This window comes from Polypterus senegalus, chromosome 2, assembly GCF_016835505.1.
Source record: "Polypterus senegalus isolate Bchr_013 chromosome 2, ASM1683550v1, whole genome shotgun sequence".
NCBI classification, from domain to species: domain Eukaryota; kingdom Metazoa; phylum Chordata; class Cladistia; order Polypteriformes; family Polypteridae; genus Polypterus; species Polypterus senegalus.
The window spans coordinates 277,238,837-277,383,015 of NC_053155.1; the positions used below are offsets into that span (position 1 = coordinate 277,238,837).

At 38.1% G+C, this 144,179-nt stretch overlaps 1 protein-coding gene across 1 annotated transcript; it reads left to right on the plus strand.

The window, feature by feature from the left end:
- The first annotated feature begins 6,907 nt into the window (after window positions 1–6,907).
- On the plus strand, window positions 6,908–79,161 carry chrdl2 (chordin-like 2). Its single transcript, XM_039745633.1, has 11 exons — window positions 6,908–7,380; window positions 16,422–16,534; window positions 17,486–17,579; window positions 22,844–22,986; window positions 30,390–30,483; window positions 36,580–36,653; window positions 38,752–38,920; window positions 40,195–40,389; window positions 41,817–41,978; window positions 67,139–67,231; window positions 78,294–79,161. Exons 1-11 carry the CDS (start codon window positions 7,311–7,313, stop codon window positions 78,422–78,424), a joined length of 1,338 nt encoding a protein of 445 aa, XP_039601567.1. The 5' UTR covers window positions 6,908–7,310; the 3' UTR covers window positions 78,425–79,161.
- Window positions 79,162–144,179: the final 65,018 nt, after the last annotated feature.

Below are 144,179 nucleotides of genomic sequence, written 5' to 3' on the forward strand. Positions count from 1 at the left end.
GCTTGTCGTTTACACACCTTTGTGCTTTGGTTGAAAGCTCCATCCAACTCTTGAATATTGCTGAGTTACTTCAGAGTGGCAAAATGTGTAGAAATATTCATGAATTTTGTAGCATAATGTTATTTTATCCGCTAGAAGCAGAATACTATCCTAAGAGATATGGGCTAAACAATGTAAATGCAGACAATTTTCATCACCCCAAGTCTGACACACATTTAACCTTCATTACATATAATTCCAAGCCATGTTACGCTCGGTATTAATGCTAAGGAGGTTAACAACAACAACATTTATTTATATAGCACATTTTCATACAAAAAGTAGCTCAAAGTGCTTTATATAATGAAGAATAGAAAAAAAAAGACACAGTAAGAAAATAAAATAAGTCAACATTAATTAACATAGAATAAGAGTAAGGTCCAATGGCCTGGGTGGACAGAAAAAACAAAAAATCTGTAGGGATTCCAGACCATGAGACCGCCCAGTCCCCTCTGGGCATAAGAGAACTAAAACTAAAACTAGCTAAAAGAGATCAATTAGAAGTAAAATGAGTCACTAATTATAACTGTTTTTTAACAGCTTTGGGAGTACCCAGGGCTGAGTTTTATAACCACTCTTGTAAGCCAGTGTATATTAAAAAATAAATGTCCCAGCACTAATAGGTAAAGTTAATTTGACTGTGTCTAACTTACAGGTTACAGAACTGAGTTTCACTGCAGCTGCCTCCTTTATTTGTCGGAATCTGTCCAGTCGGTTTTGTAGTTAAGTGGGTTTGACCATGCTTTGTCGCATTGCCATTTTTAGGAAATTTGCTTTTTTATTTTGGAAATTGTCTGATTGCACTGTTTTATTATTTATTCAAATTTGTTTTTTTCCATCATCCTGTATTAAAAAACTATACATTTTATCAACTTTATTTAAGTTCAGATTAGTCAATTGTCATATACTTTAAGTGATTAAATGGCTCTCCGTATTATGGTCAGGAGTGCCCCGTCTGCTTTACTTCTCCTTGAGATCAATCTAGAACATGACTGGAGTCCTCCTGTGGCAAACTGAATTGCTTGGACATCGAGGAGAATGGCAGACTAATATATGTTTATTTATATAAGTACAATTCACAGTGCATGTTAGGACAAAACCCAAGCAATGAAATTTATGGAAGTCTCTGTTGACCTCCACAATCACATTGTGAAATAGGAGTGACAATTCACCTTTCAGCACAACAATTACCCGAAGCAACCAACTAAGACAACACTGGATTGGCTTCAGAGCAAGTCTCAGACTGTCCTTGAGTGGCCCAGCAAATGTCTTGACACCTGTGGGGAGACCTGAAAATAGTAGTTTACAGATGCTTCCCACCAAATCTAATGAAGTTTAAGAGGAAGAATGGGATTTTTAATAAATTGGCAAACCTTTCTGAAAATGTTTCCACTTTTTCATTATAGGCTATTGATTGTAATTTGATGGGGAAAAATGGCAAATTTACCCACTTAAAATTAAATCTATAACACAATGAATTGTGCAGAAAGTGAAGGGGTCTGAATACTTTCTGAATCCTTTGTAAGTTGGGAAGCACTCGTGTGAACAATGCTCATCCATTCCTTGAGTCTGTCAAGTTCTTTCAGTTTACTTCTTGATTTTTCTGTTGCTACTACATCAAATTATTAACTCTTTAGTCTTCATACCTTTGTCATAATCTTCTTGTAGCTTTTTGATGACAACCTTGCTTGCTGCTTTTAACTTATGATTTTATTGTTGCAATTCTTGGCCACCAAGAACTCAGTGAGCAGTACTCTGACAAATCACTGCTGATTTTATTATTTATGCAATAGTAATAAGGTGAGTCTGTCACATTCATTTGCAGATCTGTGTGCTCAATACAGTGCTAATCTCTTCTAATCAGAAAATTAATACAAGTTATTTTACAACTCAGAGCTACATTTTCTTTGAAGAAATACACCCTTAGTTACTGATTACACCTGAGGGCAAATTCTGAAAATTTCTGAGTGACCTTGAATGTTTGGGGAAACAACATAAAACTGCAGGCACCTGCTCCAAAACACCCCATTAATGTGTTTCCCTTGTTTAATTATATTAGATTATCCTTATTGTGCCCTGCTAAGTTAACCCAGAAGGTTTCAGGCCTTGCCCTTGGGTATTCTGTGCTGCTCCTAGTTTTCTTGTGAAATAATATATTAATGAAATTTAGATTTATTTTAAATTGTACTTTAAAAAACATTGTTTACACTTTTTAAGCTTTCAGTGGAGAAAATGTTATTCATCTTCAGGTAGTACAAAAATTACATTTTTTCTAGTGCACAAAATACATTATCTGCAAATTTAGCAATATAACATTCAAACCATACAACACAGCATGAATTAGGAAAATGATGAAGGTAGCTAAAATATTGTGTCTCTTGCTTTCTTTTATTTTTAGCATGGGAACATCCTTTACTTTTATCCTTGCAAAATGTGTGGTGATACAGCTCTTCACTACTGCACGGATGTATGAATTAAGCATTGACTTATAATGCAAATAAAAATATCAAACAAACAAGTTTCTGGTTAAAGATCATCTATGTTGCCATGTGATGCATAACACAGTGACATATTGGTGGGTATCTACCATGCACTTAAAGTAACATCCAGAGATGAAGGCATCCCCTATAGGGTTATCAGTAAACATTAAACACAGTATCACAAAGCAATGAAAATAAACACTTGTTCTGAAAAAAAACATTCTTCTCTCCCATCAAAAATGTATTGCTTTGAGGGAGATGAATCCAAATCTGGTAACAGAATTGCTCTATCACACACAATTTTTAAGAGATGAAGGTTTCAAATGAAAAAAAAAAAACACTACAGAAAAAATCATAACTCAAAATTCTTTGAGTTCGAGACTGTTGCTTCACCACCCGACCACAAGGTTTACTGACATACTGTCTCAACGGGTTTTCCATTTCATTCTTTCTCATTGAAGTAAATAAAAAAATATTGAGGGTGCTGTATGTGTTTGAAAATCCTTTGAAAGCACTTAAAATTAGTAATACTACAAACTGTTTCATGACCTTTTTAGAATTCAATGTTTGATTCAGGTTACTTTTTCTCATTCACAAATTTTCTTAGGTGTCTCCTGAAGGTTTGACTTAGCTTGGAATAGTCTGTGTGTTTTGGGCAGAATGATTAAAGTTAAATCCAATACCTCTAAACCAGAGTTTTTATGGTTGCATGTTGCGGTCGGTGGATTGTGAGGCACTGTTGAATTTAATGTAAATGAGTCATGTATGGTTTGTGATGTGGGTCAAGGTGGGTGGCTGTAAGTTGATTTAAGCAACTGACATTCCTCTGATGTTCTTCCTTGATCCACACACCCCATTCTCTGATTGTCAGAGTTTCTCCAAAGGGGATTTGGACGATCATGGTACTTGAACATTCTGACAATCATTAAGACACCAAGAAGGGCAAAATTAGGCCGTGATCAAAAAAAGAAACACTGCTCTAAAAGTTGTTATTCACTCTACCTCATTTATGATTTTAATCACTCACACCTTAACCCTTGAACTGGATCAGTTTATTCTGAGAATGTATGCATGTTTGTTTGTTGTAAGTCTGTAATGTGTGCCGCCCATCTCCAGGGACAAGGAGTACACTTGTATTGCTGGTGTTTATATATAAACGTCTACACATGGAAGTATGTGTCTCTGTCCGGCCTGGACATGACAAGTGGAGTCAGGGTAAGGGCTCCACCTCCAAGGAAACAGAAGACTCGCTTAGCTGCTAATAACACATCGAGGCGAGCATGTCGGCAAAACGAAACCTCAGAAGAAAGACAAAGTCGCTTTGCCGCTAACAGCGGCAAAACAATATCCCTTTTACTTTTCCTCCCACCGCTAATGCACAAGCAATGTGAGTACTTTGACAAAACGAATCCTTCTAGGAGAGAGATTCCGAGAGTAGTTCCTTTCAATTACCTGATATCTCTACATTTCAATTTTTTTCTAATGATTTCAATAGTTTCTAGGACCCCGGGCTTACACAGCTAGTATAATATACTGTAATCATGATATGGCATGTTCAAAAAGCTGTCTTAGCTGTGTGTTGTAAGCCAGCTACAAATGCCTCTGGATGTTTCTAGTGAATATTGAATTGTTTGTAGAAGTATTCCCTTGAAACGAGTTAATACCTCTAAAAATACAGGGCCAAAATATATACGGTCACTTCTAGTTACAAATTCTAGTCTGGGAGATCACTGAAAAGTGAGAATTGTGTCTTTTAAATGGCCCTGGTGTTGAATATAGCAAAAAGGGACATAACAAAAGCAATTCCAGCACATGACTGACTGTGTGCTTATGTCTGTGTGTTTCACCACACTAAAATGGACTGGCATGCCATTTGGGTTTTAATTGTCCTTTGAGTCTGTTGTTGCTACTAGTAAATGGGCCACAGACAGAACAATCAGAGTTTAACATGCTAAGAAAAAATGTTTTATTATTACAATTATATTATTATTACTAGGCTGACCCGCTTTTTAAGGCGAGCGACTTTTAAGTTGACCACTTCCTAAGGCAATTCAATATGTAGATCAATTTCATATTTTATACAAACTCATTAATTTGGTTATATTGCTGTTTCTGTTATTTTTGTGATGAAATGTAAAACTTTTTTTCTATATTAAGGTCGCCGTTTTGAACCCCCCCTGATATTTACTACGTGGTGAGGCATTTGTACTCCATCAACATTAATTATTTCCAGAGACCTAATTTTGTCTATTTTTCCAGCGCATTGTGCACAAAAGCAAGGGAACGATGGGAGCACCAGAACTCTGCTCACATCATGTCGCTTTGTACCGCAAGCTGCAAGTAGTAAGTCTGTGATAAGCGGAATACCGCTACGCTTTCCACTCACGGGACAGAAGGACAATCCCGACCACTTTTATATAGTAAGAAAGAAGAAGAAGGTATCGCACAATCTGGAGTACAAAATCATCTGTTACCTGGAAAAACGAAACTACAAATCCCATCGTGCATTGCAAAATGGACAGGGCGTGTGTGAAACTCCGTGCCTACGTAGCACTCACGGGACGGAAGGACAATCCTGACTGCTTTTATATAGAAGGATTATTATTAAGAGCTTATAGCCTGTCATATGGTGAGTGGAGATTGTGGTGGCAAGTATATTTTTCCCAGCAGATCTAAACAACAGTCCTTGCAATACTGATCCATGGAGAAGGCGTATACCTCATCAACACAGTTTAAAGGAATGGGATTGATTTGTAATACAATTAAGTAGCTTTTACTTATTCTGCTCTTGGCATTGAATTTTATAGGGAGTGAATGTGGTGCTCTGTGGCTGAGCCTGTCACAGTCTGAAATTCATAAAATTGTGTTATACACCGCATTGTGCTGTTCGTACATCAGCATTTAAGAACTTAAGAAGTTGAACAAATGTACAAAGCAGTCCATCAAGTTTATTTGGTTAGCTGATAGCTAACTTTCCCCAATATCTCATGCACATAATTTTTAAAAATTGTAAAAAGTTTTCTACTTCAGCTACAAAACTTGGGGGTTTGTTCAAGACTGGCAGCACTCTTTGTTTGAAGAGATGCCTTAACTTCAGTCTTTCATATGCATTCCCTTAATTTCTATTAGTACCCTTGACTGCGTAATTCACCAATTGATTGAAACAATTCTACTGGATCAACTTTACCTGTGCTTCTGACGGTTGCTGAAGGTCTGGGTGAGACCCCCATATGGACTCTGCTATAGGCTGAAAAGGTTTAATTCCCCTAGTCTGTATGCGATGGTCTTTAATCCCAGGACCCATCTCTGCACAGCTTCTGGATCTGCTATATTGTTTCTGTAGCCTCACTAACACTAGTTATATAGTCTGAGGATAGCTTCCTTTTTAGTTATATTCATCTGGTTTTACAATATAACTAATTTTATTTGCCTTTTTAGTATCTTATGCAAAAATAACACTTTAAATCCTTTTCAGAGCAAGGACATGCAGACACATCTGTCATTTTATTTGCTTATCATTTTGTTATTAGTAGTATGGATGCGTAGTGGTGCAGTGCACTTCATTCTTGCAGCCTCCATCTGTGGTGAGTTACATTGGCACCGTTGGCCCAACATCCAGGCTTGCCTTCTGTCTTGCATCTAATGTTTTTGGGACAGGTTTTAGCCTCTAAAGATGGATAAAGCAAGCTCAGGAAGTGCAAGAACTGTCAGCATTAATAATTTGAGTCCAGATTGTTGTGCTGTCTTCAGTGATTTCCTACAAACACCATAAGACACGCTGTAAGACCAAATGGAGACTTCAAACTGTGCTGGCGTACAGTAAAGGTTTTGTGCATTGTGATAAATTAGCAATCATTTCTGATTCTGATTCCAATCCTTTTGATGTTTGTTCAGGTATACTTTGCATCCCAGCAAAGCAAAACTGCATATGTGAAACATAAAATCTGACAACTGACTAGAATTTTGATAATTGTTTATAGTACAGGAGATTTACTAAAAATTAAACAGCACCATCATCATCAATATTTTTTGATCAAAACAAAGTACAGATCTGTTAGACTTCTCGAAAAAGAACATACCATTAATTCTCAAAATGTATTAATTGCTATCGAGAAAGGAAGCCAACAGGTGCCTTACATTAAATTCTTTTTACTTCTGATTACAATTCGTTCTCCCTCACAAGCAAACAACGATATCTCCAGCATTCTTTCCAGAATTTCTGCAGTATATTTATAATCGGACAGACATTTCCAGGGATTTAATAAAATAGAAAATAACAGAGAGAGAGAGAGAGAGAGAGTTGGGGGCGTGTTGCACGGCAGCTTACTTGGACGCGAGCCTTGAACTCACAGTCGTCGTTCGCAGACGCGAGCGATATCAACGCCCAGTCATGTCAGGCTTTTGTCTAGCAGACACTTACACTTTGATGAATCGAGCCCATTGTTATTCTGGGAGGCAGACGGCAGTGTCGAGTCGGTAGCATGCAGCACACCTCGCTGTGGACTGGATTCTGCCAGAAAGGAGCTGGGATGGCACCGCTCGAGATGAATCATTCTCACTCGTGCCAAAAGCGCGGCCAGGGGGCCGGTTCTCCTGTAGGAGGCGCGCCTTCCATAACATTGCATTGCATTTACGATTTAGCCTTGAGGATCGCAAGGATTATGCCCGTATTCTTTTTAAATCCAGTTGCCGCTCAGTTGTGGAGTATTTATTATTATTATTATCATCATCATTAACCTTATTATTAGTGCTGCTAAGTTTGCTTGTCGCTTTTTATCCCACGACAACGGTATGAAGTCATTTTTTATTTCTCTGTGGCTTTCCTGGTGGTTCACTTTAGAAGCAGCTAGACTCAGAAAAAGTAAGTCTTTGGATTATATTAAAAATAAATTTATAAAAAACGGTTATTTGTTGTTTGCTTCAAGTATATGTAGTAGTTGTGTTGTGCATCGGAATGCCGAGGTGTTGCGTATTTGTTATTAGTGCAATACAAGGACTGTATGGTTTTACTATACTTACTTTACAACGTTTCTAAATTAATTACATCACAATGTACAGTTTGCCTGTCCCACATAGGTCAGTCAGTGCAGGAAATCGAAATTACGAATGATCGGTATAATTTGGTGTGCTTGTCCGCGTTCAGTGCTATTTTCTTTTCAACTTTGAAAACTTTCAAACTTCGAAATTTGCTGTTTCTAATATAAGAATATAGGCTAGACCAAGAAACTGTATAAATGGTGAAATATTTGGAACTTCGTGGACTTTCTATATTATTTGACCTGAAATAATACGATTAAGCAGTTCATTATTATGATGATGATTATTATAACGATGATGATGATTAATTATTATTATTATTCCTACAATGTATTAAACATTTTAAAAATATCGTTTTGTTTTTCTTGTTAAATATTTCCAAAATATAGTTTTATTTTTCTTGTGCCTGACCACTTTAATAACAACAATAATAATAATAATAATTCCAAAAGAACTGCTGCACTTATCTAATGGAATAAATTAAAAATCATCTTTCTCTCAAGACTGACAATACTCGATCTGCGTTTATGGTGTCATGGAGTGTCATGGGTTAAAATCCCAGCTCCAGCCTGTTTTTTCAATCGGACACATCGGTTTTACTCCGATCGGTTTTTACATTCCAAAGCTGGCAATGTATATGAACTCCAAATTATCCCAGTGTTGAACTGCTCCTGACAGTGTTTCAATAACTTTTAAAAGTGTTTCCTTACCACTGCTGATTTTGCCGTGTGCACTGGTAAGCCCTTTGAGGGGCTGGCGTCCCGACCAGAGATGGCTGCCGGTCTTGATGAACATGTTCAGAAAATGAATGTGGTTTTTAGGTATCACCATGCTGGTGATATGGTTCTGTGTGTACTTTACTGTTGTGTTTGAAATCAAAGCACTTTGCTTTTATGCAAATATATGCAAAACATCAATGGTCCAAAGTCTCAGTCACACACAGTATACTGAACTTTTTTTCTCAAACCACACAATTAAGTTGCCAATGACATTTGCTTAGTAACTAAGGTGCAGAAAATTGGATGATTCAATGGTTAATTCTGGTGATCAATGGCTCTGGAGACCTGAGTGCAAATCCTCCAAAAGTCAACTAGGAGTTCTGAATTGCTTATGGGGAAAAAAGAAAAGGTTATTCCTGCAATGATAAAAAGAAAAATCTACCCAGCTGAAACATTGTGTGTCATAACCAATGTGGTATTCATATCCAGCATGGGAACAGCCTTTACTTTTTTCCTTTTGCAGATACAAGCTGACACAGCCCTTTGCTAACCAAGTTCCTTATTTTGTATTTGTGGCCTGAGATTGAGTGAGATTGAGTACACCTTAACTGCATGAATGAATGAAGCTGACCATTATATCCAGCACAGAGTCAGTCTGATGCGTTATATACCCTGTTCTTTCAGACTCAGTTCAGTCTGTGTGATTTTCATTGTGTTAACACAAATCCAGTGAAATATAAAATTACCAATAGTTGGAAAAAGCAGACATATTGTAAAGCAGGACATTTCAGGTTGTAAACCATCATGTTTAGGGCTAATGAAAGCTGTTTAGTTCTTCTTCTTCTTTCAGCTGCTCCCAGACATATTTACCTGTTCTTGTTACAGACTGCCGTTGCATGATCAGCGCTACTTCTACACGAGTTATTTTAAAGAAATGTGTTCCCAGTCACATAGTGATCAACTACTAATCAGAATCAATACAATTTTGGTTATCTTCTCCTAAAGACATAAGGTGTAACTTAGCAGTGCAGTACCACATTCTGTGGACACTCAGTGTTTGCCAGTGTCTATCCATTAAGTTCTTATTGTTTCTGACACTGATATTCAGGCTGGCAATTCTCCATGGTATTCAAATAGTGACTTGCTATCTGCTGTCTTTGTTACTCTTTTCCTTTTTAGTGCACTGTCTCCTTGATAGATTTTATGTTTTTCTGTATCTACTAAAATGTGTTTAATGTCGGTTTTGTAAATTGGTATGTTATAGAGCTTGCTATGAAAGGTGCTATATTAAAAAAAGTTATTGATTGTTACTATCGTGAACTAAACTCAAACCTCTAGTACATAAGAAACCAGCTTTAAAAAGATGCTGAATTATTCCATAAACAGTGGTGTATGCTTTTTTTTCAGTCTGGTTTTCCTACAAAATATTTTTTTCTTTAACTGTCACATTAAATGTCTTTACTGTGTAATTTCCAGGATATCTATACTAGAATAAACTGGCAGCATTCTAAAATGATGATTGAACATATACTGTATATAAACTGCTCAAAAAAATTAAAGGAACACTTTGAAATCACATCAGATCTCAATGGGAAAAAGAAATCCTCCTGGATATCTATACTGATATAGACTGGGTAATGTGTTAGGAACGAAAGGATGCCACATCGTTTGATGGAAATGAAAATGATCAACCTACAGAGCCCTGAATTCAAAGATGCCCCAAAAATCAGAGTGAAAAAATTATGTGGCAGGCTAGTCCATTTTGCCAAAATTTAATTGCAGCAACTCAAAATTGTACGCAGCACTTTGTATGGCCCCTGTGTTCTTGTATACATGCCTGACAACATCGGTGCATGCTTCTAATGAGATGACAGATGGTGTTGTGGGGGATCTCCTCCCAGATCTGGACCAGGGCATCACTGAGCTCCTGGACAGTCTGAGGTGCAACCTGGTGGCATTGGATGGACCAAAACATAATGTCCCAGAGGTGTTCTATTGGATTTAGGTCAGGAAAGTGTGGTGGCCAGTCAATGGTATCAATTCCTTCATCCTCCAGGAACTGCCTGCATACTCTCACCACATGAGGCCAGGAATTGTCGTGCACCAGGAGCCACTGTACCAGCATAGGGTCTGACAATGGGTCCAAGGATTTCATCCTGATACCTAATGGCAGCCAAGGTGCCTTTGTCAAGCCTCTAGCGGTCTGTGTGACCCTCCATGGATATGCCTCCCCAGACAATCATTAACCCACCACCAAACTGCTCATGCTGAATGATGTTACAGGCAGCATAATGTTCTCCATGGCTTCTCCAGACCCTTTCACTTCTGTCACGTGCTCAGGGTGAACCTGCTCTCATCTGTAAAAAGCACAGGGCACCAGTGGTGCATCTGCCAATTCTAGTATTCTATGGTGAATGCCAATCGAGCTGCATGCTGCTGGGCAGTGAGCTCAGGGCCCATTAGAGGACATGGGGCCCTTGGGTCACCCTCATGAAGTCTTTCTGGTTGTTTGGTCAGAGACATTCACACAAGTGGCCTGCTGGAGGTCATTTTGTAGGGCTCTGGCAGTGCTCATCCTGTTCCTCCTTGCCCAAAGGAGCAGATACCTGTCCTGCTGATGGGTTATGGACCTTCTATGACCCTCTCCAGCTCTCCTAGAGTAACTGATTGTCTCCTAGAATCTCCTCCATGCCCTTGAGACTGTGCAGGGAGACACAGCAAACCTTCTGGCAATGACACGTAATGATGTGCCATCCTGGAAAAGTTGGACTACCTGTGCAACCTCTGTAGGGTCCAGGTATCGCCTCATGCTACCAGTAGTGACACTGACTGTAGCCAAATGCAAAACTAGTGAAGAAACAGTCAGAAAAGATGAGGAGGGAAAAATGTCAGTGGCCTCCACCTGTTAAACCATTCCTGTTTTGGGGGTCATCTCATTGTTGCCCCTCTAGTGCATCTGTTGTTAATTTCATTAACACCACAGCAGCTGAAACTGATTAACAACCCCCTCTGCTACTTAACTGACCAGATTAATATCCCATAAGTTTCATTGACTTTATGCTATACTCTGATTAAAAAGTGTTCCTTTAATTCTTTTGAGCAGTATATATATACATTTAGAATATTTGTTATGAAAAGATTACTGAAGTTATGAATACAATTTACTGTGCATTTATATTTTCTATTGCTGTTTATTCAGAATGTTTTATGCATCTATATATCTATTTTCTGATCCTGCTTTCTTTCATACAAGATCATATGGCTTATTTCAGTAGTTTCCGGTGAGATGAGGAATTTGTCCATCATAGGGCACATTCAAACATATAGTACACCAACATTTAAAAAAAAATTAAGGTACAGTAACCAATGAACCTGAAGGATGTGTCAGGAGGCTGGAAAATAGATAGATAGATAGATAGATAGATACTTTATTAATCCCACTGGGAAATTCACATAATCCAGCAGCAGTATACTGATACAAAAAACAATATTAAATTAAAGAGTAATAAAAATGTATGTAAAAACAGACAATAACTTTGAATAATGTTAGCGTTGACCCCCTTGGGTGGAACTGAAGAGTTGCATACTGTGGGGGAGAAACGATCTCCTCAGTCTGTCTGTGGAGCAGGACAATGATAATAAAAAATGTACAAGCTGATTTTATTTAAGGCAATCAGCTTAATTTTATTTGTAATCAGGTGAAGACAAATTGCCTGATCTGGCATGTGATTTGTTAAAACAGTTACAAACCCCATTATAAAGAAGGTGCTTACTTCTGTAGTCAAGGCATTGAATGTTTCTTACCTTTCTTTAGATTTAGTGACAAAATGATATTAAAGAGAAACAAGTTTCACATGATTTCAACCATTTCCTCAACATAAAGTGAAATTTCTATAAAGGTGTGTAAACCTTTTCAGTATGGTGTATAGTTTGTGTGTAGTATCAAAGTAAAGAAAGAGAGGTTTAGAGCATATGCTGTTTTTTTACAGTGGCTGGAGTGCCAATCCTGCCACCTACCTCCAAGTTTTCCCTGCCAGTTGGAGAACCTGCTTGCAGAGCTGGATGCCGATTAACATTATACCCAGGACAGAGCAATTGCAGGTTAAGGGCTTTGCTCAAGGGCCCAACAAAGTAGAGTCACTCCTGGCGTTTATAGGATTCAAACCAGCAACGTTCCAGTTGCTGGAGCAGATCCCTAGCCTCTGAGCCACCACTCTGCCCGAGTATCAAAGTAAAGTGCCCTCTTAGTGTCCCTCCATAGCCAGAATAATGCCAAGGTTTTAGCTGTGACATGTGTATTTGTTCCTGTCCATACACACACTTGCCATCCTACTTTTTATGCCAATGAACTCTCTCTTATTTCCCCCATCACTCTGTTCCTCTCATTGATGCTGGTTTTTCTTCAACCCAAGCACTGAATTCAATACCAGCGTTAGAGGCAGGAATGCAGGCAAACCAGGTGAGAATCTCAGCTTCTCTGCACCTTCAGTAGCTGTTTTTGAAGATGTTACGATCTCCCAAGCTGCCTGCACTATTTCCCTTCAGCCAAACCAATCTGCTCCTTCCTATGAAGAACAATCCAATACTGTCACCTGCAGGCCGTGTGTCAAATCTAGAGGTCTACTTTCCGGGTAATGGTTCAGGGACCTTAGCATAAGAAGGGTTACCATTTATCTACAAATCCCTGTAAGAATTTTTAGCTTTCTCCAAGAGTGCTACGATACCTTTTCAGCTGGAACACCTAAAAATTTCACTTCACCTTATAGGACAGGAGCTTCCAACCGATAGTAACTGCAATATTGCCACAACGGCAGACAATGAGGTGCTCTGTTGCTTGTGTTAAGGTCTTATTTGTGACTAACGATTGTCCCTTGCTATCTTGGCATGGCTCTTGCCATACCCCATTATTAAAAAGACATTTAAACATGGATCATACCAAAAGTAATGAGCTCATTGAAATTAGTAATAACAAGCAGTGTCATCTGTTGTCTCAGAAAAATATACAAGAAAAGTGACGCCATCTGACTCAGTTATGTGCTCATAGTTTATTCTAAGAAAACAGCTGAATTTGAACTTGTCTTTTCAAGTAGGTGTGATGTCTGCATTGTTTGAGAAAGATAAAATCTCATGGGCAGGTATCAATGCATGACTTCAATGTGGATATGGAAATTCATGCACAAGTACAAGCAGTGTCAAACGATGAGTAGAGCACTTTAAAGAGAGGAGTGTTGATCAGACATTGCTGATCAGCCCCATAGTAGTTCTTTGATAACTGTATGTACTGATTGCAGCAAAGAGGAGAAAGAGACATAAATTTTGTGGGCTCTCAGAGAGCATTGAGGTGTGGTAATCAAAGAAATCAGTCTGTTCAGTTTGAATTGTTTATGGGTCCCTGGAATAAAGTTCTCCAAAAAGGTACTTTCAAACACGTTGAATTGTCAGCCAAAATGAGACTGAATTAAGATTATTTAACATGGAGCGATTTGATATATATACTATATATATTGTAGGAAGATAAGATAAAGATAAGATAAAGGGTTGGGGACCTTCGAGTTAATCATGTTAAATGCTAAAACAAATTATAAGTAAAAAAAAACAGAAGTTTTCAAAACCGTCTTGTCACCGACTTTAGTTCTGTTAAAGAGACTGAAAGTGTTAGCATTGCCTTCTTCAGTTGTAGGTTCAAGAATGAACACCAACATCCTATCTTTTTTCTTCTTATGTATTGATCGAAATATAAGAAGTGGAAGTTTGTCTTCCATTCTACGGACAAAATGGGAGAAGAAGTCAACAACTATGGCACCCAACTCTGTGACCCAGCTGTTCTTGCCTAAGTAGAACCCTGAAGATGCTCCATAGGTGCATATATATGTATAGTGGAAAGAAAATTAGGATAACATAAAGTGTTGGGGTCTTCCTGAGAACCTCAGTTAATAACAACAATACTAACAAATGTAATGCAAACAAAAGTGGAATTTCAAATAGACAGTTCCAAATGGTGGCTACTGTGGGCTAAAGTGGCTCTGGCAGTTGCTGGTGTGAAAATGAATCCCGACTTCCGGGCAGTTCTGTTCTTTTATGTGATTGGGGATCAGCAATGGCAGGACTTTTGGACAAGCTGGATGTGTGGTTGGTAGTCTTCTGTGGGCTTCTCCTGTGCTTTGGGATAGGACAAGGAAAAAAAGTTGGAGAATGTGTCACATCCAAACCCATCCCAATTTTTACCTCTTCTACAGAACCTCTAACACACTCCCATAAGATATGTATGTACTAATACTATGATGATAATACAGTAATAATTATTATTATTATTTACACAGGGCATCACAGTGGCGCAGTGGGTAGCACTGCTGCCTTGCAGTTAGGAGACCCGGGTTCGCTTCCTGGGTCCTCCCTGCGTGGAGTTTGCATGTTCTCCCTGTTTCTGCGTGGGTTTCCTCCGAGTACTCTGGTTTCCCCCATCAGTCCAAAGACATGCAGGTTAGGTGGATTGGCGATTCTAAATTGTGCTTGGTGTGTGGGTGTGTGTGTCCTGCGGTGGGTTGGCGCCCTGCCTGGGATTGGTTCCTGCCTTGCGCCCTGTGTTGGCTGGGATTGGCTCCAGCAGACCCCCGTAACCCTGTGTTTGGATTCAACGGGTTGTAAAATGGATGGATGGATTATTTACACTTATATACTGCTTTTCTCACTACTCAAAGCACTTTTCATAGTGAGAGGAGAGCCATTTCAGCCACCGCCAATGTGTAGCACTCACCGCAAATTAGCTATTAGGTGGTGAAGTGGTGAGAGAGAGATGGGAGATGACTAGGGGGGCCGAATGACTAGACCAAGGAGGGCAATTTAGCCTAGACATTGGGATACACCCTACTCTTTCCAAAGGATGCCCAGGGATCTTTTGTGACCACAGAGAGTCAGAATGTCAGATTTTACGTCTCATCCAAAGGACAACGCCATTTTTACAGCACAGTGTCCCCATCACTGGGGCATTGGACTCCACAATCAGACCACAGGGTAAACGCCCCCTGCTGGTCTCACCAGCATCTCTTTCAGCAGCAACCCAAGCTTTTTCCTAGATGGTCTTCTATCCAAGTACTGGCCGGGCCCAAACATGCTTACTTTCAGGTGTATAACCTGTTCTGAAGTGAAAGTGGTATGGCTACTGTAGTATATAATAAAACACTAAGGTCTGTGTGTGCCCAGTTCCTCAAACCAATCTGATTGGTCAGTTTGTCTTTAGTGTGAATGGTGAGTTTGGCTTTGGTGGCATGATGATCTAAAGTGATGCGAGCATGAGAAACACGAGGAGGAGAAAAGACATAGAAGACACACTGAAAATCACCTTCAAAGACAAGGTGTAAAACTGGACAGAAGGAGAGAAAGACACCTTGAAAATAATGACAGATGCTTTACGGCAAAACGCTGAGAGTGGAAGCGCCGATCAAGAGCGGTTCAGACACACACAGCAATGGAGGGAATGCACTGAAGCCACATGTAGGGCAAGAGACAGAAAATATTTCAAAATTATTCTATTAATTCTACTAACTGTCTTAGAAAGGTACCATGGCTAGTATACAGTATATAGGTGTACAGTATATTATATACTAGCTGTGCTACCTGTCTGAAGTGGGTTGAAATGTAAATGTAACCCGGCTTGTGTTGGGTGTTTGGGGAGCTGGACTGCCCCCATGTATCATATATATATATATATATATATATATATATATATATATATATATATATATATATATATATATATATATATATATATATATATATATATATATATATGTATGTATATATAAATACTGTATGTTTTTAAGACAGTATGCAAAATACTAATTCTTTAATTTATTTTACAGTCGAATTGCATTGCATGTAAGCTAAGTAGATGGTGGTAGAGACAGAACTGGCAAAATTGTGGCTTACAGTCCATGGTCTTAACTACCAGCCTACACTACCTGTCTCATTTAAACTTATTCAAGTTTTGTGGGATGTTTGACAGCCATACATTGAATTCTTGTTATAGTTTTAAAAGGTTTATATACCTAATAATTGTCACGTGTTTGTATACAGTAATACTATAAAACTGGATATGATTGTAATTTAATTAGATAATAATTTCTTAAAATATATTATATTTGCAAAGCTTCAGAGACATTCTGTACTTTCCAAGAAAAGAAATACCACCCAGGTGACAGCTGGCATCCCTACTTGGAACCCCATGGCCTCATGTTCTGCATACGCTGCACATGCTCTCAGGTATGTTATAATCGTGGTGTGAGCCATAGCTTGTGAAAGGTATACTGAAACTATAGATGTGAAAGCATTGGAATAAATGCAGTAAACCTATTTTAATGGAATATAACTCATTTTAATAGGACTCACACAATAATACAGGCTAACTCCATGTTTTCTTAATCTGTGTCCTGATAGGTAGCCTACCATATATTAATGATTTCTGTTATATTTCTACATATTAGAAAGTTTTTCAAAGCACAATGAACTAATTTCATATTCATAGAACCATTGCCAGAATAAAATGATGCTTTGTCAAGCTGCGGTTCTATGAGGAACCAAACAACCTGGTAAAAAACCATAAAAGTGCCATTAAAGAACCATCATTTTAAGAGTGTTCAACGTCACAGATATTACCTCAGACACTCATATCTGGTGTATATTTTAGAACTATTGTTCATGATTTTTCTGTTTCACTAGTCTTCCTGCCTCTAGTGAAAATTATGTATAAAATTTTACAATGTTTAGGATAAACTTATGCCTTTCAACACTTCTTGAGATTTGTCATAGTTGCCAAACACATAAAAGTTTCATCTAACAAAACAGAGGAATGGGCTAGTGTCACACTGCTCTTCTGAGCCTGTAATATGGCATGTGGTTTTACATTAGCCCTTCAAACTGTATATTTACTGTGCAAATATATTTTATGCTTCATCAATCACAAAGATTGATTCTTGCAGGTTCTGTAAAATTGGTATACTAGTGGACTGTGTTTTTCATCTTCAGGTAGACCTGCAGGTTTTCTCCTGTCTTGTCTTTTGTCTGAGCACAGACCTTAATGGCTGATTTTAAGTATGCCATGCCTTGATTTTGAACTTATGAATGCGCCATTCCAAATACTTGAGATTCAATAACTGTGTTTAATGCCACTGCATTGTTTAAAGGCCTTAACAATGTTTTGCTTTGAACTTTTAGACTGGCAGCATAAACTGTGTCAACATTAAATGTTCAACTCCTCCATGTGAGAATCCTGTTACAGAAACTCAACAGTGTTGCCCAAAATGTGTAGGTAAGAAAACCACTTTACTACTTCAGATAATACTTTAAAATTTACAAAGAACAGAAATGTAGGCTTTATACACCATCAGATTCCAGATTTATGACAAACAGTAATGTTTGTTTTGCTTATCTAACAAGAATAATTTTATTGAGGGGAAATATTACACAGTTAAAGTGTTTTTTTTTTTTTTGCTTAACAATGCTTTCTTAGCTACTTGTTTTCAAAGTATAATTTTTTTTGTCAACACAGGGGCCACGAGTGTACATTTCAGCATTTCCCAGTTACGGTCCTGGTGACCCACTATTTATTCATATATATATCTTCTCATATAATACGCTACCGTGGCTGTCCGTTTGTCTGTCCAGGATTTTAAATCGTTTGACCTATTGACCTGAAATTTGGTACACATATTCTACGTGACGTCTACTATCCGCTTTTGGGGTGATGATTGACCTCCAAGGTTATTCCTCTTTTTATTTTATTGTAGAATCAACTCTCAGCCGTGCGGCACATGCGTACGGGTGCCGTTCTCATCCCTACCAGTGCTACCACCTTTACCATCACTTCCCCTACCTCTTCATATCTTAAATCATTCTTGAGGCAGATTGAAGACTTAAGTGCCAGCTTAAGTGAGAAATTAAGGATAATGTACTAAGTAATTGCAAAACAAACGGAATAAGATGCAGACGAAAGAAGAGAAGAAGCGGGCCACTAGGGTGGAGAAAAAAAGAGCTGTTCAGGAAGCAGCAAGTGCATCAACCTTTGAGCAAATGAATGCTAAACATACAGAGAAAGAGTATGAAAACTAGGAATGGTCAAGTTAAGCGTATTCACCGCATGTTATTGTGCAGTGCATCGTTACTGGTATATATATATATATATATATATATATATATATATATATATATATATATATATATATATATATATATATATATATATATATATAGTGGACTATGGCCAGTCATTCATCCCGGCCAATACCCCCAGGCCACCAGAGGGAGCCCTCCCTGCAATATGGAGATGCCCTGCTGGATAACATCGGGCCGCCAGGGGATGCTGCAGGGAGGCACAATGATGTTTACTTTCCACATAGTCCGGAAGTACTTCCATGTCACGAGGAAGGAACAAATAAAGTGCTTCCGGGCTGACGAAGAAAAGGAGTTTTCACCTGACCTGGAAGTGCTGGGTAATCACATGACCTGAGGGATCAGAAGCACCGGGTCATGGACTATAAAGACAGTGGGAGATCCCAGACGAGCGAGCTGAGTTGGGAGGAAGGGAACAACGCACCTGGGAGTTGGAGGATTGATTATTGTTATTGATATAGTTTATAAGTATTGTGGAGTGGAGGGTGCTTTGTGCACATTATTGTCCGAATAAAAATAATTATTGGATTTTTATCTGGTGTCTGGCGTCTGGTCTGGGAGTTCAAAGGGACGACAGTGCCCCCTATCTGTCACAATATATATACATATATATATAGTGATAAAGGCGCTATATAGGCACAAAATCAATCACACTGAGGCACGTGTAAAAAGACACAAAGACTTTATTTTCTCTTCACCTGTGGGGCACGTCTTCACCATGAGCCCCACAGGCATAACACAGTCCCAAAAGCACTCACAGTAACACAAAACACTTCCTTCAAAGCTCCACTCCTTGAGTAGGCCAAAAAGTGCCAGCTGCTCCTGTTGCAGCATCCCCTGGTGTTGCCTGCGGAACCCCACAGAGCTGCACAGAACTCCAACCCCCATGAAGCCCTGGGGGAGTCGGGGCACCTCTTCAACCCAGAGAGGCTGCCATCTAGTATCCAGGGTGAGATACTGGGCTTCGCACCCTTGTCTCCCTGGCAGATGTGCAGAAGGGTGTCCCGGCTAGGCACGGGACCCGACCGCCCACCACTATATATATATATTGTCAGAGGTGACTGGGGTGGCCGGGACACCCAGGAAGACCAGAAGAGGGCTTGCATCCTCCCTGGACCACGTTTGGGCGACCACCCTGGTTCCTTTGGGGGCCACGGGTACAGAACTTTGAAGCTCTACCCTGTAGGGGCCCGTGATTACCGCCAGGGGGCGCCCCTGTGCCTAAAGAGCCCTGGACCTCAGCACTTCCGCCACACCCGGAAGTACTGGGGGGAAGAGGATCTGGGACACCCAGAGTGCTTCCGGGTACACAGCCGGTGCTTCCGCCACACAGGGGCGTGTCGGCAGAAGGTCACTGGAGGACACCTGGAACACATCCGGGTGTGTATATAAAGGGGCCGCCTTTCTTCATATGATGGCTAGATTTGGGAGAGTAGAGAAGACAAGGTCTTAGGAGGAGGCCTGAAGAAGGAGAGAAGGCACTGTGTAGTTTTGTGTAGACTTTGGGGACTTTGTGCACCTTGTACATAATATATATATATATATATATATATATATATATATATATATATATATATATATATATATATATATATATATATATATTTGCAGCTGGAGATCCACAAAGGGAAAAGACGAATCACGTATCATAAAGATTCGTCTTCTCTCTTTGTGGATCTCGAGCTGCAAATATGCAAACTGTATCACAGACCTTCACTCTCATATATAGAGGCAGAGAGAGAGAGAAAGAGGTTTCATTGCTCGTACATTATTAAAACAATTAAGAAGATATTCTGGTATGTCTCAGACTGTTAAGTAGCTAAGAGCATAAAGGCAGCACAGGGAGTTACAAAACATGTTTCGAAGGGGGTAAAATGTTCAATGAATCTGAAAAGAACTGTAAGAAAAAAAACAATCTAGTATATTATTTAGTTCCACCTTTACTCAATCTACATTTTCATTTAGTCTGCATGGCTCAGATTCACAGGTGTATCTCTTTACTGTTTCATTGTAGGTTGAATCACTTTAACATCACTTTCTGTTCCACTTATAAGCTGGTTAGATCACAAGTGGCAATAGTTGTAACACAGAAGGATAATGAAAGATAATTAGAGTTTGCATTCCAAACCTGTTCCACATTCTGTGTTATACCCCCGGAATTACAGGCAACACCAACTGACCACACCAGCACCCCTGATCAAAGGAGTGCATTACAAATTCTTCAGATGTTTCTCTTGGCTTTGGTGTGGCACTTTTGTTGCTTTCTTCATTATAGACAGAGTAGGGTCTTGGTTGCTTTGGAGATAAGAGGTCATATCCTTTTATAGTCAGGTATAATTGCTTACCTATAAAGAAAATAAAGAAAGGTTTAATAATGAGAATTATTTTGGAAATATACACTAGACTGATAAATGTTACTACTTTATCAGACTTAAGATAAACATTTATTAAAGCCAGCCACAATTTAAACAAAACTAACCTTAACAGTCAGGCTTTCAACTTTTATCTGTGGCAAGAAAAAAAATTGCCTCTTCAACTTTATTTGCACCATATTTCAAATTAGCAGATCCTGGAATCCTTTCATAGAAAGAATGTGCTGTCTTTGTATTAAATGTGACCTGTCTCCCTTAAGGTGTTCTTTTTTCCTTTGTAACTTTTAAATTTTTTAAATTTTAACTTTTAAAGTTAAATTTGAATCGTAGCCCTGGCACACTCTGCACCTTGTGCTCTAATATTCCAGTCATATTTGAATGATGTGTGTTTGAAGTTAATTGAAAGATATAAACTTTCCCATTGTAGTTCTGTGTGCACTGTACTGGACTAGCTACCCATCTTTGTTTGATTCCCACCTTCTGTCCAGTACTGAAGGGGTAGGCACAGGCTTCCAATAGCCCTGAACAGGATACGCGGCTTAGAAAATACTGTAAATGGACTGCTTATAAAGAGGGTGTCAAGGACTAATGAGAGAATGAACACCAAAGATTTTATTGAGGAATGAAAAATACCAGGAGATGAAGGCACAAAAGGGACAATATAAGGCCTAATCAAAAAATCACAGGTCAAAAACAGAAAAAAAAACAGAAGTTTCTAATTCACATTATGCTTTTTGGAGTAAAAACCAACTTTGGAATGACAAATGAAAGAAAAAGTAAAAATTGAGTGAACCTAGAAGTGAATTTCAGAGAGTCTTCAATCCATGTGGAATGTTCAATTGTTTATGGTGGAAGCCCTGATGACTTAAGACATTATACCACATCCGGTCACATGATGACAATTCAACCCAAAAATAAAATAAAATGGTGACTTCTGTAACAGCCAACATAGTTGACAAAATGTCCAACCCGCTATATCCTAACGTAGGGGTACGGGGGTCTGCTGGAGCCAATCCCAGCCAACACAGGGCAAAATGCAGGGACAAATTCCAGGCAGGGCACCAGCCCACTGCAGGGCACACACATACCCGTGCACCAAGCACACACTAGGGAAAATTTAGGATCGCGAATGCACCTAACCTGCATGTCTTTGGACTGTGGGAGGAAACCGGAGCACCCAGAGGAAACCCACGCAGACACGGTGAGAACATGCAAACTCCACGCTGGGAGAACCCAGGAAGCGAACCCGGGTCTCCTAACTGCGAGGCAGCAGCGCTACCACTGCCGCTCTTGTCCAAAATGTCCAATAGCAAAATAAAATACATTAAAAATTGTTCATAATTACACCAAAAATTATTAAAATGCAGAATTATAACTGTGGATGTCCAGGGTGCTGCCTAACTGCTCCCAGCTAGATTTAATTTCCTTGCCCCATCCCAGTTTTTTTCCAGGATTTCCGATGATTTCCAGTAGTGGACATGGACAAGTGTCATATTTAGATTTAGTGACAATACTGCAAAGATAGATCATGGTGTCAATTTAAAAAGACTTCTGCTTGGCAAGTTAGATTTGAGATCCACTTCCCTCCATTATTTAGAGTGGATTGACATAATTTCTGCTGTGTTTGTCAAGGTTTTTCTCCAGGCATTGCAGTGTGTCATGTACATGCCCTTCATTTGTCTTATATCCCATCAAGGACTGATTTCTGCTTGATCCGCAGATTCCGAGACATTGATTCGCGCTAATCTGAGACAGAGGCTGCGGGCCGAGGGGAGGAGGAAACATCATGTCAGGAGTAGGGAGCTGGGCGGGGCCCTCCTCACTGTCCTGTTTCATTACCACGTGGGTGGAGCCGTGGGAGATGGCTAGTAATATAATAAAAGAAACCTTTTCAGCGCAAGTAAAAAATATTTCATTAATGAAAACAATTTATCTAGGGTTTTAGTGAGCCTTTCTGTACTTGATTATCTTTAATGATTGTATTTTATATTATTTAAATGATTGTTGTGTATTTTTTTACTATGAAAAACAGAACCAAAAACTCCTGCAGGACTCAGAGCAAAGCAAAAGTCCTGCCATCACAATGGGGTCATCTATCAGGCAGGTGAAATGTTCACGTCCAATGATCTATTCCCTTTGAGGAGGCCTAATCAATGTGTTCTATGCAGCTGCTCGGTAAGTAATTTACAAAAAATCTTGTCAGAAATGTTTTTTTTTTTGTTTGTTTGTAGAGATACAGCGCTATACATATTATTAGGTATGCAGTATACTGTATAGTAGATGGTTAAAACAGCATCTGCCCCCACCCCCACACCTCTTTATATTTAGTCTGTTAGAAATTCTGTTTACATATTTTATAAAGTGAGTAGTTTTTGTACACAATAATAACACACCCTTATTCATGGGAGAAGCGACCCACATGTGACTTTTGATGGACTGGTTCCTGTCTTCTGCCCTTTGTTGCCTGAATAGGCTCCACCAGTTCAATGCCACTCTTTGGTGGTTCAAAAAAGGAATGAATGGATAGATTTTAACCAAGTCGATATTTGGGGGAAAAGTTGTTTTTTTTTTTGCAAATTTGCTGTACCTTTGTCTGATTAGGGTTCATTAATGGACAAAAATAAAATCATTCAACAGGTTTCAGCTGGATAAAGGTGAGGAACATGTAGGACGTTTATTCCAATAAGCATTGGCACTGGCTTTTAATCATCCTGCTGAAATCTTAATGGTCAGGTTTTGAGATTTGTGGTAGAGAGACGCAATTTTCCTTTCCTATATACTTTCATGCAACTACTTCTTATAAATCCAGAAAAATGTTGTCTCTCTACAAACAAGAATGTGTCCCATAAAATCATTTTGCCTGCACTATGCTTGTTAAGTGGGAGATGAATTGTGCTGGATGTATGTCACTTCCTTTTGACTCACAAGAAGGCATTCTTTGTCAACATGCTTACCAATCACTTAAATATTCATTCAAAGGTATTCTCTTTAGTAAATGATTTAACACTGCCACTATACTGTACAGGACATGTATTCCCATTGCAAAAAAAACACAGAGAAATTAATTTGAGTTGAGGCATCTTAAAAGTATACCTGCTATAACGGCTGACAAAAAAAGGCATAAAATGAGAAACAACAAGCAATGTCTTTTCAAGATTGAGTCGCAAAGCAGACTGACCCAAGATGGTGGTGGAACCCTTTAAGAGGAGGCCATAGTGGAAGGGGTGGGGTCAAAAGACAATGACATGGAAGTGGTATGACTGGTGCTGCCAGTCGTCAGAACTGTTGTGGAGTGAGGAGGAGGAAGCATTAGGCACCAGCGCCAACCCTCTACTTGGGGTGGAATAACTACTTGACAAGCTGACTCAAAAATCACATTTGTGACACTATCTATATATAAATGTCTTAGTTTTTGTTTTTCTTTTTAATTAATAATTATTTCCAAAGTGCCATCCCATACCAAGCTGAAATTTTGGCGGAATGGTACATCTAGGCTAGTATGTATCTGCTAGGAAAGGACATTTTGATATATCGGTTTTAGGGGTAAACCCCCTCCTACAACAAAGAAATGAGATTCCCCAAAATCTAAAAAATGATTTGATGAATTTGGTTAAAATTTGGTGGCACTGTAGAAATAAGAAAAATTACCCAACATATGTTTTTTTATTTGTCAATAATTTGTTGATATTAATATTATGCTAACTTGCATGCTCTGCACTGCACTTGAAGTGTGCTTCAGGCAAATGAAGGACATTGTAAAAGTGACTGATAGGTCACACGTATAGCACCTGTAACCAATAAGGAGGAAAGATGACTAAAGACAGGGTGGTGTCCTGGATGGGAAAAAAGAGACATGATCACATTCTACAATGAAAAGAGAAAGCCCAGCATTCCTAGATTAATATTTTCTCTCATGCTGGTTAACCATCAACCTCCTGGACTGAAGTATCAAGCTGTATGAAACACTCTTACATGAATGATGAGTGAGGAGGGCGAGGGATGTGGAACCCTGTGAAGTGCAAACAACAAGCTAGAGAAGGGTATCCCCTGTCCCATAAAGTATCGAGCACTATGAAGCACTAACACATAAATGATGATCAGGAGCATTAACCCATTGAGTTTTGGGAGCTGTGGGTGGATTAAAGTTACAATAACAGCTGCATGGCTGTGTGCCCCCCAGAAATAAGGTGAGCAGCCACATGGCTACACACGCACACAGTTTAGAAGAAACATAGCAGGTTACTCATTTCAAAAGAATACACTTTTATGTAAAATTGTGTTTTGCAATGGCCATAAACAAAAGCCATGCCAGTAGGAAAAGCAGGAATGTTTTACTCATGGACAACTGTGTATAAAATGTTCAAGAGTAAGCAGCTCCAGTTACCTTTTACTTATTATTACTTATTATATGACTGATGCCTTTATCCAAGGTGACTTACAAAATTTTAGATACCATTGGTTAAATTTGTTTTGTTTTTTCATTTGGATCACGGGCAGATGAAGTGACTTACTCATGATCATATCATGACAGTAACAGAATTTTAACAAACAACATCAAGGTTTGAAGTTCTAGCCCTTAACAATTACACCACACTGCCTGCCAATAATATTAACCCTTGTTAACAAAAAGAAAAAATACACATATTGTGTACAGAAAGGATTTAGTTAGTTACCTAGTACTTCTGATACACCCGATTAACTGATGCCACTATAACACAGGCCTATTGTCTTACAGAGTCTCCCTGTTAACACAGATAGTGTTTTCTATATCTTAGTCTCCTCACGCAAGTAATTTATATTATAATAAAACTAAAAGTTTTTACGGCTCATGATAAACTAAAATTACACAGTAAAGTTTTAGTTATATTTGTACACATGCAGTGAATGGTTTTATTTTAACTCCACAATAACGTACAATGAGCATTGCTTAGCATCTTTAAAACACATTTTTCCATTTGTAGTCAGTAAGCCCAAAGAGATGGCAAGTGGCTGTATGACAAATTAAGGCATTATGTTTACATATCATCTCAAGTTATACTCACATCCACCCTCCTTTCTTTCAAAAACAATTCTGAGAAAGTTTTTCGATCCAGGGTGTATTTCACAGATATTAATTCCCTTCTGTACAAACTGCATAATTACTCTTCAGGATTATTGACATTTTATGAGAGTTGCTAAGTTGTAAATTATTTATTAAGAAAATTACTCAGAAATAAAACTTTAATAAATTGTTTTTATAATACTGGATTACTACTATAATTATTTTAAATTATTTTATATATTAATTAGAACCCATTTAGATTTATTAAAACTGATACTGATTTGTTTGTTTTTCATACTATCCGCCAATATAATTAATTTCACTTTAAAAAGAAATTTGATAGCACGCAAATATTTTTTAAGCAAAATATTTCTGAATTAATGAAACACAAAATCAAAGCGCAATAGTGACAATGCAGATTATACCGTATTTACCCCATTAATAAGTAGTCATAATATAAAAATTGCCCTATTTTAAGGAACAACAAGGTTTCAAGACAGATAATGAACCAAACTATTGATTTAAATTGTATAAAAGCAGACTGTAATAAAAGTATGTACTTTGTTGGGAGTAAACTACGCACTAAAGCCAATCACGTAGTTTGTATGTGTATATAACTAAGTGCTCAGTCAAGTTCCACAATATAAGCAGATGGCTCTTTTTAATAAACATCAGCATTTATTGCCAGTAAGTCTGCTGCTCCTCTTTTCCATAACATCAAGGGCTGCACTAAATTAATTTTTGCTGCTCCTGTAAGGTGTAGAGAGCTATGCCAGCGAATTGCAGACAAATGCCAAGAAAAGTTTTTCTAACTTAGCAAAATGGATAAGAAGATGCTTCAGTTTGGATGGAGCCACTATGGCTGCTTTGTGGATGACAGAAACACATCAATTCCAATTAACCAGCAGAATTTAGAGGGACAGGAAATGCTCTCACATCACTATCAAAGTGACTATTGCAGTAGCATGAAAGTGCAAACATACAGTATTTGTTACATAAAGCAATAGTTTGGTAGGAATATGTTTCTGTTGTGCCATTTCTATGTACGGAACTACAAGGCCTGAAACCTTCAGTGCCATTTGCAGGATTGTTTTGGGGGAGGCTTTCCTGAATGCATTACCTTTGGTTTGGACAAAGATTCACAAAAATGCAAGTAGAAGCATTTGTTCTATTATAAAATTGAACACACCTTCCAACCTTTGAATTTGCTCAGTGGAGTTTTCTTACGCATGTTCAAAGTGAACGTCTACAAACCATGAACTTTTTGCATGCTTGGTGTTTAGTTTTATCCAGGTTTAGACACCCCTTAAAATGTGCTCACATTTTCTTATTAAAGCATAGGAACATTTTACTGCTCAAAGGTTGATCTTTGATAGTGCATAAGACTTAAAAGAGATTCTCATTTATGTTTCATTTAAGAATCAGCTTTGTCACAGATGTTTCTCCTAAATTTCTTGGAAGAAACAGATTTAAACATAAAGGAGACATGAGATACAACTGAGGTAAAGGAGTCAAACTTGAGATTTTGTTTTAAAAAGCTTGGTTTATTTTGTACAATCTCTTTCTAGTGTTGTTTTAATCTCTTTCAAGACTTCACATTTTAAATGTATTATTGGATTGATGCCTTTCTCCAAGGTGGCTTCCAACGTTTGAGATACGATTTGTTAAGTTTCTTTTGTTTTTCCAATTGAATCACAGGCAGATGAAGTGATTAGCACATGACTGTAAAGTGTCAGTAGTGGGATTACAGAATGAGTATGATCTAATTGGAGAACAGCAATATAAATTAGGGCAACTAGCAGTATTATTCAGAAGCAATGACAATAGTTTTGTAATCATACTAAAGTGTTTTATTACCACAAATAACTGTCCATACATTTCAACATACAATACTTAGCACAAGATGTAAATATTTTCAACTTACAAAAAAAAAATGTTAAAACACCACTTGGAGAATCTGAGCCCATTGTGTGACTTTTTTGAGACCTCGGCTGAAACATAAGAGGAGACACATATGAGAATACCAGGGTATTTTGTCTCAGGAGGAAAACCTGAGAAGCATGAGACAAAAGCATTTTATTTCTTTCTGATCTCATTGCTGTCTAGGAGAAACCAAAAGATATTAAGGAGATCTCTTTTTTGATTTTTCATTCCTATGGGAAAACATCATGGCTGCACTTCATTCAAATAATGATCAGGTATACCATAATTTGCTAAGGTTCAATGTTTCTTTTTAAAAACCTTAAGACTTGACACTCTTGATAAGGTTGATTTATCATGTACACCAAATGTTAACTGTTTTTATGTACAAATATACGAATACAGCACAATGTAATAAACTGTAATGCTTGCTGTTATTAATGAAAGTACTGTAATAAGCGGAGACCAGAGACGTGGAAAGGTTTGGGGCAGCCACCCGTTTAATTCGGTTTCCCGGCTGCAAAAGTCTTTGAGGCATTGTAATAGTAAGTACATCAACAGAGTCCAAAACAGAACTACCTGCCTAAGCAAAGGCAGTGAGCTTTATAGCACAGAGGACGGAAATGATGTCGTCCTCTGGGCCGGAACTGGAAGTGACATCATCCTTGGGGCCGGAACCGGAAGTGACCTCATCCTTGGGGCCGGAACTGGAAGTGACATCATCCTTGGGCCCGGAAACCGGAAGTGACCTCATCCTTGGGGCCGGAACCGGAAGTGATGTGTCCTTCCTGGCGGCTCCTGGTGGGATTTCCCGGGTAAGACCTGCAGAGAACTCAGAAAGAGCGTCAGCGTACCCCGCCCCCCCCGGGCAGATGTATAAACAGTATTGTCTAAGCCCTTCAGCTGCTTCCCATGCACACGTGTGTGACAGTACATAAGCTCAAGATTGGGAGGAGGGGTTTGTTTGATTAATAGCCAAGATATATTGCATGATTTATTAATCATTTGTTGAAGCCAGAAAGAACATTGCAACTATTTTGACAAGAACAGGCCTATCGGCCCAATGTAGATCATCAATCCTATCCATGTTATTTCACCAACATTACATCTAGTCAAGCTTTGAAGGTTCCTCAAGTCCTACTGTCTACCATACCGCTGTGTTTATAATTCTCTGTGTGAAGAAAAACTTTTGAATGTTTCAGTGAAATTTACCCTAAATCAATTATACATGTTTGTCCCTGTGAAGAGCTCATCTCAGATCCACAGAATGAATTCCCTTCTTAGCTTTGTACACTTTAATCATATGAACACTTACTCTTTGTTTTCTTAAACTAAGAAGGTTCAGCTCCTTCAATCTCTCCTCATTGCTCATGTATTGCAGTCTAGTTGCTCTTGTCTGGACCTTTCCTAGAGCTGCTATGTCTTTTTTGTATTATGGAGACCAAAACTGCACTCAGTATGTCAGATTAGGCCCCACCTGTAAACTGTATATAGCTAAAGCATAACCGCTATTGAGTTGTACTCCACATATCACGTTATTTGACCTAATATCCAATTAGCCTTCCTAGTTGCTTCTGTACACTGTCTATAACACTTGAACATTAGAGACAAGAACAGGCTATTTATCCAAACAAGTTTGTCCACCCTGTTTCTTCTAAATTGTCCAGCATAACATCACATTGAGATTTAGTTACCACTTGGTAATTAATTTCATGTGTCTGTGGTTCTCTGCATGAAGAAAAAATTTCTAACATTTCTGGGGAATCTGCCCTTTCCAAGTTTCAATGCCCTTGTTTTTGTTGTCCAGTTTTATTTTAAAAAGTAATATATGTTATTTTTAAAGTATCTTTCTGCATCCACACCACTAATTCTTTTCATAATTTTAAAAACTCGAATCATGTCACTTTTTCAATTCTGTTTGTTTACACTGAAGAGGTTCGGCTTCTTCAATCTTCCCTCATAGCTCATACCACTCAGTTCTGTAATCAGCCTATTAACTGTTCTCTGGACTTTCTCTAGTGCCGCTATGTATTTTGAAGAGCAACTAGGCTGAAGAGTTACTACACAGTACGTGTCCTTGGTTTTTCTCATAAGCTGTACTTTTATGGTTCAAACCACCCATTGTATATTCAAATCTATAATTTTTATTTAATATGTGTAATAGTTTATATTCACTTAAATGTCACGTGCTTCAAATTTGCCTTTCCTACTATAAAAATGCAGCAATCCTAAATGATATGCCATTCCAGCTAGTTTAGTAGCTTGTTATTTAAATATGTTCTTATCAGATTGAATGGAAGATTTCAGAATTTTTATACTTTTCTTGTGTGGGTGTTGCTTTCGTATAAAAATACCAGTTTTATTCCACTGACTTACAACAGATCAATCAAGTTAGACTTTCTACAGTTCTATAATGTTAAAATGTGGGCAGTTTTGTTTTTGTGCATTTTGCAATAAGCTGTTCTCCTGACTTTGGCATTTCCCTGCTTTATCTACACCAGTTCCCAGTGACTCTTAATTTAAAAACTGAGTAAGGAAAAGGATGGATAGATATGTTAAACTTTAATCTTGATCTTGAGCTGCAAAATGATTTTACATTTTATGTAATTATTTTCAGAATGGAAATATTTTCTGTGGTCTGAAGACTTGCTTGACGCTGACTTGTGCCACACCAGTTTCTGTACCAGATACTTGCTGCCAAGTTTGTAAAGGTTTTTATCCATTTAAATAACTTAGCTATTTTAAAAAATGCATTCCTTGGTTCAACTTTATCTCTTTCATAATTATCATTTTATATTTAGTATCTTCAGAATGTATTTGCCTCCTTGTTGAATCCAAGACATTAGTCCCCTTGACAACTTAAAGATTGTAGATCACCAATGATCCTTCCCCATTGCATTAAATATTAAGCAAATGAATGAACAGACATCCCTAAATCCATACAGGTAAAGGGGAATGGAGAAGACTCAAAAGGATTCATTCTTGACATAGGCAATTCCACAGGGTATACATTCTGCTATTGAAAAAAGTCAAAGGACTAGGTAGAAAAAGATGTAGTTCTCACTTGTTGGAAGCATTACTTTTAGTAAATTAATCTGTTTTACATTTTTTAAACATTATTTAGTAAGATGGGAGCAGTAAAACATATTTACAATTTTTTAAGAAGTCACCCAATATATGAGTATATACTGTATGTATATATGTAATATATATACATATAGTAGTGTTAGTGAAGCCTTTACAGTTAATATTAATGTTTCATTTTTTTCATTGAACACATCCATTAATCTTTTACTGTGTTTACAGAGAAAATCATGTGAACAAATTTTCTAATAACAGCAGCTATTGTTTTCTTTTATTTCTGCTGATTACTTTGTACACAGGCTTTGAGGTGTCCCTCCATTTTCTGGTTCTGTTTCAACTCAAACATATGTTTATTGCTGTTGTGCATGATATACTTGCTTTAGGTCACATCACAACATTCAAACAGGGCAGAGTTTAGGACTTTGACTCATTCATTCCAAAATCATAATACACTGATGAGGCAAAATATTATGACCATTCACATGTGAAGTGAATGACGTTGATTATCCTACAACAATGGCATATGAGAAGTTTAGGGATAAAAGATGGTAAGCTGACATTAGCTACTTGTGGTCAGCTTGGTAAATACAACAGATATCTGCAAGTGTAAAGACCTGAATTACTTTGATAAGTGCCTAATCATTATGGCCAAGCGTGTCAAAGTATTTCTAAAATGGTAAGGCTTATAGGGTTCTCACAGTCAATCGTGGTGAGTATCTACCCATAGTGATCTGAGGTGGGAAAAATGGAGGGTGTTTGGCTGGCTAAGACACATCATTATGAGAGCTCAATGAAGGCCACCCCATCAAGTATGATCCAACAGAAGGTCTACTGTTGTACAAATCGCAGCTACTTTTAATGATAGTTATGGAACTAATGTGTCATGACATAAGGAACAACATAAGAACATAATAAATTTGACAAATTAGAGGAGACCGTTGAGTCCATTTGTCGCTTATTTATTTAGCTAGTAGATATGTTGTCCCAATATCTCATCCAGATATCTCTTAAAGGTTGTTAAGGTTTCTCCTTTAACACTAGAATTACCAGAGCCTACGAAAAAACTTAAATAAGGGCCCACCTTAAATCCCTTTGCACCTCTCCGTCAGCCTCTTTTGTCTTCTACATGTGTCGATAAGCCCAAGCAGCTTTACAACAGTCTACAACAATCTGTGTACACACATTGTTAAAAATGAAATGTTTTTCATGTTTTAGTAATAAATAACAAAATGTAGACATGAACTGTATAATGTGTGAAGGCTGATGGCCAAATATCAAATAAACACTTTCATAAAAGCTGCAAATACAATATGACAGCTTCCGTGGTGTAGCGGTAAGATCCGCTAACTTATAATCCGGAGGTTGTGAGTTCAAAACCGGCTCCACAGCAAATTTACCGTTTAGAGTAGTGAGCTGCTCTTATTGTTAATATTATACAATAAAAACATACATTTGATTTGTGTCCGTAACAGCCGGTATAAATTTATAGTACTTGTAAAAGTTAGTGTTTTTTTTTCACTTTTATTCTCTCAGTCACGATGATGATTCTTAAAAGAAAAGGATTCTTAAAAGATAAAGCAAAAGAGGATGCAACATCAACAAGCTTCTGTTCCAAGACCGCCGATTCCCCAGCTCCTTCAGTGTAATAGTAGCCACAGCGCAGAGAGAAGTGTGTACATTGCAACAGGTACACATGTTGTAAATGTAGAAAGGACGGCCCTTGGGTGTGAGGGAACTGTTAACATTTGAATCTGATTTTTGCTTATAGCGCAGAACTGACCTCTCTGTACTATTCTTTCCTCTGCATGTCCTGGAGTACAAAAGAAACACCCCAATGCACCCAAAAGTGGACACTGTCAAGATCGAAAAAAAAAAAAAGTGCAAGAAGGCATGTGAATGAATATGAATAATGTTACATCTGTGTCACAATGTTTTCCAAAATGTACTATACATGTCATAAAATGAGTTATTCCAAATATCATATATACATATGTCTCTGTTTTTTGTCAGTGCAGCTTTGACATCATGGACTATAAGGTGCATACTAAATCAGCGTGAGCAGGAACACTCAATAAAACTGAATAAAAAAAAATTCAAGTGACGGTGAGATACGAAGAAGGTAGATTCACCAACATTTGTGTGTCAGCTTTTATCCCTCCAGATCATAGAATTTCCAGTTCCATTGTCTCAAAACACCACTCAGATCTACAGTTATTCCCAATATAAAAAGTAACAGCGTCAGATATGGCGGGGGTGTGCTGTTGTATCGTGATCATGACTGAGAGAATAAAAGTGAAAAAAAAGTTAACTTTTATAAGTACTATAAATTTACACTGGCTGTTACAGACACAAATCAAATGTATGTTTTTATTGTATAATAATAACAATAACAGCAGCTCACTACTCAAAACGGTAAATTTGCTGGGGAGCGAGCTTCAAACTCATGACCTCTGGATTATAAGTTAGTGGATCTTACCGCTATACCACAGAAGCTGTCATATTGCATTTGTACCTTTTGTGAAAGTGTTTATTTGATATTTGGCCATCAGCCTTCACACATTATACAGTTCATGTCTACATTTTGTTATTTATTACTAAAACATGAAAAACGTTTCTGTTTTAACAATGTGTTTACATAGATTGCTGTAGACACAAAATACACATCAAATTATTTCCTCTTACAATACTGGGTAGCTCACTCCCAGATAATCAGTCAAGGCAGGAACTGGGAGAACTTCTTGCCCGTTCTGCGGTGGTGGGGGGGATGGTATAGCAGGGTGCATGCTGCATGGTCTTATCGACACATTTAGAAGACAAAAGACGCTAGAGGAGAGGTGGAAAGGGATTTAAGGTTGCCCGGATTTATGAGTTTTTTCATTGGCTCTGGTAATTCTAGTGTTAACTACATATGTCAGTAGTTTCTTCCACATTCCCAGAAATCTGTGTATAAAAGAATGCTTCCTTTTACTTCAGTCCTAAATGCTTTTCCCTTATACACATAAAGTGTATCAAACCCTGCTGCATATGCGACTGCATAGCTGCAGGCCAAACAGAGTGCCAGTGCCAGCTCCTGTCCACCATCTACCTACCTATAATGAGAACAGGAATATCAGAAGACATTGTACAAAGAAGACAATCTGGTGGAGCGAATGTGATGCTTTGTGCAAAGATCTACTGAGAAACCCTGGGTCCAGGTATTCATGTGGTTGTTAATTTGACACATACCTTCTACCTAAACGATCTCCCTTGGGAAATGGCATCTTTCAGCAAGGTAATGCACCCTGCAGCACTTTGTGTATTGTTTGGGAATTGTTTAAGGAACATGATGGATTGTTTAAGAAGTTGACCTGATCTCCACTTCTCCAGATCTGAACCCAACAAAGCATCTGAGGGATATGTTGGAGTAACACCTCACAACATACAGGAGTCAGAGGATAAACTGCTAACATTCTGGTGCCAGATACCACAATAAAATGTCAAAGGTCTTGTAGAGCCCATGCCTCAGTTAGTCGGAGCAGTTTTGGTGGAGACAACAGTATAATAGTCAGGTGGTCATTATATTTATCTCATCAGTGTATATTGTTTGTTTAAAGATTCTGCTGAAGGGTTTACATTTTGTCATTAATATTATTTTAGCACTTCATAATTCATATTCTGCTATTTGTCATCTGTTAGATAAAAATATAAACATCCTGTATTTGAATTTGTTCCCCAAATGCCCTAAGTAACTGCAGGCTGTCCAGATATTAAGATTGTATAGCAGCTGAAAACCCCTGCCATGCTTCTGGGTTGAAATTATATTTTTTTGTTGGAATGCAGTATTTTGTTTTTAACAAATTATAATGTTTTTTATTAGGAAAAAGCTTCTTAATTGTCTCATCTGTCATACAGCACTTTCTTAAAAAAGACTTAAGGATTAGCCATATTGATCTGTGACAAATCTCAGGATGCTGGCAATGTTCTTCTAAGAGCAGTTGCCTTCTCTTTTGTAACTATCCAGCCACACCACTTATTAAATTATTTTCATACAGTGGATTCTTTAACAGCAACATTAGTCAGTTTTAGAAAAGCCTACACATCATTTATCATTGTACTATGGATTTGGGCAGAGTGTTGTAAGATGATTACTCTTAGGAACAGTTAAAATGATGTTGAATTAGATCCATTTATACACTATGTATCTGAATATGTACTGACAGAAAGAAGAATCTTTGGAAAGTATTTCCATTCTCATACCTGTTAGACAACCTATTTTCTAAGATTTCCTTTTGATAGAGGTACTTGTAAAGTTTTTTTTACTAACACTAAGCAAATACTATTAGTGACAGGCCATATTAATTTTTTCCCTTTTTTATGGGAATGTCCCCTCTAACTTGCTCTTGATCATTATTTATTTGATGGAGACATGTAACTCCTATTACCTACTAAACAGAGCTGAATAACTTCAGTTGTTTTCCAATAAGTTTGGATCAGTATGTTCAAAAAAGATGTGAAAATGCAATTTTCTGTGGGATATTCATTCAATAAGATAATCTTTACATATTATTAAAACTATGATGTACACCATTTTTTATATATATATATATATATATATATATATATATATATATATATATATATATATATATATATATATATACACACTGGATATATATATATATACATATATATCAGTTATACTATATTAAATATACAGGGGATGGGATTCATATTTATTACAGTGGACATCTATTCCTGGTGACCCTTTTAGAAAAGTATTCTTTATCCCAAGTTTCTGGGCTGCTTGCCCTTCGGTGTTCTGAGTAGGACCCCAGCATTCTCTTTCTTAGCATTCTTACCATTCCTTTATAAATAATGCAAAACAGATCTGACCACTTTATAGAACAATAAATACACCTAGCACTTCTTCCCCATATTCACCCTCCATTGGATACAGTGTAATGTCTTCGTCTCCCCCAGTAGTGCCATGCCACCGTTTTATACATTTATCACCAGGATTTGATTAAGTGTTCCAGTAACCATATAGTAAGAGTTCTATTTTAAGGCAAGATGACAGGACTGAAACACACCCCACAATAATGTAATGTGGTGTTCCTTTGTGGTACTCTGTGTGCCATTCTCTTTATTGAGGATCCCTCTTATCTAGCCTTAGAATTTTAGAACTTTTCATCTCCAGGCTTTGGTGATGTCCTTGGGGCATGTTGTTCTTGACAGTGAGGGATTCTGATATGTGTAGTACAGTATGTAGTGAAAAGACAAGAGCATCTTCATTTATCCATTCATTTTTCTGAACATGCTTTTTTCCAGTGTATGATTGTGAGGAGCTGGTACTGCATCAGGTGCAAGGCAGGAACCAACTCTGCATGGAATGTTAGTCCATCGCAGGGTACACCCACGCCTACATACATTTATAAAGGACACTTTTTGGGTTGGGGAATGAAACAAAACAACTAAAAAAAACAACAACATTTTCAGTAGAATCTATTTTGTCTTTAAGACACATAGGCTTTAATAATAAATGATCCCAACATCTGTGTTCTAATAAAACAATGACAGCATAAAGGTGCTTTATATTGAGCTACACAACAACGTAACGTGGTGAATGTACTGTATATTGTTCTGATTAAAAGTTGAATATTAGATGTACATAAGAAGTTTGTTCTAAAAGAATACTGATATGCTGGTCTGAGACCCTGTTTCTTCTGTTTTCTTTTCATTAACAGATTCTGCAGATTTGGTTGGGAATCCTAGTTATGCTTCATCAGAACTGATCCAGCCACAGCTGAACAGAGGAGTTGTATGTATTTATGCCTGATGTAGAAATTCATAAGCATCTTAAGCATGTTGAGAAGTCATTTTGGTGCTAACTCAAGTCTTGAAATCATTCAGTGCCTAACAGTGATAAAGCTGATCATATTTCATTACCATCTATATTCAACTCTCAAATGTGGAAAATATGTTTTCATGGGGTACATAAAAACTATTTCAGACCATAGGGAATAACAAGTATGAAAAACAAGTATGAAAAAAAATGTACCTTTAAACACATTGCCTGCTGGTGTCTTTGAATGTTGTGGTTTGGGGAAACAATAAGTGACCTGTAACGGAAACATTATCTAGTTATGTTGCTTGTAAAAATAGAAAGTCATGTTTTTTCAGTGCAATTTTTGGAAATTTTTTAATTTCAGTCAAACAGGTCTAGTTTAGAGGCATAGGCAGATATTTAAATTCAGCACTTAGGAGGTGGACAGCGCTTAAGCTACAGTATGTCACTATTAGGCACTAGACCACACAAGTACGTGAGATATACTGTGGATCTGTATTAGTGCCAGATCATCTTTTAAGTCAGTACCTTTTTTGTTTTGTTGCTTGATGTTTTCTTTATTAATAATGTGTAACTAATTTCATATTTACAATAATATGTTAAAAGTATCATCATAAATATAACTAAAAATATAAAGTATATAATACATTTTGCATTTACTCTTTTTTTCTCCTTTACTAGCTTATTTATTCATTTAATTAATTAATTTCTTTATTTTGCATTATTTATAGTAATACAAGATAAATCTTTAAGTTAATAATGGATAATATATAGGCCAGTGATCCTTTTGTATAACTAAAACTATAGCTGCATTTGACTAAGGACATTTAATGGCAGAACTAAAGAAAGAAGACAGACATCACAGAGATCATTTTCTTTGAAGACATTAACATAATAATAAATGAAAATGTTATAGTCTATGGCAATTTTCAAACATCCAATAAAAATGTGCAAAAGGAGTAAATGTTTTTAGAACAGGGAAATGCATGACCAGCCTTATGGAGAAAAGAAAAATAATTAAGAATCTTTATGGAGATTCAGGTTATAATGATTTACAAAGTTTTAAAACATTATAAATGCTATTTTTACTTACAGCATGTGCAGCGTCTATAAAATATTTACTCCATTTGGAAATTTCAATATGTTATTTAATTCTAAAAATATTGCATCTACATGGATTTAGATAAGGATTTTTTCTCATTGATCAATAGATAAACTGTAATCAGTGTGTGATACCACAATGTCTTCCAGAAATTAGGGTTCTAAAGATAAGATCTCAGTTGTAATCTGTGGTCCACTCGTCTTTGACAAATTGTTTAAGTTCTCTTAGGGAAAATGGAAAATATTCCCAAACTGTGAATATCAATTCTTACCACATAATGTTGATTGAAGTCCCAGGTTTTGACATTTTGTAGTTTTAAGCCTCAAGAGTGTCACTTTGGGTTATAACCCTACAGACAACTATGTTCCGAGCCTACTTGCAGGCTGTAGCAGGTTTTCTTCCATGCTTTCCAATAACTTTTTTGTATTCATAGTTCTTTCTCTTCTTACATGTCTTTCAGATCCTGGTTAGGACAAGTGCTCTCCTAGCAAAATTCTGATCCTTGAAATGCACATATTTAACTGACATTTATCTGAAGCTCCACTGAGCTGCTTACATGACTTTGAAAATATTATTTAGTTATAAGCTGAATATTGACTGAATGCACCCCTTTAATATTTTTTTCTTTAACATTATAGACTTTGATTTATATTGCCCAGTAGCAAAACAATCCATGGCATATTGTAAATTAATAAAATTAAAAAAAAATCAAAAGGATGATTCCTGTTGATTTACATAGTGGTACATTTTATACCATTGTGACTACGCCCCGAGACTGGGCAGTGTCCTGTCAAAGTTTGGTCTGGACTAGGAAAATTAAGACAATTCATTTTAAATATTTCTCCAAAACACTGTTCATGATATTTACTGAACATTAAACATTGTTTTTTTAAAGCATATGTAAACTTTCAGAATGTTAGCTATATAAGATTCATTACTAAACTTTTTTTTTATCCCATTAAATGCAAGAGACATTCACAAAACCAGTGTTTTGGAGCACAGGCCAAGGGAAAATTGGTTAAAACATCTCATTCTACAGTGAGCAATACTCCCAGAGGCATAAATTTGAAAAGTTTCATGCATAAGGGAGCAGCTGGAACAACTATGAAGATTGTTTTACAGGAAAAACACAAAAGAGGTATTTAATATATATGGCTGTCGGCATAACTGCAAACATATGATAGGTGTAAATAAAGGAGTACTGTATTTAATGATGCAAATAAACAGTGCTTAAACACCAGAAGATGTTTTGTTGAGTGCAACATTTATAAATGTCTAACTTGTAATCAACATATGTAAACCTTTAATAACCTTCAATAATATGCCAAAAAAATGAAAAAAAAAAATACCTGGAGATAAACGTTTGATACAGTACTGCTTTGCTATTTCAATTGCATGGAAGTTCCACATAAAACGGTGAAAATCTATTCATTACAAAATATTGAAACATTGTTTTTAGCTTTTTGTATTTTTGTTATGGGTATGTTTTTGGCTGCACACTTACTTGATTATTAAAATTCAGTGAAGTACTTGATACGTTTTACATGAAATACATTGGCAGTCCGTCCATATGCTGCTTAAATTCTTCTCCCTACCAACTTTCTGAAGTCTTCAAGAAATAATTGACATTAGAGCACATAGTAAGGCCTTTATTGTGTGTATTTTAATAAATGGCTCACAGCCCACAATGATTTAATTATGAAACAGGATTATGGTGATCCTGATGGACATGTTGCTCTAAATTGCCTCTCAGCTTTCATTTTAGGTGTCAGAAATGCATCTACTGTTATTGTTATGTCTCTCTGTCCACAAAAAACAATTCAGCTTCCATCTGTCTGGTTGAAATTTAACACTCTTATTCTTCAAGGACTTGTCAAAAAATTAAATTGTATTGATGTATCGGAAATAGTGCATTATGTACAAAGTTCCAAAATTTCAAAAACTCCAGTTGAAAACCATTGGTCTCCCAATTTAGTACACAAATGGGAAGAACATGCAAACTCCAAGCAGGCATACATACACTTTGAGCTGTGGGGCAGTAGAGCTGACACTTCTGTGTTGAGCAGTTTTATACTTTAATGGTATATGTTTGCACTTCTGAAAATCAGTACATTCAAGGTAAGTAGGAATTGATGAGCTTTGAGGGACTGAATGGCCTATTCTCATTAAAACTGTTTTATATTCTCTCATACATAATGTCTTGACTAATCCTATAATTATGAGCATATTTTCATAACTCCCGTTTAATATTTTCCTACAAAAAGCTTCACTGGAGAAGATGTGTGGTGTTATTACTGACTTGGCGGGTAACAGTGTTAATGTTTTTTGTAGATTACAAGCTGACCTTTTTTCAAACACTCAATTTTCTGATTTTATCAGTATTTCAAAAATGTAATGTCTTCTTCTCTTTAGCATGCACATACAGTGGAAAAACATACTCCCATGGAGAGGTGTGGCATCCAGTACTGCGGCCTCACAGAATCTTGGAATGTATTTTGTGCACATGTAAAGATGGCACACAGGAGTGCAAAAAGATGGCATGTCCAAGTGAATATCCATGCGAGTACCCAGTGAAAATTGAAGGAAAGTGCTGCAAGACCTGCCCAGGTAATGGAAATTTGGTAATATTCAAAATTTAGAATAAAGTATATTTTATTGGATTGTTTCAGCTGTATAAATAAGATAGATAGATAGAACTTTATTTGTCACCAGGGGGATATTTGGCTTTTTACAGACTTACACCAAGCTGCTCAATGTTCACTTGTGATGAGGTCAAAGGTAATTCTTCCCAGAATGAAACAAATATTAATGTATAGTATACTATATGACCACTAGGGGGTGTTGCAGCACCCCAAACCCTAGACACAACTGCACAGACACAACTCCTGGGTGCAAATAAAGATTTATTTATACAAAGAGCTTACAAAAGGCTTTTTATAATTATTAATACAAGCACAGTTCTTTTTTTCTTTCTCTTTCAACTCCTTCAGGTACAAGCTTTGTCCACTTCCTCCTAACTCCAACTCACCTAGATGAGGTTGAGTGGCTTCTTTTATCTTGGAACCAGGAGTACTTCCGGTGCTAGGGTATGGCCTGTTGGATGTACTTCCAGGTCAAACAGAAGCCCCACAAAGTAGGGATCATGGATCCTACCAGTATCCTCTGGCAGAACCCATGGAACACGATAAGGCTGCCTCATGGGACTACAGTTCCCAGCATGCCTTGTGGAAGTCCGTTCAGGTAGTGTTGCCCAGGGATGCTACCACCTAGCATATTGGGGAATCAGTGGTCCTGATAGGCTGTCTCCCCCTGTCCAAGCATCACACCCTTTGTGCCATCCATCACAACTATTACTGAAACATTGAACTCCTATATAAATGAGTTAGGACAGCAGGACACAAAGGTTAAGTGTAGAATTTATTTTTTTAAACAACTCAACCTTGTACTGTATATTAAACATTATTATAATAATATATAAGGGCGACAATCTTAGTGTTAATTCTGGTTTAGTACTTTGTTTTAAGAAAGTTCAAATTCTACTGTAAATCTGAAGAGTGACATGGAAACTAAATTGAAGCTATTGGTGATGTAAACCGGAGAATACAGTAAGTCACAAATTGTGTCATACATTTAGCATTAAAATTTAAGTTGAAAAAAATGTAGCATACAAGAAATGCAAGTCGTATAATAACAATCCATCCATTCATTAATGAATCCGGTTAATCAGATAAAATGAGTTATTTCGATCCCAACATCACTGAGTAACAACTAGAAACAAACCCTGTATGGTACTGCAGTTCATTGCACCTTCAAACATGTCCAATTTAAAGCTGTCAATGGATTTAAGAAACACGCTTATTGGCTGTGCATGAAGACATGAGTAATCAAAAAGCAAACATTACAAGCACAGATGCAATTGGCAAACATCTGGCTTAGGATTCAAACCCGGTATTATGGTGCTATAATCCAGAAAAAAAAATTAATCTTAGTTAACTTATAAATTAGTAATTTTTTAATATATTTCTTTCCTATAGAATTGAAAGAGGAAGATAGCAAAACACAGTGCCCACTTGATGATATCAATAGCTTGCTGGTATACAAAGATGAATCAACGTACCTAAATGGTATGAAAAAGATTGCCATTGAGAAAGAAGGCAGCGAAGAGATTGAGGTTTTCATCTGGAAGACAGGAGAAGGTAAAATCTGTTATATTCCCAGACATTTCAGAGACCATTGCAGCTGTTATTCAAATCAGTCTTGTTTTTTTCAAATTTCTAAATGTATTTAATATATCTTTGTATTAATGAAACCAGGAAACATAAGAAATAAGAGCTTAAAACAATGTGAAAGAAGACTGTAGATAGAATTATATAAATGTGAGGCATACAGATAAGAATGAGGTCAGAACAAAGAACTAGAAAAAGCTATGTAGGAAAATTTTTTATAGTAAAAATATAATAAAAAACACAGACACGATTTTGTCCTGGACCCCATTCCCAATGTCTAAGCTTCCTTTTGGTATTGGATTACAGACTGACTCAATTATTACTGGATATATGTTAGCTTTGTGCCACATTTATGACCTTTTGAAACTTAGGTATTTTGTATTTCTGCCATTTTGAATGTTTGTCTTTTTTAAATTTGGTATTAGTACTTTTTTATCCAATCTGCTCATTAAATTTTTTGACTGGCTTTATTTTTAAATAAATAAATAAATAAATAAATACTTAAATATATTTTAAAATCATGTTCTTGAGCTACAAAGGTTTTTCATGAATGTTTTTCTCACATTTTACAGTTTGCATGGCAAATCATAACCTCTGGAATCTTTTAAAATCCTTTTGTTTTGTGTTCATCGCTGTTTTATGTTGTCATGCTCTTTAGCAGCTAGTCTGTTTAGGCAGGTGCTCACTCCTGTTGTTTTATCATAGATAATGCTTTGCCTTACACCCTGATGCTATACCTAACATTCTTTGGTATGTGGTAGCATTTACTCCAAATAGTAGTATTATATAGCACCTTCACCAGCTGTAGGAATCTCCCTCAACCCTATTTAAGGTCTCTGCTGCTTTAAAAGCCTTTTCTGAAGCGTGAATTATTGTATTTTTTACTATTGTTATTTGTTTCATTCTTAGCTTTCATTAATGTTTTTTTCTGGCAGTTTGAATATTTGTACTTGTTACTAGTTTTTGTTTTTAAATCATTGATGTGGCTTTGTTCAGTTTTGATTTGCCTCTTTAGGCTGACGTTTCATTCCCTTTTGCTCTTGTTTTGCTTTCTTTTACGTGTTTACTGTGGTAAAATATAGCAAGTTGAATGTCTATATTTTATTACATAATAAGTAATTTAATTATTACAACTTTATTCCACAGTGTGCTATGGATGTTTTCAGAGTTAAAATTAGTGATGTCACTCATTCCCATTCCCCTGTTGTTGTGTTCATGTTCATTTTCAGTTAAAAGAGAAACATGAATTCACTTTTTATTTCATGACTGATTTGTGCAAAGCAGTGTTGCCAACTCGTCAGTAAGGAAAGTAGCTATTGGCTGTCGTAGAAGTCGCTAGAAGTCGCTAGATCATCACGTAATTTGCATAATGCACGCTGCACATGCAAGTTATTTGCAAATTCAGAAACCGAAAGTAAGAGACAATTCTGTCATATGGCTTTCATAAAGTTACGTGACACTTATTTGAAGCTTGAAATAAATGGCAGTTTGTTTTGTGTGAAACTATTGTAATGCTTTGCCTTTTGTGTATGTTTCTGAGTTGACATGTGTTTTTTTATATCGCAAAGTTTGGCATAAAAATCAGTCTTGCAATACAGGCAGTATGCCCGTGTATTATCTCCAATAAAAGGCTTCAACCATCCTTTGAATTCGGGATTTGATTCCCACTCCTTTCTGAATTTCTGAGAGTATAGTTTTGACTTAGACATGATGAACTAGCGAGCTATATGTTTATGCTAAAGTCACAGAGAAGCACACACACAGTGGATGAGGTAAGTAATGAGGCTGTTTGAGTCAAATGCAGCGATTTATTCTTGTGCAGCAATTTATTTTAGACAAAGAACATTTTTTAATATGCATCGGAACAGGATATTTTTAATTTACATCCCGCTTACAAGCCAGGGCGGGATCACTTAATGGCGGATTCGTGCATGGGCAATTCATTTGTAGTTGAGACTCGTAGGAGTGAGCATCTCCTGCTGTAACTGCAGCTGGGGGGGGGGACTCCTGCGAGAGGACGGGCCTGTCTGTGAGTGCTTTGGGACAGGGGAGGGGCCGGCAGCGGCAGCGGCTCTGGCAAGTTGAGAAGAGTCAGTACAGGCACATCAGAGTCTCCAAAAGTCTCCAGTAACACAAGAAAAAGTCACCAGATTTGTCGCTAGTTGCTTTTTAAAAAAATTGTCGCTAGAGGGATTTGAAAAGTCGCTAAATATAGCGACAAAGTCGCTAAGTTGGCAACACTGGTGCAAAGAACTGAACTCATTATTGGTTTTTTTATATAAAGAAATTAAATTGAGGGCCAATGTTAAATCACAATTTGGTAAATACAGGTTAACAAAGTAATCTCCACATGGTACTTACTTGAAAGAGCATTCAAGTGAAATTTGCCAATAGAAAGCTTTTTTTTATATAGCATGTGAATTTAACATACAATTTTCTGAAGCATGGTATATAGATTAGAGATGTTTCCTTGCGTTGTAGCAATTTGAATTTTTAATACCAGCAAGGTTGATGTTGGGAGCATGCACTGATAAGGTGTGTTGCCGTATTCACCACAAGATGGGTATTACAGTTTCCTACTCAGTTCAAAAGACATTTTAATTTTAAGTGGAAGAGTGACACTAAATCAGTTTAAGTGGGTGTACACAATTGTCCCTGAGATATCATAACTAAGACCTCACTTAATGTACTTGTTTCTTGCATATAATGCATTAAGTCTAGTTTGAGATACCTAGTATAAATCAAAATCAAAAAAATCTAAATGTAAATGTTTATTTTAATTGTAGCAATGAGACATTGTACCACGAAATTTTAGGTGCAATTTTCCAGGACAAAAAATAAAATAAACAAAACACAATTACTCAAGTTAAAACTAAAATAAAAAGGGAATAAAATAAGTACTAAAATAGTACATAACAGCAGAACAATGTTTTCCACTCATACATATGTCATATTGCACTTTTCCCTTATCCAATGTTAACTTAGAGCTGTATTGTAAACACAAGAGCGTATTATATTGTAAACATGAAGGTGCACTAGGTCAGATTGACCATTTAGCAGCATTCAGCATGGTGATGGCTGAAGGATAGAAACTGTTTCTCAGTCTATTTGTCTTAGGCTTTATGGATCTGAAACATCTGCCTGAAGGCAGGAGTTCAAACAGTGCAAGTCCTGGGTGTGATGGGTCCTAAATAATTTTCTTGATGCTTCTGAGACAACAGGAACTATGTAGTTCTTCTAATGAGTGGAGAGGACAACCGACTCTCCGCTGGGCGACCTTAATGACCCTGTTGAGCTCTTTCCTCTGTCCTACTGTGCAGCTGGAGAACCACAAACAGAGACAGTAGGCCAGGATGCTCTCTACTGTGCAGCGGTAAAAGGACACCAGGAGTTTCTCAGGGATGTTGTTCTTCCTGAGCACCCTCAAGAAGTAGAGACTCTTTTGGGCCTTCTTCACTATCTCAGCAGCATGTGTTCCCCAGGTCAAGTCCTCCCTAATGGTGACTCCCAAGAAGCGGAAGTCTGAGACCCTCCCCACACAGTCCCCGTTGATGATTAGTAGCTGGATGTTGTCTGCCTTCTTACTGAAGTCCACAATGATCTCCTTGGTCTTAGTTGTATTTAGGAGCAAGTTGTTATTCCTATACCACGTTTCCAGCCTCTCCACCTCATCCCTGTAGGCAGATTCATCCCCCCCCAGAGATGAGACCTACTACCGTGGTATCATCAGCAAACTTAACAATGGTGTTACTGTGGTGGGCAGGAATTGCAATCATGGGTGCAGGGAGTATAGAGCAGGAGGCTCAGCACACAGCCCTGTGGGGAGCCAGTGCTGAGGCTGATGGGTGTGGAGAAGTAGGGGCCCACTCTAGCCCTCTGAGTGTGATCACTCAGGAAGTCCTTGATCCAAATGCAGGTAGAGTGTGAAAGTCCTATGTCTGACAGTTTGGTCACCAGTCTGTGGGGTAAGATGGTATTAAAGGCAGAGCTGAAGTCTGTGAAGAGCAGCTGTGTGTAGCTCCCCTGCTGCTCCAGATGGGACAGAACAGCATGGAGAATAGTGGCCACAGCGTCCTCCGTAGCCCTGTTTGCTCTGTAGGCAAACTGGTGCGGATCAAGCATGGGGGGGAATGAATCACATGATGTGGTTCCTGATGATCTTCTTGAAGTACTTCATAACCACAGGGATCAGTGCAACTGGCCTGTAATCATTAAGACTGGTGATGGTGTGTTTCTTGGCCACAGACACTATGACAGAGGATTTCAGGCAGGATGGCGCAGTGGACTGAGACAGAGACTGGTTGAATATCCTGGTGAAGAACCCAGCCAGTTGGTCTGCACAGTCTTTCAGCACACGTCCTTAGATGCTGTCAGGTCCAGCTGCCTTCCGTGAGTTGACAGCCCGCAGTGTGCGTCTCATCTCGTGCTCCCCCACTGTGAAGATTCTTTTCCTTCTTTTGTTTGAATTTACTTTAGGTGGTCTTCTTTTTCCTATTATTAAGTGACATTGGATCACTGGGAATTATTGTGAACAAAAGGCAGGACCAGAAAATGGAAATGTGTCCAATAAAGCTTACAAAATGGAACGTGTCATGAAAACGAAAATGAGACAGAGCAAAATTTGTAGTTGAAGTTCAGTAAAACATACAATAAAATTACAAACCGGATTCCAAAAAAGTTGGGACACTAAACAAATTGTGAATAAAAACTGAATGCAATGATGTGGAGATGGCAAATGTCAATATTTTATTTGTAATAGAACGTAGATGACAGATCAAACGTTTAATCCGAGTAAATGTATCATTTTAAAGGAAAAATATGTTGATTCAAAATTTCACGGTGTCAACAAATCCCAAAAAAGTTGGGACAAGTAGCAATAAGAGGCTGGAAAAAGTAAATTTGAGCATAACGAAGAGCTGGAAGACCAATAAACACTAATTAGGTCAATTGGCAACATGATTGGGTATAAAAAGAGCTTCTCAGAGTGGCAGTGTCTCTCAGAAGCCAAGATGGGTAGAGGATCACCAATTCCCACAATATTGCGCAGAAAGATAGTGGAGAAATATCAGAAAGGTGTTACCCAGCGAAAAATTGCAAAGACTTTGCATCTATCATCATCAACTGTGCATAACATCATCCGAAGATTCAGAGAATCTGGAACAATCTGTGCGTAAGGGTCAAGGCCGTAAAACCATACTGGATGCCCGTGATCTCCGGGCCCTTAAACGACACTGCACCACAAACAGGAATGCTACTGTAAAGGAAATCACAGAATGGGCTCAGGAATGCTTCCAGAAACCATTGTCAGTGAACACAATCCACCGTGCCATCCGCTGTTGCCAGCTGAAACTCTACAGTGCAAAGAAGAAGCCATTTCTAAGCAAGATCCACAAGCTCAGGCGTTTCACTGGGCCAGGGATCATTTAAAATGGAGTGTGGCAAAATGGAAGACTGTTCTGTGGTCAGACGAGTCACGATTCAAGTTCTTTTGGAAATCTGGGACGCCATGTCATCCGGACCAAAGAGGACAAGCACAACCCAAGTTGTTATCAACGCTCAGTTCAGAAGCCTGCATCTCTGATGGTATGGGGTTGCATGAGTGCGTGTGGCATGGGCAGCTTGCATGTCTGGAAAGGCACCATCAATGCAGAAAAATATATTCAGGTTCTAGAACAACATATGCTCCCATCCAGACGTCATCTCTTTCAGGGAAGACCCTGCATTTTTCAACAAGATAATGCCAGACCACATTCTGCATCAATCACAACATCATGGCTGCGTAGGAGAAGGATCCGGGTACTGAAATGGCCAGTCTGCAGTCCAGATCTTTCACCTATAGAGAACATTTGGCGCATCATAAAGAGGAAGGTGCGACAAAGAAGGCCCAAGACGATTGAACAGTTAGAGGCCTGTATTAGACAAGAATGGGAGAGCATTCCTATTTCTAAACTTGAGAAACTGGTCTCCTCGGTCCCCAGACATCTGTTGAGTGTTGTAAGAAGAAGGGGAGATGCCACACAGTGGTGAAAATGGCCTTGTTCCAACTTTTTTGGGATTTGTTGACACCATGAAATTCTGAATCAACATATTTTTCCCTTAAAATGATACATTTTCTCAGTTTAAACTTTTGTTCCGTGATTTATGTTCTATTCTGAATAAAATATTAGAAGTTGGCACCTCCACATCATTGCATTCAGTTTTTATTCACGATTTGTATAGAGTCCCAACTTTTTTGGAATCCAGTTTGTAATAAAATAAAAAAAAAAAAAAATCAGTAAAGCAGCTAACTAGGACATGTTTGAGATGAAACTCAAGGAAAGCATTCTTAAAAATTTTTGAAATTTATCCACCGAGGGATGATGAATGTTGTGAATGTTGGCATACAGTATTTATATCGTAACCTATGGTGATTTGATAATTGCAATGTAACAGTTATATGAAACTGCTCGGGGTAATGTAAATAAATAATATAAGACGTTAATAAAAAGTGAATTCTTTTCAAACCAAGTAGAAATAAGAAACTAATCATTACATTAAAAAAATAAAATTACATGTGCAAACTGTTACTATTACTGTACCTATTACTGAAATAGTAGCTGTTGACTCTACAATAACACCAATGACATGTTACATAGAACAGTTCAGATTTTGCTCCTGAAGAAATTATTTCCATTAAAGTTCAAATCATATCATAATATAGTATCAATACACAATGATTTCATTCCATGGAAAAAAATTACAACTCAGCATTTATGGGTTTGTTACACTGATCTATCCATTTTACATTTCAACTTGCAAGTAAACTCTTGGGTAAGACTTCTAGTTGGTATTATAGACATTTTGTTTTTGCTGTATATTACACATCAACTTAAAATTCTCTTAAACAACGGTTACATAGCTCCTTAAAGCATATTTAATGTCAATAAAAGTATTAGCCTTGATGAAACACAGCTATGGATGTCAGTTCTTACAATATTTTATTTCCTGGAATAACTAATAATATGCTATACTATAATTATGGCAATTCGTATTGTGTCACTGGGTAGGAAATGCCTTGAACATAGGAAAGGTTGCATATAAATAAAATTATTATTATTTGAGCATGTTATGTTAATTGTGTGTAAATTGTGTGGAATTGGTGGCCCTATTTTGTTTGTTTTTTCCCTAAAGCCACACATGAAAAAGTGCAATCTATAGCTAGTTTTCATATCATTTTAAGCTATGGTTTAAGAGAACAAGTTATAGAAGCAAATGGGACATTTTCCAAAATGACTGCATCATGTGACTTATATAATGTCTTCTTTGATTTTTGCACTAATGAATGATCATATTCAGAGTATTACTGAATTTGTTAACATTTGTAAAAACATTGTGAGTAGTAATACAGCAAAAATATATATGACCTGTAACCACAAATCGTGCAAAACATATGCAGTCCATATGTGACTACCATTCACACTGCTTTTGATTAACCACTCTAGCTTTTTATAGGTTTAATACCATAAACTTTCAGAAAAGGAAAAAGAAAAATTCATAGTATCTCTACCTGTAAGCAGTAGTGGTTTTTGATACTAAGTTGGTTTTAAAAAAATGATTTAATGATTCAGAAAATATAAAGAGAGAAGTGATGCTTAGATTAAAAAGGCTATAATCAGATACATCGACAGGACTGCAAAACAGGAAGTCAGTGATTACACATTTCATTCAGGGCAGGGTCATTGGAAAGCTGGAGCCTATGTGTCATACAAATTCACATTCTAAGGATTTAACATTACCTAACCATTAAGTTATATTCAACCAAAACTGTATTCCTTTCCTGGGCAGAAGTATGATAAATGAATACCATTAAAAATTTTCCAAAGCTGTTATTAACTCTTTTTGTGCATACCCATATATGCAATTATGGGCAGTGCATTTCATTAGAATGCCAGTTTCCGCATTCTTTGAAATAAATAATGTTATTTTCTTCTTTTTTTTTTAATTTTATTGTAATCATTCCATAGAAATAAATCAATTTTTACAAAAAAAAAATAGAATGAAAACAACTTAACCCCCACCCCTAAGAAAGACAGCATGGCCAACGGAGTAAAACTTAAAGCTTGTAAACATACCTAAATTGATTAGTTTAAAAGGGCAATAGAGATGAATGGAGAAGAAAAAGAAATGCAGAAAGAATTGATTCCTCAGTGCTTTAAGAGCTTATTCTAAAATATTATTTATTAGATCCTGCCAGGTTTTGAAAAAATTCTGTACCAATCGTCTAACTGAGAATTTGATTTTTTCCAATTTCAAATAGTATAAAACTTTGGTTTCCCACTGACTTAAAAGAGGAGAGCAAGGATTCTTCCAGTTTAGCAAAATAAGTCTGCGTGCCAATAGTGTAGTGAATGCAATCAAAGTTTGTTTGTCCTTCTCCACTTTAAGCCCATCTGGAAGAACACCAAACACAGCTGTTAATGGGTTAAGAGGGATTGTGAGTCCAAGGCTGTCTGAAAGGCACTTAAAAATTTTGGTCCAAAATGAAGTTAATTTGCAGCAGGCCCAATACATGTGACCCAGTGAAGCTGGGAGTTGATTGCAGCGTTCACAGGTTGGATCTTGACCTGGGAACATTTTGGACAGTTTTAAGCAAGACAGATGAGCTCAATATATAATTTTGAGTTGAATAATTGTATGCTTTGCACATATAGAGCTCGAGTGAATTCTCTGCATTGCTACCTTCCACTCCTTTTCTGATATATTGATTAAGAGATCTTTTTCTCCATTGTCCTCTTGGATCTTTGAAAGGGAGGGACTGTAAAATAAATTTTATATTTTGCAGAGATGGTGTCTAAGTCTTCGAAATTGAGCAATATTTTTTCCAGCCTGGAGGATGTTGCAAGATGAGAAAAATCGGGCAGGTTCTGTTTAACAAAGTTCCTAATTTGAAGATAGTGAAAGAAATGTGTAGCTGGAAAGTTAAATTTGGATTTTAATTGTTCATAGGATGCAAAGATATTGTCTATATAAAGATCTCTAAGCAATCTAATCCCAAATCTTTTCCAGATATTACAAACTGCATGTTTGTGAGGGTTAAAAGAGGTGGTTTTCTTGCAGAGGTGCCACAGATAAAAGATTCTCCATCCAAAAATGCTTTCTACATTGGTTCCATATTCTGAGTGAGTGAAGCACAAATAGATTATTAGTAAAATGGTGATAACTTACATTTGTTGGGGCACAGAGCAGGGAATATAAAGAATATAAAGAAATACTGCAGGATTTTACTTTTATTGCAGACCAAGCCTGTGTCTGTTTATCTATTTGTGTCCAGGCTTGTATGTTTGCTGCCCAGTAATAAAACTGAAAGTTAGGTAGAGCCATGCCACCTTCTACCTTAGGTCTTTGTAGGGTCGCTCTTTGGATACGTGGATGTTTTGAGTTCCAAATAAATTAGGTTATTGTTGAATCTAATGGCTTAAAAAATGATTTATTGATGTATATTGGATAAAGTTATTTTCATTTATATGTTAAGCAACTGAACCCCTCCAACCAACAAAACAGATATGAAATATATTTAAATTGTAAATTGTTATGAGACAATTAGTATCTAGAGATAACTGAGTTAAATGAAAGACCTCAAGCATAATGCTGTGCGTAGAATTCACACTAAAACATGGCATATGGACAAAAGTGGAAATGTGTGTACAGCCAAAAAAATTCAGATGCACAAAACTGTCTGTACACCAACTCCCACGCTCTTGTTCTATATAAATCCTGGTGCACACATCTGCCGCCCCACCTCCTCCCATAATTTTGCATATTTTAATATGCAAATCAATATAAATAGCCCCTTAGGTTTAGCGTTCTGTAAAAAAACAATGGCAAAAGCACAGGGAAAATGGAAGAATTTCAGCAAATACCAAGTAGAGGCAAGGAGAAACATACTATTTGATGGTTTAAGCAGTGGTATAAACAACAAAAGAAAGTTGATCTAGTGACAGAGCTTTGGAGAAACTCGAAAGTCCAAGTTCAGAAACTCGCACACTGCCCGAAGTAAAAAAGAAGTGGTCAGATATCAAAGTCGCTGTAAAAAGGTGAGTCATTGCCCTCTATCTGAGTAATATGGAAGCATATTAGGGTACAGAGAAAAGAAAAAAATAGAAAAAAAGTTCAAAATGTCCACTTCAATCTCAGTTTATTTTGTCATTAAAGTAGAACATCGTAAACTTCATCTTAAAATCGTTTAATTTACTAGTTTTTCTCAAATCTCATAGTAACTCAAATAGCACGTTATTCTATGTGTTCTTCTACCTGTATGTACTCTGTGTGTGAATTACTACTTGCTTGTTATTAAATGGGCTTTCTCTTAAGCCGACAGGACACACATTACACACACACACATTACATTCATGATATTACAACTCTGCGAACAATTTAAATACTAAGATGTATACTTGATATCATTTTCAGGATTTTAGGAATTAAAACATGTATTAAACATGAGTACACAGTTGTACAGTGGTAGTGACGTGCAGGCGCCCCGTCCAGAGATTGTTCCTGCCACCCACAAGATACTTGCTTCGCCATGATTGACCCTATATTAAATAATTTATTGCAGCAGTACTGCCTCTTTCAAATATACTAACCCACAATTCCTGTCCTTCCTTTTCTTTCTCCAAGTAACCAGTTACCACACAAACAGCTCTTTAATAAATGTCAAGCCATCTGTAAGTCTGGAACACCACCAGTTCTTCAAATTTTTAAGGAACATTGAAAAATCTTTGTTGAACATGTTTACTTATTCCATCCATCTATCCATCCAGGGTCGTGCCAGTCCCATCAAACATACAGCGTAAGGCAGGAACAATTCCTGAACAGGGCGCCAGCTTATTGGTAAAGCAATGGAGTTGAAAATACAGTAATCCCTTGCTATATCGCGCTTCGACTTTCGCGGCTTCACTCCATCGCGGATTTTAAATGTAAGCATATCTAAATATATATCATGGATTTTTCGCGGATTTCTGCAGACAATGGGTCTTTCAATTTATGTTACATGCTTCCTCAGTTTGTTTGCCCAGTTGATTTCATACAAGGGACGCTATTGGCGGATGGCTGAGAAGCTACCCAATCAGAGCACGTATTACATATTAAATAAAACTCCTCAATGATATACGATATGCTTCCCGTGCGCTGCTTCGCACTTAAAAGCTCTAACAGTCCGTATTGATTTTTCATTGTTTGCTTTTCTCTGTCTGTCACTCTCTCTGAGAAATACAGGCAGATACTTATCCATCATGCAATACCATCAGGGCGGCGTATGATTGGCCCCATTATTTGCTCCTAAAGGCTCTGAAAAGTTTGCCGTAAGGGTGCAGCTCAAATAGACTGTATTCATGGCCGTGATGGCCGAGCCAGCACCTGCTAGATGCTATATCCCAATAATCCTCTTTATGATCAGCTGTTGTAGAATTGTGATTCCACACTCAGATACAGTGGATTAAAATACTAGTAGTGCACTGAGATTAACAACGCTAAAGCAGTTATTGTATTTGGAATAGTTTGCCAATTCCGTGCACCATTATTCTATTATAGATTGATTAGAATCAGATGTCTTAAAATAATAAACGATATGCGGTTAATTTCAGTGTATTTGATAAAGCCGTGTCGGGGATGTGAATCTAAAACATAAAGGGAAACCTCACAGGAACAGTACCACTGCTTTGACGCTGGGCGCTGCCAGTTTGCAAAACCAAGCCAAAAACTTTCGTATGAACAAGTTAAGACTGGCATAAGAAGGTGTGTGGCTTTACGCCAAGTTTAGTTTTTATACATCGCTATGTGAGCATGGAAATGGGCGTATGCAACATTCTTGTGAGTATGCACCATTTATACATGAGGCCCCAGGAGATGAGAAACATAATCAAAGATGGAAGTCAGACATCATAAAGTAACCTATCAGTATGGCCTACCATATTGAAACTTATTTGTACGAGAACTAGCAAGTGTTGTGACCATTGCCATGTTTACTATGTCGCTTTCCAAGACATCGGAAATGTCTTGTGACACTAGTTATAGAGTGTTGCATGAAAACAAAACAGTATGTTAACAAAAAGTAAACTTTGTCAAAATAAGTTGAAATAAAAAAACTACAAAAAAAGTAAACTTTGACCCAAAACATATGAACTTAAGAAAAATATATATAAAAGAGCATATCTTTCATATTGTACAAATCAGAAATTTCATTTACTATTGTAACCTGAAGTGGTAAAGTGGTCATATCAAGTGGCTTTATTGTCATGCTAGCCATAATGAGCATTGCAGCATACAGTGGCGGGAAATAACGTTCTCCAGGACTACAGTGCAAAATATACATAAACACAGGATGAGTGAAAGACAGGTAAAGAACTATACTATACTATAACAGATAAATAAATACGTAAAAATGAACAATAGGTAAGTTAATAGATAGTAATAATTTGGAATAACTAGTAAAAGTAAATAATAACAGCTAAACAATAGTAAAAAACAGTAGTGACAAGTGTAACAAATGTACTGCATATAAATTCACTACTAGGGGCAGAGCTGAGGGAAGAGGGTCAGCACAGAGTCTGGACAGCCAAGAGGTGGAAGCTGTTGTAGTAACTGGCAGAACTGTTTTGGATGCTACAGTGCCTTCTGCCAGATGGAAGTGGGACAAAGAAACTGTTGGAGGGGTGGGAGCGGTCCTTCACAATGCTGTAAGCTTTTCCATCTTTATTGCCTTCTTCATCTGCTACAGAGTCATTGCCGCTAAATAATCCTACAGATAAAAGAGTATTTTCCAAATAGTAAGAAAAGCTGCAAAATAGCTCAAACCTGTTTTTTGAAACAATATAGTGATTAATATTTTATTTTTGTAATGCTAAATATTGAATGGAAAGCTGCTCTGCAAAGAATATACGCTTCATCATTTTATGTTAGACAAGAACCAGTACAATTTAAATCCTACACCATATATACCTCTCAAAGAGAGAGAGAGAAAGAGGTTAGTAGCATGCACTGATACAGCACGTTGCTGCACCCACCACATGACAAACCACCTCAGGATCCCAGATTAGGACCCAAGTGCAGCCATACAATGTGAGATACCTCAGCACCACAGTAGTTTAGATGGAATGGTGGCTGGAGTGCCAATTCAGCCACCAATCCCCATGTTTTCCCTGTAGGTTGAAGGGCCTACTTGCAGGGCTGGATGCGGGTTAACGTCATACCCAGGACAGAGCAATTGCAGGTTAAGGCCCTTACTTATGTAAGGATGTAACGCATGTCCTAAAGTTGATGACTTCTCCCACACTGGTATACTGCCAAGATATTACCTCTGCATGCCATTGTGCTCTTAGGTGACAACAAACCCTGTAAGAGATAGGGAATCTAGCAGTGCCTTTTCATTACACTGAAGGACAGGGAATGCAGTAGACTCGACCTCAAGGTCAATAGATGACAGCACATGGACCCATAATGGAACAGAGAATAAAAAGCACGACAGATGAGATGTTTTAATGGAGCTATGTAGTGCTCAGCAATTCACGGCTCCTGTGGGGTGCTAGAGAAAGTTCCAGCTTTGTCCTCTTGTAGCCAAATAGGTCTCTTTCAGGGCCTGCCACAGAAGTTATTTAAGGTGAGTTTTAAAATGCTTCAAGCCAGAACAAGTATGAGTCTATAGTTTAATGGAAAGTTTAGGCCAAAACTAACTGACAGGGGGAAGGTGTCAGAAGAAACAGGTAGAGATAGGAGCGTTTTCATGTGCTGCATGAGAGTTATTGACGTGAGTAAGCCAGCCAACAGTACAGACAATTCAGACAAGATCGGAGGGACAGCAGGGTTTGGTGTTTATTTGTTGCTTTTGAGTTGTCTCTCTGTGTCTTGTTTGACCATCCCCTGAGGGTTTGAAGGCAAGATAAACATGCTATTCTAAAATATTTCAAACTTCTTGGCATTCTTCCGGGCATGGACAGATGCCAGGAGTGTGTTCTTCTGTTACACACCCCATGGTTTCTTTGGAATGGCATTAGTAATTGCAATCAAAGTGAATGTCCCAGCAAAGGAAAGTAACATGATTTGGTAACTAAAAGATTCTGTACTTAAAATTATGGAGTTGGAAGAACCATAATTACAATATTTGCAAAATACATGTTAAACCAGCTAATATATACATTCATACAGTTTGCAAATTGTTTGTCGTGTATCATCCTGAAATATCCTTGTGGGTGCTTTTATGTGGACTCAAGTTCACTGCATGTAAGTATACAACCTGCTCCTTCACTGTTAATTATCCTGTAGCCATACATTGCACAATGTCGCATAGAAAGAATCCTGCTGATCTGAAAATCACTAAAGCCAGATTGACTTGAGAAATTTTAACAGAGGGAATCTTTTTGACTTATATTTAAATAACTACACTAGAATCCTTATTATAAATATTACTTTTAAGTGTACAGTAAGGTTTTGGAAAATGGATGGATGAATTTGCTTCTTGTTGTGTTGTTTGTATTGTATCATTTAAAAAGCATTTGCCTTTTTTGTTAGCTGGCCTACTTTATCTAGATTGCTTTACTTTGCTATATTCATATTGTTCCTTTTCCTATCATTGTAATATTTACTTTCAATGAAAACAAGATCCTTTGTGTAATGGGAAAGGAGCTATATAAATAAAATGTATTATTATTATTATTTTTAAAATAGGAAACCTGACATGCTAACTATTCTGTACAATTAGTATTAATTTATTGGCATTTTATACGGAGTTGGCTCCTTTCTTGTGCCCAGTTTTTGAGTTCAGGCTATGGCTTACTGCAGCAAGTTCATTAAATAGATGAACAAAAGGAATTCATTCAATACATTGATTTTTTTGCTTTGTCAAAATTAAAAAATATTAAACTGTGTTAATAATAGTTTTAGTCTTCCAGCCTTGCAAATATTAGACTTTTTTAATCAACTTGCAAAGCTTTGAAATTAAATACAGGAAGTAAGTCAATTAATTAAAAAAAGTGAACTTTTGAAAATTATGATTGTAATTGTAAACAGTATATTTATGAAATAACAGGAAACAAACATTTGAACTATTAAAATCTTATTAAAGATGTAACTTCCCCTTTTAACTTTTTATTTTAACTCAACAGATCTTATCTGCTGGAAGTATTTAAAATCAGATTCTGCCCATTCGTGAAGCAGTTTTCACATCCATCTACACAGGGAGTGACTTTGTTTCCAGCAGCCTTATAACAGCAGTCCTAAGCACTGTCACTCAGTAACAAAGTCACAAAACCAAATTATAAAAACTAATAATACCAAATTGAAATGTGTGCAAACACTGACACATTAAAAGAATCAAGCTGACTACAACTAACGCTGTGGTGAAGAGGCTTTATGGATTGTATCCACGAAGCTCATTAACTGAGTAATCTGTACAGTCATGTAGCTTAATGTAAGTATGTGTGAACACAAAAATACAACAGAAAAAGGTTTGTGAAACCAAAGAGTCCTTCTTTTACCGAGCATGGAAATAAGATGATTGTCCAATGCAGTCATTCAGTCATTTTCAAACCTGCTTAATCCTGAACAGGGTCACATGGGGTGTGCTAGTGCAGGGCATAAAGCAGGAACAAACTCTGGACAGGGCACCAGACCACCAAACATAGACACACCTCAACCACGCCCAAATCATTTGCCCCATTGAGGCTGGAGCTAGACAGCAATGTTCAAAGGCTAAATCTTGGCCTAGATACATTCTGGACAATTTTAAACGAGATAAATGTGCTTGATAAAAAATTTTAAGTTGAATGATTGATTGCTTGGTGCATATGGAGATGGAGTGTATTATATGCATGGCAGACGTCCACTCCTTTTCTGAAATATTATGTGAAAGGTCTTTTCTCCACCATATCTTGAGATCTTTGAATGGTAGGGATGCTATTTGAGTCATCAAGACTGATCAGTATTTCTTCTGGAATAGAAATTGGAAAGAGGTAAGAAAAATCAGGCAGGTTCCATTTAGCAAAGTTTCTAATTTGAACGTAGTAGAAAAATTGCGTTGATGAGAATTTCAGTTTGAAGTTTGTTTACTTGTAGGATGCAAATACATGTACAAATACTATACTATGTACAGATTTCAAAGTGTTTAAATCGCAGACATTTTCCAAACATTCAATACTGTGTATGTTTAATAGGGTAGAAAAAGGTGGTTGTCATGTAGAGGTGCAACAGATAAAAGTTTCTGCCTTAAAGTGCTTCTGACAGTGGTTGGATATTCTGAATAAATGAAGGTCAATTGGATTATTAGTGTATTGACAATAATATGTATTTACTGGGGCACAAAGCAGGAAATATAAGGAAGTACTGCAAGATTTAAACTCTGCTGCAGAACAGGCTTGTGTTTATTCATCGATTTGTGTTGATATCCAGGTCTTCATGGCCAGTATATTTGTCGCCAGTAAATAAAATTGAAAATTAGGTAGTGTCATGCCCCATTCTAGTTTAGGTTGTTGTACAGTCATCCGTTGGATGTGTGGATTTTTTGAATTCCAAATAAATGAGGTTATGATTGAATCTACTTTCTTTAAAAAATGTTTTGTTAATGTATAATGGGATGCTTTGAAATAGAAAAAGAAGCTTGGGAAGGATGTTTGTATTGACAGTGTTCATTCTCCCTGCTAATGTGAGATGGGGGGTAGACCATCTACTCATGTCTTGTTTAATTTTTTCCATGCAGACAGCAAAATTTTGTTGAAAAAGAACTTTATATTTACTTGTGATATTTACCCCTATGTTTTTAAACTTATCTAAAAGATAAATGGGAAGGTATCCGGTCTAATATTGTGTACTAGAGAATTCACTGGAAAAAGCACACTTTTAAATCAAATTGATTTTGAGTCCAGGTATCTTTTGAAAATCTACTAGTGCTTTTAGGACTGCTGGCACGGAATACTGTGGTCAGACATATAAACCATATCATGTCATCTATTATTAAAAAAAATTCAAAGTTTACAAGCTAAGTGTCTGCCTTTAATAAATCTGATTTGGTCTTATGATATTACAGAAGGAAGTACTTTCTCAATCCTTTTGGCTACAACTTTGGAGAATACCTTAATGTCATTATTCAAGAGTGAGATTTGTTTGTATGGTACACATTGTAGTAAGTCCTTTTTTCTTAGGAAAGACAGTAATTAATGCTTGGCAAAAAGTTTGTTATCTCTAGCTTCTGTAAATGTTGCTAATAATAGTGGAGCTAACTTATTTGAATTTTTTTAATAAAATTCTACTGGGTAGCCATCAGGGCCTGCTGCATTCCCACTTTGAAGTGAGTTTATAGTGTCTAGTAATTCTCAGAGTGTCAGAGGTTTATCCAGTTTCACCTTATTAAGAGTATCTAGCTGTGGTATCTGTAATGAATCAAAAAACTCACTAGATTGAGTCTTATCTTCTTTAAACTGAGCAGAATATAAAGACTTATAGTAATCTCTATGTTTGGGTTATATTTTTTTGGTCAATGGTTTTACCTCTGTCTGTGTTGGTAAATACTGTTATTTCATTTCTTGTGGATTTGTTAGCTAAGATCTTATTAGCCTTCTCTCTGTGTCCATAATAATGATGTCGCAATTTAAATATGAGCTGTTCCGTTTCTGTAGTTGTCAAGAGGTTAAATTCTGATTGCAAAATCTGTATCATCCACATTGGGTGCATAGATACTTATCAAAATCACTTTGGTATTAAATAAATTTCCCATCACCATATCGCCCTTCAGGATCAGATATTACATCTGATACTACAAGTGGAATAGTTTTGTGTATTAAGATTCCCACACCCCTAACCCCTTGTTTTCTTTGTATAGCTGGAGTGAAATATTTAGCCAATCCACTATCTTTGCAACTCAAAGTGATCATTACTTATCAAGCGATTCTCCTGTAAAAATGCTGTCTTGGCATTTAGACATGTTAGGTAAGAGAATGCTTTTTTCACTTTAATTCATAATTGAGACCTTTAACATTCAAGCTCACAAAGTTCACTGTTTGGTCATAGAGCCATTGCTTCTGAACTTTTATTGACCTTTTTTAGTTTTAAGTTAAGGTAGTACAATGTTACATACTGTATGATAGCTTTGACCTAAATTTCATATTATTGCCAGGTGTTATAGCCATGGAGCCTATTGTTATGTTGGCACTTACAGATATTGGGGTAGAAAAGATAAATAAGAAATAGCATTGCTCTCTTTCTCTCTAACGAAACCCACCTCCCCATTTTGCCTTCCCATGTTAGGCTAGACCACATTTCACAAAGTCCCAGTTCTCTGACATGCCAAGAGACAATGCACGTCCAGAACAAAACAAACCCTCCAGCAGAGGCGTAGAAAATGTTAAAATTGAGATGTCTTATGAAGGTAAAGTCCAAATACAGTAAACCTAGAATATGATCTTAAACAGTATAGTCAATTCTGTTAGTGTACACAGTACCTTTTAATACTCTGTCTTGAGAATTCTCCATTTCTGTGGAAAGAAGACACAGACCAAAGTAAAACATCTGATCAGACAATCTGTCTCATATGGTATTTTAATGTGTACCCTTTTCATGTGTAGCTCCTATTTGGTAATTTTTTGTTATTCTAGCTTTTATTGCTTTGATATCAGTTATTAATTGATGATTTTGATACTTGGATTTTTTATATAGTTCTTTACATGTGGTGATCAACTTTTGTAACCTGTCCTGCTATGCATTGTCAAAAACAGTCTCTAGACCGATGCTGCTTAGTTATGTTGACCTCCCTTATAAGTCATTTTGGATTAAACTAAGCAAATACATTTAAATAGTATTTCTTTTCCTTCTTTCTCTATAAGTTTTAACTAATATTTATGCCTTTGAATTATTAAAATATTGACAATCCCCAGCTTACCTTTCAAAGTATTTTACTAAACACTGGATACAGTACATTAGAATTATTCTGTTAATTTATACTAGCTGTGTTAAATGGGTCTTGTATTAGTATCTCATTCTATTTCTAAAGGACTCTGTAATGTTTAACTCCATAATTAATATAGGTGAGAATTATATTTTTGTCCATATTATAAAATTAAGTTTATCATTTCCATTTCTTTACTTAACAGACACATTTGTTCAAATTGACTTACAAAAGAAGTCAACATAATTGAGTTATCACATAAACTAGGACCTACATTTGTTCTACATACAAAACACCCATGACAGTCAGAAAACTGTATGCCCTTAATGTCAATCTGATTAACAGTTCATATTTCTATCTAGTTGTCTAACTTAAATCTAAGAGCTATTTTATTGTTAAACAGAGCTATCATTAAGAACGTTCCATGTTTTAAATTACAGGGGATGGAAAAGAATCTTCCATTATCAATGTTAAAGTTATATTATACTTAAATTTAAACTGAGTAGAAACTAAGGTGAATTTAACATTAACCTAAACTATTTGGCTGTTACAACATCCAAGGGTAATATAATACATAGAAAACAATACAGATATTTGGAGAACACCTTATTCATTTTTATTTATATCTGATTGAGGTCATAGCAAAATACAAACTGTTTTATAAAACTGAAAGAATATAGTGAAGTAGTAACAGAAATATGATATTGTACAATGACACAAAATAAAATGTCTCCACTAAATATGGAGTACTGTGTCTTTATACAGAATGCAGTATATTCTGAAAAATGAATTAACAAATGAAACGTGTTAAAAAAAACAATTTACTGATGTGCATGAGTAATAAAGCTCCAACACTGCATAAACCTAGTTATTATAAAACAGAAAATGATCCCCTTAAAATATAACGAGAAAGTGGGGTTAGGGGTGTAGGGTAATTTCTCATCTAACAGTCACATAAATAACATGAAAATTGAATTTTTAAAGACTGAAATTTTGAAAATGTGATATGATTTCCAAAAACAGTTTGTAGTGGAGCATAAAACTAATTGTTGAATTTAGTGAATTGTTTTATTTAAAGTAATACAGTTTAGAATTTAAAGGATACATTCAGTATTTTTTTTTTTTTTGTCTTCTAAAGTGAAGCATATTTTATACATTTTTAAAAAATGACTAGCTCACTCTTCTGTTTAATAATAGAGCTAATGTATACCAGGGTCCCTATCTGAACAAAAGTCTAAAAACGTATCATATTTGACCATTTTTCAAGTCAAAAAAGTTATTAAATATTGAATTATATCTTGAGATTACACATATTGTCACATCTTAAACTGCTGAGATGCATAAAAGACAGGCAGGGGAGGACTGAGCAAGCAGAACTTTTATTTTGGAGATTGCAGGAACCCTTTATTCAGCATTGGTGCCCTACTTCAAATTCACAGCAAATTGGGCAACTTTTAAGTTGACTCCATTTACAGTAACTCCAATGCCTGAGTTTAAAAGAACTCTTAGATGTCTTCCATGAGACGACTGAACTGGAAAGAAAGGGGTACAGCAGAGGCAGGGAGTGGGTCAGAGTCAGCCTGTATAGTACAACATTTGAGTGAACTGGCTTTTAAGGACCTGTAATAACATGTAATGAGTGCTTTACGTTGTAAAGCACCTGCTGGTTTGACAAGTGCCATGCTATATACTGCATACCCTGCCGTTTCTTTCTTATATACTGTAAGTGCCTTGAGCATGGGAAAGGCGCTATATAAATAAAATGTATTATTATTTATTATTATACTGCTAGTGTGTTTCTTTGGCTTTGGAACACTTTGCTGCGCCACTGTCACAATATACAACACAGCATATCCATGTTACGTTAAAAAAGAATAAAGCAAAAAGCAAAACATTGCTGTTTCATTCACCCATTTTAAGCTGTATGCTTCAATTTCTTGCTTGTCAAATCCGTGAACATTACCTTCATAAAACACAAGAGTAATCAAATTACTTTTTAAAATGTACAGTACAGGCCAAAAGTTTGGACACACCTCCTCATTCAATGTGTTTTCTTTATTTTCATGACCATTTACATTGGTAGATTCTAACTGAAGGCATCAAAACTATGAATGAACACATGTGGAGTTATGTACTTAACAAAAAAAGGTGAAATAACTGAAAACATGTTTTCTATTCTAGTTTCTTCAAAATAGCCACCCTTTGCTCTGATTACTGCTTTGCACACTCTTGGCATTCTCTCGATGAGCTTCAACAGGTAGTCACCTGAAATGGTTTTCACTTCACAGGTGTGCCTTATCAGGGTTATTTAGTGGAATTTCTTGCTTTATCAATGGAGTTGGGACCAGCAGTTGTGTTGTGCAGAAGTCAGGTTAGTTGGACGATCATTTATTTTTCAACAGGACAATGACCCCAAACACACCTCCAGGCTGTGTAAGGGCTATTTGACCAAGTAGTTTTGATGCCTTCAGTGAGAATCTACCAATGTAAATGGTCATGTAAATAAAGAAAACACATTGAATGAGGAGGTGTGTCCAAACTTTTGGCCTGTACTGTATACTGTATATATGTGTATTTAATTTATAAAATGTACTTCACTTTGAAATGCAATTGTCTGTCGCAAATTAATATATATTATGATTGTAAAGAAATAACTTCAACTTAAAAAGGACTACCGTATATACTCGCGTTTAAGTTCTCCCGCGAATAAGTCGGGGCTTAATTTTACCATATAATTTCTGGTATTTTATAATGTCGGTCGTATAAGTTGAATGCGGAATACTCATGCTATTGGTCCAAGAGATAATGATATGCTAATGCCCACCTGAGAGAGTAACCACGGAGCATACTGCCTTTATTTTCTATGCATTGTGCCTACATGACCACACGGTAATACCCAAACTATTCTGAAGCGATGTTTGCACTGTTTTGTGATTTTTGTATCTCATACCCTCAAACACCTTTATCGTAAGAGCATCCCTTATCTACAATGGAGCTTTCAATCAAAAGAAAATATGAAGCTGGTTTTAAATTATAAGTGGCGAAAGAAATTTGTAACTACACTGCTGCAACAAAATTAAATGTGTCTGAGAAACTGGTGCAAGATTGGAGGAAGGAAGAAGGTGTTAAACAAAAATGAAGTGTCGTATTTTTGAACAGGTGTATGAGTCGGGTTCTGATTTTACGATCGATTTCTTGGGTTTCAAGTCCCGACTTATACACAAGTATATATGGTAATCCTTTAATAGCTTTTGGGAGAGACCTTTAGTTTCAAAGGAAGTTAAGTTCTTTTTTCAGAGGGTTTCTGTTTTAGAAACATGTACACAAGTAACAGCATATGACTGTGCAAAGCTCTTTTACATGATTTTAATTCCTTTGTTGTCAACTGGCTATAGTTCATCACTTAATTAACAGACTGATATTGTTGGATTCCATTAAGGGTTTAATCATTCCCTAAATCATTCTCTGTGTGTTTTAATACATCTGTATTTTATGCGTACTAGTTCTGTATTAGGGCGGCACGGTGGCGCAGTGTAAGCGCTGCTGCCTCGCAGTTAGGAGACCTGGGTTCGCTTCTCCCCGTGTCTGCGTGGGTTTCCTCCGGGCACTCCGGTTTCCTCCCACAATCCAAAGACATGCAGGTTAGGTGGATTGGCGATTCTAAATTGGCCCTAGTGTGTGCTTGGTGTGTGGGTGTGTTTGTGTGTGTCCTGCGGTGGGTTGGCACCCTGCCCAGGATTGGTTCCTGCCTTGTGCCCTGTGTGGGCTGGGATTGGCTCCAGCAGACCCCCGTGACCCTGTATTCGGATTCAGCGGGTTAGAAAATGGATGGATAGTTCTGTATTTAGTAAGGAGTGTAATCTATACTTGTTGAGAATTGTTCACAGCGCTCTGTGCCTGTACTCAGTGAAGAGTGCTATATAAAAAAGTTGTTGTTTTTGTATTTTTCCATGAACTGTTCTTTGTATGGTGAAACTGCATGCATGTCAAACCCTATTATCTAACCAAGTTAACAAATGGATGGATGGATTTCTTATTTTGTAACTTTACTTTCTTATATACCCACACTCTTTGAAGAAAATATGAAAAACCTAGTGCTTAATACTATATATGCAAGTGATTCTTTGGACAAGTGTGCAAAATGGTTCTGTGAGAAAAAGCTGTTGAAGTGTATTTGACATTTGCCAACGTTTCTGGTGAAGTGTGGTCTACTCGGTTCTTTTTTATGTACACTACTATTGAACTTATTCAAAGCTTACCACAGAAGGCTACAAGGCCAAAACACTTATGTAACCTTTGACTTTGTACTTTGCAAAGAAAGCATGTGCATCAATGAAAATAACACATTCTTTATGACTTCGCCAACCAATCTGAGTTTTATGGATTAGAAACAAAAGGTTGGCTGAAGAAGAAAACAACCAAACTTGAGCCGATTCAACATATAAGAACAGGATTTGTCATTTTAATGGGACTAAAACACTCCTAAAGCAAGAGTGTCCCAATGTGCCTCTTAGTCTAAACTAAACTTAACGGTGCACTTCAATTTGTTGCTTGTCAAATCTTTGGAAATGGAGACTTCTGCTAAGCTGCTCACACTATATAAACCTTAATCATTTTCAAAACACAGAAAAAGTAAATCCCTTCTTTAAAGAAATTACGTTTTTTCTGTTTCCCAGCACCTTTCAAAATGTAGTTGTACCTGTATGCATATGTTCACCTTTTTATTTTATTTGGACTTTTCGTTTTTGTCATTATTATACAAAATCAAACTTTTTTTTATGACTTTTCTTCAAATGAAACATTGCATTACATATTTGGGAATTTCTCAACAAATACTCTGTAACAATATTAATGCAATAAATTATTTTATAATAATATTAATAAAAATAAATAACATTTATACAGCTCTTTTCTCACTACTCAAAGTGCTTTACATAGACAGACGGGAATGGGATGATGCAACGGCAGCCATTCTTGTGCCAGCACGCTCACCACACATTAGCTATTAGGTGGTGAAGGAGTGAGAAACAATCAATTAGAGACAGGGGGTGATTAGAGGGCTAGAATGGACAAGGCTGTGATGGGCAATTTAGCCAGGACACTTTTCAATTAATACCAGGGGATCTTTAATGACTACAGAGAGTGAGGACCTCAGATTTACATCTCATCTGAAGGATTGCACCATTTTTACAGCACATTGACCCCATCACTGCACTGTGGCATTGGAATCCACACACAAACCACAGGGTAGGCACCCCCTGCCGACCTCACCAGCAACAACACAAGTTTTTCCCAGATCTTCTCCCATGCTGGCCAGGCCTGAACATACTTTCCTTCAGGTACAGTAGATGACCACTTCTGAAGTGCAGGTAGCATGGCTGCTGCTGACTTGGCTGATATGTTAAACATTTGAGTATTTCCCACTCAAATGTGGCAGATTCCTTATTGTTTTCGGCAACTTCAAAGTGGAGTTCTAAATTTGCAGTTTACTATTATATGAAGAATGGAATCAAAGATTGAAGGATTTTACTTTTTCTACGCAATTTGGACTGACAACTTGAAACCCTTGGAGACAACAGTAGAGGCCTGTTTCATAAAACGGCGTCTGTTTCAATGCTGTGCTCATTGTGTTTCTGCCCCACAGATTGCCTAGACTTCTGCCGAATCACTACATGGCTTCTTGCCAACTTCAAGCGTTGCCTCAGCTTATTCAGTGAAGGCTGAAACACAGCTGTGGTTTGCAGCTTTCCCTTTGTTCTCCCTGGAAAACACCCCATAAATGAGATTGAGAGCCAAGGGATTCTTCACCCTTTCATTTGTGAAATGCAGAATGATGCCATGCCTGGCTTAGTCGTGCAGCTCAAAAATCACATTTTTTTAATTTACAGGTGGTTTAAGAAAAGAAAAAAAAAAACTTGCAATGTTTTACACATGCTGCGGCTAACACCTACTTAATTAAAAATAAACATCAACATGTCCTTCTAGCTTTACCTGGTTTTAAATTAGAATAAAGAGTCATCTCATGAGAAGGCAGTTAACACTCCAGATGTATCCAATAAATGCCAGCAGGCCCATTAATAGCCCATGCCTCTTTACTGTACTGGAGACAGGCATTAGATATACTGTGGGCCTCACTGAAAGTGTCAGTACATTGATGAGTATCGGGCGAGAAGCCAAAATAAGTAGCACCAATAATTTCTGCATATTTTTATACTTCCTTCAGGATCCCCACAGGTAACTGAAGTTCACAAAATGCAGAAGAAGGAGTTTGCAGAGCTGCCAGAAAATTTCACCCTGATGACCAGAATAAATGAGGGTAAGTAAACTGGGGTAGAATTAACTGGAGGCCAGATTTTTTGTTAGTCTCTTTTATTGCAGTAAAATGCATTTCGGCAGGGGGGTGGCTCTGTCCTGAATTACTCAGTATACGAGCCTAGGTACCTTGCTAGAGACGACCTAATTAGGCAGCACCACATTAAAACAGTAGGCTGTGTTGTGGCTGCCAAGTCTGTCGCTTTCCGGGAGGGAGCCCGGACCAAATTTAAATAACTCTCTCACGCAGTATGCTGCCTTTTACGTCTCCTTAAGAAATCCTACTATTTACACAATTTTTCAGAAATACTCCGGCATTCCTCTGTGGGACTCTCTCAAGTGGAAACACGATAATGAAGAGAGAGGCAAAAAAATATTTCATGCCAGATTTGAAATCGCTAGTGTTTTTCAGCTTCTTTAAAATGAATGAATGCTGAGTCCTTTTATGTTTAAATCCTTAATCCATAATTAGCACTGAAAATATTCACTTTTAAGGCAGGTTCCACACTTTAGATCAGCTTTATGTTTCCTGTAGCTATCTTATGAGACTGGGTACTGATGAATACTAAACTGGAAGCTGTTTTGAATGCTTTGTCGGTAATATTAGGCCATTGGCTAGTAACCTGGGTGTCATGTATGCCCTGCACACGATATCAAACAAAATATAGTTTTTTTTAATAGTCGTAATTTATTAATTACTTTTTGTTTATTTACAAATATAACGATAATATACTATAAACTGCTTAATCCAGTTCAGGGTCATGGAGATGCTGGAGCCTATCCTGACAAAACTGAGCACAAAGCACCATCAGACAAGATGCCAGCCTATTGCATGGCCCACTCACATCCGCACTTTCGAGTTACCAATGAAAGTGTAAAGTTCCTCTTAAGTTTATCTGACCACATCATCCCAGCAGAAGGAAGATGTAGTACCAATCACACATCCATCCATCCATCCATTATCCAACCCGCTATATCCTAACTACAGGGTCACGGGGGGTCTGCTGGAGCAAATCCCAGCCAACACAGGGCGCAAAGCAGGAAACAAACCCCGGGCAGGGCGCCATCCCACCGCAGACCAATCACACATCCACATGTTAAATCTTTTCTACATTCCTTTCATTTGTAACAGACATATTGATTCTTTGTGTCAGCCCATTATCTATAGGTTATGGAGGAATCTCTTGAAACAGAACATTATGAGCCATATTCACCTTGACTTTCCAGTCTTTCCTTAATTTGACATAACAAATAAATTATTTTTCTTGTTCCTGTATTATTATTAACCTTTCATTATTTCTTTGTGTAGCTTTTTTAGTTTAACATGCTCCTCATCTGATACCAACTACGCATGATTCCTTGTTTTAAACCAATCTTTCTCCTTCCCTCTGGTCCAGATCCTAAAGTGCCTATAAAAAGTACTCACCCCTTGAAAGATTTTACATTCTATTGTTATATAACATTGAATCACAGTAGAATTAATTTCGCTTTTTTCACACTGATCTTCCTAAAAAGACTCTTTATTATCAAAGTATAAATAGATCTCAGCAAAATGGAGGACTGAATTAATCACAAACATAAAACACAAAGTAACTGATCATATATGTGTTCAGCCCCTTTAATAAGACCCACCAGAATCATGACTGGTACAGCTAACTGGCTTTAGATGACACAAAATTACTTTAATGGAGATCACCACTCTGTAGTGCAGGGGTTTCCATTGATTTAAATGCACCTGCAACTGGAAGGTCAAACTTATGGTGAGTCAATATGGTGGTCTGATCTACACAATGAAGACACCAGAACATTCCAGGCAACTCCATAAAAGGGTGATTGAAAAGCACACATCAGGGGATGGATACAAGAAAATATCCAAGTCAATGAATATCCTTTGGAGTCCAGTTAAACCAATCATTAAGAAATGGACAGCACAGCTGTAAATCTGCATGGAGCAGGCCATTTACAAAGTGATCATGTGAGAAGAAGACTAGTGAGTCAGGCCACCAAGAGACCTATGATACCTCTGAAGGAGTTACAAGCTACAAATGGAAATGATTGGAAAGATTGTGTAGACAACTGTCACCCAGGTGCTTCAGCAGTCACAGCTTTATGGGAGAGTAACAGAGAAAGTCACTGTTAAAGAAAAAGCACATGACAACTTGGCTGGAGATGGAAGACTCTGAATTCAGCTGGAAGAAAGTTTCTGATTAGACCAAAATTTAGTTTATCAGTATAAAAACCATCTTTGGCATAAGCCAAAAAAATTACAGATTATCAAAATCAGACCACAAGTACCATAGAGCATGGTGGTGGCAGCATTATGGCATGGGGTTGCTTCTTTGCAGTAGACCCTGGAAAGCTTGTCAAGGTAGCAAAGTACAGGGAAAATCTGGAGGAAAACCTGATGCAACCAGCAAGAAACCTGTGTCTTGGAAGAAACTGTTTTCCATCAAGACAACAACCCCAAGCTTGAAGCCAAAGCTACACAGAAATGGCCAAAAAAACAACAATGTTAATGTCCTGGAAAGGCCGAGTCAGAGTCCTGATCTTAAGCCAGCCTCAACTTGTGGCTGAATTTGGAAGTAGGCTGTTCACTCACAATCTCCGTGCAACCAGACAGAGCTTCAGCTGTTTTATAGAAAAGAATAGGGAAACATGGCAGTGTCCAGATATTCAAAGCTGATAGACAGAGACCTGTGTAGACAAACTCAAAGTTGTCAAGGTGCATCTATTAAATACTGACTTCAGTCCTTTTGCGATCAATTATGTTGTGTATTATTTTTATTATTAAATTGCACCACTTTGCAGACATCTGTTTTCACTTTAAAAGAGTTTTTCTGTTGATCAGTGTCACAAAAGACAAATCAAATCCACTTTTATTCAATGTTGTATAGTAATAAAATGTGAACACTTCCAAGGGGTAAATACATACATTTCATTTGCACAATATTTCCCTATCAACCTAGGTGACCCTTCCAATAACTCATACTAACCTCAGATTTATTAGCACCAACCAGGTGATGAGGGGAAGTCTTTATTCAAAATGTAAATGTTCAAATGGACTGATGTATATTGTTATTTATGTTTTTATTATTTGGCATAGTCTGTGCCGGTACTTTGACAATCACATATTACATGTACTGTGGGCTGTTTCTTTGCAGTCTTCAAACCTCACAATAACTTCTTTGCCCATATTTCTCATCCAATGCTGCTATAATATATTTTGCAGAATTACATTAGTGTCAATCAGAAACACTAAGAAAACTAAAAAATAAACTGTTAGCATTTATGTAGCTAGTCCTATGGGATATTTGCATAGAATATTTTTATTTGTACAAGTACATACCATATTTATTCTAATAAGTATGTGATATTTTTTGATAGTCTTGACTGGATAATTAATAGAGTTGATATTTTAAAGATTTTTTACAGTAATAACATTGCATTAGCTTTTACCTTCTTATTGACAAAGAATATTTCTCAGATACAGTATACCACAACACAAGCTCCTTCAAGCTTCAGTGATATTTAGGAAAAATGATAAACACACAAAAACACATACAACAGGAACACATAACAACTGCACAATGCACCCAACCCAAATGTGAATGCTTAAATTCATACTGCTCTCATGCATGTAACCTTCTGCAGACTCAAAACACACTTGAAAATTTGTTAGTAAAAAGTGCCTTACCTTGTTTGCTAGAAGTAAATAAGTTTTCAGTTTTAACAAACAATGGTTTATTGAAATCTGCTCAGCTTAAGTTTAGGATCTCCATACCCAAATATAATGGACTGGCTTCCCATATAAGGTTTGTTCCTGCTTTGTGCTCACTAATATCACATGTGCTTTGGTTCCATGAAATCATTTGTGGGATAAAGTAGGTCCAGAAGATGGAGGAATTCATAGTACAATGTTTCATACTACTGACTTGATTGTATGACATAGTGCAAGCATGCCAGGTTTTCCAGTCTCTTCATACTCCGTTAGGCATGCCAAGTTTTCTTGTCTCCCCATACTCTTATCAGAACAAATTCAAGCACAATTGAACATTCTTTGAAAGTCAAGTAGCCTCTGTTGTGTATGTCTAAAGTGCATAATAATGAACAAGGAAACAAAGGAATCATTTTATAACACTAGTCGTCAAAATAATGCCACGACATGTTCTTGTTTTTAGAACTGGTTTGGAATAAAGCCACATTTATATCCAACAGACGTGTCTCAGTTCTTGCTATCAAATGTTTTACTTTGAATATTTCTAAACATTTTGTAACCAATTAATTTACTATTTTATACTATGCCTTTGCAGTAAAGACCTTCACAACAGGCTTTATATATTAAAAATAATTATAGATTTCCACTGTGCAAAGAAAAGCAAGTTAATTTTCAGAGCTGTTTAAGCTAACAAGCAGTGGAAAAAATAATGACAGTACAGTACTATATTAGCTTTAAGGTAACAACAGAGAAACAAGAAAATGTGACGGCACATTCTGCAGAAAGCGTTGAGAATCCCTGTCAACAGTCAAAGAAAAGAGCTGTTTACAGAAGACCCATAAGGGGTTGTTTTACTCCTCTCTCCATGTGCGTATAGGCAAGACCTGCAATTCTCATTCTTCTACAGAAAAAATAAAACAACACATAACTGCAAGAGACAACATAACAGAACAACAAAGTGTTTTAACAAGTCACAATGCAGTGTGACCAAAAGGCACAGTCAGAAAGAAAGGGATTGCTGTAAAAGTGTACAACATCACACCTCCAATATCCTCAGAAAGGCTGACGCTTATCTCTGACTCTGCATCCCTTTTATAGTGAGCTTGAGTGTGGTAAGGAGATAATCAGGTGCTGCTCTAGTACAAACAATGTGCACATACTATACTGTATGTGCTTGCAACAGAAAAGTGCTTTAGTATAGTTTTACATTTGCTTAATAGTCTTTAAACATAAACAAACTTTATTTTGTTATCATGAGCCAGAGGTTTGGTCTTTTATTTGAAATTAAAAGCCTTCTACCTGCTTCTTGAGTTTGTCATAAGACTAATATTTTCATTTCCAAAGGAGCCTGAGGATAGATTTGTGGAGGTGAGCCCTCACTTTCAGTTGAGAATAATGATCAGCAAAATTCACTAAAGAGTTTTTTGCGGCTAATACGCTGCATTCACTGGTGTCCTTGTTCGCCTAATATTTACCTGGAAATTCACCTTGCGTCCTGTTTAGGTGACCATTTGTTCCCCCATGATGCTTTGTATGGCCAACAAGACATCACCAAGCTATAGCAGCCATGTGCAGAAATTTTACACATGTTTACTGTAAGATCGTTGCCGATCTCATGCATGCATGATTTCATGACCAGACCAATACTCCAGCCTTTCCTCCCTGCATGCATTTAAAAAGAAAAAAAAAAAACTTGCAGTATTTTCATTTCAGGGGTACATTAACTGACCATAATGAGAATATTATATGTACTGGCACCAGAGATATAACACTGATTCATATGTGATGGGAGCATAGCACCTGATTGCTGATTTGTATGCACAATAAGCCAAGTGCTGAAGCTACAATCGAAACAAGCCTTAAAGAAGAACAATAATGAAAGATTTATTACTGTTTACTGTATACAGAATTAAAGGAACACTTTTTAATCAGAGTATAGCATAAAGTCAATGAAACTTATGGGATATTAATCTGGTCAGTTAAGTAGCAGAGGGGGTCGTTAATCAGTTTCAGCTGCTGTGGTGTTAATAAAATTAACAATAGATGCACTAGAGGGGCAACAATGAGATGACCCCCAAAACAGGAATGGTTTAACAGGTGGAGGCCACTGACATTTTTCCCTCCTCATCTTTTCTGACTGTTTCTTCACTAGTTTTGCATTTGGCTACAGTCAGTGTCACTACTGGTAGCATGAGGCGATACCTGGACCCTACAGAGGTTGCACAGGTAGTCCAACTTCTCCAGGATGGCACATCAATACGTGTCATTGCCAGAAGGTTTGCTGTGTCTCCCTGCACAGTCTCAAGGGCATGGAGGAGATTCTAGAAGACAAGCAGTTACTCTAGAAGAGCTGGAGAGGGCCATAGAAGGTCCATGACCCATCAGCAGGACCAGTATCTGCTCCTTTGGGCAAGGAGGAACAGGATGAGCACTGCCAGAGCCCTACAAAATGACCTACAGCAGGCCACTGGTGTGAATGTCTCTGACCAAACAATCAGAAACAGACTTCATGAGGGTTGCCTGAGGGCCCAAATGTCTACTGCACCCTGTGCTCACTGCACAGCACCGGGGAGCTCAATTGGCATTTGCCATAGAATACCAGAATTGGCAGGTCCACCACTGGCGTCCTGTGCTTTTCACAGATGAGAGCAGGTTCACCCTGAGCACGTGACAGAAGTGAAAGGGTCAGGAGAAGCCGTGGAGAATATTATGCTGCCTGTAACATCGTTTAGCATGACTGGTTTGGTGGTGGGTCAGTGATGATCTTGGAGGCATATCCATGGATCGACTCACAGACCTCTACAGGCTAGACAACGGCATCTTGACTGCCATTAGGTATCAGGATGAAATCCTTGGACCCATTGTCAGACCCTACGCTGGTGCAGTAGGTCCTGGTTTCCTACTAATGCATGACAATGCCCGGCCTCATGTGGCAAGAGTATGCAGGCAGTACCTGGAGGATAAAGGAATTGAAACAATTGAATGGCCTTCACGATCCCCTGACTTAAACCCAATAGAACATCTGTGGGACATTATGTTTCGGTCCATTAGGCGCGCCAGGTTGCTCCTCAGACTGTACAACAGCTCAGGGATGCCCTTATACAGATCTGGGAGGAAATGCCACAAGACACCATCCGTCGTCTCATTAGGAGCATGCCCGACGTTGTCAAGCATGCATACAAGCTCGTGGGGCCACACAAGATACTGAAAAGCATTTTGAGTAGCAGAAATTAAGTTTTTGAAAAAATGGACTAGCCTGCCACATCTTCATTTCACTCTGATTTTAGGGTGTCTACACAATTGAGCCCTCTGTAGGCAGAAAACTTTTATTTCCATTAAAAGACTTGGCATCCTTTTGTTCCTAAGACATTGCCCTGTCGTTATTTGTATAGATATCCAACTTCATATTGAGATCTGATGTATCTAATGTGTTTCTTTAAAGTGTTCCTTTAATTTTTGTGAGCAGTGTATGTATATATATATATATATATATATATATATACACACACTAGGGGGTATGCCCCCTGCTCGCTTCGCTCGCCAACACCCCCAGCCTGTGCTACGCCTGCAACTCGCGATGTGAAGAGGGGTCTGAAGTCACTCCAAGGATATGCGGTTGCTCTTCCGAAACCCCCTCTTAAACGGTGATACAATAGGAAACAAATACAATTTTTTTTACCTCCTCTTTGCTCAGTCAGCTGCTGGCTTGTTGCTGCCGTGCCACGTGATCTGAATCTCATCTCATCAACATTTTAAAGCCTGTACAACAGCTGTCCTACTCCTTGTCTTTTATTTACGGCCCCAGGCGTGGTTAAATCTCTTGGCACAAAGTCTAGTCTTGCAGGACGTGAGTTCTTAATATTTTTTAGTTTATAATTTAAAAACGGAATAAGCATCTGAAAATCTAACAACACCACATTAAAATTTGATAAATCCTGAAAAGAATGATATCAAACATATATATGTAGGTTTTAAAATAAGCCCGATCTAAAGCGTGAAAAAAAAGTGACATAAAATTGTTGCACAAAATCTTCACACTTTTAGGCTTAGGATTTAATATATATAGAGTATATATATACTATATATATATATATATATATATATATATATATGGCCATTCGTTGTATTTTGTTTGTGGAAGGTGTTCTTTCTTGGTCATTTGTTGTTTGAGGGATTGTGGCCCAATGGTTAACACTGGTGCTTCACAGCTCAGATCACATTTTTGGCCAAATTTTGGATGCTTTCGTAGCCAACAGGGGCAATTAAAATGCCATGGCACCATTTTAATCCACTCAAAACTAGTTCAACTCCTTTTTCTCCTTTTGACTTGGTATTTTCTGGCGAAATTCCAAATATTTCTGTGATTTTGCCAAACTCAGAGTGAAGTAAACTCTGCAGGGTTTGCTCGTCACTAGTTGAGAATCAAAGAGGAATCAGAATTGCTACAGTGTTCTTTAGCTGACAAAGATTTCTGGTATTCATTTTGGCCTTGGCTTTACTAAAAAAAAGGTTAGATGCCATGGACTTTAAATATCCTTCATTTATGGTGGAGGTGCACACTAACTCCAGAGCAATTTAGAATTACAGTACCAGCCATCCTAACCGTAAATCTGAGTTTCAGCTGGGAGCTTCAGCCTCGCCTGTGAGTTGCACAGTGGATTGAAGTTACCAAAAAAACTGTAACATAGAGAAAGAATAAAGAAAACAGTTCACTAATGAAGCTACAACTGGACATAACCCTCAGAGTAAGTTTTGAAAGTGCATTAAAAAAAATGACGTTAATTGAAAATGCCTACACTATAGGTATACAATATAAACTGCGGTTAATATTCTACAGATTTTAAAACATATTATAAGCATTTTCATACAATATAAAACAATGAAAAATGCCAGTAATTGCAAAAGTCACATTCTTGTTAATGATTCATTTATTACTCTTAATAGTATAGTGTTTTGCCAAGAACAAAAACCACAAGAACAAGAGGAGGATGGACCAAAAAAACAACAGAAGGGCCAAAGTCAACAATACTAAAGAAGTAAAAAGCCTTAATCTCCAAAGCGAACTGCCCACTATGTAAACTTAAATCTTTAGTCTCCACTGAATCAAAAGGGATTCTAACTACTGCCACAATGGTTTTTACAATATCCCAACAGTACAATATCCTACAGTACAGTGAAATCATTGTCATGTTTAAGAAACCAGTTTGAGATGATTTGAGCTTTGTGACATGCCGTGTTATCCCTCTGTAAGTAGCCATCAGAAGATGGGGACACTGCCATCTTAAAAGGATGAACAAGGTTAGCAACAATACTCAGGTAGGCTTTGACATTTAAAGATGACCCAAAGTGTGCTAAGAAAATATCCCCTACACCATTACACCACCACCAGCCTGAACCGTTGATACAAGACAAGTTGGATCCATGCTTTCATGTTGTTAATGCCAAATTCTGACTCTATAATTAGAATATTGTAGCAAAATTTGAGACTCATCAGACCAGGCAACATTTTTCCAATCTTCCATCATCCAATTTTGGAGAGCCTCTGTGAATTGTAGCCTCAACTGGCTGTTTTTAGCTGACAGACATGGCATCTGTTTTGGTCTCCTGCTCCTGTAGTCCATCTGCTTCAAGGTTTGACATGTTGTGCATTCAGAGATGCTCTTCTGTATGCCTCCATTGTAATGGTGATTATCTGAGTTTCCGTTGCTGTTCTATTGGCTCGAACCAGTTTGGCCATTTTCTTTTGACTTCTGGTGTCAACAGGGAATTTTCAGCCAGAGAACTGGTGCTAACTGAATATTTTCCCCTTCTTTGAACATTTTCTGTAAACCCTAGTGATGGTTGGGCGTGAAAATCCCAGTAAATCAGCAGTTCCTGAAATCCTTAGACCAGCCCGTCTGGCACCAACAACCATGCCACGTTCAAAGTCACATCAGTCCCCTTTCTTACCCATTCTGATGCTTGGTTCGAACTGCAGTAGGTCATCTTGACAACATCTATATGCCTAAATGCATTGAGTTGCTGCCATGTGATTGGCTGATTAGACATTTGCGTTAACAAGCAGTTAAACAGGTGTACCTAATAAAGTGGCCACAGTGTCATTTTGTACTTCTTGTGGACAACTCCATATTCTGGCAATAGCATTGATGGCTGCTATGATGATGAGTCCCAGAATTCTTCGGGATAGCACTATATATGACGTTAGTCACATGACTATACAAATATTGGCGCAACCTTTACATTGTATGTGAGATTGGATAAACCTTGTTACAACACTTGTGATCGTATCTTAAGTGCTTTTCTGGTTAAGCTATTTTTTTCATTCAATTTTTGTTTCACCCTTGTTCTGATAAAACAACAACATTTATTTATATAGCACATTTTCATACAAAAAGTAGCTCAAAGTGCTTTACATAATGAAGAATAGAAAAATAAAAGACACAGTAAGAAAATAAAATAAGTCAACATTAATTAACATAGAATAAAAGTAAGATCTAATGGCCAGGGTGGACAGAAAAAAAAAAACTCCAGACGCTGGAGAAAAAAAATAAAATCTGTAGGGTTTCCAGACCATTAAACTGCCCAATCCCCTCTTTAAACACCCGTTTGATTCCTGGTTTTAAATTCTTGTGTGTCTCAGGCTTATGGCTTTCTCTCAGTCTTTTACAAAAAAAATAAATAAATAAATAATGAGAGTATTCTAATTAATGTGCAAAAAAATGAGAATAAAAATTAATCCATTCTCCAAGGCCACAAAAAAGCATAAAGTTTAGACAATAAAGCATTAGACGAGTGCTGGTAGCTGTTTTATAAACTCAAGTGTGACCCATTGATCTACAGGACTTTAATGTACTATTGACTCCTGCTAAAGAAAGAGCTGGAACTCATAACAGCATCACAAAGCAGGTGTTTCCTTAAACCATTTGTTTATTGCTACACAGCTGTTTAACTTTTATTTTTTTACCATCCTTCTTTATGTAACCTTCTAGTAAATCTCCTTTTTAAAGTCACTTTATAGTTGTGGATTTGTACTCAACCGTACAGAGTCGCCCTTACAATCCCAAAAGTGGAGAGTGTTCTGTCTTGGTCCCAAAAACAGATTGAGTGGCAAGAAAGTAAAGTATGTCACGATATTCCAAAACCCTTTAATCTTCCCAGAAATGCAATAGTGAAATAAAGTTGTGTTTTTGACGGTGAAACTGGGTGAGTAACATGAAGTATTTATGAGCCGGTCACGGCCACCTCTAGGACCAGTAGTGACTGAGGCAGAGCCGGTATGGCCCACTTTTGCATATGGTAACTTAAAATTAGTTTCACTGTTTCTAACTAATGTCACTTTGTTTTAATTTAGATGTCTGGAAGACGTTTGTGGAGAAAGAAGTCAAGAATAAGGATTTCAATAGCAGGATGTGTATTGAGGGGAATAAGGAAGTCTTAGCATTTTTACTTGGACAGAAATTAGATCGAGTCTGTGGCTCTTAACTCTCCCAAGACGACATCCCAAGAGGACAGTTGTCTCCTGCTACTGTATTACTGTGTTTTCCTTGCATCAACTGACCATTTTTCTCAAGCCTTTAGCCTTTTTGAGTTTAGAACAGACATATTTCATGAGCTGATTTGAAATTCTTGCTCTGAAGGCATTCAGTATTTGTAGATTATTTGGTGTTAACCAGAGGCACAACTAATCCTTTGCTCTGTAATCTGATCACTAAAGAATGGCTGGTGCATGGATTATTATTTCCAATAATGGAGCTTTTATGCTAGATCCCTGAACTTCAGTCTCCTTCGTAATCATTAGACAAGAAAGTCTTCTCCTTTTTTAAAATACAAAAACAAAAATCCATCTGCATGTGTAATTCAATGTTAGACTTTACTTTATGAAAAAGAATTTCCCAATTTCAAGGTTAAATAACATTTTTAAAAAATATAATGAAAAAAAACGAACAATGTGTCTTCTTTTTTACTTTGTAAAATAGATAGAGAAAAAGTTGGAAGTGAATTTTTTTCCTATGGGAGATATATTTATTGCAGCTAAGGAATGCATTAAACATAAACTGCAAGAACAGTTTGAATTTGTCTAGTGAGTTCAGAAGATGTAGATACAAATATAATAAAATAAGATCTGTATTTTTGTTTAATTAATTCTTGTAATTGTATGTATTTCATTGCATTGCCCCTTTTTTTAAATACAATGCTAATATATTACTGTGTAACATTAACCAGTGCTCATTGTGTTTTTTAAACATCTTATTCACTGAGTCATTATTACATTGTGTTCAAAGTGTGCAGATGACTACTTCTGTTTAATGAATCTGTATAATTTACTTTGACACTAGAACAATGACAGTTTAAATGGAGACAAAAGTCAAGGTGTCGATGATTAAAGGGAGTCTTTCATAGCATTAAAGGTTAAGAAAGGATCCCACTCTGAAATGATGGCAGTTCATCTCAGGTCACTGTGATGCCCTGGGTGCCCGCAGCCTTGGCATCACTTGTTTCCCAGGACATCAACAGTCAGGTACTGAGATGGACTAGGACAATGAGGACACAAACAAAAAGTCATGGTGCAACAATGCTCAGTGTATTGATTCACAAACAATCAAATGTCCAACAGTGTTCAAAAGGTGCAGTGTACTGCAGTGTGCAGTACAGAAAGAATGGGTCGCTCTCAGGAGCTCAGTGAATTCAGGTGTGGTACCGTGATAAGATGCCACCTGTGCAATAAGTCCATTCATGAAATTTCCTTGCTACTAAATATTCCACGGTCAACTGTTAGTGGTATAACAACAAAGACACAATTGGGAACAACAGCAACTCAGCCATGGAGTGGGAGGCCACGTAAAATCGCATGCTGAGGCGCACAGTGTGCAGAAGTCAACAACTTTCTGCAGAGTCAATAGCTACAGACCTCCAAAGGCTCAAGAACAGTGCGTAGAGAGTATCATGAAATGGGTTTCCATGGCTCAGCAGCTGCATCCAAGCCTTACATCACCAAATGCAATGCAAAGCATTGGGTTCAGTGGTGTAAAGCACACCGCCACTGGACTCTAGACTAGTGAGACATGTCCTCTGGAGTGACGAATCATGCTGAGTTTGGGTTTGGTGGTTGCCAGGAGAATGGTACTTGCCAGACTGCATTGTGCTGTTTGGTGGAGAGGGGATTATGGTGTGGGGTTGTTTTTCAGGGGTTGGGCTTGGTCCTTTAGTTCCAGTGAAAGGAACTCTTAATGCTTCAGCATACAAACCCATTTTGGAGAATTTCATGCTCCCAACTTTGTAGGAACAGTTTGGGGATGGCCCCTGTTCCAACATGACTGTGCACCAGTGCACAAAGCAAGGTTTATAAAGTAAGGGATGAGCGAGTTTGGTGTGGAAGAACTTGATTAGCCTGCACAGAGCCGTGACCTCAACCTGACAGAACACCTTTGGGATGAATTAGAGCGGAGAGTGCAAGTCAGGCCTTCTCATCCAACATCAGTGTCTGACCTCACAAATGCTCTCCTGGAAGAATGGTCAAAAATTCCCATAAACAAACTCCTAAGCCTTGTGGAAAGCCTTCCCAGAAGAGTTGAAGCTGTTATAGCTGCAAGGGGTGGGCCAACTCCATATTAAAGCCTATGTATTAAGCATGGGATGTCATTAAAGTTCATGTGTGTGTAAAGGCAGGCATGCCAATACTATTGGCAATACAGTGTAGTTAGTGTAGGTCTACCAAACAATCTACAGAGCCTCAAAAAGGGACAGCAACAGTAACTGCATTTGTGCCAGTTCCCTCATCAAGTCCTCTGTGGCCCTACAGCTCTCCCCTGTACAACTACACTCACGAGGTCTGTGCTTCTTCAATGTATTTTATAGAACCATTCTGCCACGGGTCCCTGAAAGCCTTCACCACAATCTAGGTCAAACAACATGGCAGCAAAAGGCTCAGAATTAATTTAAAAGTTACAAATGACTTTTAAACAAATTAGCTTATTGTTATATGTATATATGCATTGTTTTTTAATGACCAGCTGTTACAAAGCAGATTTGCAAGGTACTGCATGAGGTAGGAAAAGAAAACAACCAAGTCAATTCCTGTACACACACACACAAACTAGCTAAAACTGGGCTAATTTAGAGTTGATCTCCAACATACAAGAAGGATTTTGGGATTTGAGAAAAAGCTGGACGATCTAAAAAGTTTACACTTGAATAAGAAGAACTTGCTCCACACAGACACAGTTATAAGGTTCCAGAAACTTTTTCAGATTATAAGACTTTGGTTTTGATTCATAGTCTTCATTTATCATTAGGAAGCATGACATTCAGTTTCATTGCTAGGCCGATAATCAACAACTTTACTTAGCTTTTAGATCATAATAATTCATGTAGTTTTGTCATGCGTCAAGACTGTATTACTGACATAAGGAACTGGATTTCTTAATTTCCTTCAACTAAATTCAAATAAAACAGAAGTGCTAATTATGGGTGATTAACAAAATGCTAATCTGGTTATAGCTTCCCTGGGAAACCTAGTTCTTAACTTTAAAACTGTGGCCATAAACTTCTATTCAATTCTAGGTTAAACTTTGAGTTTCATGTCAAAAGACTGGTTTAGTCTTTTTTTTATCATTTAAGGATTATTGCTAAAGTGAGACCCATGCTGGGTTTTGGGGACACTTCAGGGCTGGATTATTGTAATTCCATGCTCTCAAATATTAGCAAAAGCAATCTGTCCAGGCTGCAACGGGTGCAAAATTCTGCTGCAAGACCGCTCACCAGGTCTAAGTCTTGCTCATATCACCCCTAGTTTAGCTTCATTGCATTGGCGGCCAGTTAGTTATAGGATCCAGTTTAAGATCCTACTTTTACCTATAAAGCTCTCAGTGGTCTGACTCCTGTATATGTTAAAGACATGCCACACTTTTATCATACAGGTAGATCTCTTAGATCATTTCACCTGTGCTTACTTGTTATTCCACACACTAGATTAAAAACAAAAGGGGATAGAGCCTTCCCTGTTATGGCTCCCAAAATCTGGAACTGTCTCCCCCTTGATATCAAAGCATCTAATTCTGTAACTACTCTTAAAACTCAATTAAAAACATATTATTTTATATAGGAATTTCTTTCTTGATAGGTTGAATTACATTTCTTTCTATTATGTATATTATCTATTTATTTGTTTTTAGCTATGATGGCTTGCTAATTTGTTCTTATTTTTTGTGATAGATTTTATATGAACTATTGTAATGGTTCTTTATTTCACTTTTATAAGTCTTTTTATGTCTTTTTGTTCTCTCATTGTAAAGCAAGTGCTCTATGAATAAAATAAATGAATGAACCAGAAAAAAATGAATTTACATAGTCTTCGTGAATCACGTGCAGCCACAGCACACTCGCATGGCTGTTAGTCTTGTGGTCTAATTTACCCAGTAACTCAGACTAACCAGTCTGTAAATGGCCCCCAAAAAATCAGGCAGATTTGGTTTTGTCTTATATCGTTGGAACAGGCTCATTTGTATGCAAGAGGTGGCAGCGAATGAGTGCTCACCTGCAAGTACAATGCATATAATGTAGGTTCACGTAATTAGGAACATAGATATTTAGGAATTCACAAACAGAATTGAAACCCATGACAGAATCGAAATGAAAAATAAAGGCAGATATTAAAGCTGAATTCATTGTACCTGGAAAAACATTTGTACAGCACCACTCTGTCAGGCAGCATGTTAGTAGCTGTCAGAATAAGGGGCAAGCTCTCAACATTTTGGAAATGTGATACTCTTTTGGAAATTGCTTATGGACATACTCAGGCAATGAGATCAGTAAATGAAGTCATCAAGTTTGACACTCCCGTGATTATAAGTCAGGTAATGCGCAAATAACTGGGTTTTAGCAGCACTAATCACTGTGCATTTTCCATTTTAGTGACATTCAGGCAACAAGTTTTTGCGTTTGTATGGATTATGTACAAATAGAAGAACTGAATGAGTGATGTGAGAATTAATCTTTGCTCATTTTTGGTATTTGCCTTTGCAGTCAGTAGGTCTAAACCAACTGAAAGACTTGATAGTTTTAATTGAAAAAGGAGCAAGACATTTGGGTACTGAAAAATTGAACTCAACTGAATCAGAAATTTGGGAATATCTTCAAAAAGATAAAAATCACTAACCATCAACAATTATCCAATCCATACTAATAAAAGGCAAAGCCCTCACTCACTCACTCACTCATCACTAATTCTCCAACTTCCCGTGTAGATAGAAGGCTGAAATTTGGCAGGCTCATTCCTTACAGCTTACTTACAAAAGTTAAACAGGTTTAATTTTGAAATTCTATACGTAACGGTCGACAACGTCCGCCATGTTGAACTTTCTTATTTATGGCCCCATCTTCACAAAATTTGGTAGGCGGCTTCCCTGCTCTAACTGAAACCAATGTACGTACTTATTTCAGTGGTATGATTCCACTGTCGGCTGCCATATTTTTCAACGGCCATATTTTTCAACGGTCTTTGTTACTTATGGGCCCATCTTCAAGAAATTTGGTACGCGGGTTCCCAACTCTAGCTGATTTCTACTTACGTACATATATACGTCCATAGCCTGCAGCTCGGTCACCGTGTGAGGCGGCGTTGGGTTCCCCATCCCAACGCCTCCCACGTTGTTGGCTGCCTGCCTATATAAGGCCGTCCGTTGCTCCAGTCTCTACATTCCCTTCCTTGCTACACCACGGGATTCACGTCTCCCTGCTGATAACTACAGCCTTTTAATTTAATCCACGGCTTCTCCTCTGTTTTATTGTTCGTTTATTACGATTATTGTTATTGTGTAGGTATTTTAGACTTACTTTACATTGCTCAGGTACCCATTTCCTTTATCATTCCAACCCCCATTAACATGTCTATCGAGGTGATCACCATCAATCAAAGAACTGTCACTTACCGAGTGGTTTCCATTCCTGGAGATGGCACCTGCCTTTTCCATTCTCTTTGTTACATATTGCACGGCCGTATCAGGCTCACTCTTGATATCCGGAGGAACATTGTGTCTTATGTATTGAATGACTGGGACAGGTTCAAGGTGTGGACTGATGACGGTACAGGAGATAATTATTCTACACAGGAGCACTAGAAGAGTGAAATCCTTAAGCCCTTCACCTATGGTTCTGCATGTGAGTTGATGGCTGCCGCTGAATTGTTCGGTTGTCACTTTCAAGTGTACCGAAATGGCCAAATATTTTACACCTTTCGAACACCGCCAATGCCTCTTAAACATCTTAGATTCACAGGTGATGATTTCAGTGATAACCGATTATGACAGCAGCAATCCAAGCTGTGAGATTTGAAACAAGATTACTGTTCACATGGCCTACTGTACGTTGCATGCTCAAGAGTAAGCTCAGCGCACAGCTTGGTCATATTACAATCGGAGGGCCGAACTCACAATGTGGTATACAAAGAGATCCATAACAAATAATTATTGGTATATTTTCCCTCAGTTTAAAATGTTTTAATTTTCTTCTTAATAAAAATTTTAAGGCAGTACTTCGCCGCTGCGAAGCGCGGGTATTTTGCTAGTTTACATAATAAAAATAACTGCATTTAGTCATAAACTAAACAACAGCTGCTGAAATTATCAGCAACTTTCACAGTGTTTGGTTGATGTTCTACAAGTACTCAAGGAAGCAGCAGCTTTTAAGTTGAGTTGAAATCAGGAGATATCAAAAAAATAAAATAGCAAGCAAGGATCAAAACCACAAAGATTAACGAATAGGCAAACTACCTGAGGATGTGAAACAAGAATCATATTCAGGAAACAGTGCAGGAGACTGAAAATCAAAAAATGAAAAAGAAACCCATAACTACAACAATAACAACAGCAATGGGCTTTAACAGGCCCTGTTTTTTCACAGCCCCCCAGCCTTAACTTCCTAAGAAGACAAGAAAAAAAATCCCCAAAAAGACCTTCGTAGGGGGAAAAAAATGGAAGAAATCTTAGGAAAGGGATTTCAGAGAGAGAGATCCCTTTCCAGGTAGATTGGGTGTGCAGTGGGTGTCAAAAATGCATCCTTGTGTAATCCTCTTCACACAATACAATAGTACAATAGTAATTGTACAAACTACAAAGAATATGCAAGAATAGATTATCACTCACTAAATTTAGAACTATCACATATGAGGATTTGTTCAGAGTCCTGGAGACCACAGCCGCCAAGCCGCCTCCCCTCTACTGGCCATTGCACAGAGTCAGTGCCAGGCTGTCCAATCTGATGAAAGGAACCTTCTACCCGATGACTAACAACAGAGATGCAGTATGCACAGTTAATCAGCAGCTGTACTCAGGGTATGCTAAAGTAAAGTAGTGAGTCTTCAGTCGGGTTTTAAAAGCTGAGACTGAAGGGCACCTCTTATAGTATCAGGCAGACCAATCCACGGCTTCTGGGCCCTGTAACTAAAAGCTCGATCTCCCACTGTTATTTTATTAATGCTTGGAATCATAAGCAAACCAGCATCTTGAGATCTGGTTCCTAAGGAATGATAAGTTCAAATAAATAAGTAGGATCTTGGCCATTTAAGGCTTAATATTTCAGGTACTGTGCCATGCAATACTGAGCTATTGATAATGCCTAGAATAGGTGCTGCAAGACATCCATTGTGCTTTTTACTAGTTTTGTTGGCACTGGATCTAGGGAACAAGTAGTAGATTTCATTTTAGAAATTAATGTTAAGACTTCCTGTTTTGTTACAGGATTACATTTTTTAAGTTTAATGCAAGGTGAGGCAGGGTCTGCTAAGCTAGTATGAGGTTTGCACTGTGATGCTGAGATCTTATATTTTTGATTTCCTCATTAAAGAAGTTAATAAAGTCTCTATTGCTAAAGTCTTTTTGTATTTTGCATTGTAGTTCTGAATTCCCATTTGTTAAATTAGCCACTGTTCTAAGCAATACACAAGGATTATTATTGTTGTTATCTATTAATTTATATTAGTTGTCTGAGTGGGCTTTAAAGGGACCTTTGACAATCTGACAAAATCCTCATACTGAATTGAACAAATGTCAGTTTCTACATCAATGCGCACATTAAAATCCCCCATCAACACTACATGATCATAATTTATAGCCAAATCAGATAAAAGGTAACCAAATTCATTAATAAACAATGAATATGGCCCTGGTAGTCTGTAGACTAGCACTACAATTGTGTTGGAATCTGTTTTAATATTTAAAATGAATGCCTCAAAGGATGTGAAGTCGCCTACATTTTTTAAATTTTTGTCACAATAAATTATTCCAAGGCCTCTTCTTCAACCAGTATCTCTACATTTATAAAGGAATGTGTATGGATCTGGTGACGCCTCAGCTAAGAGAGTAGTGTCAGATTTACCAAGCCAGGTTTCAGTGAGAACACATCAATCATATCTTGTATTTAATATAATATCATTTACCAAAGCAGCTTGTCTTCCAAGAGAGCAAATATTTAAGAAGCACAATTTAAAACTGCATAAATGTTTTTGAACTTGTGATATATTTTTTGTTTTAATTTGAACTAAGTTACTATTACAGGTGCCCCTGGTAGAGGATCTAGTTTTATCTCTTGGTCTAATTATACACCTTCTTTTTGGTTATTAAGTAATTTAAGGATTGCATCATGACTAAATTTATAAGATGCTGTACAAGAGGGATTATGGGTAACAGCTATAAGATAGTAACAGGTGGAACAAACAACACCCTGTGATTTAAGATCTGGATGTTGCCCTGATCAGTCATCCAGGTAGTTTTGCAGCCATATTTTGGGATACTACATAAGATCTCCTCCAGTTTGGATGAAGGCCATCTCTCTTGAAAAATCCAGGCCTTTCCTAAAAATCATCCCAATGGTTTACAAAGACTATGCTTTTATTTGCACACCAGGGGGGTATTTTCCGTACATGGATTACTCGTTTAGCCGGATGTAATTGTTGATGATTTAACATGATCCTGGATCTGTTGGTTTTTCAAAACTCTTGCTGGATGTGTTGTCATCCAGGAGCAGGTTTGTTCTGTGTAAACAAGGATTAGCTCACACACTTAATCAGTTTCCATGCATGGAATTCATTCAGTCATGGCTTTGTCGTTCATGAATGAGCGACCAATTGATATCGGTGTGCAAATTATAATAAGAGAATTTCATATAGAGAGGGTTTTGCGCGATCAGCAAGATCCTTTATTGCTCCCAGAGGAAATTCTTTTTGAAAGATACCACTTTAGCTGAGGGGGAATATTGTACCTCAATGATTTATTAGCACCATATATTCGAAGTCAAACTAGCTGAAGTCGGGCTCTCACAACCACACAGACAGTATGCATTGCTTAGGGTTTTTTTGCAAGCTGCACTTTTTTTATATACTGTAGGCGATGCGGAAAGTCTATCTAAAAGTGCAGTTTGCCAGGCAATTCGTAAAGTCTGTTTGGCTCTGAAATATTTCCTTCGGGTTTTCATAGTGTTTCCTGGACACCTGCTTGTGCAGACAATAAAAGAAGCGTTTCATGCCATTGCAGGTACACAGGCAAAAACACCCACAGTTCCATAAAGAATCTCACGATTAGCCTAACATTCTCATTACCCAGGATTTCCAAATGTGATTGGGGCACATAGGACTGATCAGAGTGGAGTTTGATTAAACATTATTTGGAAAATGTACCTCTCCTCCTGTTGAATAATCAGACACAGTGTCTTCATTAAATATTTGACCTTTGTCAATATCTCGTTGGTCAGACACAAGTTTTAGGGATATGACAATCCCTGCAACTGACCCAACAAAAAAACAAGCCCTCAGAAACAGGGCGATGGGCATCTTGCTGGAGAGCCAACTCTTCTGCAGGAGTTAGTTCTGGACCGCGTGGACCTCCACCTGTTTTTGGCTTGTCTGCTTTAAAATTAATGTTTTTTATATTATATATGATTCTTTATGTCAACAATTCTTTAAATAGTTATATACCAATATTTACCAGTTTGAAGTATATTCTTGTACTTCACTTTAACCTGTTCCCATGTTCTCCTTGCGCTCACTTTTGATCTGAAATTATGACATATTAAATAATAATTAATCTGACACATAGGAAATGAAACACTCCATTCAGTAAGTACAATGCACACTACTTAGCGTTTAAATCGTCAGCCACTTTTTGCCAGCTGTCTGCAGTGTTACCCCTTGTGCATATTAAATCTTGAAATTCTTCATGTCCTTCGAATAAAAGGTCCTGCTCCGCTTGTGTGAAAAAAAATGCACCCGTTCTTTCATCATTTTGTTACAGCCTATCAAAGACTTGCTGATCATGTTTTCTAGACTCACTATATATGGGCTTTTTAATCAGTGCGGACGCACGCATTAATCTCGGATTAGTAGATCCAGCTAGACTAATCTACTACATGGCTCCATTTGAAAAACGGACTTATCCCGGATGAGCTTCACCAGCATTAACTCATCCAAGATGAGGCATCTGATCTCAGATGATTTAAGCGACGTACGGAAAATACCCCCCTGGTTTCTAGCCAGCAGTGAAGAAAACACAATATGCTGTAAATCACATCCCCTTTAAATAATCTTGGTAAGGGGCCAGACACAATTAAATTCCAACATTTTCTTTTTGTTTCGGTGCATACAAAGATAAAGATCCCCTTTAATACCACAGAGAGAGAGAGAGAGAGGTTATGAGCATGCAGTGATATAGCTCATTGCCGCATCCACAGCATGACAAACCAACTCAGGATCCCAGAATAGGACCCAAGTTCAGCCATGCAACGGGTGACACATCAGCACCACACTAGTTCAGATGGAATGGAACCAATGTGAGGCCAATTCTGCCACCAGCCCCCAAGTTTTCCCTGCAGGTTGGAGGGCCTACATGCTGGGCTGGATGCAGATTAACATAATAACCAGGACGGAGCAATTGCAGGTTAAGGGCCTTACTCAAGGCCCCAACGAAGTAGAGTCACTTTTGGCGTTTACGGGATTCGAACCGGCAACTTTTTGATTGCCAGTGCAAATCCCTAGCGTCAGAGCCACCACTCTGCCCTTTAATAATCTCAGATTGCAATAAATAAATATCATTGGTGCCGACATGCAGCAATAAGGTAGATACTTCATGATCGGCCAGAAGATCAAATTTGGCCTCTATGTCAGATATTTTCTCCCCTGGGAGGCATTTAACATTAACTGCTGGTTTAACATAGTTTGGAATTCTAACATTCCGCACTATAGAAAAGCCGGTTATGAGCACTTTGTTATTCTCAGGATCCACAGGCTCACTGCAGTGTATTGAGAATCTGTTATGGGTCTGAATTGTTGACCTGGGTCCCAAGGGACTAAGTTTTGGCTTGTTAGACACCTGTCTCACTGTTACCTACTTGCACTGCAGCTGAATTGGTGCTACTCATTTCGGCCATGCTCTGACTACAGTGCGACCTGGAGAGACTGAAGTCGAATCAGAAGTACCCGAATTGTCTAAACAAACCGAGTCAATCTAAGTTTTAGTTTGCCTAATCGCTATCTATTTCCTAACGTGGTTCTCCAATCTTAATATTTTCCCAACCAACTCTAAATTAACTAAGAATTTTTGACAGGTAAAGATATCTGTACTGTCAGCCAAAAATCCTGAACTGTACATGTTTTAGGACACACAACGTCTAAAACCACCCTCGTCTGGCAGACAACAGATGCAGCTTCTGTTCAGTATCCTGTTTTGCAGTAGGTTCAGTGCTTTCTGTGTTCAGCTGAATCACTAGGAGAACATCGGCTTTAAGCTTTCACATCCTGCTGGACGATCAACTTCACACTGTTAGTTACTTCTCTTTGTCGGATGTTGGCTTTACTCCAGTTGAACTTTACTGACAGATTTGATTAGTTTTCAGCTATGCTTTTCTGGTGCTTGTAAAACTGTGTGCATATGTGAGATACTTCTCTCATGCGTGCGCATTTTTCCACTCGCTTCTGCTACAGAAATTTATTTCAGCCAAATCCCTTCAGCAAAGTCTTCAGCACAGCCAAATTGTTACTTGTGGTCAAAAATAAAGCAGGAAACAAAAATGAATTCCATCAAAACTCTTTGTGAAAATCCAGTCATGGAGGAGGAAGTGTATGACACTGACCTTTATAGCTATGACCCAATGATGTCACACATTGCACACTTCCATTTGACACTGGGTAGGAATGACATAGCAACCAATCAACAAAAGCTCATATGCCCCCACCCAAACGAAAAACAAAATGGCAACACAGGAGAGACGTTAAAAATTTTGAACATCATAAGAAACACATCAGACACAAAATAAAAGTGACCACAAGATTCCTTGACATTCAAAATTTCCATTAAGAGGTCTTGACAATTTTAACAGTCAAGGAAAAATTATAAAAAATGAGAAACAAAAACATAATCATGATAGGAGCCAGCAGGTATTGGTTGCAAGACAGGAGGGAAACCCTTGATAGAACATCAGAACAGAGTACTGTCACCAGAGAGGACTGTTCAGGTTCCCATCCCTCTCAGCTTCTCTCCTTCACAGCGAGGCCACATACCATGGGCCTTCAAGTCAGAAGTAAATGCTTATCTAGCTTTGCTAAAGGGAATTTCTCAAAGACTTCTTCACTGCATCTGGGAGGGAATCATGTTACACAGCGGTGGCAGGCTCTCTATTTATAGCTTTGCTCAGCTCCCACTTCCCATTATACTTGCACATCCCCTGAGAGGTCCTAGAAAAGCCACCAGATATCATCAGCCTCACGTCGTCTATTGCTGAAATTATTTGTAAATATTGACAGATGTTTAGAGAAGACTCTTTCATTTTATCTGCTAGAGGGCAACAAATATGGCAAAATAAACTGAGACTTGTGCACATCAGGCATCCGTTCAACTTACAGTATACCATCAAATACTGGGCATTGCTCTCACTTGCCAAGCAGGCTAACTTAGCATCATTCTCCAGCCACCTCTGAGAACAAGACGGCAGACAATGTAGTTTATAGCAACATGTGGAAAGATCAGAGTCACTATTGCAACACATATAGTGAACAGTGTAATGTAGGCAACCGCTTGCTTTGAATGGTATCATATGGTTCAAAGATACCATGCATAAATTGTTCATATATCTTCTGACATTGTTAATTGCACAATGTAAGTAATCCATATATAAAACTGAATATCTGTATGTCTGTAGGTGCCCTATACAATCCTACACACATCTGTGACGATGCGGGTTCCGCTCCATGCTCCCATCTTGCTTCTGGGAGCTCTGAACCCAACACCATTGGTAATGTCACTGATGAGCTGGATAGTGAGGCACGACAATGAAGCAACAGGATGGTGCAAAAAGTGCAAAAGTGCTTTTATTTAAAATCTTCAAATCAAAAGCAAAGGGTACAAATTAAAGTGCAGTGCATCAAAGTTAATAAATAAATAATACAATAAAAATGAGTGAACAGTGGAGGTTAAAAACACAATATGAAAAAAACCCATTAAAAACCCAAGGTTAAAATAATGGCTGGAAGCCGTCCTTTTAAAAACAAAGCCCAGTGCCTTCTTTCTACTGGTGATTTCCCTGCTTCTCCCGTCCAGGCTATGCACCAGGGATGCCACTCTAACTGCAGCTGACCTTCTTACTGCCTTCATCTGTTGGTCTGTTTGTCTTTCTGATCCCTGGCTCCAGTAGGCTTCACCAGACTGTGAATTGGGCTCCCCAGTGACCAGGGCGCTCACGCTGGCGGGGGTTCATTTGCCAAGTCCCGACTCCCGCTGCATTCTCGGCCTTATGCGGCGAGCCATCCTCCTTCTGGTCACAAACACTCCTCATTAATGCTCAGTGGGAGTGACCACTACCGACTGCCCCCGGGTGCTGGCCAAACACCCCACAAGGGCTCAACTGTCCAACCGCTCTATATAGTGCTTCCTGCCTTCTTCTCCTTCTAACCTCCGTCCATCTTTTCTTTTCTTTTTCTCAGCCGCCTCTCGCTTCTATTAGTTATCATGGGGACATGGATCAGGTGTGGCAATTAGCAGCTCCCAGCATCAATTACAGATGCGGACGACTCCTCACCTGTGCACTTAAGCAAGGACCACCCGCATCACAAATTCACCCGGGAACCTGCTCTGGCCACACTCCCACACCCCAGGCCGCGAGTGCGGCGACTATTTATTTAAAAAGTGGTATTTTTGACTTGAGCTTTGGACCCGCTACACCACAACATCTCAAGGACCACACAGACAAGATTGACTACTTTGGAACCGAAAATTCAGATCCTGGGAAATTCCAGTGTTTATTTTTTTCCTGTGTGCTACAACAGTGCCACCTGCTGACTGCAGGTAAAACATCCTAAGAGACTGAAGCCAGACTAGCAGACAAAATGACCAGAGCTTAACATTACTTACCCTAGCAACGCATGCTGCTTCTATCTACTGTAATATAAAAAGGAGTATTTTGTGTGCTTTCGTGTTATGTTGGGTGAAGCTTAATCGAGAGTGCAAGTGTAGCACAACACAAAGGAGAATTAATGGATTGCTTAACTCCCGCTTTCTTGGCTTTTCTTCATAATTTAAGCACTACAAACTGTCCACCTTGAATTGAGAGGACATTTGTGGTTATAAGCCATCACGGAGTTATCACATTTCTGAAGTCAAATCTGACTCAAATTCTCAACTCACAAAATTCTCAAATTCTCAACTCTAATTCTAAATTCTAATTTTAATTTAATTCTAAATTCTAGTTTTAATTCTAAATTCTAATTGTAAATTCTCAACTCAAGTCAACTTAATACAAATTCTCAGATATTGATAGATGGGAGAGCTAGCAATAACAACACTGTTACCATTTAAAAAACACATAGACCTTATATACTTCAGCTAGTAAAAAGTAATTTTGCCATTTTTCACAAAAAGTTGTTTTTCTGAAAAAAAAATCTACTTCAAAAGAATTAAATACTGCTGTAATGAGTCACAGAAGTCAGTCGCTGCCTACTTCTTTCAAGTCTCACATTCCCACTGACTGTTCATTTATGTCTCCAGAGTGAACTAAGTTTTCTGGTAAATCTCAATTTCTTTTATCATTGCATACTTGATTTTGGCATACTCACTACAACTGTCAGTAGACACAATGAGTTGATTTTCAGCTATAGATTGTACAGGGGATTCAAAAAGTATTCAAACCCCTTCACTTTTTTCAAATTATGTTATGTTTTAGTCTTATACTAAAATTCCCTCATCAAACAACATTCAATACACAGAATGACAAATGGAGAACATTATTTTAGAAATGTTGCAGCCTTATTAAAAATAAAAAAATGAAATATCACATTGCCACAAATATTCAGACCCTTTCCTTTGTACTTTGTTGAAACATCTTTGCCAGCATTTAAGGGCTGAAGTCTTCTTAGCTTTGACACATCAAGCTTCATTCACCTGAATTTGGCAATTTTCTGCCATTCTGTTCTTTCAGGTTGGATGGAGATCTTTAATGGACTGCTATTTCCATTTTTCTGAATGCACTATATATTCATCCCTTCCAGTGTAACTTCTTCCACCAAGGCAGATGCATCTTTCTGGCTTTTTCATTCTTGTGCACAAACCTGTATCATTCCAAGTAGTACTGTTACTTAATTTTGTCTAGTCAAAGTGTGTTCAAATTTTTGAAAGACGTTACTTACTATATTGTGGTTACTGGTGGATGGATGCCAGAGCTCACAAAGAAACTGCCTTCAGCCAATACAAGAGCAAGGCACACAGCTATGTTAAAGACTTTGTATTCATCACTGCAACCCATTTACTCCCAACACAGAGCCCTCAAAAGGCTTCCACATGCAAGCTGACTTCCTTCCAGCATCCACAGCACCACATCAACTCTAGCTTCTGCATCCCTTTCTACAATGAATCAGAGGATTCTAACAGCAGCACTACTTAATTTTATCTTCTTAGTACTGAGCTTGCAGAAGGCTACCAGACACTGACACACAGGTCAACTCCACAGACAAATGATGGACACATCTTTCCCTCTTTGGCCACTGTAGGACTGTTATATACTCTAGTGGGGCCTCTGTAGCAAATCCCAGTCGAATATCTTTTACAATACCAGCCATTATTGCAATGCTGCTTTACATCACTTAATTACAACTTCTACAAAATGGAGCAACAAATATGCACATACTTTTGCAAATATGCAAGACGAATACACAGTCCAGTCACCCTTCCTGAAACTTACTCAGGTAACCCTCTCCTGAGCAGACTCTCTCTCTCTCTCTCTGGGCCCCGTTCACTATCTTACACGGCTCCTTCCCAGCCTGCTACTACCTTGTCTTTGAACTTTACCAGTTTATCAAGTAACACAAAGATGTTGGCACCTCCTCCAATTGATCAGCACATAGCCCAATTGGCTATTCACGTCCACACGCTTGGCTGTGGCTTTCACTCATGGTGTACCCCATGAAACCCAAAGAAACTTTGTCGTTCTTTTCATTTTAGCAGAGGTTCATACAACCCTGAGTATTCCCAGGTAAGTTTCACTCCAGCATCTTGGGAGAATGAAACAGCTTTCCACCCATAATAATAGCAATAATTCCTTGCATTTACAGAGTGCTTTTCTCAGTACTCTAAGTGCTTTCCAAACCCCATGCAGGACACGGGGTGCAAACCCATGATCTCCATACTTTGAGGCTGCAGCGCTGGCACTGCGACACAGGGCACATTCCATATTGTGGTCTAATACTAGTTTTACAATATAATGACTCAGGTGCCGCCGCGAGTAGGCAGCCTTTCCAGCAGCTCCGTGTATGACTTTATTTTTCTACCTTTTTTCTCTATTTTACTGATCACTCCTATCAATTTCTTTTATGTGGTCTCGTTCCCTGGACACTTTTTACTACTTTTCACTACTTTTTACTACTTGGACATGGATTATGGTGAATTTCCCCTTGGGATTAATAAAGTATCTATCTATCTATCTATCTATCTATCTATCTATCTATCTATCTATCTATCTATCTATCTATCTATCTATCTATCTAGTGTTTTTCTTTAAGTATGTTATGGGCTAATGCTGTTAAATATTTGTTCTGACATAATTTTATATATATATATATATATATACTAGCAGGAATACCCAGCGTTGCACAGGAATCTTTAACTAGTGAATTTCTCAAATGAAAGAAACAGAACAAACAGTTTTCTGATTCACATTTTATTGTAAGTTCCTCCACTCTGGATTTTGTCTGCTGTGGCGTTTCAGACGCCCTTGAAATAAGCTTTCTTCTGGCATCTGAAGTGGACCTTCCAATTCTATGTCTTTTTTTCGGTGGCATGGGTATATTAGTGAAAAGCAGGATATTGATAATGTGTTACATGGTATTACATATGGAATTAGCACCACAGTGAGATGAATATAGCGTATTTACAATACATTGGAAAGCGAACAAATAGCACCACTCAGTCAGAAAGAGAACACTGAAATAGTACTGTGAGTCAGAATGCGAGCAAATAGCACCACAAATACGGAAAGCCAGGCACGCACACTGGGTTGTTCACGTTTTACATCCATATAGCAGTTCCCCTTCACCCAATGAAAGGAGTCGGCCTTCTCATACTTGGACACTTCCTCCATCTTTTGGCAATTTAAAGAAACATGGGTAAAGAGCGACACACAGGGACCAAATGTGCCGCTAGATGGCGCCGCCGTGAACGGCTGTTGCAATGTGCGGCCATCTTATCGATGATAAGTACGGGGACGTGTGTCAAATGTTGTGTCAGTGAAAAGATGCCCTGTGCTTCACCCTGAACATTTTTCACAATCAAACATACCCCATGACCTCTTCCTGGTCACAAAGGAGCCCCATGCCCAGTTTGGTGGCGATCGGACGCCCAATGCAGATTTGTATAGCGGACAAACAAACATACATACATACACACATACATACGTACATCGACTCTGCTTTATATATTATATATATATATATATATATAGCATGGTTTCTAAACTCTTTTGGAACTCCCCCCAACTGAACGACATGTGAAAGAGTGTCCCGAAATGTGCTCACTGCATCTTTGGAAGACAACTTATCCGTGTCCAGGGCAACCACAGGCTCACAGTGCTGTGGCTCGCCACCAAAGCAACTCCAAGCTGATCGCGGTTGCGCTATAAGCGCCTGTCGTCAATGGGTGATGCAAGGAACATTATAAATGCAGGGGACAGTATTACTTGGCCACTAACCTGGTCACAGACATGGCTAACTGCTGTGTTTATGTATAGGAGAGTGGTAGATCCTGCTACAGTAAATAACCATGCTGTTCCTGTTTCAAGTTGAATAAAACTGGTTTTGCTAAAGTACTGAGACTCAGCCTTATGTTTTGGGGTGCAAGACAGTGATTCATGCGTCACTATAGATATACTATATATATATATATATATATATATATATATATATATATATATATATATATATGGTTGAAATAGTTTTACTGTCAAATAATGCAAAGAGTACCTACCAGGTGGTTGGTCTGCAAGTCAGCTAACATCCGCCACGGTGCCCTCTTTCAGTTGCGAGAAGCAGATCATAGAATGGTTGAAATAGTTTTACTGTCAAATAATACAAAGAGTACGCAACACATGTTTCGCCCTAATTCTGGACTCATCAGGCATACACACTCACTGCACCCCCTCTCGGGAATCGAACCTCCCATACAATCAGATTTTAATTCAGACTACAAATGCCTTGAATATATATATATATATATATATATATATATATATATATATATAGTGGTGTATGGCCGGCCATTTATCCCAGCCAATACCCCCAAGCTGCCAGGTGGAGCCCTCCCTGCAGTATGGAGGTTCCCCGAAGACCAGCAGGGCATTATTGGACATTGCAGTTTTTATACGCAGCCCTGCTGGATGCAATGGGAGCCACTAGGAGACACTGCAGGGGGGAACAACGGTTATTTACCCTACGCCCTGGAAGTAACAACAACAACAACATTTATTTATATAGCACATTTTCATACATAAAGTAGCACAAAGTGCTTTACATAATGAAGAATAGAAAAATAAAAGACATAGTAAGAAAATAAAATAAGTCAACATTAATTAACATAGAATAAGAGTAAGGTCCAATGGCCAAGGTGGACAGAAAACACAAAAAAAACTCCAGACGGCTGGAGAAAAAAATAAAATCTGTAGGGATTCCAGACCATTAGACTGCCCAGTCCCCTCTGGGCATTCTACCTCACATAAATGAAACAGTCCTCTTTGGATTTAGGGTTCTCACGGTAGGACTTGATGATGATGGTCACGTAGACTTCTGCCTTTTAATCCATTCATCATTGTTGGAGCATCATGATGCTTTGAGTAGTTGGTGGTGGCGCAGGCCACCACCACAAAGAAACCGGAAAAAGAAACAGAGAGTAGGGGTCAGTACAGATTTTAGAGCCACCATGAACAATTATTGTGATGAATTGAACATACAGAGTATCAGGATTAAGTTAAAGTGAAGTTATAAAAAGGCCATTTTAAAGTAATATGTTTTCAGCAGTGTTTTAAAGTGCTCTACTGTATCAGCCTGGCGAATTCCTATTGGCAGGCTATTCCAGATTTTAGGTGCATAGCGGCAGAAGGCCGCCTAACCACTTCTTTTAAGTTTTGTTCTTGGAATTCTAAGGAGATATTAATTTTTTTATCTAATAATTTTTGGATCTAAGGTTACGATTTGGAATATAAGGTGTCAGACATTCCGATATATAAGATGGGGCGAGATTATTTAAGGCTTTATAAACCATAAGCAGAATTTTAAAGTCAATCCTGAAGTACGTCCAAGTGACATGGACAAGAGGAATGACGTGCTTCCGGGGTGAAGAAAAGGACTTTTTAACTGACCCGGAAGTGATACAAGATCACATGGACTGGGGATTGGGAACACTTCCGGGTCAGGGAATATAAAAGGATTGTGGCAACTCCCAGATGGCGAGCTGAGCTGGGTGAAAGGGTGGCAACGCGTCTGGGAGTTGGAGGATTGGATTATTGTGTTAATTGTGATTGTTTATGAGTATTGTGGAGGAGAGGGTGCTTTGTGCACTGCGGCAATTTAATAAAGTTGATTATTGGACTTTTACCTGGTGTCTGAAGTCGTGGACAGGGGTTCAAGGGAGCAATAGTGCCCCCTATCTGTCACTATATATATATATATATATATATATATATATACAGTGGAACCTCAAGATACAAGTTTAATTCATTCTAGCACTGAGCTTGTATAGCGAATTTCTCGTATCTAGAACAAACTTCCCCATTGAAAATAATGGAAATCCAGTTAATCCGTTCCGCACCCCCAAAAATATCAACATAAAAATCAATTTTCCTAACAAATAACACTGATAAATAATATATACAAGTGGAACCTCGGTTTGCAAGTAACTTGGTTTACGAGTGTTTTGCAAGATGAGCTAATTTTTTTAATTAATTTTCACTTGATAAAACGAGCGATGTCTTGCAATACAAGTAGTATGGATACACTTTGTATGCTGAGTGTCATGTGAGCATAACTGAGCTGATGGTTCTTCTCTCTCGTGCGCATCTCTCTCTCTCCCCTTATCTCTCTCGCTCACGCACGCGCCTCTCTCTCTCCTTATCTCGCTCGCTCGCACGTGCGCCTATCTCTCTCCTTCTGAGGGAAATCGTCTCCTATTCTCCGTCTGCATGTCTGCGATATTTTTGGATACGCTTATACAGCGAACTGCTACAGCAAAACAATGAAATCACAAGCGCACAAACGCGTAGATCCTCACACTACGGGAGAACAAGGAACACTGAGTGAGCAGACGGGCTGGCAGCGTCAGCTTGGGTGAATCCCCGAGTCGAGGCAGGTAGGGAAACGCATCACGCATAACCACAGCCTGGCTCGTGGCTCGTTATGCGAGCCAATGCTTGTATTTAGATCCGAATTTTTTGCTCATACTTTCCTCTTATCTTGAATTTCTTGTATACAGAGGTGATCGTATCTAGAGATTCCATTGTATATATATATGTGTGCATGGGAGGCAGCTAAAAGGCTTGAATTAGAGTAATTCCGACCTGGAGCTAGTAGAGTACACTAACTGTTTTTATCGATTTTCTGTAGACCATTCACAAGAAATTCCACCTGGCCCTAATAACGTCGTTCCTGGTTCCGGCCCCTTTAATGTCACTTTTTGGTGTGAGCCTATGGAAGAAGACCCTTCCAGTTCCTACCCCTTTGATGCCACTTCCTATACTGGCTTTTAAAGCTGCCACCTTTCCCCCATCTCCTCAGTTTTGCTCTGGACTCTAAACTGTACACAACCTTCAGAACTGGGCACACATTTGGAAAATGCAGTTTAATGTAAAAAAGTACAAAGTGCTATGCATGGGCAAAAGGAACATCCATTGTATATGCAAGATGGGACAGTGCATCTGGAATATTGTATGTCGTATTGTATGTTGTATGTCATTGTGCATACCATGCTACAAGACATAGCAACACTTGAAGTTGTGCAGAGGAGAGGTAAAGTAGTGCATTCCAGGAGTTAACCACATGTCATACCCTCAAAGACTCAAAGATTTAAACCTGTTTAGCCTTGAGCAGAGGAGACTGCATGGGCATTAAGATATCAGTCAATGAAGAAGATAAATGTATTATGGATAGTGAAAGAGAAATTAAGTATGCAGACAAAAATACAAAATGTCCTCAGTTTATTTTTTTTTTTCGGATGTCTTTACCTGTGATGAAACTGGACATTTCTAAGTATCTACAGGGTATTTTAATGAAATGTTAATCATTATAAATTAAAGAGAGACTGTGGCACTGCAAACATTAAAAAGATTAAAGTAAAAGTAATCATTTAGTACAGATACCATTTACAGAACAGTGCACATATGGTGAATACACCATATACACTGTAAAACAAGAGACAAGACAATATAAAGAGTTGAGGCACAGTTGGTAATGTGTACTCCCAGGTCCTTAATAAAAGGGGCCTCACTCCCTTGGCTAGGTGAGTCAGAGCTGGGAGGAAGAAGGGCAACACTCAATTAGAGGAGGGCAGTGCGGTGGTAAGAGTTGGAAGGAAAGAAATTTTGTGGATATTGGAGAGAGAAACCTGTGCTGTGATTTTTGCTGTGGAACTGTGGAAAGGAAATTGGTGAATAAACCATCCTTTTTTTGAACCTGGGACTGTGTGTATGAGTTTTTGTCGCTGATGCCCTGGTTTCCATGACAATATATATCATTTATATATATATATATATATATATAGTGATCTGGGGGGCTGATCGCACCCCGAGAGGATACAGACGCTCCTGGGAAAACCACTCCTAAAAACGCTGAAAGACTACCTTAACATTGCTCCTTTACCTTACTTGCTAGGCATACTTAAAAGCCTGAACAGCACCTGTCAGTTTTGGAATTGATTGTTTGCTTCTCTCTCTCTCTCTCTCTCTCTCTCTCTCTCTCAGACATTCTCTGCTCCTGATGTGCACTCCTTTGAAGAAGAAGATAAGTTTGCATTCTTTTAATTGAGAGACGGAACTGTCATCTCTGTCCTGTCAAGGAGCCCAGTTTAAACTTTTAAAAGAGACAAATGTTTGTTTGCAGTGTTTGAATAAAGTTCTTGTCTCTACAACCTCCTCTGTTTCTGTGCAAATCTGTGACTAAAGCGTGAATATATATATATACATATTGTCACACACATGCACATGGGAGGCAGCTAAAGGGCTCTAGTAAGGGAATTTCTGAATCAGACCGGGATGTGGCAGAGTGCACTGAGTCTTTATCTCCCTTTCCTGCAGACCATTCACAAGAGATTCCACCTGGCCCTCTTGACGTCACTTTTGGGTCCGTGCCTTTGGAAGAAGACCTTGCCGGCTCCGGCCCCTGTGATGTCACATCCAGGCTCAAGCCTATAGTTGAAGACCCCTATGAGCCCGACCCCTTTGACCTCACATCCTGGCTTCCCCTTTAAAAGCCTCCACCTTTTCCCTATTCCCTCAGTTCTGTTTTGGACTCTGCATGTTTTCTACACATCATTGCTGTGTACCATTTTTACAATTTTGCAGCCAGGATACCAATTATTTGGGTGGCTGCCCCAAACATTGCTATGACTTGTGGTCAAGTTTGTGACTATATATATATTTTACAATCAAGCCAAACTTACTTCATAGTACAAATTACTTCATAGTCAAACCAAAAAAAGAAGAAAGGAAAAAAAAATCCATCAGAAAGTTGAAAAAAGAAAGCAAGAAAAAAAAACCTAACAAAACAGAATTCAACCCCCACCACTTTGTCTGAAGGAATATGTCTAAATTAGAGAATAAGTTAAGTTTAGACAAGGAGGTCATGTTTTATTAGTAACAGTAGTGCTATGAATGTGTTAATATTTATGTTCTTTAATTTTGCTTAACTTGTTATCTATTTTTCTTTTTATTTGCATTACTTATAATTTGTATCATTATTTTTTATGATGTGATTATTTTTTTTTGTTTTTGGTGATCATCATTTTGATCTTAGTTTTTCATGGGCATATTATTTACAGCAACAAAGCACATGTTTTCGTGTGACTTGCATGTTGGTTTATGATCTAAACATTGTTCTGAAATAAAAGAAAAGACTTTTTGTTCAGTAGGGATGGAATGAGCAGTCCTGTTGTTCAAATCCACCACTTTAACCTCTAGGACATGCTTGTTAAATAAAGTCATCACTAAATACAGAAATGCCATATACATGGAGGATCTAAGAGCTGTTCACTAGTTGGCACCTAAACCTGTCCAATATAAACTGTAACTAAAAATCTTTCAAATAAAACAGTTGACAGATGTGAGTCCTTAAATATTATATCAATGCAACTTAGGGGAAAAAAAACATGATTACATAATGAATCAGTCTAGAAAGCAATGATTGTTTTATGGAAATCTGTGTCAAGTGTGACTCATATTTCAATATTTTGTAAAAGTCTACACAAAATAAATATTTTCAGAAACATAAATCATGGCAGGCAGTGAACTGGCCTAAAAAATAAAACAGACTTCTGTAAATTTCCCCACACTAAAAAAAATATTTCTTTTAAGATATGACCACTGCTCTGTGGTCTGCATGTGGTCTTTTAGTGTATTTGTGTGCTTATAGTTTCTCACCCTCTGTGCCAGTAAAATGGAGCCCAGTGTCAATGTACCACTTCATTCTTTCAAGGGTCATAATTATCTAACTAGAATCAGACCAACAATAGGGTACTGTTAATTTATATAAATGTAGGTCACACATTTCAAACACACCGAGTACACCAGCTCATTGATGATAACAAATATGCTTTAGGAAATGAATCACAAACTAACATAAAATATAGCATTAAAAAGGGCCTTGCACTGACTGTAGCAGACAACGGAAGGGAAAGAGTCTGAGTCTGATAATTAAGGGCAGCTGAAAGGGCACATTTACTTTTCAGTTTGAATAAAGCATAAATCAAAAATCTTGGTTGAAAATGAGCAGGCATTAGAGTAGCCGCACAGCCTTAGGGGAATATTAGGGGGTCTTTGCCCCACCAGGACTATATAATTGACACTGTGTTGCGATGATTTCATTTATCTGATTTAAAACAACTTGCACCTATGAATGAGTTTTAAACAGTTACTCTTGACTGTGTACAACTTGCAGATATATTCAGAGATACCATGGGTGGGAACTGCGTTCATTGATAAACCTTTAAGGTCATGTCACATTAGGTGACTTTTCCAGCAATTTTAACTTGTAGTCTTCATTTACATATGAAGAGTCGGACGTGGATGCAGCAATGTGCTCCCCCCATTTGCCTAATGTGACATGTGCAATGACTTTCACCAAGTAGTCAGCGGCTCGCTCTGATAAATTCTGTCTTTAGTCATAGGGGTGGGGTCTGTGTATGTGAAAGCTGACAACCAATGAATGCTCATCTGGAATGCGTGTGTTTTGAACCTCGCAAAGAGAAGAGAAGCTCGGCTTTCTGATGTCTCACGTTTTACGCACCACAGCAAAACGGAAACAAGAAAACAAGGGCCGAGACTGTGTCTGAATTCGCTATACCTGTTAACCTGTTAATCCTCCGTACACAGTGGCTTCCTCAATTGACTGTCGCAAAAAGGGGCGAGCACGGCCATGCTGTAATGTCAGCACTCAGTCGGTAAAGTAGACAAGGGCAGCAATTTTCAGTTATAGAAATTGACGTGATCCAACAAGGAGATCAGCACCTGCAGTCGACCATTCTGATATACCTAATGTGATTTTGGATTTAGCCAATGCCATGCACAGGGAGTGATGCCCTTATTTTTTTTGCTTTAAGCACGCTTTTGAGGGGTTTATGCAGCAGAGATAAAAAATGGGTATTTTTAGTCAAGGCAAATAAGTCACTGTTCAGCCAGCAGTGATCTGTTACACATAAATTACAAAGGCCTTTCACTCAAACCAAAATGTTCTTCCAATCTCCAAATCTAAAGATGTGGGCCAAGCTGTAATTAAATCCATTTATATTCTTTTTCCTAATACAATAGCCAAATATTAATTAAAATCCCTACTAAAAGTCAAAATGACTCTTCAACAAACAGAATATGTGAATTTTTTTCTTTTCATACCTTTGTTGACTCCAAGTGCAGACACAAGTTTATGTGCACTGTCATCATTTATAAGCCAGCTCTTGTGGCTAAACAACAGGCGTCGTTGCCATCAACAGTGCCCATGAAAAGTAACAATAAAAATTTATAACAACCAAAATAACAACAGTAAAAATTCCAAAAATGAGCTAAAATGAATCAGGATGTTTTAAAAGGAGTTTTTGATAATTAACAACAGGAAGAGCAATCATAAACACGAAGAAAGACAAAGAATCCCTTGCTGAGTTGCTGATATCTTAAATTTACTGGAAGCCTTAGAAATCATAATAATATGCTTAAATAGGAGAAAAGCCAGACACAAAGAAAGAAAACAAGTTAGGAAGCCAGCCAGATCTTAATTTATTATGAACTTTTCTGTGGAAGAATAAAACAAGTTATGTAATGTTATGAATTAATTATTTTCTTCTTTAGAAATTAGGCCTTATCATAATTATGAAAACATTATGGTAGAACCATCAATGGTGTGCTGGAGTCTCCTGTTGTATGTAGACAAATGTGCTTACCTGTATAAAAAAATAACTCCTAAGGAGCAAACAGAAGAGTACAGAGCTGAAAAGCTGACCTCTCTTCAACAAGACAAGCAAACATGGAGCTCAAAATGCAGTATGTGAACAAAACAAGAAAAAAGGGAAAACCACAGGTACAGATAGATAACAGTGATTTGAAGCAGCTCTTCTAAAATTGTTTTCAAAAACATGGAGCCTGGAAACTCCAAAAAAGATCAAAAGAGCTGACCATCCTAACTATACCCACTTTGCCATTTAGCCATGCCACCTTGGATTCTTAACAAAACAAAATCACCTGCAGACAACACAATCTGGAAAAATAATGAAAAAAAAAGAAATGAGAAAAAAACATTGTGTTGGAATATGAGGAGTCCCCCTGTGACCCCAAACTGGACTAAATGGGTTTGAGAATCTTACATTATGTGTCTACAGGACATTTCTGATCTCTTCACTCTTGAAAAACTCACAAAATTGATATCTTCTGCTTTCTCAGAACAGAATGCTGCCTGCTTATGCTCTCCTCTAATACTTTGCACCTTCTACTTGACTCTAGTGGTACTGATAATACCCTAAAGAGAACCTTTTAAGGTGTGCTTCAAATTAAAATACACCAACTACCGTACATACTCGCAGATAAGTTCTCCTGTGGATAAGTCGGGACTTGATTTTATCATATAATTTCTGGTATTTTATAATGTCGGTCTGTTGTGATGTGAAATTTTGCATACAAGTTGATAAATATTTTTTTATGTCTTTATTTGTAACTTAGGTAAAGCAATGTAATTAATACTAATGTTACATTAGTGAGAAGCATTATGTTTACCCCCCACTCCTTTTAGGAATGGGTCTCTTTGAATTTTACGACAGGGTTTGAGGGAATTGCCTCAAACCAGTTTGGCAAGTGTTTCTCTGTTAAAGTCTCTCTCTCAACCTCCCCCAGGAAAGCCAGGCTGCCTAACTGCCAAGCTTTACTTTAACATATGGTTTTGGGGACAGGTGTGAAGGTGTTCTATTCCCCCATTGGTCTGAAGTATGGCTGTTTAGAACTGGCTTGTATCAGAAGCCTTTAAGTACCATGTGCTATTGGCTCTAGGGGTTGGACAGAAAATCTATAACTTTGCTTGCTTACCTCACACTTCCTCTCTTACCAAGCTGATGAAAGGCCATCTCACACCATGAACTGAAAAGGACAACACAATGAAGAGCACAGGCAGCCATATTGAGACAGGTATGCGGCCTGAAGAAAGCTGCCCACAAATGATGCCTTAACTAGAGACATTTTAAGTAACTAACAAGTTTGTGTGCCGCCTGAAACTACACATCACCATACTTTGCATATTGTTATTATTTATGAATAGTATCATTAATACATTATTTTATGTGTAACTTACTGTAACTCCTGCTTGTCTTTTACTACACCTAATTGCCTGAGATTATAGATGTAGAAGGGAAGGTGAGGAGAAGTTATATGGTACAATACCTTATAAACAGTGCTAAGTTTGTGAGATTTGAGGCATTCTGGCAAAGGCTACATATTAATAATACAAAAGGGGAAAGTGAGTAAAATATTACTCTACCAAGACAAAACATGGTCATATAAGTCGAATGTGGAAAACTCACACTATTGTCCCAAGAGATTATGATATAATAACGCCCACCTGAGAGAGCAATAACGGAGCACACTGCCTTTTTTTCTATGTGGATGTGGCAATGCGCTGTATCAGCGCATGCTCCTAACCTCTCTCTCTCTCTCTGTCTCTATTGTGCCTACATGACCACACGGTAACACCCGAACTATTCCGAAGCAACGTTTGGACTGATTTGTGTTTTTTGTATCTCACACCCTCATACAACTTTATTGTAAGAGCATCCCTTATCTACGATGGAGCGTTCTTATCTATGATGCGAGATCGGAGGAGGCAAGAAGATGTAAAAAAATAAAAATAAATAAGCGTTGCATTTTTGAACAGGCATGTAAGTCGGGTCTGATTTTATGATTGATTTTTCAGGTTTTAAGACCCGAATTATAGGTGAGTATATACAGTATGTGCATAAACTACATTTTTCTGTATGTGAGTTTTATGTCATTGTTAGTTTTTGTCACATGAAACTGATTTGTAGAGGTTGATTTGTAGAGAGCAGACTGTTGATTTTCTGTTTTTTCTAAGACTACCATCAAGATGTTTTGGTGACCTGAGCAGACCAACATGACAGAGATCTTCACCTTTCTTTATTTTCAGGTTAGCTGGTCAAGTGGCATCTTGTTTTGTGTCTCATTATTGTTTGGCTGCTCATTAAGGAAAAAGTAACAACAAAGGGGTCTGAGTCACGTCAATTAAAACTAAGGCAAAACAAGTTAATCAGCAGCAAAAATGGATCACTAATTAAAAAAAATAGAATGAAAACCTGCAGCCACTCCGGCCCACCAGGACCGGAATTGGACACCACTGCTCTAAAGGCAGTTAGATAATTAGTATTCTTTTTACTTATTATATATTTTTGTTATTTCTGGAAAAACAGACTCTCAGAAGATCATGTGAATGATTTGAAAGAATATAAATATAAAAAAATAAAATATTTTATATGATCATTGAATGATTAAAACACCTTGAAGACCTCTACAAATTAAGTGACTTTGATGCAAATCCTAAAACAGTCATTTTTGATTTCTATTTTATACTTTTCAAAAAAACATGCCTCTGTTTGTTGTTAAATCATTACTCTTTTGTCTTAGTCTCAGTTGTTGCTGTTTCTTGGAGAGAACTTTGTGATCAAGTTTTGTGCTATGGTGCTTATTTCTTCCTTCACTGCAAGAATCTAAGGACTAATGCTTGAGGGTGCATTGAGCCAAAGTCCACCATCTTTGTGTGTGTGTGTGTGACAGGGAGTGCCCATCAGTACTCAGGCCTTGTCCCTGCTATGTGTCATTGCCTGACATGTAAAAACACTGATACTGTCAATCCTGAATAGGGAAGTGAACAACACATGAGAATAACAACAACATTTATTTATATAGCACATTTTCATACAAATAATGTAGCTCAAAGTGCTTTACATATTGAAGAAAAGAGAAATAAAAGACAAAGTAAGAATTAAAATAAGACAACACCCATTAACATAGAATAAGAGTAAGGTCCGATGGCCAGGGAGGACAGAAAAAAAAAAAAAACTCCAGATGGAGAGAAAAAATAAAATCTGCAGGGGACCATGAGAGCGCCCGGCCCCCTCTGGGCATTCTACCTAACACAAATGAAACAGTCCTCATTATATTTAGGGTTCTCATGGAAGGACTTGATGATGATGTTCATGTAGACTTCTGGCTTTTAATCCATCACTGTAGGAACATCATGGTGCTTTGATCTTTTGAATACGAGATGTTCTAATTGTTACATATGCCGGTCAATATTTCTTCTAATCTGTTCTTTTTTTAATGTCAGTGGATTTTTTATTTCATTAGCGGTGTTATAATACTCATTTCTTTGAACTCATTCTTATTTTGAAATACACCACATAAATTGACTGATAATTTGGTGGTGGATTTATTTGAAAATGTCTGCATTTAATTTAAGTTCATTTGTATTTAATTGGCTTCTCACAGTCCAGATGTTTTAAAAGTGTATTCATCTGTTTAATGTAACTTCTTCAAGAAAATACACACTGCTGTTTCACATAGATGGAAAATAGATAGATAGCTTTAGCTGTCTTCATTAGTTTATTTCATATTATAGTGGGAAAAAGCATTTGGTGGTTTCCATTTTGAATACATTTTCCCTTTAATTGCGGATGATATCTTAACATGTGATTCACTGTTGAATCAAAACTTTTAAATGGATTGTTTTTATTGATTCCTGGATCAGGCTGGAACAACAAGGGGCATTATGCATGGAGGAAAAAGAACACAGCATTCCAAGAAAAACACCTGCTACCTACAGTAAAATATGGTGGTGGTTCCATCATGCTGTGGGGCTGTGTGGCTAGTGCAGGGACTGGGAATCTTGTCAAAGTTGAGGGACGCATGGATTCCACTCAGCATCAGCAGATTCTGGAGACCAATGTCCAGGAATCAGTGACAAAGCTGAAGCTGCGCCGGGGCTGGATCTTTCAACAAGACAACGACCCGAAACACTGCTCGAAATCCACTAAGGCATTCATGCAGAGGAACAAGTACAACGTTCTGGAATGGCCATCTCAGTCCCCAGACCTGAATATAATTGAAAATCTGTGGTGTGAGTTAAAGAGAGCTGTCCATGCTCGGAAGCCATCAAACCTGAATGAACTAGAGATGTTTTGTAAAGAGGAATGGTCCAAAATACCTTCAACCACAATCCAGACTCTCATTGGAACCTACAGGAAGCGTTTAGAGGCTGTAATTTCTGCAAAAGGCGGATCTACTAAATATTGATTTCATTTCTTTTTTGTGGTGCCCAAATTTATGCACCTGCCTGATTTTGTTTGAACAATTATTGCACACTTTCTGTAAATACAATAAACTTCATTTCACTTCTCAAATATCAGTGTGTGTGTCTCCTATAATGATATATTTAACTGACATTTTTTATCGTAACAACCAACGATTTATACAGGAAAATAATGACTATTAACAAGGTTGCCCAAACTTTTGCATCCCATTGTACTTGCGTGGTGTACTTTATACACCAGTGTCAAAATAGGTTACTTAAATGCACTCTGTGAGGTTGTAATATAAAATATTACAGTCATTTTAAATTGTACATGTTTTTAATATATTTTAATACCATATTACTGAATAGTATGACACAGTCTAGAACTATCTGAAAATAAACCTGAACAAATTCTCCAGTGCTCATTCGTCACCGGTCTCACTTTCATCCAATGCAGGATTTGCACATGAATCACATTTCACTTCAGTTGTTGAATGTTCTTTGCAGACAAAGTCATTGCAAGAAGAACATCTCATCGTTGTCATACATACGTAAGTACCCGTGCCGTGTACCAAATGCACCATATGTAACTTGCGACTGTGCATCCACTCATAAAACCATCTGGGTGCACACTGTAGGGAAACCATTGCAACACTATACTTGTAGTGAATCAAGCTGAGGACAGATGGCAGATGGTTACCGGTAGGTTCAAGTAAAAGGACGTTGGACAAAAATAACTGAGATTGGTATACAAAATACACAAGCGCAAGTAGTTAAGGGTTAAATATCCTTAATTACTGCATTGATTCAAGTAATCATTAGATCCAATATAGTAATACAATCAAACAAGTTAAGCCATCCTGGATCTTAACTATAACATACACCAATAAGCCACAATATTAAAACCACAGACTGCTGAAGTAAATAACATTAATTATCTCATTACAATGGCATGCGATGGGGTGGGATATGGTAACCAGCAAGTCATTTCTTAAAAATGATGTGTTAGAAGCAGAAAGAATAAGCAAACATAGAGATCTGAGCGACTTTGACAAGGTCCAAATTGTGATGGCTAAATGATTGGGTCAGAGAAAGTCTTGTGGGACGTTCCCAGTGTGCAGTGGTTAGTAGCTACCAAAAGTAGTCCAAGGAAGGACAACTGGTGACAGGTTCATGGGCACCCAAGGATAGCCCATCTGGTCCAATCCTACAGTACAACTACTGTAGGAAAAATTGCTGGAAAATGTTATACTGGTCATGAGAAAGGTGTCGGAATACACAGTGCTTCATTGTTTGTTACATATGGTGCTGTACAGCCGCAAACCAGTAAGAAATCCCATGCTTAAACCTGTCCACCTGCGAAAGCTCCTACAATGAGCATGTGAGTGTCAGAACTGGACCGTGGAACAATGGGAGAAGGTGGCCTAGTTTGATGAATCATGTTTTCTTTTAGATCATGTTTTACAGCCATGTGTTTGTGCATCATTAATGTGAGAATGACATGGCAGCAGGACGCATCATGGGAAGAAGGCAATGTGATGCTTTGGTCAATGTTCTACTGGGGAACCTTGAGTCCTCACATTCATGTGGATGTACTTTGGCACATATCACCTACCTAAACACTGTAGCAGACCAATCTATCTATCTATCTATCTATCTATCTATCTATCTATCTATCTATCTATCTATCTATCTATCTATCTATCTATCTATCTCTTCATTCAGCCAGCTCTCCTGTCACACTGGACTCTGGTGATGTGAGTACAGGTCTGCAGCCTGCATGGATTCCAGAAAGCAATTTTCTTAAACAACTCTGTCAGTTTAAGCAAGTAAGTGGGGTCCTGACTGTAATGTGACCTTTTCTTTTTAAGCCCTGCTACGTAAGCTATAAAATAACAATGTCTAGTAACCACATCACAAAACATTTCTAACATTCCTCTCAGATCTTGTTTGGAGTCCCTGTATTACAGCTACTCAGACTCTGTGGTCTTTTCTCATTTGCCCCTCTTGTGCACTTGGTATCGCACTACCTTAATCTTCTACATTTACTGCTTTTGGGCATTGTATGTGCGTTTAAGCTTAGGACATGCAACCTTATAAGGTCTCTACTCCCACTTTCTTTGAAAACCCTCATTGTTTAGGGATTAGTACTGTTAGCCTTAGTTTAGGCATGTTTGTATACAAACAGACAAAATCTGTGAGATTAGTTATATTGTACTAAGCTGATTTCATGTTTTATTAAGGGACAGCTCAGAAGAGGTGATCTTAATTGCAGTTTTGTACTCTTTTTGTAGTAAAATATTACTTTAATTTGAATTTGATACTTAAGTTCCTTTTTGAGGTTACTTTCTTTCCATATGCATTGTGTGCAGAGTAATATCTAGTTATAGGATCCATTCTAAGTTTGTCCATACAACTTTTACTTGTTTTTTTCTATGCCTTTAAGTTGGATCTTCATGGCTCAGTAAAGAGTCAGTATTGTTCTACTTGAGGTCCAGTGACCAACGGAGAAGATAGGAGTCCAGATCTGTTGATGTTCTTGATTGCACTTCTCTACACAGCTCTTGGGCTGTTTAGTCTTTTCAGTAGTGTGGTGACCAGAACTGTTCACAGTAGTGGGAAATCAGCATTGTATTACAGATTTTGTGTTTAATCTCCTTCCATTGTTATTCAACAGTTCATAAAATAGAACTTTTTACTTGTCATTTGTTTTATTTCTGTACTTCAGCTGCACAACAACAATATTATATTAAAACGCATCAAAACATACACCAGTAAAATGTTTTTCAGACCTTCTCTCCTTCACTGTTGGCCAGTTTTATCCATCATGGCCTTATAATTAATGTCCCTGTTGTCTGCAAGTATCATTTTTTACAGGTTGACATTATACTGAAAATATTTTCCCAGCTGTTTTAAATGGTCCGGGGGTTGCTGATTGCTTTTTCTGTCTCCTTAAAGTTTACAATTCTTTGAATTCCTGTGTCAACTGTAACTTTACTCACTATATTTGAATCCATGTTCACTTATTTCTTTCATTTATTTTTCCATTCCACTTTTTCTAATAAAGGCTTGTTTGGAGCCTTGTTTTTAGGATCTTCTATGAATTAAAATTGTTTGGCTAGTATTCTACTTGATGTTCTCTATATATTTTTTCCACCTGATCTTTGTTTGAAAGTTATTTTAAATAATTGCTTTCATTTTTTATGTCACCTTTTCAATGACATCTATCTGTGTTTCACGTCACCTTTTTCCTTCCTATTGCTACATTGTCACTGCACATGCAACAGTTGTTGAGGTGTCAAGTATCCTTTTATTTGGGGGCTGTAACTCTTTTTTTGGATTTTATCCAGAAATATTAAAAAAAGACTGATACAAAAATGCATTGTGTAACTCTTGAACATTTCAGGTTTTTAATTAAGTGCTCTAGACAATGACTTTCTGTTTTGTGCTAACATGAATTTCTGCTTGATTGATTGCCCTAGACATGTCTTACTGTTATAGTTTTTAGTTTAATATACCAGTCTCTGTTGCCCAGAATATATTACCAGAAATACACTCTTATTTTCGAAATGCATTCTGGTAACACTTTAGTTTAAGTACTAGGAAAATGCATCTATTACTCATTTACTCTTATGTAACAAGACCTTAACAGAGGGTTCTTTGGGTCTTCATAACACTTGAAAACATCAGTGATCAGTTATTCATCTCTGTGCAGTATGGCATGTTGACATGATGGCAAAATTACTTGTTAATATGAAAGATTCACAGGCCTTGCACTAAATATGTAATATCAAGAGAACTATGTCTCAGCCAAACACTTTACTGATGTTTTGCAAGTGTTATGAAGACCCAAAGAAGTGTATTTTAAGGTCACATCACATAGCAGTAAATGAGTAATAGATGCAAGTACCTAAAGTGTTATCAACAATCTTCTTGGAGCTTGTCTTAGAAGTGTTAGATTTAAGGCAGAAACCAACCTGAGATTGTGTGACAGCCTCTTACATTGAATCTGTGTTATAAACTGGTCCAGACTGGATATTGGGAAGATCAGGAGAAAGTCTATGGCCTATTTTTCAACTGATTTGGCCAACGCTCCACATGCTGTTTTTTTTATTTTTTTTTCAAACCTGAAAACAACACAGAATAGCAGCGGATTCAGGAGGAGAATTTGTTTATGAATTGAAAGAGTAAGCAATGGTGTGAAAACAGCCATGGAGAAGCTGAAAGAGAGCAAGAGACAAAAGTGATAAGTGCAATGCATTAGAATGAGATTTACTTAAATCTGCAACAGTATGAAGTGCAGGAAATGACAACACATTGCCTTTTCAATGACTCCCAAAACTCACCTCACCTCATAATGTTTTAATGTTCAATGTTCAATGTTTTTGAATAAGTTCTTTTGTAATTACGGCACGTTACATAACCCGAATCTGTATAGATATAATATAAAAAAGGCAATATCCCTCCTTTAGTGATACGGCGGTAAGAAATCATATAGGAGAAATAACTTTCTTTAAAGATGGTTTACACAGCATAACAGACAAAGGTAGCCATGACAAGACCTTCGGGAGTGGGAGCCCGATGTATAGAGTCTGGTATTTTTGTCGCTGCATTGGAAGGATTTTCTGGATCGGATGATGGTATCTCCCATCCGTACGTCGGCTTCAAAGGTGTGCCGGGCAATATTCCAAGGCTTTATACCCTTTCTTCATGTGCAGGCCCCCACTCAGGTGAATCATGCCATTCCAAACAAGGCAAAGAGAGCATACAATTTCATGCTGAGTTTGACACACAGAAATAGTATACAATGCCCATTTCTCAGTTGTCCCTGTCTTGTCTTCTAATGCTTGCTTAGCAGTTCTTATATGGTGAACTCCTGTGTGCTAAATCTGACTTTGTGTTAGCTGTACATGTGAGTAGAGCACAGTGACATATTAAACATATACACTTATTACATGTTGTAATCATTTGCAGTCTGGAAATTGTGTTTGAGGTGTACCATCCAAAAGCAGGTCTATGTTCATATTCTGCTTTCAAGGATCCTAAATATTTTGTTGAAATATGATAAAATAAGCTCTACTGGAACTCAGCAAATTCTTACTAAACTGTGATGATCGTGCCACAGCAGGGCAAGGACTAACAAGCATGACAACACCCAGGGAGAGGCTGAAAAAGTCACCTTTGAATGACTATTGTGTGAGGACCATGAAGAAGTTCTCAGGATCAGATGATTATCCTTGGGATTCTGATGAGACCCAGGAGATAATTTGTAGAAATTGTTCCGCATGCAAACACTGTGCTATATACTGCTATGTCCTCCTGTCTCACTACAATATGTTGACTGATGCGTACCATGTTATTGGGTTTGACTGCAAGTTGCTGCTGACATTGTCTATGGCCCATGTGGCCTGTGAACGAAGCTTCTCTACACTGAAACTTGTTTAGTACAGGTTGAGGACCTCTGTTACCCAGGAGTACCCTGAGGCCTTTATCCTCATGTCTTTTATACAGCATGGCTTGTTTTTGTACATCAATGGTATGGTCTGGGTGGGTGTGAGATTCCCGCCCTGAATTTTAATCGCATGCAGTCTAGCCCTGGATATAATCATTCATTTACTGCATGCAGTAAATGCAAAGCTTTGTATTTTCTGGAAGTCAAAACCTATTCAATTTAGTTTATTTTTGCGTAGTGCTCTTCACGGTGTACAGGCACAGAACACTGTTTCAAGTTAGAGGTAGATACCAATGCAAACTGTACAAATTACTCCTTACCTAATGAGTACACATACAGGCAAAAATTTGTTTAAACATACGGGAAACAAAGTGGTGTTAAGCTTATTAATATAAATGAAGCTAATATCTGTCCATTAGTTAATTGTTGAACTATGGAGTGCTCTGGAACTTGCGAAACATATGATATCAGAAGCCGGGAGACGTTCTTGATCATCTCACCTAGCATTGAGACCATTGTGTTTTTACTATGTCTCTACTCATTGTCTCCCAACCATTAACCAGGTTGCACTCCTGTTTTATAGCTGACTACTAAAGCTAATGGCTACTAACTTTAGGTTTAGTCTTAAGTGGAGATATTTTTTGATAAATTTAACTAGTCTATGTACATCGCTTTTTTGTGGTAATCTATTTTTGCCTTTCAGAACGTCTGAATAATTATTTAGAAAGGATCTTCATGTTCTACAGTGCATTCAGACTAGCTTATATTTAAAAGGTTTTTTATTATTAATTTCCTATTTAAGCTTCCCTGCATTGTCCAATATTTTACTAGATTGGGTGGTCCATAATCATGCTCATCCAGTTTACACTCCCTCTTTTACATGTTGATCATATTTTCCCATCTGAATGTATAAAGAACTTTTCAACTTTTTCAATTCAGCCATGTCTAGGGCTTTCTTTGTAAGTAATGATCCCATAGATTGGATCACATCTGTTTTGAAATTGTATTATTATTAATTGTTTTTGCTTCCACTTGAGGAGTTCCGTTTACTTTTTCTTCATTTTCTCATGTCTATCTGGCATTTATTTTAAATTGTCTGTTTCTGTTTTTTTAGAAGGCATATTGCTGGAAGATTTTTTGCAATTTGTTTTAGCTTTATTTATTATCTCTTTTTCCATGTCTTTTTTAACATTTCCAGTTCCTTGTTTGACCCCTAGCTGGAGTATCCAGTATTCCTTTCGGCCTCTCCTTTTTGTTCCTTTTTTAATTTCCTGTGTTTCTTATAATGTGTTTGTTCAAACATTTAGACAAATAATTTTTTATTTAGCATTCTTTGAGAAGAGTTGTTTTTCATAGGATATTCCTGAAATAATTCCATTTATTATTTATAGTCCCCATGATGGTAAATTGGATTAAGAAGGTTTATGAATGTTATGTTATTATTTATAGTATAAATATTTTCGTTTTTTCTTTCCATTCTGCATTTTTAAGGTGTTTTTCACTGCCTGATAGATTTTAATTTCCTTTATTTTGATGTGTGCATGACAACACAAAGTCAACTCACTGTACATTTTTTCCCTCTTATTTGAATTGAATAGCATGCTAGCATCACCCATTGATTTTTTAAATATTCTTCCTTTATTCCTGAAAGTTGTCGACCACAGGACTGGACACAAAGCAGGAGCTCACTTGTTTAGGGTCACCCACAAGAACTACAAGTAGTAAACCTCTGCAGACACTTAAACTGTTCTAGTTAACAACAACAACAACAACAACATTTATTTATATAGCACATTTTCATACAAACAGTAGCTCAAAGTGCTTTACATATTAAAGAATAGAAAAATGAAAGACACATTTATAAAACAAAATAAATCAACATTAATTAACATCTAATAAGAGTAAGGTTCAATGGCCAGGGTGGACAGAAAAAACAAAAAAACTCCAGACGGCTGGAGAAAAAATAAAATCTGTAGGGATTCCAGACCATGAGACCGCCCAGTCCCCTCTGGGCAATCTACCTAACATAAATGAAACAGTCCTCTTTGGATTTCGGGTTCTCACGGAAGGGCTTGATGAAGATGATGGTCACAAACAACAAAAGTATTCATTACAGTTTGTTACTCTTAACTAATAGAGAGATGATAGATACCAATAAGCAATTATTAAATCGGAAAATTGAATTGAAAGCTCTTAATAAACCAACCTATGGGAAAATCTATAAAGAAACAGACCAACAAAACTGTAAATACTTAAATTCAGGAATCCAAGGACCAAAACAACACACACACTCTTAATTACAATAACTTCAATTCACCTAAAAATCAGAATCTATGTTTGTGCACATTACAGTGAAATTCTGACCTTCATGTCTGATCAACACAAAACATCACTGCTCTCTGGTGCCAACGACAAACAAGAATGTATTAAAATCCACAATTTCATTTTAATTAATAGAAAATGCAAATCAGCATTACTGATGAACTCCACTGTTTCCAAACCATTAACAAGTTCTCGAAAACCTTATGTAAAAAGCCTGATGAGTGCTCTACATCTGAATGCACGTTACGGCACATTCAGTGGCAGCAGGTAAAGGGTGTAGTGTGATTTAAACCTTTCGTTGTTGCCTCATTGTGATGTGCTTTACCCTAATTAACGACAGCAGGAAACTAACAAGTAAGAGTAAGAAAAACTAGGGCTAGCAGATACTAAGGAGGCAACAAAAAAAATTTATAAAAACCTAGACAGTCTTCGGAGCTGGGCAAACACCTGAGTAATAAAAACTGTTAAACATGTACAAAAGGCAGTTATATTATACAGTCATGGCTGAAATTATCGGCACCCCTGGAATTTTCCCAGAAAATACACCATTTCTCCCAGAAAATTGTTGCAATTACAAATGTTTTGGTATACACATGTTTATTTCCTTTATGTGCATTGGAACAACACAAAAAACAGAGAAAAAAAGCCAAATCTGACATCATTTCACACAAAACTCAAAAACCGGGCTGGACAAAATTATTGGCACCCTCAACTTAATAGTTGGTTGCTCGCCCTTTGGAAAAAATAACTGAAATCAAGCACTTCCTATAACCATCAACAAGCTTGTTACACCTCTCAGCTGGAATTTCCGACCACTCTTCTTTTGCAAACTGCTCAAGGTCTCTCAGATTTGAAAGGCGCCTTCTCCCAACAGCAATTTTAAGATCTCTCCATAAGTCTTCAATCGGATTTTTGCTGGCCACTTCAGAACTCTCCAGCGCTTTGTCTTCAACCATTTCTGGGTGCTTTTAGAGGTATGTTTGGGGTCATTGTCCTGCTGAAACACCCATGACCTCTGACGTAGACCCAGCTCTCTGAATGGGCCCAACATTGTACCCCAATATCTTTTGGTAGCCTTCAGATTTCATGATGCCTTCATCCCCAAAACATCTTAGAACCTCCACCATGTTTGACTGTAGGTACTGTGTTAATTTCTTCATAGGCCTCATTATGTTTTCTATAAACAGTAGAATGAAGAGCTTTACAAAAAAGCTCTACCTTGGTCTCATCTGTCCACAAGACGTTCGCCCAGAAGGATTTTGGCTTCCTCAAGTACATTTTAGCAAACTCCAGTCTGGCTTTTTTATGTTTCTGTGTTAGCAGTGGGGTCCTCCTGGCTCTCCTGCCATAGCATTTCATTTCGTTCAGATGTCGATGGATAGTTCGAGCTGACACTGTTGCACCCTGAGTCTGCAGAACAGCTTGAATATGTTTTGAAGTTGATTGGTGCTGTTTATCCACCATTCAGACTTTCCTTCGTTGCAGTCATTTATCAATTTTTCTCTTCCATCCACGTCCAGGGAGATTAGCTACAGTGCCATGTGTTGTGAACTTCTTGATTATGTTGCACACAGTGGACAAAGAAACATGAAGATCTCTGGAGATGGACTTGTAGCCTTGAGATTGTTGATATTTTTCCACAATTTTTGTTCTCAAGTCCTCAGACAATTCTCTGCTCTTCTTTCTGTTCTCCATGCTTAGTGTGGCACACTCAGACACACAACAGAAAGGCCTAGTCTACTTTTCTCCATTTTAACTTGCTTCAGGTGTGATTGCTATATTGCCAGCACCCGTTTCTTGCAACAGGTGAGTTCAAACGAGCATCATATGCTTGAAATAAAACGATTTACCCACAATTTTGAAAAGGTGCCAATAATTTTGTCTGGCCCATTTTTGGAGTTCTGTGTGACATGATGTCAGATTTGGCTTTTTTTCTTTGTTTTTTGGTGTTGTTCCAATGCACATAAAGGAAATAAACATGTGTATACCAAAACATTTGTAATTGCAACAATTATCTGGGAGAAATTGTGCATTTTCTGGGAAAATTCCAGGGATGCTGATAATGACTGTAAATACAAGATAGGTGACACTCTCCTGCAAGAAATAGCTTCTGAAAAGAATTCTACCATTTACCCTTTTTGGTTTTCTTCCCATTAAATTATTTTCCACTATTTGTGTTAGGAATTGAGCCAAAGGCGGTGGGATCTCCACTTGCCGTTAACACCTGAGGCATTATTTGTGCAAACATCCATGCTGACTCAGTTCAGGCCATATTACAGCTATGGCTCATCATACCATGTATCTCCTTTAAATGTGGATTGGAAGAAAGCCAGATTTGAGGAACATGCAATCACCATGAAAATGATGTTCACACCAAGAATTAATCCTTTGTCAGAGAACAGAGAGGCAGCACTAATCACTGTAGTGCCATACCATCCTGCATGCTAAGATGGTGCTGTTTAAAATTTATTTTAGCAATGTTGAATGACAGAAGCAATGTGTCCTGATAACAAATGACAAATTCAGATTTACTATATGTAATCATCATCATCATCAAATGGCTACTTAAAAAAAGGAACAAAACTGTTATCTTTAAATAAAACACCCCCTGCCTTATAAAACAACAACAACAACATTTATTTATATAGCACATTTTAATACAAAAAAATGTAGCTCAAAGTGCTTTACAAAATGAAGAATAGAAAAATAGAAGACACAATAAAAAATAAAAATAAGTCAACATTAATTAACATAGAATAAGAATAAGAGAAACCTTTCATGAATTTCACCTCTTAGGAAAGCGAACTTTCAATCAAAGCTGATGTGATAAATACAAAACAGGAAAGCAGCATGTTTAATTAAGAAAGAATGTTAATTCAATCCCAATTTAGGAAACTTGGAACCAAAAAACAGCAGCCACAGAAGGAATCCATGATTGAGTATATGCAAATTAAATGCTGAACTTCCTAAACATAATAAATGGCTGTGCAAAACTGAGGAAAGGAAGTCAGAGTTATTAAACACAGTTTTGCTAGGAGTGATCATCAAAAGGTTTGTTCTATATCCAAAAATGAAAAAAAAAAAGACAAAAAAGCCTGAGTTCCGGTCTTGGTTTAATCAATCCACAGACAAGCTTATTGTACATGATGGCCTTTGGACCTGCAGGTTTGGAACTGGCAAAGCAAGAGCTGGGACAGCTGAGAATTCTCCCATAAACAAAGCTTTTTAGTGTCAGTTTGTATCTTGTGCGTCAACAGCATTTGCTGGCTGAACAGGTGCAGGATAACATTATCTTCTTTGGTTCAACTGCCTCTCCTCAGAGCAGAGAAGCTTAATCCTCAGGAAAGACCCTGCAGTGTGGGGGACAGAGTGGCTGTAATGCAGTCAGGGATTGTGATTCTCAGTTATCAGGAAAAGTAAGCCACAGAGTGCTAGCGCTCGCTCGAACTTCCCAGTGTTCTCCCACAAATAGCCAGGCGCTCCATTTCTCACTGCCTCTGAACAATGAAGGATTGTATTGCCCTCACACACTTAATTCAGGCAGGCCTCTGCTTCTCTCACTGAAAAACTGACAAAATATTTTGAAACAGAAGCCTTTCAGATATGGGCCCTAATTGTAACACAATGAAGCTGTGAATTATTTCCGCTGGCTGTTGAGTTGACATCTCAATTTGTTATGTCTGAGTGGCACTAATCGATTGAAGATGAAGGGAGTCCTGATTTTGGCCCAGCTGCAGAAGCAACAGATAAAACTAAGCTGGGAAGGGGAGTGTGTGGGGGTGTGAGTATCTCAGGCGAGGTCAGATTCCAGCACAGACCACGAAAACCTTTTTTCATACACAATCTAAAGTCTGTCTTGTCTGTTGAGCCACAAGTCCCCCTTTGACGTGTGTTGGCGTGAGATAAAAGGACTTGCTTGAAAATCCTGCTAAGATGTCCATTCATCCACAGAGCCCTTACTGACTAGGTAGCTCTGTTATTTTAGATTATCGGCTCACATTTTCTAACTTTTGAAATCCTTTGGCAGTAATCAGGAAAGGCTGATCAGTTTAAATGCTAAACATACTATGAGTGTTTAGGATGTATATTAAAATTTTTAGAATACTTTATGGTTTCAGAGTGCATTTTTAATTTATACATTGCTGGAACTCTGTAGTTTTTGCTATGCACTGTTTTGGACAGTATCAGACAAAATACTAAAGCAAAATAAAATTCAACATTTCTTTATTTAAATGTATTCATTTGGCTGGCACTTTTATCCAAAGGTGATTTACAACATTAATGATACCATTGGTTACATTTCTTTTTGGTTTTCCAACTTGAGCACAGGTAGGTCAAGTGATTTGTTTATTGTCACACAGAGTCAGTAATGGGATTTGAACCCACAACCTCAGAGCTTGAGGTCCATAGACTTAACCACTGTGACACCAAACTGCCTGCTGTTTACTTCTCACATACACAGTTATTTGTGTACAATGCACAGTGAAACGTGAAACTAACCTGATTTGCTTCCCAGATAAATAGATAGATAGTATTTTCAACATAGCTTTTTACAGAAGCTGTTTAAATACATAAATACATAAATAAATAGATACATAAATATGCACTATATATACACACACACTATGGTCTGAGCACATGCCAGAATGACTAAAAAGGAAGAAAATTTTAAAAAGAAAGAAAAAAAAAAAACTTCTGACTTGGAAGTCCCAGTCACAGTGAAGCATTATGCATGTGTATTGCTGTTGGTTTGGTATAATGGAGCCCCTGTAGCGTTTCTTGACACACGTCCGCTGTATAATTCATTTGCTGAAAGTCCTTAATGTTGGTGTATCAAAGAGAGGATGTGCAGCATTGTTCATAATGGCACTCGTTGATTCCTGGCCAAAAAAATCGGAGCTTGATACACTCAAGAATCTTTTTGGGGCCCAGTCTTGTTACTGGTAAGTCCTTTGGAATATCAGCAGGGACCGTACCTCCCCCTGGTGTTCAGCTAGCCAATAGAGAAGGTCATTATTTAACACAAAGGGAGGACCTTGTGGCATAGGGTGCTGAGTGCAATGGCCATCTATCAGAACAACTGCATTTTAATTTAAGGGGGTCATCATTCCATTACTCCCTTTTAAAAGAAGTCGAAGTCTGCCTAAATTGAAATTACAGCTGTGTGAGAGGATCGGAGGAAACCTCAGTGGGTGTGGTTTTCTCCCAGGCTGCTGCTACGGTTGGAGATGACTCTTCACTGTGCGACGTCCACGGACGTTTCCATGTCACAGTTAGAAGTCGAGCTCCAACTCTCTTCTGCTGTGAGCAAGGGAAGCGGTTTCAGCATCCATTACAAGGCCAATGTTTGATTAGGAGTGGTGAGTGTTAAACCACTTTTACTGTTTAACCAGTCTCAGCCCAGTATCAAAGGGAGACTGAGGTTTTTTTAGTAACCACTACCGTCAATCTCTTAACAGTTCCCTCGTAGCTAACACAGCATGAGGCAGACTTATACTGAGGGAAGTTTAAGCCATTATCGAGGTAACACTAATTGGTGAGCAACAACGTAAATTAAACTGCCAGAATCAAATAAAGCTGGTACTTTGAAACCATTCACTATTACCAACCCTGCAGGGGAAAAAGCCAGAGGAGTAGCCAGAGTGCACCACCCTATTCTCTTGGTCTCCCCGTAAACCCCCTTGTCATCGCAAGGAAACTGACGCCACGTATCAGGAATCCCTGGCATTTCCTCTGCAGTGGGGTGACGGGGCTCAGGTGAGACACAGACACATCAGGTTTCACACTGGTCACGTACTGGTTCTCCTGAGTGGGTCTCTGCTCTTAGGTCTTCTGTGATCTGTATTAATGAGACCATGTTCTTAATGGGTCATCCCCAGGCCAGCTGGGCAAGGTCGATGGGAAGGGCTTGAAGCAATACTGCACATGCTATCTGCTCTACCACCTGTCAGGCATTATTTAGGTCTGGCCGTAGCCAGCACTCTATTTTAGCACATGAACATAAAGCCTGGGGAGCTGCAGTCAAAGATGGGTTAAATTCCCATTGGAATATTTTCCTTGCCTGCTGGCCTGGGGCACCCCCACCTTTCTCAAAGGGTTTTTCCTTTGTGGAGTCCAGTTGATTGATCCCTTTTCTTGGGCGCCCATAGTACGTCCCCAATGTGTCCAACTCCGAGCCCAACTCTAGTCTGTAGGCCCCTTGTCCACATGTCCAGTGATCTAAACTAAACCCCTGGTTCAGAGCTTGCACCGGGTTCCCCCTACCCACAGTGACTGTCTCTAACCCGGCAACTCAGGAACGACACTCTCACACCTGGTCGCTTAAAGGTTGAAGGTTTTGGTTCTGTGTCAAGGTATTCTTCTAGTTCTGCTCCTGGTTCCATAAGGAGGCCAACATCCTGCCGACTATGCCAGTGTGAAAGAAAACACATTGACACAGAAAAAAGGTTGGGATAACCACCCATATACTATATATAAGGCTGCAAAGAAGTGAAAATTGGTAGTACAGTGGATGGTCTCGTCCGATGCAAGAGATGAACGTTTGAAGTAGAGCTCTGCTAGCAGCGGTGTTATTTTTCATATTATCTGCTTATTTTCCTGAGATATCCTGCATTTATTCAACCCGAGGGGCACTGCTATAGTATATGTAAGCATATATAAGCATATATAAACATGGCTAACAAGAAAGGGGATCCGAAAGAATCTAAAACTAAAGCTGCACCCAAGCTAAGATCAGCAAGCCCTAGTTCAAGATACGGCCTTTCAGAGAAAGACCTGGATCAGATGGGTGAAAGTACAGACTCCTCAGGACCACGGTCCACTACATCGTCGTCGGCTGAGAGCGAAAAGGGGAGCGAATGTACGATCGTGAGTGCAGATTTTGATAACTCGCCTATCGGAAAAGATCACCTGAAACTGGAAAAGGCCTTGCAGTCTGCGGCTTCAATTACTCCACACGAGCCAGGAACAGCGGGGACACCGGCTACAGTAAAGCCTGCCGCTTCACCGACTGTACAAGAAAGCAAAATTGAAATGTCTGAACTGAAGGTGATGTTTGCTGAGCTCATGCAAGATATAAAGAAAAGCAAGAAGGCAAATGAGAAGGCAAGGGTAAGGGCAAATGAGAAACTGAGACAGAAGTTGAGACAGGAGTTGCAACAGGCCAATGAAAGACTGCGACAGGATCTGCAACAGGCAAATGAAAGGCAGCAACAGGCAAATGAAAGGCTGCGACAGGAGCTGCAACTGGAGTTGCAAAAGGTGCTGGGTAAAATTGAAAAGCACATTCAGGAAAACTCAGTTAAACTTAGCACGCTTACTGATCAACTGGAGGATCTTAAGGAGACATTCATGACTCGGATTGAAATAGCTGAAAATTTAGCTGCCAGTGCCGAAGAAAAAGCAGTAAGTGTCAGCTCCGAATGCAAAAAACTCGGAGACAGACTGGCTGCTTTGGAAGATGGAAGCAGAAGGAATAATCTCAGAATTGAAGGTCTGCATGAGAATCGAGAAAATCCAAACCCTGAGAAATTCGCAGCTGAACTTTTTTCTAAAATAATCGGGGAGGACTTTAAAGCAGATTCTGAGGTAGCAGCGGCTTACCGCATACGCAGATCAAATACCGTTCGACCTAGATCTTTTATTATTCGCTTTGAAAGATTATCATTTAAGCTAGAGGTGATGGCACTCCTCAGAAACAAGCAAGAGATTATATTTGAAAATAACCACATTTGTATCTTCCCTGACTTCTCTCCATCAACAGCTACTAAACGCGCAGCCTTCTACAACATTAAACAGCGGTTACAGCAAGCCAACATCAAATACAGCCTCTTGTATCCAGCCAAACTGAAAGTGGAATTGCAGGGTCAATTCTATGTCTTCGCTAGCAAGGAAGAAGCAGAAAAGGAATTAAGAAAGCTGATCCCAGGACTATTCTGATACATAATAGTGAGTCATTGCCATTAACACTAGAATTACCAGAGCCTACGAAAAAACTCGTAATTCCGTCCCACCTTAAACTGCTTCTTAAATCCCTTCACACCTCTCCGCCAGCGCCCTTTGTCTTCTAAATGTGCTGATAAAGAGAAGCTTGGAGCAGCCGGCTATTCCATCACCCACCAATTTAGAACGTGCACGAACTTCTCTTAGCTCATGCCTTGATTGAGTGTCTGGGAGTGAAGTGGAGTTTTAAAGTGGAAATAATAGATCGTTATTTGGAACACACGCATTTCATGTCTGTTCCGTTTCTACAGTAATCTGTGTCAACACATTGTTAAAACAGAAACGTTTTTTATATTCTAGTAGTAGATGACAAAATGTAGGCATAAACTATATAATGTATGAAGCTTGAAGTCCAAATAGCAAAGAAACATTTTCACAAGAATAACACAATTGCGCTTTTATTCAAAAATATAACTGCAGAAACAAAAAGCCGCCTTAAGATGCGACATTGACAGACATTTATTATAACTGTCTGCGTGGTTCAACAGAATCACTTCCCGCTTAAGAATCAAAAGGTCACGAGTTCGATCCTGCGCCTCTCCGTTTTGAGAAGTAAACTGCTCTTAGTCTTACTGTTTTAGAATAAAAGCATACATTTGATTTCAGTCTGTAACAGCGGGTGCAATTTATGATCCTTGTAAAGGTTAGCTTTTTTAATTCACTTTTCATTCTCTCAGTCGCGTTCAGAATCAATCCATACAACCCCATCTGACACGGCTGTTTTCACTAAAGGCAGCTATAGCTCTGCAGTGTACCACGATGCATACTAACGCCCCACCCCCCACCCAACCGGGTTCTGACACACAAACGCTGGCAAAGCTGCCTTCTTCGTATCTCACCGTCACTTGTTTTCTTTTTATTCAGTTTTATTGAGTGTTCCTACCAGTCCCGCATGTTGCTGTATGCTGTTTCTTTTGTACTCCAGGACATGCAGAGGAAAGAATGGTAAAGACCAGTAACCGGCTATATGCAATAATCAGACACTCCCCATCTGCCCGTGTCGTTCAAACACAGGAACATATATTGGTGTAAAAGTATAACAAAAGTGCACTTTTATTCAAGTGCACTTTTCCATCGCCTTTTCCTGTAAGAAGTAATGTACACACTTCTCTCTATGCTGTGGTTTCTATTACACACCTGAAAGAAAGAGACAATACATGTGTAAATATAATTGCACTAATGCAATATTATATGAAAACGAACAGCGTCAGATCGGGTGTGAATTTATGCAGGAACTGGAAATTCTCTGATGCGGGACCTTCCCCCAGGGAAGAAAGTACTGTGTCAGGTGCTCATTCAGTGTAATGGAAACCATAGCCCAAGGAGGGTTGTGTGCACTGCAACAAGTACACGTGTCGTAAATGTAGGAAGGACGGTCCTTGGGTGTGTGGGAACTGTTAATATTTGAATGTGATGATTTTATATAGCACGGAATGAAAATCAGCACTTCTTAGCATTGCACCATGCAAGCTGTCATATCAATCGCCTACTGTAACTTGCTTTCTTTTTTCTTCGGTTATACAGGTAGTTTTGAATAAAAGTGCACTTGTTTTGTTTGCGAAATGAAGTGTCTGCGTGCACTTTTCGTGGCATTACACGTGTATTTTTTGAGCATGCCCGTTTGAGCATGCTCAAACACAGGAACATAAGTTGGTGTAAAAGTATAACAAAACAACGGGCAGATGGAGAGTGTCTGATGATTGCATATAGCGCCAAAGTTATTGCTCTTTACCAATCTCTCCTCTGCATGCCCTGGAGTACAAAAGAAACAGAATACAGACGCGCTATAGCTCTGCGTTGTACCACGATGCATACTGACGCATAAAGGGTTCTGACACACAGACGCTGGCGAAGCTACCTTCTTCGTATCTCACCGTCACTTGATTTTCTTTTTATTCAGGCAGGAACACTCAATAAAACCAAAAGCAAGTGACGTGAGTTAAGAAGATGGAAGCTTCGCCAGCTTTTCTGTGTACGAACCCGGTTGGTGGGTCGGTGTTAGTATGCATCGTGGTACACTGCAGAGCTATAGCGCGTCTTTAGTGAAAACAGCCGTGTCAGATGGGGTTGTATGGATTGATTCTGAACGCGACCGAGGGAATGAAAAGTGAATTAAAAAAAAGCTAACCTTTACAAGGATCATAAATTGCACCGGCTGTTACAGACTGAAATCAAATGTATGCTTTTATTCTAAAACAGTAAGACTAAGAGCAGTTTACTTCTCAAAACGGAGAGGCGCAGGATCTAACTCGTGACCTTTTGATTCCCAAGTGGGAAGTGATTCTATTGAACCACGGAGACAGTTATAATAAATGTCTGTCAATGTCGCATCTTAAGGCGGCTTTTTGTTTCTGCAGTTATATTTTTGAATAAAAGCGCAATTGAGTTATTCTTGTGAAAATGTTTCTTTGCTATTTGGACCAAGCTTCATACATTATATAGTTTATGCCTACATTTTGTCATCTACTACTAGAATATAAAAAATGTTTCTGTTTTAACAATGTGTTGACACAGATTACTGTAGAAACGGAACAGACATGAAATGCGTGTGTTCCAAATAACGATCTATTATTTCCACTTTAAAACTCCACTTCACTCCCAGATACTCAATCAAGGCATGAGCTGAGAGAAGTTGGTGCACGTTCTAAATTGGTGGGGGGATGGAATAGCCGGCTGCTTCTACCTTCTCTTTATCAGCACATTTAGAAGACAAAGGGCGCTGGCAGAGAGGTGTGAAGGGATTTAAGAAGCAGTTTAAGGTGGGACGGAATTACGAGTTTTTTCGTAGGCTCTGGTAATTCTAGTGTTAATGATATGGCAAGGATTAAGAATCTACTGTCTGATCTATTTGTTTAAAATACGGGTTTTTATCATCATATATTCTCAGTATTACTTATTATTACTAGGGCGCTGTTTATGTTTTATTGTGCTTAATTACTTTTATTTTTTTTTCTAATTATTTTCTCTACCCTAAATGAGACTGTTCAATATCATACCCTTGGTTTATTGTTATTATTATTATTGCATTAAGACTTATTATGCTTATTCTGGACACTTTAACACCATCACGGGTTTATTATCTGGGTGTATTATCTTAATGCACTAAGATTGCTGAAGACTATATATATATTTTAAGTGCAATTTTTTTTTTTTTAGACTATATTGGTAATAGATATCTCTATCTTTTAACCCTAAAACGCCTGCATGGGGCTTGTTTTGCTTTGGGCGTGCTCTGTCTCTGGGTATGTCAGAGGACTGTGACCGGGGAGGCAAAAGGGAGGGTGGGGGTTAAGGGGGAGAAAGAGAGCAGGCTTGATCTATACCTAACCTATCCTTTTAATCTTTATAATTATAACCACCAACGTAATAATAAGCTGCATGGCAACAACTCTAGGGGAAATAGGAAATTAAGGCAAGCTGTCTCACTTCCAGTTAAGACTATAAAATGACATCAAAAACTCAGAATCAGTGTCTCCATGATGGGACAGTTAACTTCGTAAGCTGGAATGTTAAAGGCCTGAATCACGAATTAAAGAGAAAGAAAGTACTCTCTCACCTAACAGGTCTAAATGCTAAAATAGTATTTTTACAGGAGACCCACTTACTAAGCAAGGATCAGTTCCGGCTGCAAAAAGACTGGACTGGCCAAATGTTCCATTCTAGTTTTACAAAGAAAACTAGAGGTGTGGGAATTCTCATACATAGAACAGTACCATTTGTAGCATCAGATGTAGTATTGGATCCTGAAGGGAGATATGTAATGGTCATGGGAGACTTATCTAACTGTAAAATGATTTTGATAAATGTTTATGCACCTAATGTTGATGATAAGGAATTTATACAAAATTTATTTGCATCCATTCCCAATCTGAACACTCATAAAGTTATAATGGCTGGGGACTTTAATTGTGTTCTAAATCCACTTTTAGATAGGACTTCCTCCACAGGGGAATTGCATCTAACACCGCAAAGATAATTACAAAGTTTATAACTGATCACAACTTATCAGACCCTGGAGGTTTTAAACCCAAATTCAAGAACATATTCTTTCTACTCACCAGTACATCATTGCTACTCAAGGATTGATTACTTCTTTATAGACAATAACTTCTTGCCTATGATTAAATCTTGCAAATACGATGCTATTGTTATTTCTGACCATGCACCTATGATCTTGGAGCTAAAATTACTAAGCCCCATACACTCACCCCAGATGGGCTCAACCCGCTTCTATTAGCTGACGAGAATTGTACTGAATTTATATCCAAACAAATCAAATTCTTTCTAGAGACAAATACATCCTGCGAGATCTCTGCAGGAATACTCTGGGAAACTCTTAAGGCCTTCTTAAGAGGACAGATTATCTCATATCTTTCCCACAGAAATAAATCGAAGCCAAGAAAGTAGCAGAGATAAAAGCGAAATTACTAAAATAGATGAAGAACATGCCAGACTACCAAGCAGACTCTACATAGGAAAAGGCAGGCTCTACATTCAGAATTAAACCTCTTGACAACTAAAGAAACTGAACAACTAATTTACAAATCCAGACATCATTACTATGAACATGGAGAGAAGCTAATAAGCTTTTAGCTCAACAAATTCACAAGCAAGAAGTGCAACACAATCTCAGTAATCACCAACGAACGGAGATAAAATCATCGAACACAAAAATATAATGCACACTTTCAGAGACTACTATAAATCCTATATACTACTGAGTTTAAAGAAGACAATACACAATCTAATGCATTTCTGGATACATTACAGATACCACAAATAGACACTTTTAGTGTGGAGGAACTTGATAAACCTCTGGCATTATCAGAATTACTAGATGCTATAAAGTCACTCCAAGGTGGAAAGCAGCAGGCCCTGATGGCTACCCTGCAGAATTTTACAAGAAATTCTCCGCTCAGCTAGCTCCCTCCTATTAGCAACATTTACAGAAGCCAGAGATAACCAATCTCTTCCTCAAACCTTTCGCCAAGCACTAATCACTGTTTTCCAAAACAAAATAAGGACTTATTACAATGTGCATCATACAGACCAATTTCACTTCTGAATAATGACGTTAAAATACTCTCTAAAATCATAGCTAGAAGGATGGAGAAAGTGCTCCCTCGGTAATATCACAAGACCAAACTGGATTTATTAGGGGCCACACTTATCTTCAAATCTTGACGCCCGTTTAATGTAATATACTCACCAACTAAATCAAACACCCCAGAAATATTATTATCATTGGATGCAGAAAAAGCATTTGACATGATTGAATGGAAATACCTTTTTTATTACATTGGAGAAGTTTGGGTTTGGCCCGAACATTTGTGCATGGATCAAATTACTGTATACTAACCTAGAAGCTTCAGTTTGCATCAACAACATTTGCTCAGACTACTTTAAACTAGAATGTGGTACTAGACAAGGATGCCCTTGTCACGCTGCTGTTTGCAATTGCCATTGAACCACTGGCAATACATTGTCGAAATACTGATCAGATAAAGGGGATTATCAGAGAAGGACAGGAACAGAAAATTTCATTATATGCAGATAATATGGTACTGTATATATCGGACCCAGAAAATTCTCTGCCTGCAGTCTTAACAGCACTCACAGAATTTCAAAAGATCTCTGATCTCAGAATTAATCTGAATAAAAGTGTACTCTTTCCAGTGAATTCTCAAGCATATAATATTAGATTAGATACCCTACCTTTTATCATTGCAGAACAGTTTAAATACCTAGGGGTAAACATCACAAGTAAACATAAAGCTCTTTATCAACAAAATTTGCGTCTGCATGGAAAAAAGTAAGCAAGACTTGCATAGATGGTCAACCCTTCATCTCACACTAGCTGGCAGAATTAACACTGTTAAGATGAATATTCTTCCTAAGCTCCTTTTTTTATTTCAAAACATTCCATGGCAGCATGGCTCTACCTAACTTCCAGTTTTATTACTGGGCAGCAAATATACAGGTGATAAGAATCTGGAAACAAATACAATAACATACACAGGCTTGGTCCGCAATAGGAGTAAAATCCTGCAATACTTTTTTGTATTCTTTGCTCTGTGCTCCAATAAACAAACATTATCGTCAATATACTAATAACCCAATTGTGCTTCACTCACTTAGAATATGGAACCAATGTAGAAAGCATTTTAAGACGGAGAAGCTTCAATCTGTTGCACCTCTGCAAGAGAACCACCTCTTTCAACCTTTTCAAACATATGCAGTTTTTAATATCTGGAAAAAATTTGGAATTAACTTGCTTAAAGATCTTTATATAGACAACGTCTTTGCATCCTATGAACAATTGCATTCCAAATTTAACATTCTAGCTACACATTTCTTTCACTATCTTCAAATTAGGAACTTTGTTAAACAGAACCTTCCTGATTTTCCTCATCTTGCACCATCATCCATGCTGGAAAAAATATTTCTCAATCTCTAGGACTCAGACTCCATCTCTGCAATATATAAACTCATTTTACAATCCCTCCCTTTCAAAGATCCAGGAGGACACTGGGAAAAATATCTCTCAATTAATATATCAGAAAAGGAGTGGAAATTAGCAATGCAGAGAATTCACTCGAGCTCCATATGCGCAAAGCATACAATTATCCAACTCAAAATTATATATCGAGCACATCTGTCTTGTCTAAGACTCTCCAAAATGTTTCCAGGGCATGATCCAACCTGTGAACGCTGCAAACTAGTTCCAGCCTCACTGGGTCACATGTTCTGGGCCTGCACCAAATTAACATTATTTTGGACAAAAATTTTTAATTACCTTTCAGACAGCCTTGGTCTCACAATCCCTCCTAACCCATTAACAGCTGTGTTTGAGGTTCTTCCAGATGGGTTTAAAGTGGAGAAGAATAAAAAAATTGTGATTGCATTCACTACACTTTTGGCATGCAGACTTATTCTGATAAACTGGAAAAACCCAAACTCTCCTCTTTTAAGTCAGTGGGAAACCGATGTGTTATACTATTTGAAATTGGAAAAATTCAAATAATCAGTTAGAGGATCCGTACAGACTTTTTTCAAAGCATGGCAGGATTTAATCAGTAATATTTTAAAATAATCTCATAAAGCACAGAGAATTTATTAATTTAGGTATGTTTACAAGCCTTAAATTTCACGCCGTTTGCCTTGCTCTCACTCTCTGGGGTGGAGATCAATTTGTGCTTAACTCAATTTTTCTTTTTGTAAAAACTTGATTGATTTGTATGGATTGCAATAAAATTAATAAAAAAAAAAAAGAAAATTGGTAGTACAGTGTGTACAGGTTGAGTCCAACATTGAGCTGAGTTTACAAGAGGAAGTCATCTGGCTTTTAAGGCAGATTGGCGGGAGTGACATCATCAGGGCTGGAACCGGAAATGACTACAAAGGGGATGGAACAGGAAGTGTCATCACCTGGGCCGAAACAGGAAGTGATGTCACTTGGGCCACAACAGGAAGTGACGTCATCTGGTCCTGGCAGAATTTCCCATGTTTGGCCTGCAGGAATAAAAGACAGAGGTTCATTGCATCCTGCCACCCCCTGTCTTGGCATGAAATTACCTTCTTTTCTTTTCTTCCATTCACACATGTGTGACAACGTGTAGTCAGAAGGTGGAAGGTGTGCATCCTTATCTCTGCTTTTACTGGTATTATTAAGCAGATCTGTAGGATTAGGTGTTTTAAATACTGAAATCTACATCTCTTGTGGCTCTTCGTTATCCGCTCTTTTGACTGAGTGTGATGCATCATTTACTTCAAACATATATTTTGCAGTTCATATTTTCACAAGTATAGCTGCCAATTCCTTCAATCTTACAGCAACTCCTACACTACCGTCGTAATGCTGAAAAACTGAGAACACACACAGCGACTGTGACAACATACCGTTCACTTTTACCATTCATCCATTCATTGATGCCTTCAAATGACAATGTATAATCTGATGCTACTGAAAGTTTTTTCCCTTGCATCAGGTTATGTTACTTTTAAACTCTCTGTACTCTCTGCACATGCGACATACATGAATATCTCTAATAGGGGTTTTTTTAGGAGAATTTGACTGTAGATAGTTCTTCATAAACAGAAGCTTACTCCTTATCAGACCAAATTAACAAGACCAACACTACTCCTTGCTGTTCAAAAATCACCGCCTCTACTTTCATGAGGTGTTGGATTAATTTAGAAATGCAATGCTCAGAGAGCGGTTTTATGGTTCCAATGCAGTTTTAAACACAATTAACTCATAGTTGTCTCCAGACTTATATATTATGGATGTCTGGCTTCTGTGCAAGAGAAATAGCAGTCAGCCATATAATGTAGCAGATGATCAATACTGCCCTTTGAAATCGGTAGATGTCCAGAGCCATCTGAGCTTCATGTGGTGCACTTTTCTACTTCTTCTTCTTCTTCTTTCGGCTGCTCCCATTAGGGGTTGCTACAGCGAATCATCTGTCCACATATGTATTTGGCAAAATTTTACACCAGAAGCCCTTCTTGACATAACCCTCCCCATTTATCTGGGCTTGGGACCAGCACGAAGAAACACACTGGTTTGTGCATCCTCTGTGGCTGGGTTTACTATTAAAAGTCTTTAATCGGGATGGTATAACAGATCACCTTCCAAACCCAGCAGTCGATATATGTTGGAACAATCAATGTAGGTAAATAAATAATTTTTAATCAAAAATGATTGATTAATGATATATGATGCAAATGTTCAGTGATAAAATATATTACAAGTCCTGGACGCTTTAGAAAACTCAGTTGGATAAGTGTGTTTACAAAAGGGATTGATACACAAACCAGGCCATCCTAGATACATTTTGTCAATTTCTTATATTCAACAATACTTAAATATTCTTTTTGCTAGGGCTATGACTTTACATTGGTAATTATTTGCCATTTTTGTGCAGATTTAATGTTACTCTAAAATGCATGCTTTTACAAAAAGCAATGATTCAAAAATTGTTCCTCTCTGACTGAGTGTGTATGCTTTGCATTGAACTGCATTTTGTCAAGGTCTGGTGCCGATTTTGAAACCACTACTGCCAGGGCAGAGTCTGGATTACTGCATCCATGACAAGGAGAAGTTGGACAAAGAAACTTGATGGATGGGTAATCACATTATGCCAAAAAAATAAGCCTGTTATAGAGTGGGCACCGTTTCTTGGAATGTTCTTTCACAAATGCTAGGTGACATTTCACTCAATTCATGAGACATTATACAAGGACGCACTTATCCACTAAAGGAGAAAAAGAAGGCAGTAATTGTAGAACACAGATCCAAGATCTGTGAGGCAATCCTGTTGGACGGCAGCCCATTCAGCACCAAAGACGCCAGCCTAGGACAAGAGATGTTTTTCTGTTCTGACAGATGCCAGGCCCTGGGTGTAGGCCAGAAGAATTAGATGGCAGTCTACATGCTTTTCTTGGGAATAGTTTTTGTTATACAGCACAATTAATTCCTGCCTTTACCGAAATATTGTCAGCCACTGCAAGGATCTTGTCAAAATACCTTATTATGGTATGTATAGTTAATGTCCTATATTTGAAGCCTGAAATGGAGTAAGTGCATTCTGATTAGTTTTTGCATATGTAGGGTGGCACTGTAGGTAGCTGCTGAGCTCTCAGTTCAAATTGTTAGTGAGGCACATTCTTCTGATGTCCCAATTTCTTTCCACATCAAAAAGGCCTTCAGTTGACTGGTGTGAATGAATAACTGGGGACTTCCAGCCCATCCAGGTTTACTTTCAGCTTTGCACCCAATGCTGTTGCTGTAGGCGTCTCCTTTCAACTACCCTTTAATGGCCACAACTCAGTTTAGAAAATGCATTGATGGATGTTTTAAATGTCACTATTTCAATACAACCTTGACCCACAAGCAATGCAAACAGATGTCATCAGAAGTATTAGATGCGACTTTTCTGAATTAGGACAAAGGTAGCAGCAGCAGCAGCTGTTCTCTTCTGAAATTGCTTAGAGTACTTTATGAACATAAATTCATCAGTGAGAGCATCTGCAACTCAGGCTGGACGAGTGCCGCATGAGCCTGCTGCTTCTGAGTTCTCACCAGTCCTTCCTCATTTTGAGAAGCACCATGAACATCTAGGAGGGAGCTGCACTGATGACTTTATCCTTGGCAAAAATTAGGCATATTTTTAAGATTTATGGTGCTGTCAGAACAATTTAGAATCACACTTGAAACAACAGCATCTTTATTTGCTTTTCACTGCTTTTATTTGGAATCATTTGCTTTTTAAATGTAGTAGCTGAACGGTCTTCCATTGGAATCCCAGCTTCAGTCCCAACAAAAGGCCTGAGGTTCCTGGTTTTCATTTTAGGTTATTTATTTATTTATTTAAATTATTTATTCATCAAAAACTTTCTGTGTTTATTGTGCTAATGGAAAAATAACCAGAGTTTCCTGTAATTTGCAATGACTGTTTTACAATATTTAACTCCGCACTTAATTCTTTTGAAACAAATATTTTACAAGCGATGTTGACAACATATCTTTCCGGTTTTAATATGAGATATGATAACCTGTGTTTGATCTTAATCAGTTGCACTTTTATTTTTACACAACATTGAATCGTAGATTCAGTTTGTCTTTTTTGACACTGATCAACGAAAAAAGGCTCTTTGAAGCCAAAGTGAAAACAGATCTCTGCAAAGTTATCTCAATTAATTAAAAATATAAAACACAAGGTAACTGATCACTTACTTAAGTATTCAGGCCCATCAAGTCAGCATTCAGTAGATGCACCTTTGGCAGCCATGACAGCCTTAAGTCTGTGTGTGCTCAGGTCTCTCTGTATCAGCTTTGCAAAACTGGACAATGCACTCTCCCTCTTCTTCTCTACAAAACTCCTCAAGCTCTGTCAGGAAGCATGGGAATGATGAGTGAACAGCCTTTTTCAAGTCCAGCCACAAATTCTTTATTGGATTAAGATCTGGGCCAGCATTTATCAAGCGTCTCAGAATTTGTCCTTAGGAATTGCAGTAACAGTCTGACTAGGATAAGAATATGTCCTACCTCAGAGTAGGACATGACATGTAGCTATGAAACATGAGGCCATGTCTACATTCATTTTTAGACATAGCTTAGCTGTATTTCTTTTCCTCACCAGGGAATCTACTTACCAGATCAGATCAAGTAATTAAAGCAGAAACCTTTAGCTTTAAAAAAGAATCTGGATTGCATTTTGGGGTAATTTAACTACTTGTAAACCAGACAGACTGCATAAAATGACTGGAATTATGTCACTTGTCAAATTACTTATGTTGTTATTGTTCTTATGACTGCTGTTCCATCCACATGTTACAGGATAACCTTTAGATACCCCTGAGCCTAAAAGATGGGTCATACGTGAGTTATGGAAATTAATGAAATTGATGTTTTGTTGATGAATTTCACAGGAACGTTCACAAGCATGTTGCTTCCATTCACCTCAACAAACATAATATTCCATTTTTGCTTGTTTTTTTTTTTTTTTTAAACATATGTCTTAAATCTCTAATGAAATAACCCAGAGTTGCATGTCTCTTTTCCTTGTAGCTTAAATCAGTGCACAGACATGGAAGTCAGCATAGTTGCATAATCATCCCCATATTCCCCTCTAGATGATTTCTTTCCTTTTATTTTTCAACATATGTATCAATTAGTTGCTGTTTCTCATGAAATATTGGCAAGTTTAGCAGTCTTTGTCAGTGGAGCTCCAGCTAAATATGTCCAACAGTTAGTCACCTCTCAGAATCTCAGATTTCTTAAAGAACTGATGGTGAAATAATGAACATTACATGTGTAATAATGCCAGTATAATATATATATATATATATATTTTCCAACCCGCTGAATCCGAACACAGGGTCATGGGGGTTCTGCTGGAGCCAATCCCAGCCAACACAGGGCACAAGGCATTAACCAATTCTGGGCATATATTGTCAGGGATGCCAGGGGCAACGACCCGGCCGGGACGCTGTGAGGGACCGGATATGGGTCTGCGCCCACCCTGGATCACATGGGGGCCGCCGCCCTGGTTGCTTTGGGGCCCGTGGTCCCCACCAGGAGGTGCCCCAAAGCCTTGGGGACCTGTTACCTCAGCACTTTTGCCACACCCGAAAGTGCTGGGGGGAAGATTAAAAAGGACACCCGGTGAGCTGTGAGCGGTGAGCTGCCGGGAGAACAGCCGGCACTTCCGCCACGCTGGGGTGTGGCCAACGGGGGAGTGTCGGGAACACCTGGAGCTCATCCGGGACATGAATAAAAGGGGCCGTCTCCCTTCATTCAAGGCTGGAGTCGGGTGGAAGAAGGACGAGGCATGAGAGGAGTGTGGAGGCGGCCCGAAGAGAAGGCATTGTGTGGCCAGGACTGTGTATTGGGGTTTGTGGTGCACGTGACTTTATTTGTAAATAGTTGTGAAAATAAACGTGTGGTGGTGGAAATCAACATGTCCGCCTGTCTGTGTCTGGGCCGGGTTCACTATATATATATATATATATATATATATATATATATATATATATATATATAGTCACAAACGTGCAATTGGGAGGCAGCTAAAGGGCCTAAATAATAGTAGTAGTACCACGCCAGACCAGGGGGTGGTGAGCTGCAATGACTTCCTCTCACAATTGTCTGTAGACCATCCACAGGAAATCCCACTCGCTTCCGCTGCCTATGATGATGTCACTTCCAGTACCAGCGCCATTGAAGACATCACTCCTGTCTTGGCCTTTAAAGCCGCCATATTTCTCATCCTAAGTCAGTTCTGTTTTGGATTTAAATCTGTCAAGAACTCAGTACTTTACCATTTTGCAGGCAGGGCACAAAATATGAGTGGCTGCCTCAAACCTTTTTGATGTCTTTGGACTATTCTTGTGACAAAATACATACATACATACTGTATATATATATACACTAGTGGGCTTACCCCCAGTTCACTTCACTTGCCAAACCACCTTGCCTGCACTACACACCAGCCACTTTGCGTCTCTGCTGCTTGTGTTGTTACGAGGGGGGCTGAACGCACCCCAAGTAGACTAGGTTGCTCCTCCGAAACCTCGTCTTAAATGGTGAAACAATGGGAAACAAATACAGTATTTTTTTTTTACCTCCTCTTTGCCCGATCAGCTGCTGGCTTGCTGCCGCCGCTGCTGCTGCTGCTTGATGTACGTCTCGTGCGGTGCTTCAAACATTGAAAAGCCTGTACAGCAGCTGTACTACTCTTTGTCTTTTATTTCTTGCCCCGGGTATGGTTAAATCTGTTGGCACAAAATCTCGTCTCAAGGGATGTGAGTTCTTGATATTTTATTTTATAATTTAAAAATGGAATAAGAATCTTAAAATCTAACAACATCACATTAAAGTTTGATAAATTTTGAAAAGAATGACACCAAACATATATATGTAGGTTTTAAAGTAAGCCAGATTTAACGCATGCCAAAAAAGTGACATAAAAACATTACCGTTGCACTTTTAGGCTTAGGATTTTATATATAGAGAGTAGATATATATATATATATATATATATATATATATATATATATATATATATATAAATATACAGTATATATATATATATGCATACTGCCAGGGCCCTTGCCTGGTTGGGACACCCCTATAATAGAAGGTCTGGGGCAGAGAGCCTATCCAGACCATTACCTCCCCAGAAGTGCTAGAGGGCAGCCCCCCTGGTGTGCAGCAGTGCCACGGGTTTGGAGCATAGAAGCTCAACCCTGCTGGAGCCCGTGGCCACCGCCAGGGTGCGCTATCAGAACTACTGAGCCCTTGTTTGCAGCATTTCCTCCACAACCAGAAGTGCTGCCAGAAGTAGGTCAACGAGCACCTGCAACACTTCCGGGTGCCTTATAAAAGGAACCAGCAACCACTACTTCGGGAGCCAGAGTTGGGTTGGAGAAGGCAAAGCTTGCCTGGAGTGGAGGAAAATAAAAAAAATGAGAGGAAGAAGAGAAGTGTGCTCCGTGCTTGTGACTGTGCTGTACATGTGGAAAATGGGGGGAAGGAGGTTTCCACGAGAGAATGAAAGAAAAATAAAAGCGTGTGCTTGCACTTGTGTCCCACATCTGCCTGTGTCAGGTTGGGGAGGCTGGTGTGACCCCTGGTGGTCCACAATATTATGCAATATATTATTTAGGAAGAAAATCTGTTGTGGTAAAAGTACAGATATCAGTCTGTACAATGATCAGTAATAGTATTTGATTTTTTTTGGCATTGGTGGTGTAAATGGAATTTTCCTTCACTTGGCTGCCTTATTAACAAATGCATCAACAGAGCATCCTCTGAGTCAAGATGGCTGGAAGTACACTGACTGCAGAACATTTTTATTCCCTCATGAATCATTGCTGATGCATCCAGAAGAAAATTGAATGCAGTTTCATTTTTCCTTTTCAGCCTGATGCAAGTTGGAAAAGGGTCAGAGAAATTACAATACCATAAATCAGTTTGCAGTCTGCTTCCCAGCTGAGATCTGTCACTAAGAAGTTGTTGAACAGTACTTCGACTGAAATGATAAGTCCTTGCATTTTGGCCCTTACTTTTACAGGTGTGTGAAAAATAAATATTGAAGGGGTTTTTCAGAAAATCAAATTTGGAGGAGTGGATGCAATCTGTTCCACCCTTATTTTTTTCTCCACCTTTCCCAGTCCGTCCATATGGCTCTGTGAATAATACCAGCCTGCTTTTTCAATTAGTAGGTAATGGAGAGCAGGAGCCCATCCTGGTGACATTAGATGCTAAGCAAAGTCGAGTTCTTGGTAAGACACCAGCCCACTGATAGGCACAACAATGTGTTCTTACGCACACTAAGGTTATTATTGCCACATGTACAGAATACAATTAAATGCTTAGGCCTACTTACTTATGCTCATCAACATGAACTGAAGTTGCTGTCATGCTGTGCCTGACCTAGTCTCACAGGGCCAGACATGATTCACAAATGAGAACACACATCTGGGGACAATCCATTAAAAAGTGTGTAGTGAATAACGGTAAAACGCTGCGCTGCAAAGGCCCCACCCACAGAGCTTCTTCCTAAAACACTCACTCCCAGTTCCTCCAGTCTGTGCATTTTCAGCCACCACTGGGGTTTCAGGGAGAGAGCAACCAAAAGATGGTGATTGAAAGACTTGATGCTGAGAGAAAATAAAAAGCTAACATTGCTGTTATTTATTCAGAAGCTCAGTAGAACAAAGTAACTAAAGCTTAATACACTGTGATGAATGCTGTGACAGAAGAAACACACAAATAGGCCACCACAGTTACCTGGCTACACACATTTGAGAAGTGCGTCTGTCTGATACGATATCTTGATGTCATTTTAACTATTGCATCAGTATATGACATAACAGAAAATAGAGTTTAGATAAGCATTGTGGTCTATGGATATACTGCATGTTATAACACAGTGGCTATTTTGTCATGGCATGTTTGCATTTCCAATTAGACAGTAATTTAGTTATAAGTTTAGATGTGCAGTCAGAAGGTGGACGTTGTGCACCCTCATCTATGCATCTACTGGTGTCGTTGGACAGATTTGTTGATTCAGGTATTGTGAGTACTGAAATCTGCATCTCATGTGGCTCTGTTATCAGCTCTCTTAATTGCAGTCCTTTTGATGTAGTATGACACACCATTTATTTCAAATGCATATTCGCTGTTCATATTTTCAACAAGCACAGCTGCCAGTTCTTATCATCATAACGCTGAACAACAAAGAGCACTCACAGCACCTGTGACAACGTATCCTTCACATTTACCTTTCGTCCAATGATGTCGTCAAATGCCAATGTATAATCTGATGCTACAGAAATGTTTCTTTTTCCTTGCAACAGGTTATGTTTATTTTTAAAATGTGAGGTGTGCTCTCTGCACACACATGACACACATTTATATTTCTAATAAGGTTATTTTAAGGACATTGTACTGTAATTAGAAGCTTTCAGGGCTGTCGGACCACACACATTGAGCACAACTCAAATCTTGCGTTTCAAAATCATTGCCACTGCTTTGAGCACTGCCTTCATGAGGTGTTGGATTGGTTTGGAAATGTGACACACAGTGAACCATCTAATTGTTCCCATCCACTTTTAAACACAATTCACTCATGGTTGTCTACAGACATATATTATACGTCTGGCTTCAGTAAGACAATACCTGACCTGAAAAAAAGTGATTGGCACATTCTGAAATCTCATTCGCATAACTTGACTGTGTAGAAAAGCTACAAAATAAGATTTAAGTGTCTAGTTTGGATGTTTGGATTAACTACTGTTACTGTATATCTTTACATTTATATATAAAAAATATGTATATACTCTTTATCAAGGGGTTTAGTTGTATATATTGTTCCAACCAATGCTTCTTTTGGAGTGTAAATTTAGAATGCAGAAGGAAACCAGAATATCCAGAGAAAACCAAGCTTACTCAAAATAATGAAAGTCAGAAAGTGAAAAGGGCAAATATCTGGAGCAAGGATAAAAGTTACAAGCTCAGCTGGAGATGGAAGAGACAAAGATCAGGAGCGAGAATAAAAGTAAGATGGAAAGGATTCAGACCTAGCCTGACTTCATATAACAAGAAACGTTCTGTTGCTTTCATGGACGTTGTTTGAATTGTTAAAGCTCAAAGTGGGGTATGGCAAGTTTTGGTACTGTGATATTTTGGGCATCGGGGAGAACTGGATAACACTTCTTATTTCGGTTGCTGTTTTCATGCTTGGCAGGTTTCATCAGACTGAGTGGAAAAAGTAAGATGGGGACTGGAGATTTTTGGGATTGTGCAATGGTGAAAAAGAGAGGATAGGATATTTAAAACTAAATTTGTGATCAAGATATTGAAATGAGGACTTAATTTGTCTATGTCACTTCCTACAAAAATAGGTTACGTTATACTGGATGACTCAGCAACAGATGATTCACTCTTTTACCAATATCTTAATGATGGATCATTCTGAATGCTGGTGACTTGAAACAAGGAATCCATTGTCTATTAACCATGTTCCATTCATGGAGCCTACAAACTGGACCTGCTATATCCAGATGTTCTTGACTTTAAATATAAACATGTGGTTTAATCTGAGCAGGTCTGACTTCATCATGCTGCCATCTTCAAGCCTGTTATTGACAGCAGCGACTCTCTGTTGTCCAAGCCAAATGTTCGTATGTGCATTTGTTTGTTTTTACTGTGTTTATTTTTCCATCAAATAAAATATCTATCTATCTATCTATCTAATCTATCTATCTATCTATCTATCTGTCTGTCTGTCTGTCTGTCTGTCTGTCTGTCTGAATAAATAAAAAATGATCTGACTGTAAGCTGAACACATCACTGCAGTTATGAGGCAGTAGTGCTCCTGAGGCAAACACAACAACAATCATACAGGGATTCTCAAACCAGTGTAATTAAATTTTCCCAGCAGTGAATGGCTCCTTCATGCACAATCACACACTGGAGCCAGTTTAGTGTTGGCAGTTAACCTAACCTGCACATTCTTAATGATTTAGCAGGGAAATTGGACTACTCACAGAAAAGCCCGTGCAGACATGTTGAGAACTCCACACAAAGGCTGGGTGTCGAGATATGAACCCAGAATACTGTTGTACGGCTCTACCCATGAAGCAAAATTTTATTTTACAGAAGAAACCCCAATTCAGGGCACTTTGCAGTTGTTTCACATTGGAGCAGGAGACTTAGAGTATAGTATTCAACATTTTATGGATTTTTTTTCCAGTCCATGTTTCTCCAATAAACACTTTAAAGGCATCTCTTTGAAAAAGTGTTGTTTAGTCGGATGCATTTTTTGTTTTATCTTTCTGGTTCCTACCCTGTCTTCTTTTTTAACATATTTCTTACTCTTTCCCTTCTCTGCCAGGCAACAATCCAGCTTGCCGCCTATAAATCTCCAGTGTTGACTCACAACAGCCTCACTCAATTATCCAAATTACTGGACTTAACAAGTACAAGTACACCACCAATTTATAAACCAGTTCATGGGAGACAAGGGAGGCCAAAGAGCCATTGTGTGCAGTAAAATAGCAGCCCTCTCTATGGTGTGTCATTAAATGGCATGGGTCAATTGCAATGAGGTCAAGTAGTGAGTGTATCAGCCTGTGGTCCGTATGCCGCTGGGGACTAAACTTGTGCAGCATCATACTAAAACTGTTCTTAGTGGTAATGAACAATGAAACTGTCCCCTACAGGTGAATGAAGTAGTTAGTGAATTTAAACCTTCCCCATCAAAGCTTTTTTTTTTTGATCAAGTGTTTATTGAAAATCTATTAAATACTAATATAATAACAATTAACCAAACAAAATGATATTTATGAGGTTATGCAAAAAGGGAAAATAAAAATGACTCTGACACCCTAACAATCCCCACCCTCTTTCTATTCCTTCAAGTTATTCCCACATCGCATAAGGAACAAGATGCTTAATCTGACTGAGGTGAAGAGAAGAAGCAACACTGACCCAGGAGACTCTGTGTCCCATGGGGCACAAGTTCAATTATCAACCCAGATGACCAGATATTTGGTGCTATACTATTTCTTCCAGTTGATTTCCTTGGCCAATATTTTTCCCAGATGCCCCATTAATCCTAGGAGCTGATAGCTCTAATCAGTAAAGATTAAGGAAATATGCCTTCCAAGTATTAACAGAAAGAAAATCTGTGATTTCCAATAGGAGTCTAGGGCTGATTTAGCAGCAGCTGTCCCAAGTGACAATAGTTTTTGTTGCATATAATTGAGAGAGAGGGGGTTAAGGAATAGTAATAAAAAATATCTGAGGTAATAGGGGTATGCCCATAGAAAAGATAGAAGTCATAAATGCAGCAACTTTTGACCAAAAGGCAGGAACAGGAAATTCTCCAAGCATATGTTAGGAAGGTTCCCAGAGTCCTAGTTAGAGTCCTAGTATATTTTCATTTGATTGGTACATTAGCTAACCATAATGAGAATATAATGAGTACTGCCACAGGATATATAACACTGATCCTTATAGCGTATATAATTAGCCATGTGTTGCAGCAAGATCCATAACAAGCCTTAAAGGAGTCCTCACCTGATAAGAAAGAAAACACATGAGATCCTTGGAAATAATAATAATAATAACAAAAGATTTATTACTGTTTACAAGGCATTTCTATATTTTTCATGAAAGAAAAAAGTGCAAAGCATCTGTACAGATAGTTTGGAAACAAAAAAGACATTTCATCTGCACCAGGAGCAATGATTTTAAACAGTGGAATGAGTCAGTATGTGGCCCTTGTGTGTGGTTATCTTTCGGTCTGCATTTGCTGCTGTAGGAGGCACAGTTGCGCAGAGGTTAGCACTGCTGGCTCAAGGCTCAGGTCATATTCTTGGCTAAAATAATTGGTCCAGCGTAGTCAGCAGATGCTCTCCTACCCCATAGGGATAATTAAAACACCATTGCACCATTATAATCCGTTAGCATGTCCAATATTTTGACTTGTAAGCTGCGATGCAAATAAATTGTTACCCTGCTCTTCATAGAGGTTGCGGATTGCTGAGGCAACTCTGTGTAATGTATAATGATCAGCCCTCTTAGGTCATTGGCAATAAGCTTCATCTTGTGAAGTAATGCTATGCCTAATCTCTTCTGCCACAGATAATTTAAATACTGCCATCCTTGTATTGCTTGATCAAAGCAGAAAAATATAGAGTGTAACAGTTTAGGGCTTTCTTGCTCCCTTGAACCCTCAGACCACTTGTCAGACACCAGATAAAAAGTCCAGTTATTATTTATTATAATAATAATGTGCACAAAGCACCCTTCACTCCCAAATACTCAATAAACAATACAATAATCCAATCCTCCACTCCCAGACGCTCAGCCATCCTGCCTCCCAACTCAGCTCGTC

Coding starts and splice junctions, on each gene's coding strand:
- chrdl2 (XM_039745633.1), top strand. CDS start 7,311: ATGAAGTCATTTTTTATTTCTCTGTGGCTTTCCTGGTGGTTCACTTTA. Junction 7,381..16,421: donor AGCAGCTAGACTCAGAAAAA/GTAAGTCTTTGG, acceptor ATATTTGCAAAG/CTTCAGAGACATTCTGTACT. Junction 22,987..30,389: donor GTGTTCTATGCAGCTGCTCG/GTAAGTAATTTA, acceptor AATTATTTTCAG/AATGGAAATATTTTCTGTGG.